The 116,432-nt window shown below is 50.2% G+C and overlaps 5 protein-coding genes across 10 annotated transcripts; 3 read left to right on the top strand and 2 right to left on the bottom strand.

Annotated features, from left to right (window-relative positions):
• Positions 1-1,001: 1,001 nt before the first annotated feature.
• On the top strand, positions 1,002-47,017 carry CRTC1 (CREB regulated transcription coactivator 1). 4 transcript variants are annotated; one of them, XM_050986030.1, is made up of 14 exons: positions 1,002-1,206; positions 18,606-18,722; positions 22,793-22,930; positions 24,036-24,097; positions 24,864-24,958; positions 26,475-26,560; positions 26,928-26,971; positions 28,076-28,296; positions 30,742-30,875; positions 31,630-31,881; positions 33,797-33,898; positions 38,564-38,650; positions 40,681-40,861; positions 42,129-47,017. In XM_050986030.1, the coding sequence occupies exons 1-14, from the start codon at positions 1,030-1,032 to the stop codon at positions 42,338-42,340; spliced, it is 1,908 nt and encodes a 635-aa protein (XP_050841987.1). In that variant the 5' UTR covers positions 1,002-1,029; the 3' UTR covers positions 42,341-47,017. The 4 variants fall into 4 exon arrangements, with proteins under 4 accessions (XP_050841987.1, XP_050841984.1, XP_050841985.1 ...); XM_050986027.1 differs by lacking the exon at positions 33,797-33,898 and having other exon boundaries at positions 30,739-30,875; XM_050986028.1 differs by lacking the exon at positions 33,797-33,898.
• Positions 47,018-47,469: 452 nt separating this feature from the next.
• On the bottom strand, positions 47,470-65,927 carry COMP (cartilage oligomeric matrix protein). 2 transcript variants are annotated; one of them, XM_050986082.1, is made up of 20 exons: positions 65,675-65,927; positions 62,471-62,563; positions 60,456-60,544; positions 59,828-59,879; positions 58,668-58,840; positions 56,557-56,694; positions 55,316-55,393; positions 54,745-54,912; positions 53,526-53,630; positions 53,297-53,404; positions 52,556-52,715; positions 51,624-51,742; positions 51,258-51,310; positions 49,956-50,149; positions 49,309-49,487; positions 49,114-49,162; positions 48,770-48,966; positions 48,491-48,663; positions 48,169-48,308; positions 47,470-48,022 (listed from the first exon to the last, which is right to left on the bottom strand). In XM_050986082.1, exons 1-20 carry the CDS (start codon positions 65,739-65,741, stop codon positions 47,976-47,978), a joined length of 2,382 nt encoding a protein of 793 aa, XP_050842039.1. In that variant the 5' UTR covers positions 65,742-65,927; the 3' UTR covers positions 47,470-47,975. The 2 variants fall into 2 exon arrangements, with proteins under 2 accessions (XP_050842039.1, XP_050842040.1); XM_050986083.1 differs by lacking the exon at positions 62,471-62,563 and having other exon boundaries at positions 65,675-65,920.
• A 16,381-nt stretch (positions 65,928-82,308) lies between these two features.
• Positions 82,309-107,789, top strand: UPF1 (UPF1 RNA helicase and ATPase). 2 transcript variants are annotated; one of them, XM_030231898.2, is made up of 24 exons: positions 82,309-82,643; positions 89,257-89,399; positions 90,262-90,351; positions 91,555-91,722; positions 92,513-92,693; positions 93,201-93,362; positions 93,954-94,038; positions 94,187-94,285; positions 94,481-94,598; positions 95,353-95,512; positions 95,638-95,756; positions 96,161-96,325; positions 96,505-96,619; positions 97,397-97,540; positions 98,803-99,016; positions 99,772-99,889; positions 100,835-100,991; positions 102,272-102,414; positions 103,086-103,260; positions 103,889-103,970; positions 105,111-105,272; positions 105,373-105,590; positions 105,906-106,028; positions 107,105-107,789. In XM_030231898.2, exons 1-23 carry the CDS (start codon positions 82,419-82,421, stop codon positions 106,023-106,025), a joined length of 3,363 nt encoding a protein of 1,120 aa, XP_030087758.1. In that variant the 5' UTR covers positions 82,309-82,418; the 3' UTR covers positions 106,026-106,028; positions 107,105-107,789. The 2 variants fall into 2 exon arrangements, with proteins under 2 accessions (XP_030087758.1, XP_030087760.1); XM_030231900.2 differs by having other exon boundaries at positions 82,310-82,643; positions 94,490-94,598.
• LOC127060907 (basic proline-rich protein-like) lies at positions 85,020-89,249 on the top strand. The gene is made up of 2 exons (XM_050985954.1): positions 85,020-85,059; positions 85,241-89,249. Exon 2 carries the CDS (start codon positions 86,553-86,555, stop codon positions 87,492-87,494), a length of 942 nt encoding a protein of 313 aa, XP_050841911.1. The 5' UTR covers positions 85,020-85,059; positions 85,241-86,552; the 3' UTR covers positions 87,495-89,249.
• Positions 107,790-109,131: 1,342 nt separating the features above from the next.
• GDF1 (growth differentiation factor 1) lies at positions 109,132-113,568 on the bottom strand. The gene is made up of 2 exons (XM_018924974.3): positions 112,970-113,568; positions 109,132-112,074 (listed from the first exon to the last, which is right to left on the bottom strand). Exons 1-2 carry the CDS (start codon positions 113,235-113,237, stop codon positions 111,278-111,280), a joined length of 1,065 nt encoding a protein of 354 aa, XP_018780519.3. The 5' UTR covers positions 113,238-113,568; the 3' UTR covers positions 109,132-111,277.
• Positions 113,569-116,432: the final 2,864 nt, after the last annotated feature.

The following is a 116,432-nucleotide window of genomic DNA, read 5'->3' on the forward strand; positions in this document are numbered from 1 at the left end:
CCAGCTGGTCCTTTTGTGCTTTGAAGCTCCCGTGTCGCTGATAAGCAGGACCCTGTGTCCCCAACCCTGCTCATTATCTGGGAGAATTGTTAATTATTCCTGGCTCCGGTTCACATCCCGGTGCGAATCCCAGCTCTGCTCAGGGCATCCCTCACCTGCGAGGCACAGCCCCATTTTCACCCTGGAGGTATTAAAAGGAAAGAAATCAAAGCGTGGAGGAGAACTCAGGGTGGTTTTTTGCAGTTACAGGTGATTTTTGCACGAAATCCTGATAAACCAACTCGGGCACCTCCTGGGTTTCCCTCATTCCAGTGAAGTGGGAGCATCACTAAAGTCGATTTTTCCAGGAGGAGAGCGAGCAGCCACCACGGAGGGACCGGGACAGGGACAGAGATGGGACAGAGAAGGGGACAGGGACAGAGGGACAGGGATAGAACAGAGAAAGGGACAGAGGGACAGGGATAGGACAGAGAAGGGAGCAGGGACAGAGGGACAGGGGTGGAACAGAAAAGGGGACAGGGACAAGGAGAGGGACAGGGATGGGAATTGGGACTGGGGCAGGGACAAGGATGAGGACAGGGACGGATATAGGGACGGGGACAGGGATCGGGACAGGAAGAAGGTCCGGGATCGGGATTAGAACAGACCCAAGAATAGGGGCAGGGACTGGCATGGGAGCGGGGACAGGGATGGGGACAGGAACGAGGATCGGGGACAGGACCGGGGATGGGGACAGGACCAGGATAGGGACAGGAATGGGGATGGGGACAGAATTAGGACTGGGGACAGGGCCAGGGGATGGGGACAGGACCAGAACCGGGTCCGGGCCGGGCCCCGCGCGCGCCCCCGCCCCCGGGCAGCCCCGGCCCCGCGCACGCGCTCGCGCGCCCCCGCCCGCTCCCGCGCCGTCCCTCCCGCGCGCGCCCGGCCCCGCGCATGCGCAACCTCTGCCCCCTCACCGCCCCCTCCCGCCCCGCCGCCACCGCCGCGCAGGCGCCCTGCGGCCGCCCCCCCTCCCTGGAGCGGCGCATGCGCGTCGCCCCCCCTCGGCCGCGGGGAGGGGGATGCGGACGGGGGAAGATGGCGGCCTCGAACAACCCGCGGAAATTCAGCGAGAAGATCGCGCTGCACAACCAGAAGCAGGCGGAGGAGACGGCGGCCTTCGAGGAGGTCATGAAGGACCTGAGCCTGACCCGCGCGCACCGGGTGAGCTTCGGCGCCGCCGCCCCCGGCTCAGGCGGGCGGGGGGGCTGTGAGGGGCGGCGCCCCCCCCGCGGAGCCCCTCGGGCCGGGGGCAGCGGCGGCGCGCGGCGGGCGGGGCGGGCAGCGCCCCCTGGCGGGGGCGGGCGGAGCCCGCGGGGTGGGGGGGGAGGCCCCCTCAGCCCCCCTTTCACGGCCCCCGTTTCCCCCCACCCCCGGTTTCGCGGCACCGGGCCCGGCCCGCGCCGCCCACCGGGCCCGCAGCATCCTCCGGAGACCGACACCTGCCGCGGGGGGAGGCCCCGGTGCCGCCCGCCGGAGGGTCGGGGCAGCGGCATCACGGCACGGCCGGAGCGGGCCCGGTGGGGAGGGGGCTGCGCTGGGCCGGGCCGAGGCTGGGGCACCCCCGTGTGCCCTGCGAGGGGGCTGAGGGGAGTCCCGGTTCCTCACACCGGGACAGGCCCCAGCGCGGAGGGAGGGAGATCCCGGATGCTTCGCCGGTGTCTGAGGGGAGATCCCAATTGCATCAGCCCGGGACGGGCCCGGCTCTGAGGGGGATCCCGGTTCCTCCGGCTCTGAGGGGGACCCCGGTTCCTCCAGCCCCGCCTGGAGGAATCCCCAGAGCCCGGCACAGGCCGGGGGCTGCGCTTCGCTCGCAGCTCCGAGCAGGTGTCGCGGTTTCTTCGCTGGAGTGTGCGGTGGACTCCTGGCTCCTGAGCCGGGGCAAACGCGGGCTGGGGTCCCTCAGAGCCCCCCGGAGCATCCCCCGCTGCTCCCGGTGTGCGGTGGGAGCTGCCGTGCTCGCCGTGGCCGATGTTGTTCCCGTTACACTCCGGTTGTCGTAGGTGCAAATTGCTGCACTTCCAAAGCCTCCCTTGGCTGGTGATGTCTCTGCAAAGCCCATCAGCAGAAATTCCCGGCATAACCAATGCGCTTTCCGGGCACGAGATGCCTTTCCTGGTCCAGATTCAGGGATGTCAGGGCTGTTCTGTTCTTGTCTCACCTGCTTGTGTCAGTGTTTTGTTTTTAACTGCTTCACGAAAATTTACGAGCCTGTTTGCGGCGGAAGCTTTGCAAGAACAACAGAACACACGGTTGGATTTGCAGGAAAAGGTTCCCTTTTATTCCTCTGTGTCAGGAGAGGGTAAATATTTGTTTTGAATTGGTGGTGCTGCTGGCTGGATGGAAAGGAAAGGCACCTGCCTGGGAAGGTGTGGGGCTGGAGCTCATGCTCACCTGGATGTTGGATGTTCCTGCTGGAGTTGGTTGGCACAGAGTGAGGATGATTTGGAGGCGTTTGTAGTCACTGGAATCATCTTGTGTGGCTCAGTATCCCAGGGTTTTGCCTTCAGTGGTCAGTCCTTGCTGCCACTCCAGAGCTGGGTGCTCCTGAGGGACTTCTTGCAATTGCAATTACAGGTTGTCCTTCAATTAACTCACACGTTGAGCTCTCACCTTCTGCAGGAGGAGTCAGAATCCAGATTCATTTCTCCTGAATCCCATTTAATTTTCTCCCAAATCTGAGCGCTCCTAACCCAGGTTTTACTCTTGGAAACCCATCACACTTTCAAGAACCGGGTTTTGAGGAAAGAACCCAAGATGAATAACTTTTCTGAGCATTCTGGGTACTGAAGTGATGGAAACACTGACCAGAGAGCTGAGTAAAATGTCTCCTTTGTAGACTTTTTCTTTCAAATTCCATGATTTCATCGGGGTTTAAAATGCAACATAAAAGCAAAAAGGGGTTAAGCAGAACTTTGCTGTTTGCTCTCATTTTCATTTGGCAGGCAGCACGTTGCTGTCAGTTTGAAAACGCCTTACTCAGTTGGTGGAAGCAGCCCAGAATTTCTGTTGCCTTTTCATTATTAGTAATTGTCTTTTTGCAATGTTTACCATCTTGTCTGCTTTATTGTTGGTTACTACTCAGAGCAGAGGCAGAAATTCTGCACTTCCTTTCTGCCGTGGTCATCTTCCACCTATTTACCATGTTGGATCCATTTTTAAGTTCTGATCCACCCCCTCCAAAGGAAAAAAAAAAAAAAACCCAAATGATTTGAGCAAGAAGGGAACAGAGGGTTTCCCTGTGGTGTGGAGCAGCAGTGCTGTTTGCAGCTGGCACGGTGGATTTTTGGCATTTCAGCTCTGCTGGGAGGCGCAGACCTTGCGCAGAGCGGAGGTGGGTGGTCGATGGAAGCTCTGGAGCTGCTTAATTGTCTTGTGAGTGGGACCTTGGTGTTCATAATCCAGAGCTTTCTGCCAGTCCCATAGTAACAAAGTGGGTGAGGACAGCAGAGGGGGAGTTGGTATTTTTTTTTTCTCTGTGACATTGACTCCTGTTTTTTGTTTGTGGCTCTCCTCCTTCCCTTTTTTTTTGTTTTCTCTAAGGTTTGGTATTTCAGGACTGCGCTGATTTCTGGGCTTGTTTACCAGGGCTTGTCTCAATTTCTCAGCTCAGGGATGCTTTGATGCAGCTATTTACTCATCCAAGGTTGTTGCTGCCCTTTCAAATTGTAATTAACCAAAAAATTACTGTGCAGACACTGTTGAGCCCTTCAATATGTGACTGTTGAAATTCTAAAACATGTAAGATTTTTAAAGACAATTTTTGACCTGCATTTTAAGCGTTGTTCTTGTTGGAGATTTTCTCAAGTTTCCAGGATTGCTTTTTTAATTTTAATATTCACTTAAAATCACTTAATTTTGAGGGCTTTCAGCCAGAGCTGTATTTGAGCTCCCTCTGATGGGCCTTGCAGTCTTACCTTGGAAAAAAAAGACCCCCTCCAAACTCCAAAAAGCTGCCAGTGGGTGCTGTCTCCCAGCCCCACCTGCCCTGGAACAAACCCAGGGAATTAAACCCAGCTTAATGGTGATGGTTGGAGACACTGTGCAAATTTTCCTCACCCTTTGCTTGTGGATTTTTAGGTGTTATCCAAAGTTCTGCGTGGCTTTTGTTGAGTTCCTGAAAACCATGTGAAGTGAAAAGTTTGTGTTTATATTTTAAACTGTTGTAGTTTATTTGAGTCAAGTGGAATATGTTGTAGTAGCATAGATTTGATTTTTATTCGAAATAAAAATGAAGTAAAACCCTACAGTTTGTGATGGAGTGTGTGTAAAACCCACACACATCCCCCTGCCACAAAATTTGTACTCAAAAATGAGGCACTCAGTGGTTTTCTGGTTCCTGTAGAAGAGATCAAAATGTCTCTTTGTACATCCCCAGCTCAGCACTGGATGTAGATAATATGCAAAACAGTATTTAAAAGCTTAGTTAAATCAGGAATGCTAATCTGCTTTTAAAAACGAGAAGCGCTGCTGCTGATGATGATACAGAGCTGCAGTGGTTTCTGATGTCTTCAGCAGGTTTTTATTAAATAATGTGATACAAAAGAAATTCCTGATGACGTAAGAGTGGTTTTGAATGTCTGAGAGATCTTAAAGAAATGCATCAAAATCAGGACTGAGCCCTCCTAGCTCAGAGATTGATGCTTCCACCTGGCAGCTCAGCTTGAAAGTGAGTTTCAAACACAAATGTGGATTTTTCAAGTTCTAGGGGTGTTATTTCTTCATTAACTTTCCCATGGTTTGCACCCTTCCAGACCAAGAAATGAGTGCTCTGTGCTTCATCTGTGCTCACCCACTGGTGAAATTCCTTCTCTGATGAGTCCCAGGATCACTGAGGTTGGAAAGCCCTCCCAGCCCAACCTGTGGCACATCCCCAGCTTGTCCCCACCCAGTGCCACCTCCAGCCCCCCTGGGCACCCTTTCCTTGCAGCAATTCCTGCTGCTGTCCAGCCTGGCAAGCTCCAGGCTGTTCCTCTTGTCGTGGGAGCAGGACCCCAAGCAGAGCAGGGACTTTGGAGTGCCCAGAGGTGCTCCAGGTGCCACCACCTCGGGCTGTGGCATCAGCCAGCAGTGCCCTTCATTCTTTGAAAGAATGTTTACAGATCAGCAGGGTGAGAGGCAGAGGGGACCTGCCAGGGCACAAAGAATCTCTGTTCTTGTGCAACCCTTGGCTTCCCTCAGCCTGCCTGAGCTGTCCAAGGTAAACACAGCTCTGCTGTGCCATCCTGGGAAACTGCACTGGGCAGGACAAGCTTTCTTCTGGCAAACCCAGGCAGCTTTTGTTCGATTTTTATTTATTTTTTTTTTTTTAAGGAGACAATGACTTTTTTACTGGTTGTCCCATCACTCCCACACAGCGCAGCTGCTGCTGGACAAAATCTGTCTGTGTGCAGTGGCCAAATCCCTGGGTGTTAATGATGTAGCAAAGCTGGGAAGGCTCTGGGAGCACGTGAGACTGAATTGTACAACTGCTGCATTTTGGGTGTTTGGTTGTAATTCTCAGGGTGAACATGTGGGACTCAGCTCCGGCTGCTGCGCTTGGGTTTTATTTAGCATCAGCACTGGGTGGTAATTTGCATTTATAGAAGGTGCTCATTTAGGAAGAGGATTTGTTCTCGAGGTGAGGTACAGTCAGTTCTTCCAGTCCTTTGGGGTTGATTTGGGGTTTTCCCCTCCAAAGGAGCTGCGGAGGGGAGCTGAGCCTGTGGTCACACTGACAAGGGGGAGGTGTGGATACCGAATCTCTTGGTTTACCAGTAAGAAATTGAAATTTGTGGTGCAGTCTTTGAGTTCCAGCTGTGACTGTAGAAGTGCCAGAGGTGCCAAAGGCCTCGGGACAGGAGGGGCTGGTGCTGAGTTAATCTGAGTTCTGTGCTGGCCAGGGCTGAAGGGGGAGCTCTGTGTGATCTCTGTGTGAGTGAAACACCACCCCACTAAACACAGCCACAGGAATCCTGCTCAAAGTCATTTTCAAGAGTATTTGGTGTTGAAAAATGATTTTAGTAGCAGTGTGGCCTGTGAGGTGGAATGGAAAAGGAGCTGTTCCTCCTAGCACAGAGGAGAAGGAGGGGGAACCCCAGGGCCTGGAAAGCCCAGAGTGTGTTTCTGGTTGTGTGAGGACGTGGGCTTGGGAACCATTTTTGGGTTTCTCCATCAGATTGGTTTTATCGAATTCTTTACTTACTAAACTGCATTTTTATTTTTCTAACTATCTCAGAAACAACCTTTATTGAAATCCCCCTGCTCCTCTCACTGACACTTTGTTGTCCATTTTATAATCAATTTATCAATGCCATTGATTTTGGTTCAGCAGCACTTCCTGCACTTTAGGAATATCAAAGCCCTGACTCTGCTGAGGCAGCAGCACCGGGCACATTTCAGTGAGTTTCCCTCCTGTGTTCAGTCCAACGTGTGGCTACAGCAGGGATGGATCACATTAACCAAACCCATGGGTTTGGGGTTTCTGGGGGAGATTTATCCCAGATTCCTGCACTGTGTGAGTTTCTGTAAGAAATCCCTCCCTGTGAGGGTGGGGAGGCCCTGGCAGGGGTCGCTCAGATAAGTTGTGGATTTCCCACCCCTGGAAATGTCCAAGCCAGGGGCTTGCAGCATCCTGGGGTAGTGGAAGTGTCCCTGCCCGTGGCACGGGGTGGAATTTGATGGTTTTAAGGTCCTTCCAACCCAAACCAGTCTGGGATTCTGTGAAATTATCGAGCACTTTTATTGTCGTGGTAATCAAACAGTAATTTGGCAAAAACCAGACATCCTCTCAAAAATGATCAATAGGGATTTAACCAAAATGTATTCAAGGCTAAATATTTATCTGTGCTCTCATTATCCATCTGTGATTGCAAAGGAACATTTTCTTGAGCAGTGGAAGGGCAGTTTGGGCCATGGCCCTGACAGCATCGATCACTCCCTAATGCTCTGTCCCACGCTGGCATCGATATTTTTGTGCCTAATGCAGGATCTGAAACTCAAGCAGACTTCAGGGCACTTTCCAGCAAATGCAAGGCTGTATCTTGGGGAAAAAAAAGTAAAGGCAATAAGCTTTTCTGGGTTAAAACCATCCCTGGTTGTGCTGGCTGGAATTCTGCCCTGGTGTTTTTGTAGCTGTGCTGGAGGAGCTGAGGGGCTCCTGAGGGCTCAGAGTGAGGCAGTGAACAGCAGCAAATTCCACATCAGATGGGTTTTTTGGGATCAGGGTTCATTTTGTGACAGTGACCTCGCTGCTACTTCTTTTTTTTTTTCTTTTGGTCTCAGCTCCTCACATTTTGTGACACAAATGTGGTCCCAAAGGCCGTGGTGCCCCATCCCTGGGAGTGTGCAGGGCCAGGTTGGAGCAGCCTGGGGTGGTGGGAATTGTCCCTGCCTGTGGCAGGAGTGGCACTGGATGGTCCTTAATGTCCCTTCCAAGCCAAACCATTCTGGAATCCTGTGAGCTGGAGGTGGCAGCTGCATGTGAGTCTGTATTATCAGCATCTCTGGAGTTAATATTTCAAATATTGCTCTGATTTGTTTGAGATGATTTGCATTTTGTGGTGTTGGAATGGAATCCAGGAATGAGGATCTGTGAGGATCTCCAGCAGTGTTTGTGGAGAACTGAGCAGCCCCTCTTGATCATTTGATGTTTTATGTTTTGGTCTGATCTCCTTGGGACTTTATAAAGTTGTAACCAAGTGTTGATAGCAGCCTTGTTTTGCAAATGATTTCTCAGAAATTGAAAATTTTCCCCCTCATACCAGAACAATCCTTTGCAATCAAACAACACCACCACACACCCACCAAAACCAGCTCTTAAATAATGGAGTGGAGGAGGCTGAAGTGCTGCAGCTTGAGGCTGCAGCAAGAATTCCCCAGCCCTGGCTGAAAGTCTCTGCTTCCCAGGCAGATTTTCTCCAAGTGTCTTTCCCCTCCTTTGCCTGGTCTATCACTTTTCCTGATGATTGGGAAAATCTCCTCTGTGCTCTCCCTGCTGAGCTGCTGCTGGTGGTTTTACTCTGCTTACTTATCACTCCAGAGCAGTAAGATGTGTTAACTGCACGCTGCAGCTCTGTCAGATGAATTTTCAATTAATTTTGGTACCCAGCTCTTACTATTTATGTGAATATTATTTTCTTTGGACGGCCGAGGTCTCGAAGGGGAGGGAATTGGAGCTGATATCCCCAAAGAGATGAATTTCCAGGCAGATGGTGATAGCTCCCACCTCAGACAGAGGAGCAGTTGTTGGTGACAGGATGGGGCCTCTTCAGACCTGTTGGAGGAGCAGCTTGGGAAGCTGTGCAGGAGATTTTTCCAGCTCTGGAGCCTCAAAGTGGGATTTCAACATCTGTAAGCTGGATTAAAGGAATAAAAAACCTCCGTGGGAGAAGGGAAGGCAGGGATTGTTTCACACCCTGACCTCTCACTTTTTGATTCCTTGCAGAGTCTCAGTGTAGATTGTATTCCTGGCAGTGAGAGGGATAGAGAATATCTGATTTCATATTTATTTAATATCTTAACTATTGCACGAGTTTCCAGCAGGCAGCTCAGATTCAAATGTCTGATCGACCTTCTCCTAGTAATTAGATTTGCCTCTGCTTCAGGGAGATGATTGTGCTGAACGAGCCTTTTGCATTCGAAGAATTTGGACTCTGCTGATGGTTTGGATATTTTTGATACCTGAAGGGTTGGCTGATGCCACATTTTCAAGCCACAAACAATTTTCTGTAGCTTTTGGCCACTCTGAGGGCAGAGGGAGGTGGCCCTGAACCCCAAAGAGTGCAAACATGCCCTGCTTGGATCCTAATTTACGAAACTTGTAGGGTTACATAACTGAATTTTCATTCTTTAGCTAAAAATAAAAAATGGAACATAAAAGCTATTTTCATCTTACTTAATGAGGGCATCTCTGCTTTTATTTCAGCTTTTCTGAGGCATTTCAATAGAGAAATGGGGATGGTTGAGGAGCTTTTTATTGAAGCTGGACAATTGTTTCCTGGTGTTCTCCATCAGATCCCTGCTCAGAAGGAATATTTGCTTTAAGAAAAGAAGGTCCCTTTTAACTCAGCCTTTTCTGCCAGACATTTATTTTTAGGTTGGTTTGTAGTAATGAGTGCTGTGTCTCACCTCAGCTCTGTGGGGTAGGGCTGGGTCTCTGCTTTTTGGGGTTCCTTTCTGGGTTTGCTTTGTCTCCTGCTCTCCACCAGTGCCCAAAGTTTGATGATTACAAAGACAAAGCGATCCTTGCCTCCCAATTCTCTGCACCATTCATTGTTAGCTAATAACATTCACAAAAAAATAAACAAAATTTCCAGAGTGTCCAGCTCCATCTAAATATAACCAAGAAGAATTCTTTCCCTTCTGGATATCAAACAACAAACCAGCTCCTCTGCTTTCTGCTGAATTATCAGCAGCATCCACGCCTGCCTCTCCCTGCAAGGCTGGCAGGGAAGGAGGGTGCCACTCTGGGAGCTGCCAGGGGCTGGGGTTTGTTTTGCAGAGCTCTCAAATCAGGTTTGGTGCCTGTTGTAGCTTTGCTTGGCTCCCTGCCCGGCGATAGAGCACAACTCGGAAGAATAGTCACTATTTTAAGGCTCCAGTTTGCTGTATCCTGTTTTTGCTGCTCAGTTGTGACTGTGAAGTTTTAAACAGTAAACCTTTGTTCACCAGAAATAGCAAAGTGTTTTTAAACACCGAGTCACAGCCTGTGCATTGAGTTTTAATTCTTTATTATGGTGGCTTTGTTTATTTCTTTAAATCCTGCAAGGTGTGCTCCTAATGAGTCTTTGCCCTCGACCACCCAATGGTTGATATCCATTCATTTTGGGGAGAAAAAGGCAGTTTTTCTCCGTTTTCACTGTTCAGAGATTACAAAAGAAATAAAGAATTAAAAACAATCACAGCATTAGATGCTGTTACCTCCTCTCTTCCCTTCTCTTTCTCTGGGTTCACAAGGAAAAAATATTTTTCTTGTGAAAAAATTTGTCTTTTTCTCATTAAAAAAATAATTCTTGTTCAGAGAAAAAAAAAAAAAAAAAAGGATTTTTGTGCAGTGTGGATTTTGGAGGTTGTAAATAGTGTTGGGGTGTGAGATCTTTCCAGTTTGACAGGAATTGGAGGAGGCAGCTGGGGGAGAGCTGCGAGCCTGGGTGATTTTCCAGCCCCGTTTCCTCACGGTTTTATAGCTCAGGCAAGCTGGGGAGCTGCTTGCAGCTCCTGAAGGAGAACCTAATGGGGCCTTGGAATTTGGAGATGACTCATAAGAGGACAAAACAATCCAGTTAAGTGATTTGAGGTCTTAAATAATCTCTTCAACAGGAAGGTGAAGAAAACATGAACTCATGAGTAATAATTGGCTCTCTTGGAGTGCTAAAAGTGCAGAGCTGGGGGGTGGCCAGGGCTCAGCTGATTCCTGCTCTGCTGATCAATAACATCTCAGCTCTCATGAATGGAATTTATTGGGCTGGACTGTAATGCTCTTAGCAGAGGATTATTTGGATTGCAGTTCTGAGTTGGGATTTTTGGGGTGTCCTGTGCATGGCCAGGAGTTAGGCTTGGTCCTGATGGGTCCCTTCTAACTCAGTGTAGTCTGTAATAAATTTATTTTTGGTTGATCCTGATGGGTCCTTTTCAACTCAAACTCTTCTGTGAGAAATTTACTTTAGGCTGTTTTCTGGTGAGTGCAGTGTTGCAGCTCAGCTGTGTGGGGTAGGGCTGTGTCTCTGCTTTTTGGGGTTCCTTTCTGGGTTTGCTTTGTCTCCTGCTCTCCACAAGCCACCACAAGTGCCCAAAGTTTGATGATAACAAAGAAGAAGCAATCCTTGCCTGTCAATTCTCTGCTTCCTGGCCATGCAGCCTGCAAAAATGAGTGGTTTTAGTCCCAAATCCCAAATTGGGAATGCCTTCCTCAGGTGATCACAGACTGGAGAGGAGAACTTACTCCATCACCTCCCTCCCCTTTGTCAGAGCACGAAATTTGCAGTTCTGCCCTAATTTTGGAGAGGTTTTGCAGCAGCTGCAGGGGCCTCCTGCAGGTGTTGCAGCCTTTGAGCCCTCAGGATTTTCTTGGGAAGCCACTGGAAGTGCAGGATTGAAGCAATGCTATCAGGTAACCTTAAAAATAATCCCATTGACAAAGTCTCAAGTCAGCTGCCTGGCTGTGCCCTTCCCTGTGCCTGGCAGTTTTTATTACTCTCACAATAAAAACACCTTTTTCTCAATCCCAGTTTGTTTTTCCATGGAGCTCCTGTTTCATTCCAGGAGATGGAAGAGGAGGATTTTGCTTCCCCTCTGCTCTGTGCTGAGCTGGTGGGAAGCTGGAACAATTCCAGGCAGCAGCACAACCCTTTGCTCCTGGTCCTTGGAGGTGTCACCTCCTGCTCTGTTGATAATTGTTGAAGTTTTGGAGAAAATTTGGGTGTTTTAGTACGTTGGGGGTGAAAATTAAATCCCTGAAAATCAAGGCTGGCCTGAGGAAGGAGTTGCTTGGGAAGTGTCTCAGTGGCAGAAACAAAACTGCTGCTCTTTTGTGGCTGCTAAATTCCAAGATATTACAACAGCTTCCTTCCCTTCAAGTAAAAAACCCCAAAAAAGCAACAAAAATGCTTTTTTTTTTTGGCCCTTTCCTGCATTTTTGTTCTTCCTGGCTGCATTTGCTTGGCCTGAGAGCTCTGTTTGTGTCCTGACACAGCGATGGGATCATGGAACAAATCCTTAAAAGTGACTGCAGTGACAGTTGTGCTGCTGGAGGAGTAAACAATGATGTAGCAGTTCCACGAGCTGGGGTCACATCCAGTTCATCCCATATGTCTGCAGTTTTTCGGGGTAATTTTCACTTCTTTTCTAGTAGACATTTGGCTTCCTGTTTTGGCTTTGCTTGTCCCATTCCCTGCAAAATCCATCTCTTCAGGACACCAGGATCCTTGGGAGCCCAGCAAGGATTGGCACAGGCAACAAGAGAAACTTCTGCTGGGCTTGTCCTCACTCCTCTATCCAGAGCCAGCCTTCAAATCTTCACTTTCATGACACTAAAAACACCCAGAAAATTCCAAACAACCCCCCCCCCCAAGCCGTTGCAAAACATTTTGTTCCAAGCTGCTGCTGGAATCTCTGAAGTCCCCAGCGAGGCAGGCAGAGCAGCTGCTCTCACTGTGGATTATCCCTTTCCTCTCAACTTCAGCCTTCATTTCCTCTCCCCTCCTTCCTGGGAGGAACAGCTGCGCCTTTGGAGCCTCTGCTGCTCTTGGAGCAGGGCTGGAAACTGCAGGAAATGGGTGACTTTAGAAATCTGCCTCTTCCTGAGTGTGACAGCCCAGGCAGAGGGAGGCACGGGCTCCTCTGCTCTTTATCCTGACAAATGGGGCTGGGGAGAGCCAAGGAGCTCCTCTGGATCCTGTTCCCTCTTCCTCGTGGCCACAAAATGTGGATTATTCCCAAAAAAGGCCCAGTTTTAGTCCCAAATCCAGAGGGTGGGAATGCCTTCCTCAGGTGCTCACAGACTGCAGGGAAGAACTTGCTCCATCCCCTCCTTCTCCTCTGGCAGAGCACGGAATTTCCAGTTCTGCCTTAATTTTGGAGAGGTTTTGCAGCAGCTGCAGGAGCTCCTTTGTGTTCACACAGGCACTGCTCGGGATTTCTGAGCCCCTTTTTTATCTCTCAGCTGACAGCAGCCTGCTCACCTGGCTGGAATTGCAGATATTTTTTATCTCCTGAGTCTCAAGCCCTTTCCTGGAGGATCAGGGTGTTTTATCACAGAATTTGAGCTGTGCTTTGCTGCTATCACACCTTTTTCTGTCTCTGAGCTGCTCCAAAAGACAATTTCAAACACGTGGCTTTGCACCATAAGATTTATTTCCCTCATTTATCAGGACATTGAAGATAAACTCCATTATTTACATACTACAGGTGCCCGCTGAGGTGAAAATATTGCTGTTGTTAGATTTCATAATATTCATTTTTAATTATGTGGGAAATTAAAATAAAAAGCTAAACTTGCAAATCCATCTCTTCAGCCACCTATTGAATATATGATAACATGGAAATAATGGAAGTATTTGTAATTATTTGCAATAAATTATCCAAAACGTGATAAAATGATAAAAACAATCAGTGTTCACCCAAACTCTAAAAGCATTATAGAGATTGAAAAGTCCAAAAGTCTTCCCATCCTTCATGAAATGGGAGCAGCAGAATATTTTAATTCATTTGTTCTCACTCCCCAGGTGGGATCCAGAGGTGCTGGGAGCCTCTGGAATATTTGGAATATTTTCATTTATCCTCACTTTTCTCTGGATTGCTCCAGGCCTGGAGCTCCACTCAAACTTGGAGTTGCTGATGGGAGAATGAAAGGTGCAGGGAAGGACTGAGGAGTCCCAGAAGAGCCTTTCCAGAATTCCCTGCTGGGATTATTCCCATTTTCCAGCAGGATCCCTGAGATGGGAACAGTTTGGGATCTAAACTGAAAATTAAAACCCAAATCCTCTGCCCCTGAAACTTGTTCTGTGCTCAGAACTTTGTGTCTGCTCATGGTTGATTTTAATTTTCAGCTTGGGAGTGTGGAGAGGCACCAGCAGCTGCTGGAATGAACAGAATGAACAGAAATTCCCTTTCCTTGCTTACCCAGGATTTTCTCTTCTCCATTTGTGATTCTTTGCTCGTTGCATCAAAGAAATCCCAGGCAGTTTTCAGGGAGGTTGGCTTCATAAACGAGCAGTTATTTGAATGTTTTAATTTTAGTAATGATTTGAGTAGCAAGTGTTGAGTTTTTAAATTTAAATTTTAGTCTGGATTTTGGACTGTCAGCAGAAAAATGTTCCCTTGAGAAGCCAAAGTCTGAGTGTTTGGGGAGTTTTTGAAAGAACTTTGAAATAATTCAAGGGTTAATGAGGTGATTTGTAGCTCGTGGCAGCTCTGCCCTAAACCTAAACCCGAATCATTAAATCGCTGTTAAGGTCTCTTTCTTTTCAAGCTTTTATTTGCTTTTCTTATCACCACCAGGGCTGTGAATGGGAGAAATCTCCCTTGGAAGGCTCCAGTGCTGGGATGGCAGCAGGAGCTGCAGCTCTGTTTGACTTTCTGTTTAACTCCAGCTCCAGAGCAGCACCTGGGCAGCCTCTTCTGCTTCTCTGGGAAATTCCTCACACCCCAATCCTGCCACCAATCCCAAATCCTGCAGCGGGGCTGGGGGCTCCAGGTGAAAATTCCTGCGGAGTTTCACCCCCTGTCCAAGCAAACTCAGCTTGGCACGAGGGGATTTCTCAGTACTGCAGCCTCTAAAACTTTAATCAGCTTTAATAAAACTTTCCTAATTTTAATTTACTGCTGATTAGGTTGGAGGTGCTGAAGAGGAAGGGTTTTTTTTTAAAAGGGTAAAAAATGAAATGATGAGAAAGCACGGTGTGGAAACTGCAAGGCAGTGCAAAAGCTGTTATCACCAAATCTCTGCTTCCTGGAGTCATCAGGTATCTGGGGTTTGATCAAACGGACACTCCACCCTTTCATGATGGTTCTGGCACTCCACACTGCATCTCTTCAAAAGGCTTTTGGAGAAAAACCTTGACTGTGGATTTGGGTTGATTTACAGAGCCAAAACTGCCAAACTGCCCAGTCAGTTCTGCCCATAAATTTGTAATTTACTCAGAATTTGTCAGGGGAGAATTTCAATAACTTCAAGTATTGAATTCTTAATAAATGCTTCGTTTAATTCCCATCTGCATATTAGAAAATCTGTAGGAAAACTGGATTTGTATTTAGGGTTTTGTTTCTCTCCTTATTTAATATTTTTTAAAATTGTAGAATTTGAATCTCTCCCTACAAACACAGCTGGGTGTGCAGCAAGTGATAACCCAAATGGAAAAATTGATGTGTTTCATATGAATGTTCACAGAAATTGTGATTTTTTTCATTATTGCATTGGATTTTAAAGGAAAAAAAAGTGAAGATTTAAAGTTAAGTGGAGTAAGAGAAAGGCTGGAGGAAGGAAAATTACAGATTCCATTTGGATCTGGTGTTTGGGGAACATTTCTTCAGAACAAGAGAACTGAGTAGAAATAAAGTGGTTTAACAAGCAAAAGCTGTTTCCTTACCAAAAGCTTCCTTGGGAAGGAGCTGGGATATTTAGCAATATTTTCAGCTGTCAGGGAGCTGCTCTTGGCCACAGCACAGAGAAATGGAAAAGCTGCAGTGCAGAGTCACTGAGTTCTCGTGGTTCATGAAATTAATAAATCTGGTGAGCCCTCAGTAATTCCTTATCATCCTCCCCTGTCTGAATTCATCCAGAATCCAAATTGCACTAATTGAATCCAAGCCCAGGAGATAACCCTGGCCTGCCCTGAGACTTGTTAACACTTCCAGAGTAATTGGGAGTTTTCTGTTCAGAAAAGGCTTTTCCTTTTCTGTTATTTTCTTTTAAAATCAAACCTCTCTCAAAACCTCATCCCCAGTTGTGCCATGTACCTGCTCCACCTCACAGGGTGGATGGAGAGGAAAATGAAATAATTTCATTTTAGTCACAGCAAAATGGGGAGGCCCTGGCACAGCCTGCCCAGAGAAATTGTGGATTTCCCATCCCTGGAAGTGTCCAAGGCCAGGCTGGAGCAGCCTGGCATAGTGAAGGAGTGGGGTGGAATTAAATCATATTTAAGGTCCCTTCCCAAACTTTTATTCTGGATTTTGCTGCTGCTTCCCACTGTGCACTGAGGTATTTCAGAGAAATTTGCAGCTTTTTTTTTTGCTGAGAAGGGAAAAGCCAGAGCTGATTTCACTCCTGCTTTCCTGCTGCAATGACAGCAAGCTCCTAAAATTCAAACCAACTTTTCTTACAGCTAAAGAGCCGGAGCTGGGAGGCGCTCAGGACACAAATCCTGCTCTGCTTCCACTTGATCTTCCCAGATTGCAAGTGGCAGTTGTTGATGGGCTCAATAACTGCAGAGTCTGGGGGCCACTCTCTCCTGAAAGGCAGGAGCAGAGCAGAGCAGCCAGGCCAGCTCTCCCCCTGTGCTGATGGATGAGAGCAGGAGCAGCATTTCCAACTCCATTTCTGGCACACATCTCCAGCCCTCTCCATCCTTGCTGCAGCCAAGGCTCCCCAGCTCTTGGGTCTCCTCATCTCCCTGCAAGTGCAGCAGAAAGACAAATGCTCCTGACCTCCCTGTGCTGTGCTGCTTTGAGGTGGGAATATCCTGAGAAAAAAAACCCCAAATCCTAAAAAAACACAAAGCCACCCCCTCCTCCCTGGGTGCCTTTTGGAGGTTCTTGAAAGGAAACCAACACCTGTTGGAATAGTTATTTCAATGTTTGGCCCAAATCCCAAACAAGGCTTTTTTTGGTTTTTTTTTTTTTTTTCCTTTCTATTTTTTTTTTTAACAACAAAAACATATGCAGGGGCCAGGGAAAAAGCACAGCTAGTTCTGATATTGTGCTTTTTGTGCTCTGAGTTGGAGGGGCTGTGACTCATTAAGTGATACTAACACAGGGTTTCTCTCATTTCATGTCTTCCTTCAGGAATTGCGTGGCAAAATATTGCACAAGAAAAGCAGAGGGGCCTTTCCTGCTCCTCACATGGGACCTTTCCCAGCCATTTGATAGGGAAAACTGGGAATATCTGATAAATCTTCAGCCTGAGGGGATTATCTGTCTTTTTATTTAAGGAGAAAAGCCCTCAACCACTTGGTTTTGGGAGCACCCTGGCCAAGGCTGGGCACGACCTTGGAGCTCTTTTCCCACCTCAGTGATCCTGGGGTTCTGTGCTCCATGGAGAGCTTTCATCTCCAGAGTCAGCTCCTAAATCAGGGATTAGTTTGGTCCCTCAGCTCAGGCACAGAGATTTAAACTGTCTGTGCAGTTGGAAATTGCTGGCTTCTGAGGGAAATTCTGTGAATAAAAGGTCTTTGAGTTTTCTAGGAATTGTTTGAACGTCAGGAAAATGCGTGAGCTGTCCTCAGGGTGAGCTTGTACTCAGGGACTATTTTAATATAAAATTCCTCCCTGGGAGGGTGGGAGACTCTGGAATGGAATTCCCAGAGCAGCTGTGGCTGCCCCTGCATCCCTGGCAGTGCCCAGGGCTGGGTTCCAGCAGCCTGGGATGGTGGGAGGTGTCCCTGCCATGGCAGGGGTGGGATGAGATGATCCTTGAGGTCACTTCCAACCCAAATCATTCTGGAATTCTGTGATCCTCTGTGGATGCTCCCCAAAGTGTTGGCATGGAGTGAACAGGATGGGCCTTTTCTCTGCATCCTGTCTGGGTGCTGGCAGTGTGGTGTGGGCACCTGGAGCACCCCTGAGCATCCCTCAACACCCCTGAGCTCCTCTGAGCACCCTGAACATCCTTGAGCACCCCTGAACATTCCTCAGCACCCCTGAACATCCCTGGGCACCCCTGAGCTCCTCTGAGCACCCTGAACATCCTTGAGCACCCCTGAACATCCCTGGGCACCCCTGAGCTCCTCTGAGCACCCTGAACATCCTTGAGCACCCCTGAACATCCCTGGGCACCCCTGAGCTCCTCTGAGCTCCCTGAATATCCTTGAGCTCCCCTGAACATTCCTCAGCACCCCTGAACATCCCTGGGCACCCCTGAGCTCCTCTGAGCTCCCTGAACATCCTTGAGCTCCCCTGAACATTCCTCAGCACCCCTGAACATCCCTGGGCACCCCTGAGCTCCTCTGAGCACCCTGAACATCCTTGAGCACCCCTGAACATCCCTGAGCATTCCTCAGCATCTCTGAACATCCTTGAGCACTTGTGAACATCCTGAGGTCCTCTGAGCATCCCTGATCATCACTGAACACCCTGAGCACCCCTGAGCTCCCCTGAACACCCCGAGCATCCCTGAGCACCCCTGAACATCCCTGAGCTCCTCTGAGTACCCTGAGCATCCCTGAGCATCTCTGAGCATCCTTGAGCTCCCTTGAGCATCTCTGAGCACCCCTGAGCTCTCCTGAACTCCCCTGAGCACCCTGAACTTCCCTGAACACCCTGAGCATCCCTGAACTCCCCTGAACACCCTGAGTACCCCTGAGCACCCCTGAACACCCTCAGCATCCCTGAACTCCCCTGAACACCCCGAGCATCCCTGAGCACCCCTGAACATCCTTGAGCTACTCTGAGCACCCCTGAGCACCCCTGAACTCCCCTGAACACCCTGAGTACCCCTGAGCACCCCTGAACCCCCTGAGTCCCCCTGAGCATCCCAGCTAAACATCCAGCAGTGTCTCCAGCTCTGGGCAAACCCCTGGAATATTTGACTGGAGGGTGGAATCCAGGGAAGCTCTGCAGAGCATCCATGTGTCCCTGTCCCACAGGGAATTCCTGGTGGTGCTTTGGTTGTTCCTTGGCTGAAGGGGTTTTCTGGGAAAACCTCTCTGTCCTTTGTTTGAGAACCTGGCTCTGCCTTTGCCTTGGAAAGCTCTCCCTGCCCTTTCTCCAGGGCTTTTCCTGCTGCAAGAAACTTGTGGAGAAGGTCGACCCTCCTTTGTCAAAGTTGGATTGATGCCTTTTAATGATTTCCATTCTCAGTGATCACAGTGTCAAGTTGTGCTGCTTCTAACAGTTGGAATTGTATTTTCCTCCTTCATTTCTTTCAGCTACAGCTGCAGAAAACCCAATATTTGCAACTGGGGCAGAGTCGTGGCCAGTACTATGGGGGGTCATTGCCAAATGTGAATCAGATTGGGAACAGTGCCATGGATCTCCCCTTCCAGGTGAGTTCAGAGGCTTTTTCCTTGGATTTGGTGATGAATTCTGGGCTTGGATGCTGCTGTGTCCTCCCAGGCAGCTGCTGCTCCAGAAGGCAGCACCCTGGTTTGAAACCTTCTGGTGGGGTTGGGATGTGTGGGTATTTTTTAATGTTGATTGTTGATTTTAGTTCTCCTGTCCCTGCTTGTGAGGCTTTGGGGTCAGATGCAATTCCTGATGAAATCTGGGAAGATGCTGTAAATTCAAAGCAAAATGGGTGGAAATAAAGATGATGTTGGGGGTTTGGGGGTGGAGGAATTGATGTGCACGTTCTGTGGGAGGAATCTTGGGAGAGGAGAGGAGCAGTGGGACACAAAGTGGTGTCAGAATAATCACTTCTCTTTGGGCTGGCTGGAAAGGAAATGTAAAAATGTCCTGCTAGGTTTTGTGACTCCAGGAATGATGCACCTTAAACAGAAAATCAGAGTTTCAGGTGAATATTTTGCTGTTTGAAGCAGGTTTGGACAGAGGGTGTTGTCCAAGGACAGGATTAGTTGGTGGATCCTTTGTGGACTCCTGATTTCCACGTTGAATTGATTTAGAGAGCTCAAAATAATGAACATTTCTGCATTGGTTTTCCTTTTTTGAGCAGTCAGAGTTACAGTTGAGCTCACGAGGATGTGGTGGGAAGGAAATTTTGCAGTTTGTGGTTTTCTGATGAAGGCTGCTTAATAAAGATGGAGAAACTCTTGCTGACCTCCTCTAACTGCTTCTTGAAATAGGTGCAGACAGCTGAATTTGGGCAGGTTAAAAGCTTGAATCTCGGGCAGGAGGAGAGGCAAAAGTCTATTTTAATCTTTAATTCTTTGGGGAATACAGAGCAGAGGTTTGTAGTAGATTCAGGTCCCCAGTGTTACTCCACGTCTGCTCTGTTCAAGCTCTTCAGCTTTTTGTTAAGAAGGTTAAGAATTCCTTTTAAACAATAATATTTCAGTATTTCTGTGCTTGATGGTGGTTTTTACCTGGACTGTTTTAATCCTGACTGCTGAAAAGGGAATATTCAGAAATTTATGAATGACTGGAGGAGGAGACAGAAACAAACTATCCTTAAACCCTGAGCTTTTCTATATTTTTTCACACACACACACTCTAAAAAAAACCCCTCAAATTGATGTTGTTCCAGATAACAAATGGTGACAAGCAACAAAACAACCCCGTGTGTTTGTAGCAGGGGGGGGGAAAAGCTTTCCAGGTTTTTCCAATCTGAAGCTGAAAGCACGACTGCAAACGACTCTGGGATGGTGTGAAGGCAGAGCCTGGGTGGTTGTGCCTGCTGAGAGCGTTGGTGTCTGAGCATCTTCTGCTTCTTTGATTTGCAGCACAACGGAGCTCTGGCTGAAGCCTTTGGAGCAGTTCCTGTCTCTTTGGTAAACAAGTTTTTAGGTTTGTGCAAATACGTATTTAGGACTGGTCCCTTAGCCCAGGTGGATACGTATTCCTGCACAGCTCTGCCCTGCACAGGAGTTATTTGGGTCACCCCCAGCTCCACAGGACTGCAGGGCTGCCACACAAATCCAGGTTTTGCCATGCATCCCAGTTTGGAACATGCAAATAATTCCTGTGCAGACTCCCTGGACTTGCTGTCATGTGGTTATTTCTGGTTTTTTGGGGGTTTCTTTGATGCAGCCAGTGGATTATTCAGTCTTGGCCTGTGGTTTCAGCAATCTCTGAGCATGTGCACTCAGCCTGCATGTTTAAATCCATGGGGAAGGGCAGAATGAATTCCCAAATCCTGCTTGGCACCAGGAGGCACCAGAACATCAGCCAGCAGTAGGTACCACTCCTCCTTCCCCCTCTTCCACCTCACCTGGGTTCATTCCTGATAAATCCTAAAAGGACACTTGGAGAGCTCTGAGCTTTTTCCTTCCTGTCTGTATTGAGCTGCTTTTCTCATGGTTTGGGGTTGGTCTCAAACCCTTGAATGTTTTTCAGGGGAGTGAAACTCTTTTAGTTCTTCATTTTCCCACATACAATCAATGCTCAGATCTATTAATTATTTTTAATCAATTTTTTCCCCTAGAGTTAAATATCTCATGCCACACAGAGATGGGAAGTTTTAATCCAGGCACATTGTCCTGGTGTTTGGCCCTAAATAAATTTTATAGGAAGGTTGCTGAGAGAAGCCAGACCTGTTGGAGGTGATATCCATTTCCTCAGGTGTTTTCTGCTTCCCTAAATTCAGGAATCTTTGGGGATCTTGGTTCCTGTAAACCCAGGAACAGCACTGCCCCAAAATCCCTCTTGCTGTGAATTTAGCCCTGACCTGGGACACATTCTGTGTTTGTTTGTGCCACTGCTGCACTCAGATGAGATCTTTGGTAAGGAAATTGTGCCAATTAAAGGTAAAACCCAAAAAAATAGCTGGTTTTACATAAAACTTGTATAATTTTATGCCTTGGCCTCCCTTTAAATTCCAGGTGAGCCCTGTGCTCAGGGCTGGCTGCTCCTTTTTTAGCAGCACTCTGCTGACACCACTGACATAGGAAATTGCTTTTCCTGTTGACCTTCCAAGCACGTATTTGCAAATTTTGCTGCCTTTTGGGCTGTAACAACAGAAAAAAGGAGGAGTTTGAGACCTTTTGTCACTTTGGAGTGATGAATATTCCCACTTGTGAGTGGGGATTGTTGTTCAGTGCTTGCAGCAGAGATTAAAGCACGGTGTTTGCATTTAAATCCCTTAAAATTGAGATTCTATTTGAGATTTCTCAGCCAAGTGAGGAAGTGAAGCACAAACCCCACGATCTGAAGTGCTGAGAGTCCTGTAAAAAGTCACTGTGCTCCTTTCTAGTCCCCTGTTGCCTTAAATATTCTGCTGCATATAAAATGTTGGCTCTGAAATGAGAAAATAAACACCACAGCCCCTCTGCAGCTCTGTTAACACAGCCCGTGTGTGCAGGGAGGGTGAGCAGCCCAATATTTGCTGAAGAGAAAAAGGTTTAAAATAGTAGAAAGACTCTTGAAAAAGTTCATACAAACAAAGCCTTTCAAAATAAATGCAAAGCTTTATAGAAATAATCTTTTCAACAGCCAAAGCTGACACTTGGAAAAAAAAAGAAAAGCAAAAAAGCCAAAGAAAAAGGGATGAATGTGGAAGCCAGATGGTTTCATGGCTTGGCAGCCAGGACAGTGCATTTGCCACGTGCAGCACCTGAATGGAGGAGGAAATTTTGGATTTCCAAACAGATGGTGTTGAGGGACTCAGCAAAGCTGTTCACATTGGCAGGGAGTGCAAGGCTGGGGAGGATTTTTCTCCCTGGAGACCCATAAATTGCTGCTGGAGTACGAGCAGAGATTGACCCCTCGGTACTTCCTTTGTCCCCCCGGTACACGCTGGGAAGGGCTGTGGAAAATGTGAAAGTTTTCCAGTTTAGCCTGGGAATTCATCTTCCCTGTCCTTCCCCTGCCATCCTCCTGCTCTGAAATCATCTGCTCAGGATGTCAGTGAGATAAGAGTCCAGGTGGGATCATCCCACCTCGGGTCACTGAAGGAGCTGAAAATCACTTCAAACCCATCCGACAGAGGAGGAAGGAAACTGCTTTTCTTTTTCTTTTCATTCTCTCAGTGTCCCCTTAAGATAAATCTGCTGCAAGGAGGGGTGAGAGGCAGCCCTGAGAGCAGGCAGCGTGTCCTGGGGAATGCTGAGCTCAGCGTGCAGCTCCTCCTGCATCTCCTGCCCCGGGTCAGGCTCTGGATGTCGGCATGTTCCTCCTGTGCACCCTGCATGCTGCACCAAGGGCATGCAGCCAGTGCCTGGCAGCTCCTGCCACGCTCAGCCCCGGGGCTTCAGGGGTGCCAGGCTGTGAGGGCAGCGCTGGGCCAGGCCAGGGCACTCCAGCATGGCCCCTTCTGGAGGAGGCAGCTTTCCCAAAAAGCTGTCGGAGGAAAAACAACACCGCAAGGCGCTCATCTTGTTTGGAGTCGGATCGCTCAGAGCGAGCCAGCCTGGCACAGGAAGAGGAGGAGGAGGAGGAGGAGGAGGAGGCTCTGGGCAGGCTGGGGCTGTTTCCCTGTGGGTAATGCCTGTGTCTCTCCCAGACCCCGTTCCAGTCGTCAGCCCTGGACACGAGCAGGACCACGCGGCACCACGGGCTGGTGGACAGAGTGTACCGGGACCGGAACCGCCTGGGCTCGCCCCACCGCCGCCCGCTCTCCGTGGACAAGCACGGCCGGCAGATATCCTTGGGAGCAGGGCTGCCCACTGCCCAGCACCCTTCTGATCCCTCCCCTGAGGCTGCCCACTGCCCAGCACCCTTCTGATCCCTCCCTGAGGGTGCCCACTGCCCAGCACCCTTCTGATCCCTCCCTGAGGCTGCCCACTGCCCAGCACCCCTTCTGATCCCTCCCCTGAGGGTGCCCACTGCCCAGCACCCTTCTGATCCCTCCCTGAGGGTGCCCCACCACCCATCCCTTCTGCTCCCTCCTCCCCAGCAGTGGAGTCACTTCCCAGCTCCGTGGCCCTGCTTTTCCCAAAGATCATTTTGCCCTGATCTGTTCCATGAACTCCTCCTGTTTGTAAAGTAAGAGTTCCCCTTTCCTCAGCTCTCCGTGGGGATGGTGATCCACATGCAGCTGAGGGATGCTTGGATGGACTGGGACACCCAGCAGGACTGGGTGCCCTGTGGGTGTGGTGGCCCTGTCTGGGTTGTGTGTGGCATTTGGCTCTGTCCCATGGCATGTCCAGTGTTAAACTGGGTTTGATGGGTGGATGTGGTCAACAGCTCAGAGTCCAAGTGGGCACCAGTGACATCCTCAGAACTGGTTTGGGGACATTTAAGGGTGACATGGGCACATGTGGGATTGGGTGCACCCTCTCTGCCAGCTCTGCATCCTCTCATTCCAGCCCAAACCACTCCAGGATTCCCTGAAAGGTCAGGGCTGCCCTGGGGAAATGGAGTTTCCCTTTGGAGCTGAGCAGAGCCAGCCCAGGGTTCTCCCTGGCAGCTCCTGGTGCATTCCAGTGCAGGTTGATTCACCCTCTTGGCATTTGGGGATGGGGCTGAGCACTCCTGACAGTGTAAAATCAGCTGGCAGTGGTGGGGCTGGAGGGAATGTGTGACAGGAGGGTGGAGGCACCAGGGCTTAAATCCATGGGAAAGGAGGAAGGATTTTTTACTGCTCAAACATCCCAACAATCCAGATCATACTTTGGGTTGAGATCCTTTTACAGCTCCCTGTAGAGAATCTGTGAGTTTGGTGGTTCTGACAGGATAATTGGAGTTATTGTTGGGAAAAGATTCCCTGCTGGAGTGGAGGTGTTGCTGCCTTAACCCTGGCCCACGTGGACAGCTGCCCCTATGGCACCGTGTACCTGTCACCGCCCTCGGACACCAGCTGGAGGAGGTGGGTGCCACCATCCTGGGCCTTTGGGTGCTCTCTGACCCTGCAGCCCTTGGGATTGTGCCTTTGGAAATTCAGAAACTCAGCTTTGAATTCATTAGTGCTCGTTTTAGATGAGGTGTCTGCAAGTGATACTTTAATTTAACTTTACCTTTTTAAAGGTAAATCTTTAAAGTTTCATCCTTAAAAATCTTTAAAAATCTTTAAAAATCCAGATGTTCCCAGGCACAGCCCAAGACTTGGATATTCCTTTGGGTGCAGAAACTGGGCTGGGAGTGTTCCAGTGGGAAGGAACACAGAGTTACACTTTGAGGGTGGCCACACTCAAAGTTCATCCTGAGATGAGTTGGCCATGAAAATTCCCATCTCCACAACATCCTGAGCCATTCCTTTTCCTCCTCCCAACCAGGAATGTTTGTTTTAACCACCACAACAACCAAATTATGGCTAAACAGCTTAAAATGGCTTTATTTGATCATATTTAATCTGAACAAAGCAGATAAAACTCTGTTCTAACAAGGGCAACCAATTGATCCTGTGTTCCTCTCAATCCCATTATTGAAACAATTGCTCTTCAAACTTGAACTAATTTGTTCTGCAAATGGATTGTTTCACAGGGAAATTCTGCCTGGTTTCTGCCACACAGAGATCTTTGGGTTTTAATGCACAATATTGAGGTTTTTCTGAGTTGTTGCTTTTATCTGAGAGGAAAATTCTTTTATTTAGTGGAGCTGACAATAAAAATATTGTGGCTTTTGCTTTCTCTCAGGACAAATTCTGATTCTGCCTTGCACCAGAGCACCATGACTCCAGCTCAGCAGGAATCCTTTTCAGGAGGGTCACAGGACATGCAGCAGAAAAGAGGTGAGCAGAAAAAAAAAAAGATAAAAAGATTTCTAACAATGGAATCCCCACAGGTGTGTTTGTAAAATTCAGGAGTGCTGCCACTCCTGGGACAGCAGCTGGATCACATTCACCTCTCTGGCTGCTGAAATCCAGGAAAAAATGACACAGAACAAAGGGAGAAGTTTTTCCTGAGCCCCAAATTTTGTCATTCCTGCCCTGGGGAGGATCCTCTGGGCTGGGGGGCTCTGGAGGAGCTCCTGGAGCAGAGTGGAATTCCCAGAATTTCAGGAGGGACCTGCAGGGATGGAGCAGAGGCTGCACCCCGAGCTCATTCTGGCTGGGGATCCCCAGGGAGAGAGGGGCAGATTCCAAAGGATCCCAGAGCAATTCCAGAGGATCCCAGAGCAGTTCCAGAGGATCCCAGAGCAGTTCCAGAGGATCCCAGAGCAATTCCAGAGGATCCCAGAACAATTCCAGAGGATCCCAGAGCAATTCCAAAGGATCCCAGAGCAGTTCCAAAGGATCCCAGAGCAATTCCAGAGGATCCCAGAGCAATTCCAGAGGATCCCAGAACAATTCCAGAGGATCCCAGAGCAATTCCAGAGGATCCCAGAGCAGTTCCAAAGGATCCCAGAGCAGTTCCAAAGGATCCCAGAGCAATTCCAGAGGATCCCAGAGCAATTCCAAAGGATCCCAGAGCAGTTCCAGAGGATCCCAGAACAATTCCAGAGGATCCCAGAGCAATTCCAGAGGATCCCAGAGCAATTCCAGAGGATCCCAGAGCAGTTCCAAAGGATCCCAGAGCAATTCCAAAGGATCCCAGAGCAATTCCAGAAGATCCCAGATCAGTTCCAAAGGATCCCAGAGCAGTTCCAGAGGATCCCAGAACAATTCCAGAGGATCCCAGAACAATTCCAGAGGATCCCAGAGCAATTCCAGAGGATCCCAGAGCAATTCCAGAGGATCCCAGAGCAATTCCAAAGGATCCCAGAGCAATTCCAGAGGATCCCAGAGCAATTCCAGAAGATCCCAGAGCAGTTCCAAAGGATCCCAGAGCAGTTCCAGAGGATCCCAGAGCAATTCCAGAGGATCCCAGAGCAGTTCCAAAGGATCCCAGAGCAATTCCAGAGGATCCCAGAACAATTCCAGAAGATCCCAGAGCAGTTCCAGGCTGGAGCAGCTCCGGCACCCTCAGCTCTGGTGCCCTCTGCTGGGCCCTGCTCCTGCTCCAGCTCGGGAAAATCGGGAATTGCTGATCCTGAAGGAATTGTCCAGCCTTGAAATCCCTGATCCCAAAAACTCCTTCAGCCAACACCTACAAACACCTGCAGAAACCTCCTGGGAATTCCATTTTTTATTGTTTCATCCTCCTTGAGAATTTCAACCTTCTAAGGTTTTCCCAAAGGTTAAACTTCCAAGTGAGAAGCTGAATATTATTGATTATTGATTATTAATGACTCCTTTTCATCTCTTTTTTTTTTTAATTTGATTATTAATGACTCCTTTTCATCTTTTTTTTTAAATTTATTTTTAGTTTTATTGCTGACTGTCCCTGGAATGGAAGAAACCACCTCTGATGCAGACAAAACCCTCTCAAAGCAAGGCTGGGACACTAAAAAGGTGGGAATTGCACCTTGAAATTTTCTTTTCTGAACATATTTAAATAAAGGAATGCTTCAGTCACTGTAAACATTAATAACTCCTTGAAACTGGAGATTAAATGCTTTATTTAAAAACAAATAATGAACATTAGAGCAGAAAGAGCATTTTATGTGGGTGTGAATGCACAGGTTTGGTTATGTGAGGAGAAACTCTGAAAATTTAAAATTTCTTTGACCAATAAAGCAAAAAAAAAAGATAAATATCTTCTAAGAACTCCCAGATCTCACAGAGAAATGATTAAATTGACCTCATAAATGGAAATATTTCTGAGGCAATACCCTCCAGCAGCAGTTTTGCCTTCAAATCTCTCTCCCTTCTATTTCAGACTGGGTCATCGAGACCTAAATCCTGTGAAGTTCCAGGAATCAAGTAAGTTCTCACCATTTCTTATTTTAAAAGCACTTTTCGAGATCTTTAGGAAGAATTATGGATGGAATATCCAATTGCTTTGGAATTTTCTAGGTACAAAACAAGACCCTCTGAAAGTCAGAAATACTAAAAATATCTTTATGGAATTTCTTCTTAAAGATATTTTTTAAAGCTCAAAAAATCTTCTTAATTGTTAAATACATTTTAAAAAGTGCAGAAAAATCTGCTTTATGAAATTTTCTTGTTAAATACATTTTAAAAAGCTCAAAAATATCTGCTTTATGGAATTGCTTTTAAAATAAATTTTAAAAAGCTTAGAAATATGTTCTTTGTGGAATTCCTTGTTAAATAAATTTTTAAAAGCTTAAAAAAAAACTTCTTTATGAAATTTTCTTCTTAAATACATTTTAAACATCTCAAAAAAAATCTTAATAAAATTTTCTTGTTAGATATACTTTAAACAGCTCAAAAAATTCCTTAATAAATCTTTCTTGTTCAATACATTTTAAAAATCTCCAAAAAAAAATCTTAATAAAATTTTCTTGTGAAATAAATTTCAAAAAGCTCCAAAAAATCTTAATGAAATAAATTTTAAAAAACTCAAAAAAAACCTTAATAAAATTTTCGTGTTAAATACATTTTTAAACCACTCAAAAAAATAGTAATAAAATTTTCTTGTTAGATACATTTTAAAAATCTCAAAACCTTAATAAAATTTTCTTGTTAAATACATTTAAAAACTCAAAAAATCTTTAGGAATTCTTCTTGTTCAATACATATTAAAAATCTAAGAAAACCTTAATAAAACTTTCTTGTAAAATAAATTTCAAAAAGCTCCAAAAAAATCTTAATGAAATAAATTTTTAAAAGCTCAAAAAAAATTAATAAAATTTTCTTCTTAGATATACTTTAAACAGCTCAAAAAATCTTAATAAAATTTTCTTGTGAAATACATTTCAAAAAGCTCCAAAAAATCTTAATGAAATAAATTAAAAAAAAATTTAAAAAAATTTTAATAAAATTTCTTGTGAACTCAATTTCAAAAGACTCCCTGCAGAGTGAACTATCAATTAATTTGTTTTTTTTTTTTTCTCCTGCCTGCAGCATCTTCCCCTCAGCCGAGCAGGAGAACACTACAGCCCTGATCCCTGGCACGCACAACACGGGCGGCTCGCTGCCAGACCTGACCAACATCCACTTCCCCTCGCCCCTGCCCACGCCCCTGGACCCCGAGGAATCCTCCTTCCCTGCCCTGAGCAGCTCCAGCAGCACCGGCAACCTCGCTGCCAACCTGACCCACCTGGGCATCAGCTCTGCCAGCCAGGGTGAGCCAGCCCTGCCCGGCCTGCAACTCTGATCTCTCTGATCTCCCTGATCTCTCTGATTTCTCTGATCTCTCTGATCTCCCTGATCTCTCTGATCTCTCTGATCTCCCTGATCTCTCTGATCTCCCTGATCTCCCTGATCTCTCTGATCTCCCTGATTTCTCTGATCTCTCTGATTTCTCTGATCTCTCTGATCTCCCTGATCTCTCTGATCTCTCTGATTTCTCTGATCTCTCTGATCTCCCTGATCTCTCTGATCTCCCTGATCTCCCTGATCTCCCTGATCTCTCTGATTTCTCTGATTTCTCTGATCTCTCTGATCTCTCTGATTTCTCTGATCTCTCTGATCTCTCTGATCTCTCTGATCTCTCTGATCTCCCTGATTTCTCTGATCTCCCTGATCTCTCTGATTTCTCTGATCTCTCTGATCTCTCTGATTTCTCTGATCTCTCTGATCTCTCTGATCTCCCTGATCTCCCTGATCTCCCTGATCTCCCTGATCTCTCTGATTTCTCTGATTTCTCTGATCTCTCTGATTTCTCTGATCTCTCTGATCTCTCTGATCTCTCTGATCTCTCTGATCTCCCTGATCTCTCTGATCTCCCTGATCTCTCTGATCTCTCTGATCTCTCTGATCTCTCTGATCTCTCTGATCTCCCTGATCTCTCTGATCTCTCTGATCTCTCTGATCTCTCTGATCTCTCTGATCTCTCTGATCTCCTGATCTCTCTGATCTCCCTGATCTCCCTGATCTCTCTGATCTCCCTGATCTCCCTGATCTCCCTGACTCTCTCTGATCTCTCTGATCTCTCTGATCTCCCTGATCTCTCTGATCTCTCTGATCTCTCTCCTCTCCTGATCTCCCTGATCTCCCTGATCTCCCTGATCTCCCTGATCTCTCTGATTTCTCTGATCTCTCTGATCTCTCTGATCTCTCTGATCTCCTGATCTCCCTGATCTCTCTGATCTCTCTGATCTCTCTGATCTCTCTGATCTCCCTGATCTCCCTGATCTCTCTGATCTCCCTGATCTCTCTGATCTCTCTGATCTCTCTGATCTCCCTGATCTCTCTGATCTCTCTGATCTCCCTGATCTCCCTGATCTCTCTGATCTCCCTGATCTCTCTGATCTCTCTGATCTCTCTGATCTCCCTGATCTCCCTGATCTCCCTGATCTCCCTGATCTCTCTGATCTCTCTGATCTCCCTGATCTCTCTGATCTCCCTGATCTCCCTGATCTCTCTGATCTCCCTGATCTCTCTGATCTCCCTGATCTCCCTGATCTCTCTGATCTCTCTGATCTCCCTGATCTCCCTGATCTCTCTGATCTCCCTGATCTCTCTGATCTCTCTGATCTCTCTGATCTCCCTGATCTCCCTGATCTCTCTGATCTCTCTGATCTCCCTGATCTCTCTGATCTCCCTGATCTCCCTGATCTCCCTGATCTCTCTGATCTCCCTGATCTCTCTGATCTCCCTGATTTCTCTGATTTCTCTCAGTGTGGCTCCTGTGCATAAAAATGGGGATTTGATTCACTTTACCTCGAGGGGATGTGGGCATGGCAGCACCTTGGGGGGGGTCAGGGGGAGCCAGTGCTGGGTTGGGCACCTGCCTGCCTGAGCCCCTTCTCCTGCTGCCTCCTTGGCAGCCTGGCACCTGCCTGGCAGCCCTGAGCTGTGCCAGGTGCCCGGGAGCTGCAGGCTCCTCTGAGTTGCTGCTCATGCTGGCTTGGCCTCAAATCCTTCCCTCACTTCCTCTGGGGTGAAGCAGAAAAGAGGGGAGGTTTCTAAACTCGCAGATTTTTGCCTTGATCTGAACAAAATGATCATATTTGGGTTTTTTGTCCTCACCCCGTGCCAGGTCGTGGCTCCTGGGAGTGTGGTGGACGTTTCCTGCCCTGCTGGCTCATTAAAAATGGGGCTCTTCCTGCATAACCAGTTCTGCTTCTGCTTTTTCCATTAAAGAGGTGTTTGCTTTCACAGTACCTCAAGTGCCCTCTGATAAGGCTGGTTCCAGGATTTGTTATCTCACTCCCAGAGCCTGAGCCCACACAAACAGAGCAGAACCTGCTTTTCCTGGGCTGGCCGAGTGCAGGTGTCTGGAACTGCTGAGGCTGCTCTGCCTCTTCCAATTCCTCATCCTGCCCACCAACCCCACCAACCGTGCCTGGGCTTGAGCCAGGACAACCCACAGGGCTCTTCCTCTCATCCTGATGCTTTTCAACCTGACAAAATTAATTACAAATCACCTAACGAGCTCCCGTGCCATCGGCCGAGGCGCCTCCGGCGCTGCCCGCTCGGGCCGCTCTTTTCTCCTGCTTTAGGGAATTCTTTTGGGTCCAGAGCTCAGCAGGGCCCTGCTGTGTCCCTGCTGTGTCCCTGCTGTGTCCCTGCTGTGTCCCTGCTGTGTCCCTGCCGTGCTGAGGGGGGTTTGTTGTTCCCAGCAGGAATGACGACGACGCCGGCCCCGTCCCAGCACCGCCAGCCCAGTGTCAGCCCCCTGTCCTTGGGCGCGGACTCACGGCGACCTCAGTCCCAGCAAATGTCCCCCACGCTGTCCCCACTGTCACCCATCACTCAGGTAGGAGCTCAGGGGCAATCCAGGCTTCCCAATCACAGCTTCATTGGTTTAATTGCTTCATCAAAGAGCCACTGGGGTATTGGGAAGGAGTTCCTCCCTGGGAGGGTGGGGGGAAATGGCTGCTCCATCCCTGGGAGTGCCCAAGGCCAGGTTGGACTGGGCTTGGAGCAGCCTGGGATAGTCAAAAGTGTCCCTGTCCATGGGACAAGATGAGCTTTAAGGTCCTTTCCAGCCCAAACCATGATTCTGTGAACTTCATCTCTTGTTCTGTAATTTCCTCCTTTAAAGGTGTTCCTTAATTGAGAGCCTTAAAACAGGAGAGGTTTGTAGAGGGGGCAGATTTTACTTCCTCTTTTGTAGAGCCGTGATAAAAACCATCTCTTACACCACCCTTTTTTTGTGTTGTCCCAAAGCAAGCTGTGAAATTTAAAAGCCATTTCTCTAATTTGTGACAGAAACCAAATTAACTTTTAAAATCTATTTCATGGTGGCTCTGTGACTGCCCAGGTTGGTGATTTCTGACCTCGAGATTCAACTGGCCTTGTAAAGTATTGGTTTATATGAGATGGTTTGACTTGGGGTGAACCTTAAACCTCATCCAATCCACCCCTGCCAGGGCCAGGAACATCTCAGAGCAGCTTCTTGACTCTCTGAACCTTTAGGTGCCATTTTTACAACACAAAGCCCAACTCCATTTTCTGGTGTGAAGAGGAATCCTCTGCCAGCCTGGCTGATGCTGCTCCTTCTTTTGCAGGCCGTGGCTATGGATGCATTGTCCCTGGAGCAGCAGCTCCCCCCGTACCCCTTTTTCACCCAGACCAGCTCCCAGCAGCAGCAGCAGCCAGCAGTGGCCAGTTCCCTGCCCCAGACCCCCCCTCTGCTGCAGAGCTCGGGGCTGCAGAGGGGCCCCCAGCTGCCCCCTCTGTCTGTCACGGTACCTTCCACCATCCCCCAGTCACCTCCAGGCAGCCAGAGCCAGCCCTCCATGGGAATTGACATCAACTCGGTGAGTTGGGGAAGGGCTTTCCTTGGGAAGGGCTGGGACAACCCCCTGGTGCTGAGGGTTTGAGGGAGGCTGAAGTAAACTTCAAATGGTTTTGGTTAAATGAACCTTGAAGTGTTTTCTAGAGGGAAATTTGTATTACATTTTGTCCCAGCTTAAATCTATCAGTGTTTACTGGGAGATTTTCAGGGTGTTCAGTGTCCCCCCAACACATCCTGGGACAGACTGGGGGAGCTCCCAGAGCCTCGAGAGAGTCCAGCCACAACAACCATTCCCCAATAAAATACCATCTGAAAAAATCACTTTCCTAAAGTTGTCTGGAACCAGGTATTCTCTGCAGTTTCACTAGAACCCTTTTATTGCAAGGAATTTTAGAGCATGTGTTTTAAAATGGGATTTGTGGCTGCCTCCAGTGCCCTGAAGAATTGGAGCAAGGATTTATGGACAGATCCCTTTTCCCTCCTGTTCTAACGTGGCCTGTTAGGAAATGTTCTGTCTCAGCAGCTGAAAATCCCAAATCAGGAATCAGAGGCCAGGAGAGAAGGGAAGTCCCAGCTCCCCCAGCCCCTCCTGCCCTGGGGGTCCTGGGTGTCCCACCCGTGGTGTCCTGGCAGTGCTGTAGTGACAGGAATGGCTTTGGCAGTGGAACAAATCCATCCTGCTGATCTGCACTCAGTTGTGGGTGAAAGTTTTAACAGTTGGTGCTCCTTGAGAGCAGCTGCTTCCCTTCCAGGGTGGGGAGGGGAAGAGGGAAGGACAAGCCAGGAGTGGGAAGGATCCCACCCCACTCAAAACGTGTCCCTGTTCTGATTCTAATCCTCATGTAGCACCAGTACAGACAATTCTGATCTCATCCTTTGCTTTCTGTGTTGCTTTCCTCATCCTAAACCTCTTTATGACCTGAACTTTTAGGCTGCTGTGTTTATCTTCTAAAGCAACTCGAGTAATTCCTAAATAAACAGATTTAAAGCCGCTTTATCAAAAAGCTTTTGGAGCTGTCACAGCCTCGCTGGCAACTTCTGCACAGGTTTTGTAAAAGAGAATTGAAACGTATTTGTAGCTTGTACAACCTTCTGACAGGTTGTAAGTGGCAGTGCAGAGTACAAAGAGATATTTTCCTGGGATTTACAGAGTTTGAGGTCAAAAATGGCAGCGCAGAGTTCTCCCACCCTGCAAATCTGGTTAAATTCACTGGATTGCAGGTTCTCCTCAATCATCCCTTAATTTCCAATGGAAGTGAAATAAGAAGAGCTGAGCTACTCTTGATGTTAATTAGTGCAGCATTATTTAAATCCCATTAATATTATTAATTTGTTCCAAACCAGGGTTCTTTATAATGGAAAAAAATTTAAATCTTTGAAAATAACTTCTCAGGACAGCTGAGAAGAGTATAAAAATCCCAGCTAAAGCCTGCAGAGCACAGTGTGAATTCCCTGAGGGTGCCTGCTCCATGTCCTGGGGTGCAGTGGAGTTTGGGGCTGTTGGGGACAGGTTGGGAGCTCAGGTTTGTCCTTCAGGTGTTCTCTGTGCTGATAACACAGCTGGAGGCAGGGCAGCATCCCAGTGAACACACACGTGGGGCTGCCACTGGAACTGAAGCATGAATGACATTCTTTTTGAATTATTCCCAGCTTCCAAGACTTCTTTGCTCTAAATCCTTGACTGACCTGATTTTTTGAATATATTTTGAACGGAGCAGAAGTGAAAACAGGCAGGAAATGCTCCCAGCTGTGCCTGCCCCTGCCCTGGGCCCATCCCAGAGCTCTCTCCCCCCATTTTGGGGACCTCATTCACACAATCCTGTCTCCCCACACAGACCCTGACGAGGATGGTTTCTCCCAGCTGCATCCCTGCAGAAGTTGTTGGTGTTTTGCAAGGCTCCCTCCTGGCAGGTGTTTAACTCTGTGTTGTTCTGTAGGCCTCACTCCAGCAGTACCGCAGTAATGCTGGCTCCCCAGCCAACCAGTCTCCCACCTCTCCTGTCTCCAATCAAGGCTTCTCTCCTGGCAGCTCCCCTCAAGTAAGGGACTCTGTGCTTCCACAGGCCTTGCTTCTCGTGTGTGTTTGAGCTGGATTTCTCCATCACTGCCCCATAGTTGTCTCACTGTGACTCCGTGTGTGCCTCATGCATCACCGACGCCCCATCTCGGCCTCCTCTCCATCCCCACTCCCACAGGGCTTCAGGAGCTGCTGAATTGCCTTTTGCAGTGAGCAGAGAACCACAGGATCAGGCTGCTGGTGGAGCACTGGGGTGGTGTTAGTTTGGGGGGCAGAACCTCCAGGTAGAGCCCTTTCAATTGCCAGGATCCCAGGGGAACTGATGGGAGGGCAAGAAAGGGGGAATTTCAGTGCCTCCTGCAGCAGGAAAACTCCTGGGCACTAAATATTTAAATATTTACACTAAATATCCCAAACTGATTTAGATCAGGGCCTTTTTTATGTGAGAACACACCCAGTGAGAGAAAACACTACAGAAAATGCTCTTAAAATGAGCAGCTTGTGGCTGGCAGGGATTGGGTTCCCAGCACACTCCCTTGCATGCCAGCTGCTTTTCCTTGCTCTGCCTGTATCTCCTCACACATCCACATGTCCTGGATGGAAATCACAACTTGGGGGAGTGTGTGATCCTCTGAAGGGGAAATTTTTTTTACCTGCCAGCAGCAAGAAATTAAAACCAGGCAAAATTTGAGGGTGCCCCAGTGTAAGAAAGTGCATTTTCAGTGCCTGGTGCTGCTGAAAGAGCCCCAGCTGGCTGCTCTGGAGAATCCCACCTGGAGAAAAGAAGTGCAGGGAATTCTTCCAGAGCATCACAAGAGTCTGAAAATCCATTTTCTGTTTCATCACTGAACGTTGAAGGCTGTAAGGAGGATCCTTTCTAAATAAGTGCTGCCCCTTCATGGTTGCCAGGCAGAAGCTCCAGGTCTCCTTCATTAGCCAGGTGATGGTAAGCTCAGCCCTGGATCCGAGTGGCAGGAATTGTCTGCATTTCCTTAACCCTGCCTCAGTTGCTTCTTAACCTCTCTCTTCTGCCTGTTTCTGTGAGTTCTGCTGTGCCCTGTGTGCCTCCAAAAACCAGCACTGTCCCCTAGAGCAGAGCATGCTGCAAACTCTCAGTTCTCACTGGACAGCATGTCCACATTTGGGGTTTATGTTGATTTTTTTTTCCCTTTGATTTCTCAATCACTCTGGCTTGGTTTTGTCCCACTGGTCAGTGCCAAGGACCAGAGCACACACTGGGCTGTGATTTTTTTCCTGCTGGTTTTATCCTGTAAAAACCTCCTCAGGTTTTGCTCTGTTTGACAGGGACACCTTGAGTGGAAGGCAGAGGATTTATTAATTCTGCTCTCTGTAGTTTTGGCCTCTTGAACACCCACAGAATTCCTTAGTTTTGCTAAATTAAAACTGAGGTGGATTCGGTGCCTCCAGGAATGCCCCAAAAGGTGGTGGTGGTCACAAACATGAAATGTGGAGAGAAGAAAAACCAGTTTGGAGGGGAAATTGGTGTTGGTGGTGAAGATGGAGCAGCTGCAGGCAGCAGAATCCCTTCATCTGCCCAGAGTGAAGGCAGAGTGTCCCACTGTGGAGCAGCCTGGCACTGCTGAGGGGGATGCAGTGAGCAGGCAGGTGCCTCCCGTGGTCCCAAAGGACATTCCCCGAACCACACACCCTCTGTGGGCTTTGATTTGTGTCCCACACCCAGCACAGGTTCTCCTCCCTGTCCCAGCAGTGTGTGTGTGTCCCACCAGTGCTCCCAGGGATGGGAGAGCCCTGCCTGCCCCAGCTCTGTGTTTGCATGGCTTCCACCCCAGTGCCTGGGCTCTGCTTCCCTGCTCTCACCTCATTCCCGTTCCAGTTAGACACAAACACTCCTGCTCCAGTGGCTCTGACCTGGAGGACCTGGTAGGTATCTGGAGATGGAGCAGCCCAGCCCAGCCCAGCCCAGCAGGGATTTGTGCTTTGGGCTCGGTGTTTGCTCACAGTCCTTCGTGCAGAAGATGCTCTGGTGACTCTCCAGTGGTTCTGGAGGTGCTGTTTGCACACTGTCCTTCCTGGAGTTGTTGGTAAATTATCCCGAGGCTCTGAAGTGTTGAAGGAATGACATTTCCAGTGGGAATTTGGGGTTTCCTTTGGGAATTTCTGTGTTTGTAGCTGTAGGAACCAGCACACGTCACAGGAGGAGCAAACCCAGGCTGGGCTGGGCTGGGAGGCTCTGACCTGGACCCTGCTCCCCTCTTGGTTTCTTCTCATATTCCCCAAAGCTTTTTGGGATGGAAACAGTGCTTGGTGAAGCACAAAGATTTTAGGGATTGTCCTCAATTTGGGAATTGTCCTCTCATTCCCATTCTGTGGAATGAAACCACGGGAGTGAAAGGGACAAAATACCTCGATCCTCTTTGGAGCTCTCAAATATCCTTTGGGTTTTAGTGTTGGTTTTGCTTCCTGTCAAGTCTGTGTCATCCCAAAATTCAGATTTTCCTTGGAAATAGTTATAAACCGTAGGTTGGACTGGATTTAGGTTGGTTAAAAACCCCAAATTTTCTTTAAATTGCTTTAAGTGGTGCTTTGCTTTTTTCTTATCAGCATCTTAGCAGTGGCTCTTGTGGTGTTGGATCCCTTGTGGTGTTTGATCCCTTTTTCCTGGTGTTTGATCCCTTTCTCCTGGGATCCAGCAGCTCTGGAGTGTTGATGACCAGGTGATAAATTGGAAAAGTTTCCACCCTGTGATGTGACAGCCCAGGGGTCTGCCTGGAAGTGGGGAGGTTTTTAGGGAATATCTTGGTGCTTCTTTTTTCCCCTCATGGAAGGGGCAATTCAGGTGATTTTTGAATTATTTTTTCATACAAGGTGGTTTTTTTTGAGGGTCTAAAATCCGTGCCTGTTCTGATTCTTCCTAAACTTTTCCTGAATTTCCCATGCTGAAATTTTTATGGAGGAAATTTGTGGCCTTCTGCTTTTGCCATGAGGATAAACCAGCGACTGAATATTTTGTTTTCCAAGACTGAGACAACCACTGCATGGAAATTGTCTTTTAGAGATGTTCTCTTTGCCAGTTAACGGTTTTTATTTTCAGCTGGAATATCAGAATTTAGAATTTTAAATCAGGAGTGAGGCTGATTTTTATCTGGCATTTTTGATCAGGATTAAAACATGGACCTCAAATTCTTGGTCACCTTTGGAATAATTGATGAATGATGGAGAATAACTGAGGGACTGGACAGTGATGTAGCAAGGCTGAGGAATGAATTCCTCCTGGAATTCTCACTGGGCTTCCCCCTGGCCTTTCCTGCTCTTTCATTCCATTCTGTGGAATGACTTTAAATTGGGAATTTTGCCCTTTTGGGGCTGCAGACCCAGAGCCAGAGCAGCCTCAGTGGGGGGAACGCCACAAAATCCCACAGAAAGCAGAAATTGTTCTGTTCTCCCTGCCCGTTCCTGGCTGGGAATGAATCCCAGTTCTGCTGGGAGAGGCCTCTGGGCTTCCCTGGGGTCCCTGAGGGTCCTGGGGATTCATTCCTGCTCCCTGAGGGGGGATCTTCATGGTCCTGGGGGATTCCCTCCTGCTCCCTGAGGATCCTGTGGGATCCTCTGGCATTCTCTGGGCCCCGTTGGGATCCTCTGGGATCCTCTGGGTCTGGAGGGTTTCTCGCCTGCTCCGTTTGGATCCTCCAGGCCCTGTGGGATTCATTCCTGCTCCATGAGGGCCCTGTGGGATTCATTCCTGCCCTGTGAGGATCCTGTGGGATCCTCTGGACCCCGTGGGATTAATTCCTGCTCTCTGAGGGCCCTGTGGGATCCTCTGGGTCCTGTGGGATTCATTCCTGCTCCGTGAGGATCCTGTGGGATCCCCTGAGCCCTGTGGGATTCATTCCTGCTCCATGAGGGCCCTGTGGGATCCTCTGGGTCCTGTGGGATTCATTCCTGCTCTATGAGGATCCTCTGGGATCCCCTGAGCCCTCTGGGATTCATTCCTGCTCCGTGAGGATCCTCTGGGATCCCCTGAGCCCTGTGGGATCCCTTGAGCCCTGTGGGATTCATTCCTGCTCCGTGAGGATCCTCTGGGATCCCCTGAGCCCTGTGGGATCCTCTGGGTCCTGTGGGATTCATTCCTGCTCCGTGAGGATCCTGTGGGATCCCCTGAGCCCTGTGGGATTCATTCCTGCTCCATGAGGATCCTGTGGGATTCATTCCTGCTCCATGAGGATCCTGTGGGATTCATTCCTGCTCCATGAGGATCCTCTGGGATCCCCTGAGCCCTGTGGGATCCTGTGGGATTCATTCCTGCTCCGTGAGGATCCTGTGGGATTCATTCCTGCTCCATGAGGATCCTGTGGGATTCATTCCTGCTCCGTGAGGATCCTCTGGGATCCCCTGGGCCCTGTGGAGCCCCTGGGCCCCCGTGAGGGCCCCGGGCGATTCCCGCCCGCTCCCTGCCGATTTCTCTGGAATTCCCGGATTTCTCTAAATTCCTCCAGATTTCCCAGATTTCTCTGGCATTCCCAGATTTTTCTGAATTCCTCCAGAATTCCCAGATATCTCTGAATTCCCAGATTTCTCAGCACTCCGTTTATCTCAGCACTCCCGTTTTTCTCGGCACTCCCGTTTATTTTTCCCGGCATTCCCGCTTTTCCCGGCGCTCCCGGGGGCAGTGGGGGTTTGCACCATGAAGCCTCTGTTTTGTTTTCAGCATTCTTCCATGCTGGGCAGTGTTTTTGGGGACTCCTATTATGAGCAGCAGATGACAGCTAGGCAGGCTAATGCCCTCTCCCACCAGGTGAGCAAATTCATCTCGGGCCTCCTCGGCCCCTCCCACCTCAAATTAACCCCAATTAACGCCTGGTTAATTTACGTCAGTCCCCGTTTTGTCCATGTTGAGTTTTCCCTGCTTTTTGTTCGTTTCTTGTTTTGTTTGGTTTCCCTCTTCCCCCCCCTCTTTGTCCTCCCCGTCCCACTCAGGTGTTCTGCCAAAAATATGGGAGATAATTAAAATAGATCGAATAATGAGGCTTTTGGAATGAGAGATCAATTAAAATAGATCTAATAATGAGGCTTTTGGAATGAGAGATCAATTAAAAATAGATCTAATAATGAGGCTTTTAGAATGAGAGATCAATTAAAATAGATATAATAATGAGGCTTTTAAAATGGGAGATCAATTAAAAATAGGTATAACAATGAGACTATTAGAATGAGAGATCAATTAAAAATATATCTAACAATGAGGCATTAGAATGAGAGATCAATTAAAAATATCTATAGTAATGAGACTATTAGAGTGATCAATTAAAATATATATTATGAGGCTTTTAAAATGGGAGATCAATTAAAATAATGCATAATAATGAAGCTTTTAAAATGGGAGATCAATTTAAAAAATATATAATAATGAGGCTTTTGAAATGGGAGATCAATTAAAAATATATAATATGGGAGATCAATTAAATATCAATAATGATCAATTAAAGATCAATAATGAGGCATTGAAAATGGGAGATCAAGTAAAAAAATACATCATGATGGGAAATCAATTAAAAATATATACAATAATGAAGCTTTTAAAATTGGAGATCAGTAAAAATATATATAATAGTGAGGCTTTTAAAATGGGAGATCAATTTAAAAATATATAATGAGGCTTTTAAAATGGGAGATCAATTTAAAAATATATAATGAGGCCTTTAAAATGGGAGATCAATTGAAAGTATATAATAATGAAGCTTTTAAAGATTCAGATAATGCCAGGCAGCTTTGAAAAGGGAAAATAGTGAAACGAAAATGTGAAAGCAGTGAAAATCAGCTTGGAAAAAGGAATTGTGCTGGGCAGAGGCCTCAGGGCGAGCCTGAATTCCCTCGATTTCCCTTCCCACCCTCCAGCAGAGCGTGGATGAATTAAATTATTGAATTTAATTCTGGGATTAAATTAATTCAATTGTTAACTACTTAAACTGGGGTGTGTCCTGGAGAGAATTCTGCTGGGCAGAGACCTCAGGGCAAATTCATCCCTTTATTTCCCTTTCAATCCTCCACCAGTGGATGGATTAAATTACTGAATTTAATTCTGGGATTAATTAAATTATGAAACACTTGTGTCCTGGAGGGAATTGTGCAGGGCAGAGACCTCAGGGCGAGCCTGAATTCCCTTGATTTCCCTTTCAATCCTTCACCAGTGGATGGATTAAATTATTCAATTGAACTCTGGGATTAAATTATTAAATACTTAGACTGGGGTGTGTATGGAGGGAATTCTGCTGGGCAGAGACCTCAGGGCAAATTCATCCCTTTATTCCCTTTCAGTCCTCACCAGTGGATGGATTAAATTATTCAATTTAACTCTGGGATTAATTAAATTAATTAAATTATTAAATACTTAAACTGGGGTGTGTATGGAGGGAATTGTGCAGGGCAGAGACCTCAGGGCGAGCCTGAATTCATCCCTTTATTTCCCTTTCAATCCTTCACCAGTGGATGGATTAAATTACTGAATTGAACTCTGGGATTAAATTATGGAATACTTAAACTGGGGTGTGTATGGAGGGAATTGTGCAGGGCAGAGACCTCAGGGCGAGCCTGAATTCCCTTGATTTCCCTTCCCCCCCTCCCTTTTCTTCTGTTCCCCCTCCCCAGTTTGGCTCGTGCCCCTCTCCCCAGTTGCCCAGGGTCTGCCCCGTGCAGCTCAGGGCCCAGAGCCCCTTTTGGAGCAAGGGAAGATGAATTTGTTTGCCTGTCTGTGTTGTCCTGGAGCCGTGTCCTTGTCCCCCTGTCCCTGCCAGGCTGGCAGTTAACCCTTTGGCTGTCCCCCTGCAGCTGGAGCAGTTCAACATGATCGAGAACGCCATCAGCTCCAACAGCCTGTACAGCCCCTGCTCCACCCTCAACTACTCGCAGGCTGCCATGATGGGACTGACGGGCAGCCACGGCAGCCTGCAGGACTCGCAGCAGCTCAACTACTCCAGCCACAGCAACATCCCCAACATCATCCTGACAGGTAAAGCCCTCCTGGCTGCTGCCCTGCCTTGGGCTCGCTGGGGGTTTTTGCTGAATCTGACTCTCTGTGGAGCTGGAGACTCCTCCAGGCAGCTCTCATGAGCTCTGAGAGGTCTGTTTCTAGCTCAGCTACCTTAGAAGGCATAAAATCGACAAAATAGCTTCTGTTGCAGTATTAGAAACAAAAAGATTTTAATAAAAGGCAAAATAATGAACTCTTTATAGGGTCCCTGCAAATAGGATATTGAGCAGCTCCTCAGGGGGTGGCCCCAACCCTGCCAGAGCTCCAGGAGTGTTTGCACAGTGCTCTGGGACAGGCTGAGGTGTCTGTGCAGGGCCAGGAGCTGGATCCATGATCCCTGGGAGTCCCTCCCAGCTCAGGATAGTTCATCATTCCTTGGTTCTGGACTTGGGGATTCTCCTGGGGATCGTTGCTGTTGAGGGGTTTGTCTCACCTGGGCTGTGGTGCCAGCCCAGGGCGGGTGATGACAGAGAGAGAAACAGATAACTTCATCCTAGGGAAGTTGTGAGAATGCTCAGAGAAAGAATTAGAGCAATTCTTACCTCAGTCTCTGCCCCTGGTGCTTGTGAACACCTGGAGTGTTTGTGCGTGATGTTCATGACAAGAAGGTGTTGTTCCTGCTTAGCCAAAGGTGTGAGAAGTTGTTCAAGGACCAGTCAGGTTCTGAGTGGACAATCCTGTCTATAAATATGCAAAGTTCCTGATAAATCTCACTGCATGTCCTCTGAGCATTGGAGCCAATGTCTCATTCCTTCAGCCATTCCTAACTCGAGTCCAGTGTGTGTCCCAGTGCTCACCTGCACACAAGGAGAGCACCAGTTTTCCTGTGGCTTTATCCTCCTGAATTCCCTGGATCCTGTGCCAGGAGAAGCTGGGGGAGCCAAGCTCCTTCCCCTGCTCAGCCCCAGCTGGCCAGCAGAGGCTTGGAGTGTCACATATGGTGGCCAGTCTGCTCACAGTGGGGTTTTGGAAACAATCCCTGCCCGGGGATCCTGTGGCTGCAGCCAGGGATTGCTGATGGGAATGGTGGAAATTGAGGTTATTCCTCCTAAAGCTGAGGCAGAGAAAAGGCTCCAGTCACACCAAACACGAATTTTGGTGGCTTGGAGATGCCGTGAGGAATCTCAGATCTGAAGGAGGGTGGATGTTCCTCATCTGAGAGCTCCATAACCATGTCCAGGGTTTTGGGAGCTGTTTCCTGACCTCCAGGCTGGTGTTTGACCCCTGTGTGTTTCATCCCCTGCAGTGACAGGAGAATCCCCCCCCAGCTTATCAAAAGAACTGACCAGCTCCTTGGCAGGAGTGGGGGACGTCAGCTTCGACACGGATTCCCAGTTCCCTCTGGATGAACTCAAAATTGACCCTTTGACCCTGGATGGACTTCACATGCTCAACGACCCCGACATGGTCCTCACCGACCCCGCCACAGAGGACACGTTCCGCATGGACCGGCTGTGACCCTGGGGGCTCCATCCCCACCCTGGGGGCTCCATCCCTGCCCTGAGGGCTCCATCCCTGCCCTGAGGGCTCCATCCTCCTGGGGGCTCCATCCTCCTGGAGGTCCCATCCCTCCCTGGGGGCTCCATCCTCCTGGGGGCTCCATCCTCCTGGAGGTCCCATCCCACCCTGGGGGCTCCATCCCACCCTGGGGGCTCCATCCCCACCCTGGGGGCTCCATCCCACCCTGGGGGCTCCATCCCTGCCCTGGGGCTCCATCCCCACCCTGGGGGCTCCATCCCCACCCTGGGGGCTCCAGCCCAGCCCGAGGGTCCATCCTGGAGGGAGCAGCTGCTCCGTGTCCCTGTGCCATGAGTTCCCCCAGCTTGTTGTTCTGAGCTTGCCGCGCTGCCCAGCCCCGTCCCAGCCGCGCCGCCCCCGAGCCGCTCGTTGCCGTCCAGCAGTCAGGAGTTGTCCGGTTTGTCCCGGTGGTTTTTCCCGGTTTGCCATCGGCCTTTTCCCTCTCCAGAGCCCCCCCCTTGCCCCAGCTGGGCCCTGGCCGTGTCCCCGTGTGCCACAGAAGGGCTTTGGGCAGTGGAGCAGGGCGGGAGGTGCTGGCAGAGCCCGGGGTGCGGGGCTGGGGGGGCCCTGGGTGACACTGCCATCCCTCCAGGTGCCCTGCTTGGCCCCAGGTGTGTCCCCAGCCTCTCGTCCCTCCCTCCTGCCCCAGCAATCCTGGCCACCAGGCCCAGAAATCCACTTCAAACACTATTTTTTTTTCCAAGCTTTTTATGGTTTTGTTTTGTTTCGGTTTTGTTTTTTAAATGTATATGTAATATATATCTATTTCTATATATGGCTACATATATAGAGAGCATTTCTGAGCACACATGAAAGTTCTATAATTCATTACTTGATTAGACAGAGGATCAGAACATCTTAAAGCAGCTAAAAAAAATAGAGACTAACCTGCATAATCCTAATTTTTACTTTGTGAGAGATTCCTGGGCAACAGGAATGGCATTTCCATAGCAATGCCAGGCTCGTAGAATCATGATTTTTTAATTTTTTATTATTATTCATTACTTATTCTGTTACTTATTTATGATTTTTTTTTTGGTTGTTGTTGTTGTAATTTCTTTTTTTTTTTAATTTATTTAAATATTTGGATATTAGGAAAGTAGCTCAACTACATACAGCCAATGGAAGCACTCTACATAATATTTGTACAGTACTTTTTTTTTTTTTTGTGGTTTTATTCCAGAAATATATTATATATATTATATATGTAGGTATTTTTAAACTAACTGGAATTTTAAACAGATGTTAAGCAGGAATAAGGAAGCCTAAGGCAAGTTTAGATATTTTCCTTTGGAATAGGCAAAATAGGGTGGTTGGAACTTAAAAATTCCTTCATTCACCCAGGGGAAAAAAAAATCTCTTGCTCCACAATGACCAGGATTGAATCCTCCAAAATTCTGTTTAATTAAATGGAGAATTGATAATTTCTGATGGTCCTTGTGGATATTTTGTGCTGCAAATTAAAAAAAAAAAAAAAAATCCCATCCAGATTCCTCCAGCTGGGAATTGGGGATTTCACTCTGGCTGGAGGGAAGGTGATTCCCAGATTTCTGGGAATGAATGGAATGAAAGGACACTGCTGGAACATCTTCATTCCTCTGGGATCTGCAGGGGGAAAGGCAGGAATTCAGCAGGAATTAACAGGATTGGAGTCATTAATTAACTAATGAACTCACCCTGAGGGTGAGCTGCTCCTGGAGGGGGAGGCACCTCCAGCCCGTGGATTCCAGTCCCTAAAATCCCTCCCAGTTCCCAGTTCCCAGTTGGGGTTTGTTCACCCTCCTGCCCCCCTGGATTTTCTCTCTGCCTCCAGCCCAGGGAATTCCCAATCCCAATCCCAGCCCCGAAGCTTCTCCTCTTTGGGAACAGCCTGGGCTGCTCTTAACGAGTTCCCCTGCAATTAATGAGAGTTCCCCTGCAATTAACGACTCCTCAGTGCTCCACAGAGTTCTCCTAATGAGTTATACCAATTTCTGTGTGCTTCCAGAAATCCTGGGCTGCCCTGCTGAGGTTCCTGCCTGCTCTGCTGAGCAGGAGCAGGGTCAGGATCTCCCCAGCCTGGGCTGTCCCCTCACCTCCTGTGCCATTTGTTGACCATTTGCACTAAAAATGTGGAATTTTTTCTTGGCTTCCCTGTGTCTTTTTTATTTCTTTGGTTTGCTGTTTTTTTGGTTTTTTGTTGTTGTTTTAATTTTATCCTTCTCCACACCCTCCAGAGGTTTCCTGGCATCTCTTGGGAATGTTTGGGGATTTTTTGGCAGGGTTTGAGCTCGGTAGGACACGTTCACTCCTGCTGGCTGCTCCTTTCAGATCCCTCACGCTTTCTCAGTTTAAGGAGGAGAGAAAAGGCAGCTCAAACAGGAGGAAACCTGGAAAAAACCAGGAGGAATTTGGGCCCAGGTGACTCGGAGCCCTTTGCTGAAGGTGCAGTGAGAGCTTTGTGCAGCTCCCTGTGGGAATTGTGTTTCTCTCCAGCTGGAATGACTCCCGTGCATGTGCAGGCCTTGTGTGTGCTGGGTTTGTGACAGCAGGGTCACTGCAGGAGCAGGGAGCTGGGGTTCAGTTTGTGACAGCAGGGTCACTGCAGGAGCAGGGGTTCAGTTTGTGACACCAGGGTCACTGAGGGGAGCTGGGGTTCAGTTTGTGACACCAGGGAGGAGGCTCGGGCAGGGAGCTCCTGCCTGCTTTTTTAACTCCGTGTGTAAATAAGAGCTCTTTGTTTCTTAGACTTGTAAGTAGACCTTGAAAATCGCCTTAATTTCAAACTAACACACCTTGGATGCAACTGTCACAGTTAGGGACCCTCCTGCAGGGAGAAATCCAGGTTTGATCCCTCGGGAAGGAGCCGGGATGTCCGTGGGGTGCTGGGTGTGGCAGGATGGGCTCCAGCTGTGGCCAGGGAGAAGCTGCTTCTCCTCCCGACCCTGTGAGACCCAGGGGTTCCAGCAGCTCCTGCCTTTCCCTTCCCCCAGGGGAGCCTTTCCTGTGGGAGCTGCCCCAGAGGATTCCCCCTTTCTCACTCCTTCAAATTCCACTTTTTGTGGCATCAGGCTGATCTGGAAGCAAACCCAGAGAGAAGCGTGGAGCGGATCCCAAGTGTTGCCAGAACAAATAATCTGCTTTTATTCCAAGTGTAACAGCCCTGTGCTCATTCCAGTGTCTGGGGCTCCCTCCCCACGGGTGGGAGCAGAAAGGGAAAACCATCACTTCATAAAAAACAAAAAAAATCAAGGAGAAAGTGGTGTTAATTGCTATTATTGCTGAGTTTGATTTCAGTGGTGGTGAAGCTGTCTGGTGTCTCCAGGGGTGACTGTCCCACCCTCCCTCCGTGTTTTTCTATCTCCACAAGGAATTAACCCCCAATTCCCAAGCTAGACTGTTGCATTTGCCAATACAATGGGGAAGAGCAGGAATAAACCCTCGGTGCATCCAAAACTGTGATTTTTTTTTTTTCCAGCAGCCAGCCCAGCCCTTGCGCTGGGGGGGCTGGGGGAGGCTCCTTTCCCTGTACATAGATTCCCCCTCTGGGCATGCCCGGCTCCCACGGCTTCTGCATGGCAGGGAGTGCTTGCCAGCCCCCCCTGTGCCCCCAGCCACGGCCTGGGCTGGGCTCTGCCCCCCTGGGCTGATTCCTCATTCTCCAGAGGGCAAAACCTTTCCAGGGGCGGCCGCCAGCCCCGGGGAGGGTCCGTGGATTCTTTGGTGAATTGGTTTTTAGGAGCGCTCCTGGGTGAACCTTCAGCTCAGAGGGAGGTTGGCTTTGATGGTCCTGGAGGTCTTTTCCAACCTTGATTTGGTTGTTCCTTCCCAACCTGGATTCCAGAATTCTTTTCCAGCCTTAATTTGGTTTTTCTTCTCCCACCTTGATTCGGTCGATCTTTTCCAACCCTAAGTTGGTGATTCTTTTCCAGACTTGAACTTCAGGTTCTTTTCCAGCCTTAATTCAATGATTCTTTTCCAACCCTGATTCAGTGACTCTGTCCCAACCTCAATTCCACGATTCCAAAACCTGCCCTGAGTTTACCTAAATTTCCCTCAAAAACGAACCCTCGGACTTAAAACCTTGAATTTCTGCCAAAACAACAATTAAGGTTTGAGCTTAATTTCCTTAATTCCCTCAAGGAAAGACCCTGGAAACCCCCTCTGGACAGGAAGGAAGCAGGAAGGCCCCTCCTCCCCCCGCAGATCCCGACCTTGGCTGGTTTTTTTTGGGAGAAACCCCAAAACCAGCGCGTTTATTCCTCGGAGCAACGGCCCCCCCGTCACTGTGATGGCAATGTGAAAGCGCAGGTAGCCTTTGTTACGTGTGTCTGTCCTTTTTAAAAAACAACCAGGAAAAAGAAAAAAACCCTAAAAAACCTCCCTCCCTCTTAGAATTAAACTTTGTAGTGTTCCTGTTCTTTGTATTTTGAGTTGCATCTTATTTATACGGCGCAGTGTAGGCATGGATTGCATGTCGGTTTTCTATGCGGGCACCACGACATTCTGACTGTGTATTATAAATCATTTTTACCTTTTTAAACAGGGAAAACAAACAAAAAAACCAACAAAACAAAACAAAAAAAATACAACACCACAACAGAATCATTGTGTGGAATTTCTATACTGCAAAGCCAAACACTACATGGAGTCCTCTCTTGGTTTGTGTTATTTATTTTCCGAGGCGGTTGGGGCGGGCGGGGGGCGGGCGGAGCCGTGTGTGCGTTGCCTTATGTGGGCTTGACCAATTTTATCAAAATAAAGGCCTGAAGGGGTAAAATCCACTGGCTCTTGTCTTCAGGGGGTGGAGGGGTGGGATGGGAAAAAAGGAGAGAATCCTGTGGGGAAAAGGGAGAGAATTCCATGGAACAAAAGGGAGAAGTTTAATTGTTGTTCCAGCAAGAACCAGGCAGGGCAGGGCTGAGGAGAGGGAGGTTCTGGAGGAAAAGGTGCCTCCACGCATTGGCATTTCCAAGATAATTCACAATCCAGCCCAGGGCTCTCTCAGCCCCGCCAAGCTCAGCCCCTGAGGGTTCTTCCCTTCCACATCTGCAAGGGAAAACTTCAGAAGAGTGGAGAGAACACAGACATGACCAAGGAGAAATCCAGAATTTATTATCCAGCATTCCAAGTGTTTATTTTCCAACATCCCAGAACAAAGATACTCTCCTTAAAGTGCTTTTTCATTTATTAAAATGAGCAACTTGTACCGAGGCTGCTCCACGTGTCCCTCTCAGTTTGCTTTGCAGCAGGTCTTGAAAAGGAAAACAACGTTCACACTCAGGAGCCCTGGAGCAGGGAGAAGATTCCTGGGAATCGTCCACGCCAAAGGAACTCCAACCATCCCAGCTGCTGCAGGGAGCTCCCAGCACGGCCCTGAGCCGGGCTTGCAGCAGCTCAGGCTTCTGGTCACACTCCCTGGCTCCACCTCTGCCCTTCCCAGAGGATTTGTGTAACATTTTCAGGGATTTGCTGTGGGGAAGGGGAGCTGGAGGCTGTGAGGGCGGGGTGGGAGGTGCTGACAGCTCTTGGGGCGGGATTCCAGAGCGGGAGCGGGGCCGAGCGCGGGCTGGGGGCGGGAGGCGCTGCAGGGGATTCAGTCCTGCTGGAACCGGAACGTCTCGTAGTCCTCTGGGATGGTGTCTGGGCGTTAAAGCAAAGAGAGATCAGGGGCAGGAACAGCAGGGAAAGCAGACTCGGGTCCTGTTTGCTGCCCCGTTCCCGTGGCTGTGCAGGTGTCCACGACCGGGAAACGGAGGAGAATTCCCAGCTGGCCTTTCCCAACTCACCGTTGCAGCGGTAGCGGAGGTTGGACCAGATGATGTTCTCCTGGGAGAAGCAGAAGACCCCGAGGCGTCCCCCTCTCATGGTGGTGTCCAGGACAACTCCCGTGTCTGCCACCACCTCGGGGCCCTCGTAGAACCGAGCCCTGGAGGGGAACAAGGCAGGGAGTGGCAGGAGCTGCCCCGGCCTCAGGGCTGTTCCATCCCTGGCAGTGCCGAGGAACAGCGGGAGGGGTCCCTGCCCATGGATGAGCTCCCTTCCAGAACGTTCTGGGGCTCCCTGGGGCTGATTTTTCCCTGGTGGGGATGGTCCTGGCCTGAGCCTCACCTGATGTAGCCGACCTGGGGCCGGTGCTGCAGGAACCAGCGGTAGGAGGTCTTGTCCTTCCAGCCCGAGTTCCGCGGGTCCTTCCAGAGCAGCTTCACCTGGTCCGTGGTGTCTCCCGTGTGCCACAGGGAATTCCGCAGGTACTCCCCAGGGCCCGTCTTGGATTTCACTGCCTGGGACAGAGGAGAGCCTGCTCAGTGTGTGCACAGAGGATTCAACACAGCTGCTTCTCCCAAGGCCAAATTCCAGCAGGGAATTCCTTCCGCTGGGTTCCTCTACCTTCAGCTGAATGCCAGGCTCGGCCACTGCCCGGAAGGGGTTTGCCTGCCAGTAGGTTTGCTCCATCTGCTTCCACATCACCACGTAGAAGCTGGAGCTGTCCTGGTAGCCAAAGATGAACCCAGCGTAGTCATCGTCCGTGGCCGTGTTGACGTGGAAGGTGCCCTCGAAGTCCACCCCGTTAAAGGCTGTGTACCCTGTCAGGGGCAGCAGAACAGAGCCAGGATTCAGCTGGGGAGGAGGATTTTGCCAGGGGCAATCTGGACTCTGTGCACTACAGGAAGCAGTGGCTGATCAAAGCTGCAGGAGTGACGATTTCCCAAAGGGAGAAGGGAATTCCTCACCTACAGCCAGGCCAGGGTCGCTGTTCATGGTCTGGACGATCTCCATGCCCTGAGAAAGAGGAATTGTGACTTTTTAGTGCAATTCCAGACACGCCAAACTCCCTCTTGTGCTGCTCCGGGATTTGGGCACTGCAGACCCACGGAGCCTTTCAGGGAAAGCCCCCCAGGACCGTTCCCAGCTGGAGCTCTCCCCACCTGGTTGAGGACGATCCAGTTGGGGTCGATCTGGGCGTCCCCCTCGGGGTCCAGCACCACGGTCTGGAAGGCCCTGAAGTCGGTGAGCGTCACCTCGGCGTTCTCGGGGCAGACGTCGATCCTGTCGATCACCATGTCCCTGTCGAAGTCATCCTCACACAGGTTCCCCACGCCGTCCCCTGGGCACGAGGAGGAGGAGGAGGAGGAGGAGGAGGAAGGAGCCTGGAGCAGCAGCTCCTGCCCTGGCTTTGCTCAGCCTCGGGCAGCACCGGGGGCAGCTGAGGGCACTGAGAGACTGGGACCCCCTGAGGAGCTGCAGAGAAACCTGGAGGCTTCTCCTGCTGGCAGAGAAACCCCTCAAACCCCAGGCACTGCTGGGAGAGAGAACCTGACCCCAGACAAGATCCTAAACCTGATCCTAAACCTAATCCCAAATCTGATCCTAAACCTGACCATGAACCTAATCCCAAACATGATCCTAAACCTGATCCCAAACCTGAGCCCAGTGCTGGCACCTGCCCGTGTCCCAGGCCTGGCACGAGTCAGTGCCAATAAATCCCAAACTCCTGCGGCTTCCAGAGCCTGCAGCGGCCCCAGGGAGCCCCCAAGGACCCACCCACCCCTCCCTCCCTCCCTCCCTCCCTCACCATCCGAGTCCTCCTGGCCGGGGTTGGGCACCAGCCTGCAGTTGTCAGGGCCGGGGGGCCTGAAGTCGGGGATGCCATCGTCATCATCATCCTCGTCACACTCGTCCCCCAGCCCGTCACCGTCCGTGTCCACCTGGGAGCTGTTGGGCACCGTGGGGCAGTTGTCCCGCGAGTCCTGGTGCCCGTCACCGTCGCTGGGGGAGAAGGGACAGGGACAGGGACAGAGAGGGGGACACGTCACCCAGGGCCACCAGCACGGGGAGCTGCCCCGGGGCCGGGCTCTGCAGTTGGATCGGTGATTGCAGCCTTAAAGGTCACCCAGGAATGGGTCAGGAATGTCTGAGGGTCCCCAGGACGAGGAAGAGATGAGAACTGGCTCCATGCTTCAGAAGGCTGATACTATGTTATATTATATTATACATTAATTATATCATGTTATATTATATTAGTTATATTGTATTATATTGTATTATATTGTAATATTATATTATTTGACATTGTAGTATTTTACATGATGTTACATATTATTTACATTATTTACATGAGATGATGGTACATTATATTAGTATTAGAGAGATTATATGAGTGATATGGTATATTATGTAGTATATGATATTATATTATAGTAGATTATAGTATATTATATTATATGATATTATAGTAGGTAGATGATATTATATTATATTAAGTAGATTATATGATATTGATATTATGTATATTATACCATAATATTTTAATTAAATCATATAATAAAATATCATATAATATTATATCATATTATATCGTATCAATCATATCATATATCACATCACACTCTATCACACTCTATTATTTATCATACACTAAAACTACACTAAAGAAAGAGAAAGGAGACATCAGAAGAACAGCAAAGAGTGAAAAATAAAATCTTGTGTCTGAGCAGAGTCTGGCACAGCTGGCCTGGGATTGGTGATGAATTAAAACCAATCCCTGTGAGAGCACTCAGAGCTGCTGAGCCACCTCCAGAGCACATTCTGAGCCAGCAGATAATTCCTGTTTGCATTTCTCTTCTGAGGCTTCTCAGGAGGAAAATCCCAGTGAAAGGATTTCCATAAAATCTGTCAGTGGCACTCCTGCTGGAGATGTGCAGCTCTGGGAGTTCCTTCCTTCCAGGGGTCACTTTTTGTGAGGTCTGAAGAAAATTCCACCTCTAAACCTCCATTTTTTATAGGATAAGGCCCAGCCAGGTTTTCACAGCCTTTTGCTCCCTTCCTTCCCAGGAGTTCATGCAAATAAAGAGAATTTTTAATTTCTGCAGCTCACCTGTCCTGGTTGGTGTCACAGACATCTCCCACCAGATCGTGGTCAGTGTCTTTCTAGAAAAATAAAGGAAGAATAATTTAAATTTATTCTTTACATAAAAGAAATTTTCATTGATTCTTTAAATCCAAGGCAAGGAAGAGAACAAAGAGCTGCCAACAGCAGGAGATTTTCTGTGGGATTTTTGGGGGGATTCTGAGGAATCCCAGCAGTGGGGGCAGGGCAGGAAGGGAGAGCCCAGAGTGCCAAATTTCCTGCTATTTGCTCCAGAGGGAATTTCCTTTGGTGCCACAGGGGGGTGGCAGCTGGAGCTGTCCCTGGCAGTGCCCAGGCCCGGGGTGGCCCTGCAGGCTCAGCCTGGCTCTGTACCTGGTCAGGGTTGCTGAGGGTGGGGCAGCTGTCACAGGCGTCCCCCACGCCGTCACCGTCGCCGTCCCTCTGGTCGGGGTTGGGCACTCTCCTGCAGTTGTCCATGGAATTCTTGATCCCTGGGAAACAGGGGAGAGTGGGTCCCCAGAAACCCAGGGCTGAGCTCATGGCCAAAGGAAGGGTGTCAGGATTTGGGGACGGTGTTTGCTGGGAGCAGCTTCTGTGCCAGCTGGGACCAGCTCGGTTTGCAAAGCCAGCCAGGGGACAGCCCTGACTCCCCCAGCCTCCAGGCAGGAGCTGCTGGCAGCTCAGATGTCCCCAAACTTCTCCCTTAAAATGCAGCACAGGGCAGTCAGGACAGTGACTGTGTGTCACTGTCACATTTTCTGAAAAATCCCTTCGCCAGGATTTCCTCTCCTGGGAAGCTGAGAAGCCTCAGAGCAAAAGGAAAACAATAATTTTCTGATTGCTTCTCCAGTGTTTTGCTGCAAAAGGTAAAATGGATTTTTTAAAATGCTTTGGAATGTGGTTTGGAGATTGTTTGATTGGTTCCATGTAAATTGTTTTTACTCAATGACCAATCAGGGTCAGGCTGTGTCAGACTCTGGAAGGAGTGCTGAGTTTTCATTCTCATTCTTTGCAGCCATCTGTCTGTATCCTTCCTCTACTCTTTAATACAGTTTTAGTGCAGCATTCTTTAATACAATATAGATCATGAAATAATAAATTAGCCTTCTGAGAACATGGAGGCAGATTCATCATTCCTCCCTTCAAGAGGAGACCCTGAAAAAACCCCAACTGTGGGCAACAAAAATGGAAACAAACCCAAGGTGGAGAGCAGCGAGGGCTCGGGGACACGGGGAGCGCCCTGCTGTCACCCAGGAGCTGAGCAGGGGTGACAAAAGGAGCAGCTGGGACGTGCTGGGTCTCACCGTCCCCGTCCATGTCCTCGTCACACTCGTCCCCCTTGCCATCGCCATCGATGTCCCTCTGGTCGTTGTTCTTCACCTGCCGGCAGTTGTCACACGCGTCCCCAAAGTTGTCCTTGTCGGCGTTGCGCTGGTCCGCGTTCCTCGTGTACACACAGTTGTCCTGCGGGGACAGGGGACGTGGCTGGGGGACAGCAGCACCTCCTCGGGGTGTCCCCAGCCAGGACTGGCTCAGGACAGGCTGCCCAGCTCCCCGACCTTGGGGGGTGCCAGCCTGGTTTGAGATCATCAGAGCCCCCAGAGCGGGGCCACACTGGGACCCCTGAACTCCCACTGGGACCTCTGAGCTCACACTGGGACCCCTGAACTCCCACTGGGACCTGTGAACTCCTACTGGGACCTGTGAACTCCCACTGGGACCTCTGAGCTCACACTGGGACCCCTAAACTCCCACTGGGACACCCGAATTTCCACTGGCACCCCTAAATCCCCACTGAGACCCCTGAACTCCCACTGGGACCCCTGAGCTCCCACTGGCACCCCTAAATTCCCACTGACACCCCTGAACTCCCACTGGCACCCCTAAATTCACACCGGGATCCCTAAATTTCCACTGGGACCTGTGAGATCCCACTTGGACCCTTAAATCCCGACTGGCACCCCCAAATCCCCACTGGCACCCCGGATTTCCCCCCGCGGGTGCCGCTGCCCTGCAGGAGCCGCCGGGGGCAGGGGCGGCCGCACCTCCGCGTTCGGGATCCCGTCTCCGTCGGCGTCGTCGTCGCAGGCGTCGCCGATGCCGTCCCTGTCCGCGTCCTCCTGGCCCGAGTTGGGCACGGTCATGCAGTTATCCTGCGGGGCAGGGACAGGGCATGGGGCACGGCAGCCGGGCCGAGCTCCGCGGGTCCCGGCAGCACCCACGGACCGTCCTGGAGGGAAATTTGGGATGGAATCCTGGGATTTCCTCGCTCACCTTGCGGCATTTCTTGTCGGAGCAGCGCTGCTTCTCGTCGGGGACGCCGTCGATGTCCGTGTCCTTGCCGCACACGTAGCCGTTCCCTGCCCAGCCCACGAGGCACTGCCAGGGGCACACACAGAGTCAGCCCCCCAAAAACCCCGGGATTTACCAGAGAAACGGCACGGAACGGGGATGGGAAACCCTCCAGGGAAATAACCCGGGAGAAACATTTCTGGGATTTCACCAGCTCGGATCGGGATCTCGGCTTGCGGCTGGGACGAGAGGAGGAGCAGAAGGTGGCTCTGAGGAGGAGAAGAAGGAGCAGCACAGGGTGGCTCTGAGGAGGAGCACAAGGAGGAGCACAGGGTGGCTCTGAGAAGGAGCACAAGCAGGAGCCCAGGGTGGCTCTGAGGAGGAGCAGAAGGTGGCTCTGAGGAGGAGCAGAAGGAGGAGCCCAGGGTGGCTCTGAGGAGCCCAGGGTGGCTCTGAGAAGGAGCCCAGGGTGGCTCCGAGGAGGAGCCCAGGGTGGCTCCGAGGAGCAGCCCAGGGTGGCTCTGAGAAGGAGCCCAGGGTGGCTCTGAGGAGCAGCACAGGGTGGCTCTGAGGCTGCTGATCCTGGATCTCGATTCCCTGGATCCTCCCTGCTCAGCTCCAGGGAATTCCGTACCCAAGAGATTCGCAGCTCTTCAGGGAAAACCAAAACCCCAAAAAGCGGGAGGGAGCAGCCCAGGGGGACGGGGACGAGCAGGGAAGGTTCGGGAAGGGCGCTCTCCAGGAGAGGGCAGTGGCAGCCCCGGAGAGGAGCGCGGGACGAGGAGCGAGCAGACCGACCCCAATCCCAGGGAGTTTGGGATCACACCCGACCCCAATCCCAGGGAGTTTGGGATCACACCCGACCCCAATCGCAGGAATGGCTGGATCAGACCCCACTCGTGCAGGAATCAGAGCAGACCCCAATTGTTGGGGGTGGTGGACCAGACCCCATCCGCAGGGAAATTGGGATTAAACCCTGATCGCAGGAGGGCGAGACCAGACCCCAACCAGTCTCGGGAGGGCGGGACCAGACCCCAGTCTCAGCAGAGATTGGGACCAGTCCCCATTTGCAGGAGAATCAGACCAGACCCCTCCATCCCACGGGATCAAACCAGATCCCAGTCTCGATTGGGTGGGTCCCGAAGCCAGTCTGGGGAGGGTGTGCCCATCCCCGATGCCAGGGCGGCGGCGGTGCCCGGACCTGGCAGGACAGCGAGCCGTCCCTCTCCACGATGCACTCGGCTTTCTCGTGGCACGGGCTGATCTCGCCGTTGGGGCAGCGCCGAGCCCCGGGGGCCGTCTGGCTCCGGCAGCCGCTGATCTGATCCCCCACAAAGCCCGGCTTGCAGGCCCCGCATTTGTAGGATCCCTGCGGGGAGAACGGGAGGAGGAACTCGAATGGGAATCCCGGGAAATCCCTGCTCGGGATAAAGCCCTTCCTTGGGACACCTGCCCTGCCCCGGGTCTGGCCTGAGACACTCCCAGGGATCCAGGGGCGGCCACAGCTGCTCTAGGAATTCCATCCCATTCCCTCTCCACCCTCCCAGCCAGGAATCCCCTCCCAATATCCCACCCAGATCTCCCTTTTCCCAGTTTAAATCCATTCCCTGTGCCCTGTCCCTCCAGGCCTTGTTCCCAGTCCCTCTCCAGCTCTCCTGGAGCCCCTTCTCTCCCTGGAGCCTTCTCCTCTCCAGTGAACCCCCCCAGCTCTCCCAGCCTGGCTCCAGAGGGGCTCCAGCCCTGGGATCCTCCCCATATCCCTGAGGATTTACCCGAGTGTTGATGCAGATGGAGTTTGGGACACAATTCCTGGCAGCTCCAGTCTCACACTCATTGATGTCGGTGCACACCTGCCCAGGGAGAACAGGACCCACCTTCACCTCCATCCCAGGGAGAACAGGACCCACCTTCACCTCCACCCCAGGGAGAACAGGACCCACCTTCACCTCCACCCCAGGAGAACAGGACCCACCTTCACCTTCACCCAGGGAGAACAGGACCCACCTTCACCTCCACCTCCACCAGGGAGAACAGGACCCACCTTCACCTTCATCCCAACCCAGGGAGAACAGGACCCACCTTCACTTCCACCCCAGGGAGAACAGGACCCACCTTCACCTTCACCTCCACCCCACCCCAGGGAGAACAGGACCCCCCCCCACCCCACCCCAAATCCCAGCACTTGGGCAGGGCCAGGTGCAGAAGCAGAGCCCTGGCACACCTCACTAGCCCAGGACTAGCAAGAGTTCCTGCTGACAAGCTTGGGGCAGATCCCAGCAGGGTCCCAGACCCCTCTCCAGAGTCAGCAGAGCTTCCAGCCTGGGAACAGAGCTGAGCTCTGAGCTGAGCTGCTGAACATCCCCACTGTGCAAGGGGCTCCATGGATCTGGAAGCTCAATGGCTGCATCCCACAACCAGCCCCAAATTCCCAGAGCCACATGTGGGACAATTACCCCTAAAAACCCCAATCAGCCTGGGCTGTTGGGATTTTTTATCTGCCTGAAGCTGTCAGAGAAGCCGGGAGAGGGTGGCAGCAGCTGCAGGAACTCTTCCGTGTCTCAGCAGGAAGGATTCTCATTCCATTCCCATTCCCATTCCCATTCCCATTCCATTCCCATTCCCATCCCATTCCCAGGATGGCCCCACAGCCCCAGAGGTGTCGGGATGCTCTGCCCAGCCCCACTTTGGCACAGGGGAGGTGACTCTGGACATCCTGGGCACTCTCCTCTCCCTGCATTCCCACCAATGCATGGAATCGTGGAACCCCAAACCAGTTTGGGTTGGGAGGGACCTTTAACCATCCCATCCCCACCCCCCAGGGACACCTTCCACTCTCCCAGGCTGCTCCAGGCTGGCCTGGAACACCTCCAGGGATGGGAATTCCCTCCCTTCCATCCTTAGGAACCATCACCTCGCCTCTCCCTCCTGTTCCTTCCCATTCCTTTGAGTCCCAGCTGCAGAGGGGGAGAGAATTCCCAGCTTCTGAGGGACAGGGAACCTTCCAGGCCCTCACCTGTTTGTTGGCCCTGGCAAAGGCCAGTCCCACCCCTTCCAGCAGCTGCCCGGTGAAGCCGGGTGGGCAGGGGTCGCAGCGGAAGCCGGGGTTGGTGTTAATGCACTGGACTTTCGGGAAGCAGGGGTTGGCATTGCACTGAAACGAGACAGAGGGTGCCCAGGGCTGGGCCAGGGGGCAGCGCCAGCCCTGGGGCACCTCCAGCTCTTGGGGTTTTAGTCTGAAGGAAGATAAAAGGGTACAGAAGTTCCTCAGAGGGCTCCCCCAGCCTGGGTGTCCCCCCTGGGCTGCAAAGAGAACAACTTGGAGCTCTGGTTCTCCTCAGGTGACACCAGAGCCTGGGCAGGGAGCTGCTCCTGCTTCACCTTTTCCTTCCTGGAATCCTCAGAGTCCAGGGCACTGGACTGTTCCTCACCCTGAGCCAATTCCTCAGAGTCCAGGGCACTGGACAATTCCTCACCCTGAGCCAATTCCTCATCCTCAGAGTCCAGGGGGTTGGACAATTCCTCACCCTGAGTCAATTCCTCATCCTCAGAGTCCAGGGCACTGGACAGTTCCTCACCCTGACTTTGAAACTCTTTCCAGGACTGCTCTGAATGCTTTGCTTCCTCCAGCACTTCATTATTTCCCCTGGATTTTCTGCTCTGTGCTGGCAGGTGCATCACAGGAATATCCACAGGAACACAGTGGATCCCACATTTTGGACTGACAATCCCAAAATCTCCCATGCAGCCTTCAGCAGGATTTTAAATTGAAATGCACTTGAGGCTCTGCAGGAGTGGGATCATCAAGTTCAAGGTTTGGGAAGCACAGAACTCAGGAGCCCTACCAAAAAAAAAAATCCATGGATGAGCAGAGCTTTGCACACACACAGAGGTTAAAATTGGTGGAATGCCACATTTCCTAAAAAAAAGAGAAAATTTCCTAAAAATAACAGAGAGTATCTGCCCAGCAAGGTTTGATTTAAGGGCAGAAGCAAAGCCCTGTGGTTGAGCTTTGCTGTTTCAAGGATTATCTGGGAATTGTTTGATCCCATTCCACACCTAATAAATCTTATCTGGAACAACTCCTCAGCAAAGGAGGCGGCTCTGGTGCTCCAAACTTGTTCCAACCTCCCCTCCCTGTGTGGCACAAACCTCAGGATTTATTTTGTTGGGAGAAATCCTGACTGCGCTGGCCCTGAAGCCTCCCTGGGGAGGGCCAGGCACAGAATTCCAGAGTCTGCAGGAATTCCAGCCTGTGCCAGGCACAGAATTCCAGAGTCTGCAGGAATTGCAGCGTGTGCCAGGCACAGAATTCCAGAGTCTGCAGGAATTGCAGCGTGTGCCAGGCACAGAATTCCAGAGTCTGCAGGAATTCCAGGGTGTGCCAGGCACAGAATTCCAGAGTCTGCAGGAATCCCAGTGTGTGCCAGGCACAGAACTGCAGGTCTGAAGGAATTGCAGCTCCTGCAGGGATCCAGAGCATGCCAAGCACAGAATTCCAGAGTCTACAGGAATCCAGTGCATGCCCAGCACAGAACTGCATCTCCTGCAGGAATCCCAGCTCCTGCAGGGATCCCAGAGCATGCCAGGCACAGAATTCCAGAGTCTGCAGGGATCCCAGTGCATGCCAGGCACAGAACTGCAGCTCCTGCAGGAATTCCACCATGTGCCAGGCACAGAAGTGCATCTCCTGCAGGAATTCCAGAGTGTGCCAGGCACAGAATTCCAGAGTCTGCAGGAATCCCAGTGCATGCCAGGCACAGAATTGCATCTCCTGCAGGAATCCCAGCTCCCGCAGGGATCCCAGTGCCTGCCAGGCACAGAACTGCAGCTCCTGCAGGAATTCCACCATGTGCCAGGCACAGAACTGCATCTCCTGCAGCTGCTGCAGCTCCTGCAGGAATTCCACCATGTGCCAGGCACAGAACTGCAGCTCCTGCAGGGATCCCAGTGCATGCCAGGCACAGAACTGCAGCTCCTGCAGGAATTCCACCATGTGCCAGGCACAGAAGTGCATCTCCTGCAGCTGTTGCAGGTCCTGCAGGTCTCTCCGTGCCCCGAGGAGCCGCAGGGCGGGCCCGGGGCCGCGTGCCCGGCGCTGTTAATTACCCGGGCGCTGTTAATTACCTCGTTGATGTCGGAGCAGTGGGTGCCGTTCCCGGAGTAGCCGGCAGGGCAGGGCCCGCAGCGGAAGCTGCCGCCGCTCTCGGTGCAGGGCACGCCCGGGAAGCAGGGGTTGGGGACACAGCGGCTGAACTGCGTCATGGTGATGACAGGGCCTGTCACCTCCGGCCGCATGCCTGGGGGACAGCAGGGGGTGAGCACAGCGTCCCAGAGCCACCGCAACAACCTGGGGGGTCCCAGAGCCACCGCAATAACCTGGGGGGTCCCAGAGCCACCAGTTCAGCTCTGGGGTGTCCCAAAGTCACCATGGGGTGTCCCAGAGCCACCACAACAACCTGGGGTGTCCCAAAGTCACCTTAGGGTGTCCCAAAGCCATCATGTTGTGTCCCAAAGCCACCAGCTTAGCTCTGGGGTGTCCCAAAATCACCATGGGGTGTCCCAAAGCCATCAGCTCAGTTCTGGGGTGTCCCAAAGCCATCAGAACAACCTGGGATGTCCCAAAGCCACCAGAACAACATGGGGGGTCCCAGAGCCACCATGGGGTGTCCCAAAGCCACCATGGGGTGTCCCGAAGCCATCAGCTCAGCTCTGGGGTGTCCCAAAGTCACCATGGGGTGTCCCAGAGCCACCCCAACAACCTGGGGTGTCCCAAAGTCACCTTAGGGTGTCCCAAAGCCACCAGCTCAGCTCCCAGCACTGACTGGGATCTCTGGGAATGACTGACTGGGATCTCTGGGAATGACTGGCTGGGATCTCCGGGAATGACTGGCTGGGACCACCAGGAATGACTGACTGGGATCTCCGGGAATGACTGACTGGGATCTCCGGGAATGACTGACCGGGATCTCCGGGAATGACTGACCGGGATCTCCGGGAATGACTGACTGGGATCTCCGGGAATGACTGACTGGGATCTCCGGGAATGACTGACTGGGATCTCCGGGAATGACTGGCTGGGATCTCTGGGAATGACTGACTGGGATCTCCGGGAATGACTGACTGGGATCTCCGGGAATGACTGACTGGGATCTCCAGCACTGACTGTGCTCCAGGCTGGGATTTGCCCCTGGCTGGCAGCAGAGGGCACACACCCAGCAGAGGGCACACCGGGCACAGGTGGCACAGGTGGCACAGGTGGCACAGGTGGCACAGGTGGCACTCACCGCAGGCGTCGCACTCCATGACCGTGTTCTTCAGGAACGTGATCTCCTTGATCTGCAGGGGAACAATAATGAATAAAGAAATAAAGAAAACCTTTTTGAAGGTCTTCTCACCTTGAAGATCCTCCCAACTTGAAGGTTTTTCCGACTGCAATTCTTTCCCAATTTGAAGGTTTTTTGACGGAATCTTTCCCAATTGACGGTTTTCCAACGCATTCTTTCCCAATTGAAGGTTTTTCACGCAATTCTTCCCAATTTGAAGGTTTCCAACTGCAATTTTCCCAATTTGAAGGTTTTTTCAACCAGAATTCTTTCCCAATTTGAAGGTTTTTTCCACTGCAATTCTTTCCCAATTTGAAGGTTTTTTCAACTGCAATTCTTTCCCAATTTGAAGGTTTTTTCCCACCCTGAAGTTTCTCCCAGCTTGAACGTTTTTCCCACTTTGTCTCCCAATTCCAAACCAGCTCTGGACTCTGTTTTGCAGCAATCATCTGCTCACTCCATACAGGAAGCAGAGAATTCCCAGACCCCAGGAAATCAGGAATCAGGCCCAGGAAGGATCTCCCCATTCCAGAGCAAGCAGAGAATTCCCAGACCCCAGGAAATCAGGAATCAGGAATTCCTCACCCACCTGCTGCTTCAGCAAATCCCGAACTTCCAGCAGCACCCGGTTGGTTTCCCTCATTTCTTGCAGCATTTCTGGCCCAACTTCTCCTCCTCCTAAAAAAAACCCCAAAATTGTTGGGAAAATCCCAGAATATCCCAGGTTTATAATGCAGCTGATTATAAACCTGGGAAGGTTTCTATTCATATATATTACATGAATATATATGTTTATAGAATGTATTTTATATACATACTTATAGAATATATTCATATGAAATATATGAATATATATGAAAATATGAATAGATGAGAGTATATTTATATACTCCTATTCATATATTCCTGTTAAAATACATTATATATTATTGTATGAATAATAATATAACATTTAATTATTACTCATATAATACTTCACATTGTATTAATTATAATAACGTGAATAATAATTATGGGAATAATATTTTTATTATTATTCCTATAATATTTTCTATTATCTGGAAATATTAATTACAGATAATATATATACTATAATACAGAATAGAAGTAAGCTAGGAGAGTGTAGGATAGATGATAGAATGCAGAAGAGGAGGACGAGAGTGAGATGCGAGAGAGGTGAGGGAATAGAAAAGAGGATGAAGGAGAGAGAGGAGAAGGTGGAGAGGAGAAGGGGGATAGAGAAGGGAGAAGAGAAGAGAAGAGAAGGGATATGAAGAGAAGAGAAGAGAAGAGAAGATAAGAGAAGAGAAGAGAAGAGAAGAGAGAGAAGATGAAGAGAAGAGAAGAGAAGTAGAAGTAGAATGATATATAGATATAATATGAGATATATAGAGATAGGATGATATAATATGATATAGGATATGAATTAGCTTATATTAGATTATATTCATTAGATTATATTCTATTATATAGTATATTATTATATTATATTAATGCAGAGTATAATTACTATATTATATTCTATATATTATATAGAATACAGAATATAATTATGATATTCTATATATTTACATTATAATACAGAATAAAAATACGATTTTATATTCTCTATATATTATAGACTATAATAACTGTCTGGATAAAATTAATGTAACTATAATATAAAATTCATTATTCTATGAATAATTTAACCTCCAGCCCCCACCCCTGGCTGTTCCTGGCTGGAGTTTGGGGCTGCAGAGGGATCCGGGAGCAGCTCCGGGCGGGCCCACGGGATCTGCCCTGGCACCAGCCCTGGATCTCTCACCTGGGCCGGGATTTGGGGCCAAGGGCAGCCAACCCCGGGCTGGGGGCTGGGCAAAGCTGGAGCCCGAGGCTGGAAAACCGGGAATGCTGCTCCTCTCCCTGCTCCTATGGAATTCCCAGCACTGCTGCTCCTCTCCCTGCTCCCAGGGCATTCCCAGAGCTTCTTTCCCATGGAATTCCCGGAGCTCCTTTCCCAGAGCATTCCCAGCACTGCTGCTCCTCTCCCCTGCTCCCAGGGCATTCCCAGAGCTCCTTTCCCATGGAATTCCCAGGGCTCCTTTCCCTCTCCCAGAGCTCCTTTCCCTCTCCCCTGCTCCCAGGGCATTCCCGGGGCTCCTTTCCCTTGGAATTCCCGGGGCTCCTTTCCCTCTCCCCTGCTCCCAGGGCATTCCCAGGGCTCCTTTCCCAGGGCATTCCCAGAGCTCCTTTCCCATGGAATTCCCAGAGCTCCTTTCCCATGGAATTCCCGGGGCTCCTTTCCCTCTCCCCTGCTCCCAGGGCATTCCCAGAGCTCCTTTCCCAGGGCATTCCCAGAGCTCCTTTCCCATGGAATTCCCAGAGCTCCTTTCCCATGGAATTCCCAGAGCTCCTTTCCCATGGAATTCCCGGGGCTCCTTCGCCTCTCCCAGAGCTCCTTTCCCTCTCCCCTGCTCCCATGGAATTCCCGGGGCTCCTTTCCCATGGAATTCCCGGAGCTCCTTTCCCCCTCACCTGCTCCCAGGGCATTCCCAGGGCTCCTTTCCCATGGAATTCCCAGAGCTCCTTTCCCATGGAATTCCCGGGGCTCTTCCCCCTCACCTGCTCCCAGGGCATTCCCGGAGCTCCCGGCAGCAGCAGCGCGGCTCCCGGCGGGCTCCCTGCGGGCGGCGCTCGGGAAGGGCCGGTTGGGATCTTGGGGACACAAAGGACAGGGAGGGCTCAGCCAGGGAAAACCGGGAATGCTGCAGGGGGAGCTCCGGGGAAAACCGGGAATGCTGCAGGGGGAGCTCCAGGGAAAACCGGGAATGCTGCAGGGGGAGCTCCAGGGAAAACCGGGAATGCTGCAGGGGGAGATCCAGGGAAAACCGGGAATGCTGCAGGGGGAGATCCAGGGAAAACCGGGAATGCTGCAGGGGGAGCTCCGGGGAAAACCGGGAATGCTGCAGGGGGAGCTCCGGGGAAAACCGGGAATGCTGCAGGGGGTCAGGATGAGCTCCAGGGGAAAATCAGGAATTCTGGAGGATCAGGGGGAGCTCCGGAGGAAAATCAGGAATTCTGGAGGATCAGGATCAGCTCCAGGGAAATCAGGAATTCTGCAGGGTGAGCTCCAGGGAAAATTTGGAATGCTGGAGGCTGAGGATCCTCTCCAGGGAAAATCAGGAATTCTGGAGGGTCAGGATCAGCTCCAGAGGAAATCAGGAATGCTGCAGGATCAGGATGAGCTCCAGGGCAAAATCAGGAATTCTGCAGGGTCAGGATGAGCTCCAGGGAAAATTGGGAATGCTGGAGAGGTGGGATCCTCTGCCGGGGAAATCAGGAATGCGGGAGGATCAGGATCAGCTCCAGGGGAAATCAGGAATTTTAGGATCAGGATCAGCTCCAGGGGAAATCAGGAATTCTGGAGGATCAGGATGAGCTCCAGAGGAAAATCAGGAATTCTGGAGGGTCAGGAGCAGCTCCTGAGCTCAGCCAGGGAGGGATTTGGGCTCTGCAGGGTCCCTTTGGGATGGGAAAATCCGGGATGTGCCCAAGGCAGGGATGGAGCTGGAGCTGCTGGGGTTGGGGATTTTTAGGGATAATTTGGGAGTGAAAAGGCACCTGGAGCCCCCAGGTGAACTCAGGGATTCTCCCAAAATCCCAGGGTGAAATTCCTCGTGGGCCAAGAGGATGCACAACCTCATTTCTCTGGGATTTTCTAGAATTTCTCAATTTTTCCTATAATTTCTCATTTTATCCCTATGATTTCTCTATCTTTCTCTCTAATTTCTCAATTTTCCCTATAATTTCACATTTTCCCTCGTAATGCCTCTAATTTTTTAATAATTTCTCTGTTTTTCCCCTATTTCTCCATTTTCCCTACAATTTCTCAATTTTTTCCTCTAATTTCTCAGTTTTCCCCCTGTAATTTCTCAATTTTTCTATAATTTCCCCATTTTTCCCCCCATAATTTCTCCTTTTTCCCCCTATAATTTTTCCATTTTCCCCCATAATTTCTCAATTTTCCCCCTATAATTTCTCCATTTTCCCCTATAATTTCTCTTTTTTTCCCCCTATAATTTTTCCATTTGCCCCCCATAATTCTCAATTTTTCCCCCTATAATTTCTCTATTTTTCCCCCTATAACTTCCCCATTTTCCCCCTATAATTTCCCCATTTCCCCCCCTATAACTTCCCCATTTCCCCCTATAATTTCCCCATTTTCCCCCCTATAATTTCTCCATTTCCCCCCATAATTCCTCCTTTTTTCCCCCTATAATTTCTCCATTTTCCCCTATAATTTCCCCATTTTCCCTCTATAATTTCTCCTTTTTTCCCCTATAATTCCTCCATTTTCCCCAGATTTGCCAATCCCCTAACACAAACCACCCCACACCTACAGCAGAGAGAAAACCAGGAATAAATCCCACAAAACCAGGGGAAAAACCAGCTGGAATTTGGGCCCTGCATCCCTGAGCTGGGAGAATTTCCCAGCACTGATTTCATAAAAATTCCTTATTTCCACAAGACAAACAAACCCAAAAGCTCGTGGATCCAGCTCCAGCTGGAAAATCCTCCCTCTTCAGCCCCTTCCACCCCTCAGCATTTTCAGAACAGCCTAAAAAACGCTCAAAAAATCAGAATTGAGTCAGGATTAAAGCAGAGTTAAATCACGGTTAAATCAGAATTAAATCAACATTAAATCCTAGTTAAATCAGAGTTAAATCAGAATTAAATCAACATTAAATCCTAGTTAAATCAGTAAATCAGAATTAAATCAACATGAATCTAGTTAAATCAGAGATTAAATCAGATAAGGAGTTAAAACAGAGTTAAATCAGCATGAAATCAGAGTTAAATCAGAAGGAAATCAACATTAAATCAGGGTTGAATCAGGGTTAAATCTGGGTTGAATCAGGGTTAAATCTGGGTTGAATGAAATCAGAGTGAAATCCGAGTTAAAGCAGAATGAAATGAGAGTTAAATCAGAGTTAAAGTAGAGTTAAAGCAGGAATAAATCAGAATGAAATCAGAGTTAAAGGAGAGTTAAATCAGGCTTAAATCTGGGTTAAATCAGAATTGAATGAAATCCGAGTTAGATCAGGGTTAAATCCGAGTTAAATCTGGGTTAAATCAGAATGAAACCAGACTTGAATGAAATCAGAGTGAAGTCAGAGTGAAATCAGAATGAAATCAGAGTTAAATCAGAGCTAAAGCAGAGCTAAATCTGAGTTAAATGCAAGTTAAATTGCAGAATGAAATCAGAGTTAAAGCAGAGTTAAAGCAGAGTTAGAGCAGAATGAAACCACTGTTAAATCCGAGTTAAATCAGAATGAAATCACAGTTAAATCCGAGTTAAATTCGAGTTAAATCCGAGTTAAATCAGAGTTAGATTGCAGAATGAAATCAGAGTTAGAGCAGAGTTAAATCAGAATGAAACCACAGTTAAATCAGAGTTAAATTGCAGAATGAAATCCGAGTTAAATCAGAGTTAGAGCAGAGTTAAATCCGAGTTAAATCAGAATGAAACCACAGTTAAATCCGAGTTAAAGCAGAGTTAAACCCGAGTTAAACCCGAGTTAAATGAGAATGAAACCCCAGTTAAATTCGAGTTAAATCCGAGTTAAATCAGAATGAAACCACAGTTAAATCCAAGTTAGATTGCAGAATGAAATCCGAGTTAAATCAGAATGAAACCACAGTTAAATCCAAGTTAGATTGCAGAATGAAATCAGAGTTAAACCCGAGTTAAATGAGAATGAAACCCGAGTTAAACCCGAGTTAAACCCGAGTTAAACCCGAGTTAAACCGGCGTTCCAGGCTCACCGAGGAGTCTCTGCTGGCCCCAGGCGCAGGGCCAGGCCAGCAGCAGCAGCAGCAGCGCTGGGACCATCGCGGCCCGGGGGCTCGGCGGGAGCTGAGCGGGAGCGGCGCTCCCCGTGCGGGGCCGCTATTTATCACCGGCCGCCTGTCCGTCCGTCCGTCTGTCTGTCCGTCCGTCCGTCTGTCTGTCTGTCCGTCTGTCTGTCCGTCTGTCCGTCTGTCTGTCTGTCCGGCCCCGCGGCTGCCGGGACAGGCTGCGCGTCACCGGGGCAGCTGCGCCAGCTGCAGGCAAAGCCAGGGAGAGGCTGAGAGGGAAAGGGTTGGGCTGGGGGCTGGGGGGGATTTTGGGGGGGTTTTGGGGTTTTTTGGGGTTTGTTTTGGAGGGGGATTTTTGGAGTTAATTGGGGTTTATTTTTGGAGGGTTGGGGTTTTTTTTGGGGGGGGGTTTGGGGCACTTTTGGGGGTTTTTTGGGGTTTTTTTGAGGTTTTTGGGGTTTTTTGGGGTTTTTTGGAGGGGATTTTTGGGGTTTTTGGGTTTTTTGGGGGGTGGGGTTTTTTGGGGGATTGTCTGGGGGGGTGGGTTTTTTGGGGGTTTGGGTTTTGGGTTCCTTTTAGGGGTTTTTTGGGGTTTTTGGGGGTTTTGGGGTTGTTTTGGAGGGGATTTTTTGGGGCTATTTGGGGTTTTTAGGGGTTTTTTTTGGGGGGGGTGGGGTGGTGGGGTTTTTTGGGGTTTTTGGGGGATTTTTGGGTTTGGGTTTTGGGGTTTTTTGGGGTTTTTGGGGTTTTGGGGTTTTTTGGGGTTTTTTTTGGGGTTTTTTTGGGGGCTTTTGGGGGTTTTTTGGGGTTATTTTGGGGTTTTTTGGGTTTTTTGGGGGGGTTGGGGTTTTTGGGGGGCATTTTGGGGGTTTTTGGGTTTCTTTGGGGTTTTTGGGTTTTTGGGGGGGGTTTTTGTTGATTGTTTTTTTTTTTTTGTTTTTTGTTGTGTTTTTGTTTTGGCGTTTTTTGGGGGGGTTGGGGTTGGGGGTTTTTTTTTTTTTTTGAAGGGGACTTTTTGGGGTTATTTGGGGGGTTTTTTTGGGGGGGGGTTGGGGGCTTCTTAAAGGTTTTTTTTAAATTTTTGGGGGTTTTTGGTGGTTTTTTTTTGAAGGGTTGGGGGTTTTTTGGGGGGAGGTTAGGGTTGTTTTTTCTTTTTTTAGTTTTTTTGGGGGGTTTTAGGGGGCTTTTTTGGTTTTTTTGGGGGGGTTGGGGTTTTTTTGGGTTTTTTGGGGGCATTTTGGGGTTTTTTTGGGATTTTTTGGGGGGGTTTATTGGTGTTTTGATTTTTTTTTTTGTTTCTTTTGTTTTTGTTTTTGTTTTGTTTTTTAGTTTGTTTGGTTTGGGGGGTTTTTGGGTTTTTTTTTTTTGGTTTTGTTTGTTTGTTTTTGGGGGGTTTTGGGTTTTTTTGGGGGGATTTTTTTGGGGTCTGGGCACTGCCAGGTTCATTTTACCTTTTTTTCCTGCCTGGAGTTGCCATCACAAACGAGAGGAGCTGACAAACAAACAAGAAGAAGAAGTGAAGCTCCTGCTGCCTGAAAGTGGAAATATTTTCCATTTCTCTGTTTTGAACAGGCCTCTGCCAAGAGAAGGACAAAAGTCAGAAGGAGGAAAATGTTATTTTTCAGCCTTGGAAGGTCAGGTTCTAAAAATAAATGGAAAACATCTCCGGCCTGGAGCTGGGGTGAGAAGGGTTCAGAAAAAATCCCCAAAAAACCCCAAAAAACCCCAAAAAACCCAAATAAACCTCAATAAATCCCAATAAACCCCAATAAATCCTAATAAACCCCAATAAATCCTGATAAATCCCAATAAATCCCAATAAATCTTGATAAATCCCAATAAAATTCTAATAAATCCCAATCAAATCTTAATAAATCTCAATAAATCCTAATAAATCCCAATAAAATCCTAATAAATGATGCTTGCAAGCCCAACCTTACTTGAAAGAACCATCCTGGTCCCAAGGTGCCAATCCCTGCTGGTGACCAAGCTCAAATTCCAGAAATGGGGAAGAAAAGAGCTGGAGAAATAAAGGGCAGAGTGAAAAAAATCAGGGGTGAGGCGAAAAAATTAAGGCTAAAGTGAAGAAAACTTGAAGATAAAGTGAAAAAATGAAGGTTAAAGTGAAAAAAAAATGAGGTTAAAAAAAAAATGAGGTTAAATTGCACAATGGAGCTGTCTGCAGGTTTGATTCTCTTTGCCACTGATTAAATGGAAAAAAGAAGCAATAAATTGATTTAACAAAGGTCTTTAATGCCTGGGTTTGTTGAGGAATTGAGAGACAAAGCAGCTGCAGGCTGGGGCTGCTCAGAGCTGGGAGATCCCTGGCTGGGCTGCTCTTCCAGGGGTTCCTGGGGTTATTCCTCATTTTTGCATCACTCTGGGTGTTTGTTGGTCTCACATCACCCCTGCTGCTGCTGCTGCTGTTAATTAATCATTAATTAATTAATTAATGTCTCCAGGTTGTTGGCTCAGCTCTGAGGGGATCCTTTGGGGATCCCTTTGTTGGGATTGTTTTAGCAATGGGTGAAGCTGGGGTTTGGACAGGATCAAGCTGGAAAAGCTGGGTCCTGGTCTTTTTAAAAACTGGATCTTGGTCTTTATAAAACCTGGATCTTGATATTTATAAAACCTGGATCTTGGTCTTTATAAAATCTGGATCTTGGTCTTATTAAAATCTGGATCCTGATATTTTTAAAACCTGGATCTTGGTCTTTTTAAAGTCTGGATTTTGATCTTTATAAAACCTGGATCTTGGTCTTTTTAATGTCTGGATCTTGATTTTTATAAAATCTGGATCTTGATCTTTATAAAATCTGAATCTTGGTCTTTTTAAAGTCTGGATCTTGGTCTTTATGAAACCTGGATCTTGATCTTTTTAAAATCTGAATCTTGGTCTTTTTAAAGTCTGGATCATTAAAATCTGGTCAGGCCCAGGTGAATTCCAGGTGCTCTCAGGATCTGCTGGCACCAGGGCATCCATGGTGGGAGCCATTCCCAGAACTTCTATGGGAGCCATTCCCAGCCCACCCATTCCCAGCCCATCCATGGAGCCATTCCCAGAACTTCCATGGGAGCCATTCCCAGTCCTTCCAGGATGGGAGACATTCCCAGCACATCCATTCCCAGCCCATCCATGGTGGGAGCCATTCCCAGAACTTCTATGGGAACCATTCCCAGCCCATCCATTCCCAGCACATCCATGGAGCCATTCCCAGCCCTTCCCTGGGAGCCATTCCCAGCACATCCATGGGAGCCATTCCCAGCACATCCATGATGGGAGTGATTCCCAGAACTTCCATGGGAGCCATTCCCAGCCCATCCATGGGAGCCATTCCCTAGGAGCCATTCCCAGCCCATCCATGGGAGCCATTCCCTAGGAGCCATTCCCAACCCATCCATTCCCAGCCCATCCATGGGAGCCATTCCCTAGGAGCCATTCCCAACCCATCCATTCCCAGCCCTTCCATGGGAGCCCATTCCCAGCCCACCCATTCCCAGCCCATCCATGGGAGCCATTCCCTAGGAGCCATTCCCAACCCATCCATTCCCAACCCATCCATGGGAGCCATTCCCAGCACATCCATGAGCGATTCCCTGGGAGCCATTCCCTAGAAGCCAATCCCAGCCCTTCCATAATGGGAGCCATTCCCTGGGAGCCATTCCCTAGGAGCCATTCCCAACCCATCCATGAGAGCCATTCCCTACCAGCCATTCCCAGCCCATCCATGTGGGAGCCATTCCCTGGGAGCCCATTCCCAGCCATTCCCTGGGAGCCATTCCCAGCCATTCCCTGGGAGCCCATTCCCAGCCCATCCATGGGAGCCATTCCCTAGGAGCCATTCCCTGCCCATCCATGGGAGCCATTCCCAGCCCATCCATGGGAGCCATTCCCAGCCCTTCCATGATGGGAGCCATTCCCTAGGAGCCATTCCCAGCCCACCCATTCCCAACCCATCCATGGTGGGAGCCATTCCCAGCCCTTCCCTGGGAGCCATTCCCAGCCCACCCATTCCCAGCCCACCCATTCCCAGCCCATCCCTGGGAGCCCATTCCCAGCCCACCCATTCCCAGCCATCCATGGGAGTCCATTCCCTAGGAGCCATTCCCAGCCCGAGCCCATTCCCAGCCCATCCATGGATCCATTCCCTAGGAGCCATTCCCAGGCCACCCATTCCCAGCCCCATCCATGGGAGCCCATTCCCAGCGAGCCCATTCCCAGCCCATCCATGGAGCCATTCCCTAGGAGCCATCCCAGCCCACCCTTCCCAGCCCTCCCTGAGCCCATTCCCAGCCCACCCATTCCCAGCCCACCCATGGGATCCATTCCCTAGGAGCCATTCCCGGCCCATCCCTGGCTCATTCCCAGCCCCAGGAGGGCTCTCCAACCCCGCATTTTTTCCTTCACTATTCACGGCCTTTCCTGGGAGGACAATGAAAGGTTGGGAGCTCTCATTAAGATCGTTTGTAACAATGAGCTGCTCTTCCTGCAGCCCAGACACGCCGAGGAATCCGGGAATGATTCCCTGGAATTGCTCAGGACAATCGGGGAGGGCTGGGGGATGTTTTGTCTGAGAGAGGTGCAAAGCAAAGCTGGGAATTGTTGGGATTTTCATGCTCTGAATCTTCAGCTTTTCCCACTAAAAGTCCTTTGGCTCTGATCTCCTCTTTGCTTTTTTTTTGGGATTTTCTCCTGCAAAACACTTCCCAGAGCCATAATGACAATAACACACATTTTCTGCTCCGTGTTCCCAAACCCCTCTGGGATGGCAGAGCTCAAAACCAAAAGCTGTTTGAGGCAGCCTGGCTTTTCCTTTTCCCCTAAATGATGCATGCAATTGATTTCTGTGGCCAAACTCTTGGAATTTGGGAGCCAGGGGTCTCCAAACAGGAGCTGGCTGCTGCAGGCAGGACTGGCAGTGCTCAGGGCTCCAGCACACAGCACGTCCAGAGCTCTGGGAGCTCTCTCAGGGAGCACATCCCAAGGTTTGGGAGCTCCAAAGGAACATCTGGCACCGAGCCCTGCACGGGCAGAACCCCAGAGCTCGGGGATCTCCTCCCTCCTGGAGCTGCCTGGGCACGGTGGGCTCTGGAGCTGAACAAAAATTCACATTTTTGGGAGGAAAAATGGCATTTTTGTGAGCTCCCGTGGGTTGCCCAGATGAGGATTTGGTGGTCTGGGGTTGCTGTCTCCTGGGACAGCTGGGGACATCCAGGACAGAGTTCCATCACTCCTTTCCACAGGGAGGATCCCAAGGATCCTGACAATATTCACCCTAAAATCAGGGACAGGGAGTGCAGCCAAATCCAGGGAAAAGGGAAATATTTGGGCTGGAACTCCAGAGAAAATCTTGTTTTGAGGGAGCTGAGGGATGGATCATCCCCTGGAGATGGAGCTGGGCACATCCCCCAGGGAAAATGGGAATTTCTCAGCCTGTCCTGCCCCAGGGGGATGGGAAGAGGGAGTTGGGAATCTCCCAGGAATTGTGGCCACCAGAGCTGCCCTTCCCATGGGCATCCCGAGGCAACTCCAGAGATTTTCCATGCCAGGGCTTTGCTTCAGGAAACCTACACAAATCTCCTGGATACACAGCAAAAAACCAACTTTTCATTCATGAATTCAAAATAAATCTCACTTCTCTCACCTCTTCCTCTCACTGACTGCAACAGGGGCTGGGTTTCCCCTCCCAATTTTCCCTTTTTCCATTAAAAACCCCCTCAGGAAGATAGCTGGGATACTTTAACAGCTGGAAAAAGGCAAACCCAGCAATCAGGTCTTTTCAGGACAGCAGTGATCAAAGAGGTGCTCTGTACAAATGATTCTGCAGCCAGCTCTTGGCAGGAGACAGAAATGTTTTCCCTGCTGGAAATGAGATTTAAGTTGTAAGGAGAGGAAGAAAGGATCGATCACTGTGTGTTAATTCCCTTTCTCCTCACTGGAAATACTGAGTGGGACAGAGAAAAGGGGGGAAATAAATTGATTATTGAATGTAATATTCTCTGTCTGGTCTCAGGAAGAGATTCAATTCACTTAAATTCACTTAAATTCGGTTTTAATAGGCGTCATTTAACACTTGTGTGAGGAAAAAGGGCTTTTTCTAATCTAGGAAAATGGGGAGAAAACCTTTCTGAATGACAATGAGAACTCTGCAGGAGAGAAGGTTTTTTTTTTTGCTGTGGAATGGGGAGATTTGTGAAGAACACAAAGAAAAGAGGGGCAGAGGAAGCACCAGCAAATTCTCCATGCTGTTCTTTGAAGTGGTCTCGTTGTTCCTTAGGCAAAATGAGAATCTGGAATAAGAAAATGGATTTATTATCAAATTCTTCCTCTCGTGGGGGTGGTGGAGCAGAGCTTTGTCTCCATCCTTTCTGCCTGTCCCCCTTTCAGCTGCTCTCTCACCCCCAGCACACCAGAAGGAAGTTTTCTTCCCCAAAATTCTGCTTTTAGTTCCTTTGGGAATTGCTCCCAAAATCACAGAAGGATTCCAGCTCCTGGGGGCTGAGCAGAGAGGGACAAGCCCAGGAGAGCCCTGGTGGGTCAGTTCCTCACCCTGAGGATCTCCTGAGGCATTCCAGAGGTTTTCCAGCAGGGACAATCCTGGCTGTGAGCAGGAGGAGTGCACAGAGGTGCTCTGGGCATGGGGAAGGACAGGGACACCCCATCCTTTGTCCCTCTCCAATAAAAAGATGAATTTCCAAATAAGAAAGAGAGGAAATCTCAGCAATAAAAACCTGCAGCAGTTGGGGACCAGTGGGAAAACACTTCCCATGCAGGAGGATCTTCTCAGTCTGGAGCTGCAGCTCCTTCCTGAAGGTAATTAACAAAATAACTCATTAATAGAGGTTCAAATCAACTCCTGGGAATGCTCATTTCACCCCCTCCTGGCTTTTGGGACAAAATCTGGCTCCCAAATCCATCTTTTTCCTGGCTGCCACCCCCTCAGCTGCCCTTCTCACCCATCTCTTCTCTCCCACACGTTTTATTTTGCTCAGCTTTGAGACATTACAGATTCTTGGCCCCATCTGCCAATGGTGCTGCTGCTTTGGACATCCTCGATGAGCTCAGAGGAAAATTCAGCATCATCCAGGCTCTGGGCTTGTTTTGGGGTTTCTGGTCACTTCCAGAGAAATGGAAAAACGGAGTGTGCAGGCTCCCAAGGGGTGGGAAGCTCTCCAGAAAGAAAGAGGATGGAGACTGACCCAAACCTCTGGAGTTTTCCAGAAAATCTCAGCCCCAGAAATCTCCCAGGAATGAACTGGAGAGTGCTGGCAGTGCCTTCTCCTGACCCCACCCAGAGCTGAAAAACAGCCTCAAGGGCAAAGCTGCTGTTTTTCCACAATCATTTTCAGGATCAGGGGCTGTGGAGAGATCCAGAGTCAGCCCTTGATCTTCTGAACTGCTCTTCCCACCCAAAAACTGCAAGGGCACAGGTCTGGCCTGGTTGTGATGGTCCCAAATTCCTTTAATTGGAATTTCAGATGGAAATCACATCGATCCTGTGCATTTTTGCAGCGTTCCCTCCGTGAAATTCCAACTCCTTTTGGTCAGCACAGGGTCAGGTTCCTCCCTGAACATCCCCTCGAGCCAGAGCACGTTGGGTGCTCATGGACAGCCAGGAGAGAGAATTCCAGGAGCTCTCCCTAAATTCCAGCAGCTTCCTGGACATCTCTGCAGCCTTGGGAGTGCTTTCTGCACAAGCCATTCTGCCCTGCACCACTTCTTCCAGGAAAAGCTCCTCCAATTCCAGGAACCCCACAAAGGCTCAGGTGGAGAAATGGGAATGACAAAAGCAACTTTGCTGCTGGCAGAGCTGAGTGTCCCAGACACAAAACGCAGCAAAAGCTGCTGAGAGGGCCCAGATTTCCCAAGGAAATCAAATATCCAGGCATGGCTCGGAGAGGGGAACTTCTGGAAAAGAGGAAAGAAGGAGCCTAACCCTGTAGACTCAGCAAAATCTGATCTCACAGCCTGAGCTCATTGCTGGCTCCCAGCACAGCGGGAACAGAAGTTGTTCCTGGGGAGCTCCAAGTCCTAAATCTCCTCCTAAACCAGGAGCTTTTGGTCTTTTCCAGCTGCAGGTGCCCCTTCCTTTGCTTGCTCTGTTGGGTTTTTTTTTTTCCCCCAGCTGAGGTTTGTGGTGGAACAGGGAATGAAAAAAGGACAAAATGTGCGAGGCTTTAGCCAAGGCTGAGCAAGGCTCAGCTTTCTAAGGCTGGATTGGTGGGAATTCATTTCAAACCCCAATTCATTTCAAACCCCAATTCATTTCAAACCCCATTTAAAGCCCCATGGAAAGGGCTGATCCTACAGCTTGGCCTGAGGGTGGTCCTCCCTTTCAGCCCATGGGCCCCACAAAGCAGTTTTCAGATGATATTTTGGATGTCCAAATCCACTGGAACAACGTTCCCTTGGTGGTTTCAGCCTTTTGGCCTCCTCAGGCAAGGAGGTGGCTGCAGCTTTTGGGTTAAATCCCAGGAGGAAAGCTCGGGATCACTCAGGAATCACAGTCTGGGGTCACAACAATCCTTCAGGCCGTTCCAGGATTTGGCTTCTGACTTCCAGACAGAGGAATGAAAACCCTGTCCAGGGTTTGAACATCTTCCTCCCCTCCATTTCCTTGGAATCCTCACACTCACAGAAAATTCCAGGGTTTGAATCCACCTTTTTTTGGGGTTTGTTCTGATTTGGTTTTCCACCATGACCTTCCACGCTTTGGACTTTCCATTTTGCTGCAGTTCCTCCCCACCCTGGCTGCTGGCCCCAGGCTCTGCTTGCCCAAACTTGACCATTATTTTTCAGCTGAAATGACATCATGGTTGAAGTGCTGTTTAAAATTACTGCTCTCCAGACCTCCCTCACATCCCCTTTTGCAATCCCCTCTTCCAGCAAAGCCATGCTCTCATCTGGAGCCGGGAAGGGTGGCCTAAAACCAGGATGTCTCATCCACATCCATTCCAGGACTTTTGCTCTGCCCTCATCCTATAGCCAAGAAAAAAAATTCCAATTGAACATTTCAATTTTTTTTTTTTTTTTTAATAACACTTGCTAACAACCCCATAAAAATAATTCTGTGTTCTGGGCCCTCTCCACATGACATCAGGCTCATGGATTTCTGGGCCAGGCTCCCGAGGCCGTTTGCAAACTTCTGTTTGCTCATAAATCAGGGCCAGTTTTTAGCAAAAACAGCCCCAGTTCAGAGTTTCCAGACTCCTCCATGGGTTTGCTGTGCTGCCACAGGCCCTGCTCAGAATCCAGCAGCTCCACCAGGCCCCACTTCCACCACAGCACCTGTGGCAGCCTCTGGAATGTGAATCCCAGCTCTGCTGGTGAGCCTGGAGGGGCCAGCATGGAGAAAGTCCTTATCTCTGAATTTCCATGGCTCTTCCCAGGGATTATTCCCTGTCCAGCTGGCTGCCCTTCCCAGTGGGAACTCTGCCTCCTCACGCAGCCCCTGGAGCAGGCAGGAGGCTCTGGTGGCTCTGGAGGAGCAGCTGGGATGGAGCCAGGCAGGGGCTGAGGTGTTTCCATCATGATCCTGTGTCTTCACAGAGAGCAGCAAGGCACAGCTCTTCCCAAGAAAATGTGTAATAAAGTCATTAATTACCTGCTGATATCCATGGAGTCCTCCTGACCATCCACAGAGAAATTCACCTTCACAGAGAACAGCAAGGCACAGCTCTTCCCAAGAATATTCCTGGGTTCCACACTCTCTGAACCTCAGAGAAAGGAAAAACAATTCTTACCATGTGCTGTGCCAGCTGTGCCAGAGCAGAATGCAGTGTGGGCACTGCTCACCCACAGGGATGGGGCTCTGGGTCCTGCCAGGGCCAGGGGTGCAGCCCCACATTTCTCCTCACAGAGAGCAGCAGGGCACAGTTCCTCCCCAGAATATTCTTACCCCATTTTCTGTGCCAGCTGTGCCAGAGCAGAATGCAGGGTGGGCATTGCTCACCCACAGGGATGGGGCTCTGGGTCCCTCACCAGCCTTGTTGCCCATGTGGAAGAAGGGAAAAAGGGAAAAGGGATCATCCCTGGCAAAGGGAGCAGTGGAGGAGCCCAGAACACTGAGGGGAAAAAGAAAAAAGGGAAAAGGGATCCTGCCTGGCCAAGGGAGCAGTGGAAGAGCCCAGAACACTGTGGGGAAAAAGAAAAAAGGGAAAAGGGATCATGCCTGGCCAAGGGAGCAGTGGAAGAGCCCTGAACACTGTGGGGATGAGGGGAAAAGGGAAAAGGGATCATGCCTGGCCAAGGGAGCAGTGGAAGAACCCAGAACATCGTGGGGATCAGGGGACACCTCCCCAGCACGTCGGGGCAGAGCAGAGTTCAAGGGTGTCTCTGTTTCGGGGTGTTGGGGCCATGGTGGAATGGGAATGTTCCCCTGTGGGAGCCCACAGCCCCCTTGATCCTGTCCCAGGCTGTTTGATGGCATTCCTGGGGTCATTTCCAAGGAGCTCCTGACTTCTGGGAAGGCCTCACAAAACTACACAGGGACCATTCATGGCCTGAGGGCAGCCCTGGCTGGGTTCCTCCTGAAATCCACAGAATTCTGCAAGGAAAACATTCCTTCCCCTTCCTCAAACCATCCCCCAGACACACAAACACAGCTCCTTGAAGGCCTCCCACAGCTGCAACACCCAGCTCTTCTGGGTTCCCTCCACTCTGTTTGGTTTTTATTCAGCAAAAAAAAATGAAAAAGAAATTTAAAATTTGATGAAATGTCACCAGTTTTTCCTATAGCATAAATAGGAAAGCTATTATGCTATAGGAAAGCATAAATGGGGAAGCATAAATGACTTTACACTCCTTGGAGTATTTGCAAGGCAAAGATAAGGCCAAGCTGGGCAAATTTAACATCAAAAGGGACTGAAAAGGAAAATTCTTCAGGGATGGAGGCCAGAAAATGAAATTTTCCTGTTTCAGGCCATTTTTGGGTGAGGGTGGTTGGTCCTGGAGCCCTCCTGGAAGTCCTGGTGTGGCCAAACACACCTTGGACACGTTGGGACACCCAGCCAAACCCCAATTATTGATTCCTTGCATCATTCCATCATTAAGAGCCAAATTAAGATTTTTTCCACAGCAGGAAAGAAGGATTTCCTTGGGAGGATTTATTTTCTAGGCAGAGAATGTAAATATGTGATTCCATGACACCAAAAAAAAACCCCAGAAAAAGCCAGGGTGGGACTCCAAAATTCCTGATTTTGAAGGGATTTTTTTTTTTTTTTCTTTTTTTTTCTTTGAAGACACAACCCCAACCTCAGGTGCCCCAAATTCCTGTGGGATAATTGGAAATTCCCTCTTTTTTTGGGGAGGCTCAGCAGCCCCACAGACATCCCTGTGGGAAGCTGGATTTTCCATTACTCCACAATCTGCATCTGCCCAGGAAAGCTGCCAGCAGTCCCAACAAACAGGGACACTCTGGAGCCCATCAAGAGCTCCACAGTTTGTTTTTAAGCTCAGCTCCAACAACATCTGCTTTGGAGAAATTCTTTTTTTTTTTTATTTTTTTTTTTAATTATTTTTGTTTTTCCCCAGGGTTGTGGATGCTCCTTTGGAAATTGAGGATTTTTTACAGCCCTGCTTTAATAGGGAACAGATCCTCCCAAAGTTCTCCTTGGATAAATTCAGGAATTCCAGCAGTTTTTCCTTGGATTTTAGGAAAATTTTTAACTTCCCATGGTGACTCTGAACCTGCAAAAGTTCTGCCCATAAAAAGCTTTTTTTCCCCTGAATTAATCCCTTGAATCCTGTCCTGTCCTGTTGTTTTATTTTACCACAATTCTGGAGGGAAGGATTTCAAGTTTCCTACTGAAACTCAGCATTTTTAATTCTTCTTTTAATATTTAACCCCAATTTATTGGAGTTAAATATTAAATTAATGATTGAATATTATGTTAAATATTACATTTAATTATTTATTATTTATTTATTGAAATATCCATTTGGAGCTGGTTTAGAGCACCAAGTTTCATCTCCTGCTGTTATCTTTGATTATTTATCTTTTATTATTTGCTATCTTTTAATGCCACTCACCATTAATTTCTGAGAATTTTCTTCATCCAAAATCCCTGGATTTTGCCCCAAATCTTCTCCTCCTTTTCCTTCATGGAGTTACATCCCCTTGACTCGTTCTGGGAATATTTATCCCCAATTAAACCTGCAGGAAAATCAAAATTAATCAGATTTATCATCATTTGCTGAGGGATAAAAGCTAAAAAAAAAAATAATTATCTATTTACATATCTTAGCCCATTACCTGTGAAGATTTTTTAGGGTTTTATGGGATGAATTTCAGGTTTTAGGTTTTTGGTTTTTTTTTTTAGGATTTTAGGGGATGAATTTAGGATTTTTTTTTTTGTTTTAGGATTTTATGGGATGAATTTAGGATTTTAGGGATTTTTTTTTTTTTAGGATTTTATGGGATGAATTTGGGATTTTAGGGATTTTTTTTTTTAGGATTTCAGGGATTTTTTTTTTTTTTTAGGATTTAATGGGATTAATTTAGGATTTTATGGGATGAATTTAGGATTTTAGGGAATTTTTTTTAGGATTTTAGGGATTTTTTTTTCGGATTTTATGGGATGAATTTAAGATTTCAGGGATTTTTTTTTTAGGATTTTGTGGGAGCTGCAGGAATGCTGGGATTCCCAAACAAAAGGGAAATGTGCTGCTATGATCCCACCTCGAGCTCTTCCTTGGGTTCTTCCTCTCCCAGCTCCTTTTGCTTTCCTCCTGTGTCCCTCTCGTGGTAGCTCAGGAGAAATGGCCCAGCTGCACTGGAAAAACTCACTCCCAATTTTTTTAAATTGGATTTAACCCTTAAAAAAATAAATTGAAATTTTATCAGCATAGAGAATATTTTTATTTTAAAAAAATCAGATTTTTTTTGTTGTTCTTTCATTTATTGGTATTCAATAAATTGAATACCAGTTGGTTGGTTCTTTAATTTATAGGTATTCATAAATAAGTAAAATTTAAAGGCATTTTCATTTAGGATTCATTTTAATAAAAAAAGGAAAGAAAAAGGCAATAAGCAAAATTTTAAGGCATTTTCATTTAGGGATATTTTAAAGGAAAAGGGAGAGAAAAAGGGAATAAAAAGAGACAGCAAAGGAAGAAAATGGAGAATTTGGATGAAATTCTTTCTTATGAAAGGCACTGGGAGGGGTTGGGTGTGGATTGCCCATCCTGGAAGTGCCCTGGGACACCTTGGAACAACCTGGGACCATGGGATGGATGGGATTTAAGGTCCTTCCACCCCAAAATATCCTGGAATTCTGGGATTTTTAAACCCCCTGAGCACTAAATAAAAAAGCAGGGAGGGAATAAAGTGATGAATTTGCTTCATTTATGATTTCTTGCATTTATTGCTGTGGGTGGGAGCTTCCCTGCAGCTCCTCCCTGCTCCACCCTCACCTCCCCCTGAGCCCATTTTTATCCATCCCAGGATAAAAATATCCCATTTTTCCCCCCGTTTTGGCCAGCCTGGGCTCCATTGGCTGTGCCCTCCTCACGTCACCAGCTTTATCTCCATGGCTGGGAATTCCTGGAGACCAATCCCAGCCCTGGGCTGGCTGGAGGAGGATGCCAGCAAATCCCAGAGCTGCTGGGCTGCTCTGGAATTCAAATCAGCTTCAAGGAAAGGCCTCTGCTCCTCGCCAGAGCTGCCAATCCTCCCCAGCACCTCCAACTCCTCTCCTTCTTTACCTGGGGGTAAATAATCACCTGCACCTCTTCACCTCCTGCAAGCAGAAAATGTCTTGGAAAATATCATTTTGTTGGTGTTTCTTCTCTTCTGGTGAATTCCAGCTTCTGATCTGCAGGGAGATGGGGAGATCAGCACAGTTTGAAGGGAATTGTGCCAGTTTTTTGGCTGTTTCAATTCCACAAATTGAGTGGAATTCAAATTGCTGCTGCACAGCACTCAAGCCCAGTGAGTCACAGCCTCTCCTCTGCAGCAGCCTGGGGTTTGAGGGAGAAAACTTGTACAAAACACCCCAAAAATCCATCCTGGGAGCTCTGGGCAGCCATTTTATCCTTCAGGGCTTCCCCCAGAGCTCCCAGAACGATCCCGAAATTCACAGAGTGGAGAAAATGATCCCGAAATTCACACAGTGGGAAATTCACAGAGTGGAGCAGAACAATCCTGAAATTCACACAATGGGAAATTCACAGTGGAGCAGAACGATCCCAAAACGATCCCAAAATTCACACAGAGTGGAGCAGAACGATCCCAAAATTGATCCCAAAATTCACACAATGGAGCAGAATGGTCCCAAAATCGATCCCAAAATTCACACAATGGAGCAGAACGATCCCAAAATTGATCCCAAAATTCACACAATGGAGCAGAACGATCCCAAAATCAATCCCAAAATTCACACAATGGAGCAGAACGATCCCGAACTCCACACGCCCGAGCTCTGGGTCGGTACCAAGAGAATTCCAACCCCCAGCTCGAACCACTTTGGGTTCCCCAGCTGCTTCTCCATCTCCACGCAGCTTCAGCACCTCAGACAGCAGCACCAGAGTGTCCCCAAGGCCACCCCGAGGGGACACATCCCCTGCTGCTGGCACCCGAGGGACTTTGCCACGCCTGTCCTCCAAGGCACCGTTATTCCCAAGCTGGGGCTGGGACAGAAACCCGGCAGAACTTTGATCCCTTTCCAAGACTTTTGAGGATTCTGTCAAGCAGCCAAATGTTTGGAGTGTGTTGTGTTTATTAATAAATAAAAGTGTTTGCAGCCAGCAGCCACCTGGCTTTGTACTATTTTTTTTTCCATCCCTCCCCCTTCTGCTTCCACTTTCATCCTCAAATGTAATTTCATGCTTACTCTTTGGTCTGAAGAGTTTGTTCTACTCAAAAACGAGATTAATTCAGTCTCTCTGCAGAAGTGGTGGTGACTCCTGTGTTCTCTGGATTTGTTTTTTTCCCAGGACAAGGATGTTTTCCAGTCTCCATCTTTTCAGCCCAGATCTGGAACACGTTGATTCAGGCCGGGCTTTATCCTACACCAAAAGCAAGAATATAAAATCCAAGTTATTTATAAGAAAAGATACATATTTGCATCTCAGCATGGAAGGGAAGAGGGACTGAACATCCAGCCTTCCCCAACACACAGAAGATTTCTCTTAAAAGGGATTTATTGTGTGCTGATCGAATGGAATGAGGGTAAATAAGGGTAAATAAAAAGTTTTTGGTTATTTCAAGGTGCAAATGTGGTGCTCCCTTCTCTGACCTCAGAGAATCCCCAGCCCAGAGCAGCCCAGCTTTCACTCAGGGGTATTACAGGTGTGGCAGGAATGACAGCTGGAGCAGGAATTCCTGGAATTCCCAATCCTTAATTCCCACTTCGCCCCCAACAGGGGGTCAGTTCCAACAGGGACAGGCAGAGCTGGCAGCTCATGGTGGGCACGGGGGATTAAGTGACCCCATTGTCACCACAGAGTCACCCACCTCAGCCCTTCCATCCCCTCACGAGGGTCCAGGGCCACCACATCCCCTCAGAGTGACCTGTCCACACCTCAGCCCCTCACAAGTGCCCAGTGCCACCACATCCCCCTCAGTGTGACCTCTCCAGGACCTCAGCCCCTCACAAGTGTCCAGTGCCACCACATCCCCCTCAGAGTGACCTCTCCAGGACCTCAGCCCCTCACAAGTGCCCAGTGCCACCACATCCCCCTCAGTGTGACCTCTCCAGGACCTCAGCCCCTCACAAATGCCCAAGGCCACCACATGCCCCTCAACGACCTCTCCACCACCTCAGACCCCGCCCCTCATCTCGATGTCCCATTGGCTGCCAGAGCTGTCACTCAAAGCCAGGCACAGCCCCACACGTAATCTCAAGAACCCATTGGCTGCCAGGGCTGTCACTCAGATATAAGCCCAGCCCATCAACGTGTGCAATAGTGGGTGGTGCACTCACTCCCACCCTCTCGCTCTCATTGGCTACTGCGCCTGTCAGTCAGAATCAAATCGGCCCCTCCCCGTTGGTGGGAGGGAGGGCACCTCCTCGCCAGGCGTCTCTGGACACGCCCCAGCCCCTACTTAACCCCTCTCTCGATGGCCCATTGGCCGCCACATCCATCACTCAGAGCCAAACCCCGCCCTTTCCTTCCGCGGGCACTGGGCGGGCGACACTCGCACTCCCCCTCCCTCCCCCTCACCTCAACAACCCATTGGCCGTCGCGCCCATCACTCAGAGCCAAGCCCCGCCCTTCCCCATGAGGGCCGCGGGGCGGGCAGGGCGCCCCCTGCCGGCCGCGCCGTGCCCCTCCCTCCCTCCCTCCCCGTACGTGCTGCGTGTGCGTCACCCCCGCCCCCCCCCCCCGGACCGTCCCCTCCCGCGCGCGCGCGCTGCCGTCGGCGCGTCCCCCGCGCGCGCTCCGCGTCACCGCTCACGGGCCTGGCGCGCGGCGGCCGCGGCCGGACGGACGCTCGGACCCGGCCGGACACTCGGACGCGGCCCCGCTCCTCTCCCTTCTCCCGCCCGTTGGCTCCGGCGCCGCCCGGCGAAGCGGCCCGAGCGCGGCGGCGGCGGCGGCGGGTTCGTTTTTGTGTGTGGGGGGGGCGCGCGGCCTGGTGCGCGCGGCGGATCCCGCCGCTCGCGTAGCGCGGCCGCCCGGGCTCGCTGAGGGGGAGGCCCGGGCTTGGCCGGGGAGGGGGGTGGGGGGGTAGAACGAAGGCTCCCGGCCAGAGGAAACGCCGCCGCCATGAGCGTGGAGGCGTACGGCCCCAGCTCGCAGACCCTCACCTTCCTGGACACCGAGGAGGCCGAGCTGCTCGGCGCCGACACGCAGGGCTCCGAGTTCGAGTTCACCGACTTCACCCTCCCCAGCCAGACCCAGACACCGCCCGGGCCCGGCCAGGCGGGGCCGGCACAGGGCCAGGGGCCCCCCGGTGCGGGGCAGGGAGCTCCGGGCCCGCTGGAAGCGCAGGTGAGGGGGTCGGGAGGTGCCGGGGGTCCGGAAGGGGCGGGCGGCCTTGGGCGCTGGGGCCCCCGGGGCGGGCGGGGAGCGGGAGCCGCGTGTGGAGGAGCCCCGGGAGGCGGAATCGGAGCTAGTTGTTGGCGGAGGAAACTTGCGGCCGGCCGGCCTAGTCGCGATAGTTGTGTCGTTGCGATAGGGAGGTGGAAAAACCACCGAGGCTGGGTGTCAGTTCGGGTTCTTTCTCCTTAAAACAAACGTGGGGTTTGGGCGGTGTTTGGTTATCGGAAGTTGGGCTCTGAGGAAACTCAGCTTTTTTACTTCCCCTCGCTAAAATACGCTTTAATGTCCGCTGGTTGTTACTCTGGATTTAATTTTTCATTTCAGTTTCCACTTGCTTTGTTGGGCTGGTTTGTTTGGGGGTTGTGTGGCAGGGACAGACCTGGGACAAGTTCTGACCTCTGCTTCCTCGTGGCTTAAAAACGGCTTTTAGATTTGCGTCTTTTTATTATTACAGTTGGTACCTAAAAGAGAATGAAATGGTGTTTATTTAGCAATTCACAGCTCGTAGGCAGGGGAGGAATTAGGATTACAGCTCCCAAGAAGTGCTGGAAATGAAGATAACAATCTCAGTGTGCCCGTAGTAAACAACAAAAACACCGAAGAACTCTCCCGTATTTTTTAAAAAAACCCACACTTTTCTTCAGTTTGAAGGAGAAATACCATTATTTCCTCACAGAAATCCCATTTTTAACCATTAAATGCTTGTACATCACCCACGTGTTAAGGGATGAGTTCAGACAGGAGCTGAGAGCTGTCGGTGAGTTTTTATCCCCAACCAAACATCCTGGACCTGCTTTTTGTCCCTTTTATTTGCAAAAACTGCCCCAGGTGGGTCTGTGAGGGGAGCAGGGAGCTCATCCAGCTCCACAGGTGTGCAGGGCAGCCCCGAGGGAGGATTTCTCCTGTCCTGGGGGTTTCCAGACACAAATTAAATCCATTTTTATGCCTGAAAGTGCTGGGTGACAGCAGGGATGTGCTTAGGTCGCTGTGTTTGTTATTTTCTGTTTATTTGCACCTTTTGGATTTGGTAGAATTGATCCAGTTTGGGCATTGAGAGATCAGAATTGTTTTCTACCAGCAGTAAAATCTCTGTGATTATACGTTAAAAGAGAATTTTAATCACATTTAATTTTAAACCTTTAATGGGTTGTGATCACTCCAGAGCTCCCAGTAGGGAATTTGTGGCCAAGGAGAAGAAAAACCATCCCAAAATCAGCCTCATAAGCTGAAAGTCCAGACAAGAGGATTATTAATTGGCCTCTTTTTTTTTGTCTAAACACGTTTGAAAAACCTTTGAAGTCAAAGTAAAAAAAAAAAATAAAAGCTCTGGAGAGCACCTTTAGGTACTGGTTTTGTCTCCTGGCTAAAAAAAATGGAATTTATGTTGGTTTTTTTTTTTTTAAATCAGGGTGGTTTTGAGTTTCTGCAAACTTTTGTGGTCATTTTGACGTTAGAAATGTCATTTTTGGGGAGGAGCTCTCAGAGGTGGAGTGAAGTCAAACAAAGCCCTGGATCTGCTCAGACCTGCCCCTCTCAACCGGCTCAGGGCTGCTAAAATGACAAAATCTGGGGTTTTTCAAAAGGTTCTGGGCAAAATTTTTGCTGCCCTCACCAGATAATTGAAGTTTGTTATTCTTTTTGGCAGGAGGCATCTTAAATAATGACTTCTCCAATTGATCAGGGTTTGCTTAATGAAATATTAGCCCTGTGATTATAATTAAAGCGAATTAAATAAACAATTTATTTGAAGCTGAAGAATATTGGAGGTGGAAACTTCTACTCTGCTGTTTCTGGGGTCTTGTTAAAAAGATGAGTTGAGCAATGCAGGGCACCTCATGTTTTAGGGAAATTTGAGTTATTTAGTTTAAAAGAGTAATATATTTATTTCCCAACCCTTTAATTAATAGTTTAATGGTGTTACAAGTGATTGGTGGTCATTTCCCCAAAGTAGGAGTAGAGCCCAAACATTTTCTGTAGAACACTCTATTTCCATTGTTCCCTAAAATTAAATCAACATAAGAATCGATTTTCTGAAGTGTTTAAAGGGGAATTTCAAATCCTCAGTGCAGCTGTGGCTGCCCCTGGATCCCTGGAGTGTCCAAGGAGCACCCTGGGATCACAGGGGTGTCCCTGGAACCCCAAACCATCCCTGGAGTGTCCAAGGAGCACCCTGGGATCATGGGGGTGTCCCTGGAACCCCAAACCATCCCTGGAGTGTCCAAGGAGCACCCTGGGATCACAGGGGTGTCCCTGGAACCCCAAACCATCCCTGGAGTGTCCCAGGAGCACCCTGTGATCCCAGGGGTGCCCCTGGAACCCCAAACCATCCCTGGAGTGTCCCAGGAGCACCCTGGGAGCAGGGAAGGTGTACCTGGAACCCCAAACCATCCCTGGAGTGTCTCAGGAGCACCCTGGGATCACAGGGGTGTCCCTGGAACCCCAAACCATCCCTGGAGTGTCCCAGGAGCACCCTGTGATCCCAGGGGTGCCCCTGGAACCCCAAACCATCCCTGGAGTGTCCAAGGAGCACCCTGGGAGCAGGGAAGGTGTACCTGGAACCCCAAACCATCCCTGGAGTGTCTCAGGAGCACCCTGGGATCATGGGGGTGCTCCTGCTGGGCTTTAGGGTCCTTTCCCACCCCAAACCACCCCTGCAGTGTCCCAGGAGCACCCTTGGATCATGGGGGTGCCCCTGGCTGGGCTTTAGGGCCCCTTCCCACCCCAAACCACCCCGGCATTCTCTGCAGTTCTCCCTCCTGCCTCCTTTTCCCCTGCTGGACCCTGGGTGTGGGTGAGCTCAGCTCCTGGCGTGGCTCAGCGAGGCTGGGGCAGCTCCTAGGCTGGCTCTCCGGCCTAGGCAGGCTGGGTTTAATTTCCAGGGCTAACAAAGGCTGTTTTGTCCGGGCCAGACGAGTCCTTGTTGCTCAGGTCCCATCTGGAAGCGCCGCTCCCTCCCAGGGGCGAGGCTTTCCCAACTTCCTCCTCGGGAAAGGGAAAGCAAATCAGCCTGGCTGGGGATCCCAGCAGGGCCCTGAAGGGGAAGGCACAAACAGCAGCAGCTGCCTTTGCCACCCCACCCCAAAATGTGGGGTTTGGGGGTGTCCTGAGCTGAGAATCCATCAGCAGGGTGGTGCTGAAGCCTCGCTGCAGGACTTGGCTGGCAGAATTCCTGCTGGAGTTCAAGTGCAGTCACAGTTCTTGTTGCAGCTTGAAACGCAGCACTTGAAAGCAGAGCTGGGTGAGGAGGCTGCAGGTGTGCTCACCTGGGGCTCTGCTCCTGGCCTGGGCGAGTGTGGGGGCTGGGATGTTCTGTTAGCCCTGAGCTGGGACTCACAGGCAGCAGGATTCCAGAATCCCGGCCCGGTTTGGGTTGGAAAACTTAAATCCTAAAAGTGCCAGAGGCAGGGACACCTTCTGCTGTGCCAGGGTGCTCCAAACCCTGTCCAGCCTGGCCTTGGGCACTGCCAGGGATCCAGGGCTGGTCACAGCTGCTCTGGGAATTCCATCCCTCCCAGCCAGGGATCCCTTCCCAATATCCCACCCAGATCCCCCTTTCCAGTTTAAACCCATTCACTGTGTTGGGATTCCAGTCCTTGTCCCAAATCCCTCTCCAGCTCTCTTGGAGCCCCTTCAGGCTCTGGAAGTGGCTCCAAGGTCTCTCCCTGGAGCTTCCCTCCTGCAGCCTTCCCTTGAATCCCACAGGGAACAGCCCTTAATTCCCAGCATCCCACCCAGCCCTGCCCTCTGGAGCCACTCCCTGTGTCCTGTCCCCCCATCCCTGGTCCCCAGTCCCTCTCCAGCTCTCCTGGATCCCTCGGGGGCTGTTAGCCTGGGTAACACCATCTTGTCACCTCCTGCATGGCATCAGGGACTGCCAGGGTGGCTGGAAAGGCCTTCAATCCCAATCCCAGGGGCACCTCCCACTGTTCCCATCCCCATCCAGGGCCTTCAATCCAAATCCCAGGAACACCTCCTACTGTCCCAGGCTGCTCCCAGCCCCATCCAGGGCCCTCAATCCCAATCCCAGGGACACCTCCCACTGTCCCAGGCTGCTCCCATCCCCATCCAGGGCCCTCAATCCCAATCCCAGGGACTCCTCCCACTGTCCCAGCCTGCTCCCAGCCCCATCCAGGGCCCTCAATCCCAATCCCAGGACTCCTCCCACTGTCCCAGCCTGCTCCCAGCCCCATCCAGGGCCTTCAATCCCAATCCCAGGGACTCCTCCCACTGTCCCAGCCTGCTCCCAGCCCCATCCAGGGCCCTCAATCCCAATCCCAGGACTCCTCCCACTGTTCCCATCCCCATCCAGGGCCTTCAATCCCAATCCCAGGACACCTCCCATTGTTCCCAACCCCATCCAGGGCCTTCAATCCCATTCCCAGGACATCTCCCACTGTCCCAGGCTGCTCCCAGCCCCATCCAGGCCATGCCGGGGCACTCCCAGGGATGGAGCAGTCCCAGCTCCCTGTCCCCCTCTGGTTTCTGTTCCCCAGCTCTGTCCTGGCCTGGTTCTGTGTCCCAGGGAGTGTCTGCAGGCAGCAGAGGAGCCAGGCAGGCCCGGCAGTTTTTGGGAGTAGTTTTGTGGCACCTCAGTGCTCTGCCCGGAGCTGCCAAACTCGCCGTGCCAGAAGTTGCAGCCAACATTTTTTCCAGCAGAGCAGTGGCCCCCCTGCCACCACAGCTGCCCGTGCCAGGTTTTTAATCCAGTGCACACAGGCTGACATCACAGGAGGGTTTGGAGCAATCACTTCCTCATCCACAGCTGCCAAGGGCTGGGGCTGCACCTCACAGCCCAGGTGACATCACTGCTGCGTCCCCGAGGGCTGGGACAGCACAGCCACTCCTGCCCTGCACATCTCTGCCTTAAAAAAACCCAAACTGAACCCAAACTTTAATGCTTTTTAAAAAAAAACCAGGAAGGCAGTTCTGTATGAGCACCCAAAAAAGGTGTTAAAATAAAACATTGTGGGGTAGAAACGCCTGGGAATGCTTGTGAGGAGTTCAGATAAACTCCAGGCTTTGGAATTCCACCTGGGCCAGAGCAGGCCTTGTTTATCTTTTCTGAAATGGCTCTGTCAGTTGGAAATGGAGATTTGAAGTGGATCTTTCTGTGCTGACACCTTGCAGAGTCTGGTGGGATTTGCCCTCACCCCACTAATGGGCTCGTGCTGCTCCTTGGATTCCTTTTTCCATCTTCCCTTTTGCACTTTCAGTTCCTTTGGGCTGATTGTTCCTATGAAAAGGCAGAGCTTGGAGATAACACCAATAAAAGCCAGCCCATTTATTTATTCTATTTTATTTAAATGCTCCTCATTTCATTTGCAGGGCTTGGTGCCTTTGAGGGCAGGTCCTGATGGCTCAGGGCAAGTGGGAAGTTGGCTTGGGACTTTAACTCTTGCAATTGGCTGATAAATTTTTAATGTGGATCTCTCTAAATGAGAAATAAGCTGAGTTTGTTTCCTTACAGCCTGAAGAAAGCAACTTTTTTATTTCTTTTTTGATGTCTTTTACAAAAGGTTTTGTGTTCTCAGCTTGCTGTCAGAATGAAGTTGCACCTCCCAGAGAAATCACATTAAGTTGTTAAAATATTGTATTCAGAGACAAAGGCCTTGAGTGATTTTTGTCCTATTTGGTTAAAATTTATAAATAAATCTCAACTTTACCAACATTGGGGGTGTTAATTATCCCTTTGACAGGGAATGACCCCAGCACTCCCCTCAGCTGTGTTGTGAATATTCCAGTCACTTTGGTGGCCCCTTTCCCACATTTTCCACTCAGAATTAACATGGGTTAAGATAAACTTATCCCTGTTCAGCTTTTGGTGGGAACCTGGCTAAAGAAGGCAGAGAATAACCAAATTTTGGGGTCTTTCCCAACTCAGTATTGAGGTGCTAAAGCCCCTCAGGGCTGGAGAAATTAAACCAGGACACCTGAAAAGCCCAAGGGGCAGCACCTGCAGTGGCCATGCCAAAATCCCAGCGTGACATCCCCACCTCCTGGTGGTAAAAGTGCCAAAAAATGGAGTTATTTTGGTCAGGAGAAAGGCTGGGGGTGGGAAAGCTGCTGAGACAGCACCAAATGTTGCAGAATTCCGTGGTTCTGGCAGTCCATGGTGGATACAGGAATAGGTGGGGGAAATTCCTGTTCCCAGGTAGATCCCTGGAATAAAGGAAAGGGTGAGAAAAGAGCTGCTGGAATAGTTGAAATGGAATTTTGTTATGTAAGGCTGTGGAAAAATGTAACTGCAGAGAAGCAATCTCCTTGTTTTCCTGCTTATCAGTTGGAGTTCTGATAATCCTGTGAGACAGGAGGTGATGGAGCAGGTATTGATTGTGGGATTGGATGGAAAAATCCAATCTGCAGGGAGGCAATCTCCTCCTGGAAACTTTCCTGCAATTTATCAGTTGGAGTTGAAATAATCCTGGAAACAGGAGCTGCTGGAGCAGGTGCTGGTTGGTGCTGGGTGTCCCTGTGAAATGGGGTGTGTTCAATGCTTTGGCAGCGTTTCTCTGGGGGTTTTCAGGATTTTGGGGTTGACTGTGGGTGTGCACCCCAATCCCAGGTGAATGGTCCTGATGGGATCCTGCAGAACGGAGCTGTGGATGAGAACGTGGCCAAGACCAGCCAGCTCCTGGCTGAGCTCAACTTTGAGGAGGATGAGGAGGACACCTACTACACCAAGGATCTCCCTGTGCACGCCTGCAGGTGGGGCTTCCTGGGGCCACCAGGGAAAGGGGCTCTGGTACTGGGATGTAACAGTGGTTAATGGTTCCTGGAGGATTACTTTAAATCAACCTTCCCCACCCAGAGGGGAAGGGGAGGGGGAAGGGAAGGGTTGGGAAGGAAAGGTTTGGGAAGGTTTGGGAAGGGAAGGTTTGGGAAGGGAAGGGAAGGGAAGGGAAGGGAAGGGAAGGGAAGGGAAGGGAAGGGAAGGGAAGGGAAGGGAAGGGAAGGGAAGGGAAGGGAAGGGAAGGGAAGGGAAGGGAAGGGACGGGCATGGCAAGGTTTTGGGAAGGTTTGGGAAGGGAAGTTTGGGAAGGGAATGGCGGGATGGTTTGGGCAGGGCAGGTTTGGGAAGGGACGGGAAGTTTGGGCCGGGAAGGTTTGGGCCGGGAGGGAGCGGAAGGGCGGGCCGGGACGGGCCGGGACGGGCCGGGAAGGGCCAAGGGAAGGCCGGGAGGCGAAGGGAAGGGAAGGGAAGGGAAGGGAAGGGAAGGGAAGCTCCCTGTGCTGCTCTTGGAGCTCCTGAACAGATTTGGAGCTGCCACATCCACTTCTGGCCAGCTCAGAGCTCCCTGGGGGATAAATCCCAGGCTCAGCCACCCCAGGGATGGGAATATTAAATATTGATAATTTTAAAATTAATATCAAAATATTAATTAATCAGTAAAATATTTGTGACCCACAGCAGAAATTTGGCTCCTGTTTGATGCTTCTCCCAGCACTGATGTTCCCCAGTTTCCACTTCCCCTTCTTTTTGTGCCCTGTAAATCCAGTTAGAGTTTGGGTTTGGGTTTCCCTCTGAGCAATAACCAATCTCTTGCTGCTTTTCCCTGTGCAATTGCAGCTACTGTGGGATCCACGACCCTGCCTGTGTGGTTTACTGCAACACCAGCAAGAAATGGTTCTGCAACGGGCGTGGGAACACCTCTGGCAGGTAAAGGAGGAAATCATGAAACAAACCAGTCAACTCTGCACCCATTGCTTCTCATTTTCACACTCACAGCACCCATGCCCTGAGCAGTGTTCCCTGCATGGATGGAAAGAGCCAGACAGAACTTTGCACCCATTGCTTCTTATTTTCACTCTCAGAGCACCCATGCACTGAGGAAGGTTCCCTGCATGGATAGAAATACCCAGATATAACTTTGTACCCATTTATTTTTCTTTCACATCTGAGCATCCACATCCTGAGCAATGTTCCCTTAATGGATGGAAATACCCAAACACAGCTCTGCACCCATTTCTTCTCATTTTCACTCTCAGAGCACCCATGCACTGAGCAGAGTTCCCTGCATGGATGGAAATACCCAAACACAACTCTGCACCCATTTCTTCTCATTTTCACTCTCAGAGCACCCGTGCACTGAGGAAGGTTCCCTGCCTGGGTGGAAAGAGCCAGATATAACTTTGTACCCATTTATTTTCTTTTCACACTCACAGCACCCATGCAATGATCAGTGTTCCTGCAGATGGAAATACCCAAACACAACTCTGCACTCATTTCTTTTTCTTTAACTCTCAGAGCACCCATGCCCTGAGCAGTGTTCCTGCATGGATGGAAAGAGCCAGATATAACTTTGTACCCATTTATTTTTCTTTTCACACTCACAGCACCCATGCAACGATCAGTGTTCCCTGCATGGATGGAAATACCCAAACACAACTCTGTACCCATTTCTTTTTCTTTTCACTCTCAGAGCACCCATGCACTGAGCAGTGTTCCCTGCATGGATAGAAATACCCAGATATAACTTTGTACCCATTTATTTTTCTTTTCACATCTGAGCACCCACATCCTGAGCAATGTTCCCTTAATGGATGGAAATACCCAAACACAGCTCTGCACCCATTTCTTCTCATTTTCACTCTCAGAGCACCCATGCACTGAGCAGAGTTCCCTGCATGGATGGAAATACCCAAACACAGCTTTGCACCCATTTCTTCTCATTTTCACTCTCAGAGCACCCGTGCACTGAGCAGAGTTCCCTGCATGAATGGATGGATGGAAAGAGCCACATCCCACCAACATGTGCCACAATAAATGGATTTATTTGTGTGTCACTAACAGCTGTCAGAGGTGTTTCTGGTGTGGCCCTGCTGTCAGTCTGAGCTGTAAAGCTGTGCTGTTTGCTTGCAGCCACATTGTGAACCACCTGGTGAGAGCCAAGTGCAAGGAGGTGACCCTGCACAAGGACGGGCCCCTGGGAGAGACCGTCCTGGAGTGCTACAACTGCGGCTGCCGCAACGTCTTCCTGCTGGGCTTCATCCCTGCCAAGGCTGACTCCGTGGTGGTTCTGCTGTGCAGGTCAGACAGGCCTCTACTCCCAGCCCTCTTCATAAAAAAACAACCCTTGCTTTCATTTTGGCCCAAAATACATTTTATTTTCTGGTTTGCCACCCTTTTTCCTTGAGGTGGTCGCACAGAGTTCAGGGGTGCAGGTGGATAATGCAGCAAAGGGAATTCTGTTGTGTTGGGAAAACATCTTAGCTCTGTAGAAAAGTATTTTTTTCCTAAATTTTGCATTCCTTGATGGAAGAAAGGTGTTTTTCCCTCTGTTTTGAGCTTTGGAAGAGGCACAGCTCCGTTCAGGAAGTGACTCTGGAGCCCTGGAACAGTGACTCTCACTCAAGGTGTTTTTCTCTCAGCTCACAGAGTCATTTGAGGCCACAATAAATCAGAAATTGTTCTGACAGGCTAAGTCAGAACTGAAAATTTATAATTGTGTGTGTTTTAATTCAATGCTGTCACTGTGTGGTTGTTGGTAGAAATTGTATTTCTGTGGAGGAAGTTCTGTTTGGGAAATAACTTCTTCTTTTTCTGGTCTGTGTGTGCACAGTCCTCATGGGTTATAACCACCTCCAAAGGTGTCATATTTAATATTTTCAATGCATTTTCAACACCCAAGCAACACTTGTCACACTCCTGAAAGAAAGACTAAAGAATGAATTTTCCCAGCAGGCTGGGATTGTTCTGCTTGGATTTTCCCAGGTTTTTGAGCAGTTTCAGGAGCCCACCAGCCCAGTTCTCACCCTGCACTAGCCTATCCCTCCCTCTGGTCTGATCTCAATCTCCTGGCTGTGTTTTGGTGCTGCAGGCAGCCCTGTGCCAGCCAGAGCAGCTTGAAGGACATCAACTGGGACAGCTCCCAGTGGCAGCCCCTGATCCAGGACCGCTGCTTCCTCTCGTGGCTGGTGAAGATCCCCTCGGAGCAGGAGCAGCTCCGCGCCCGCCAGATCACGGCCCAGCAGATCAACAAACTGGAGGAGCTCTGGAAGGTACAGCCTGCACTTTTTGGGGGTTGTTTTACCACTTCTGAGGTTGTTCTCAAGGGAGGACGAGACTTTAAGGAGCTCTGGAAGGCAGAAATCACCCAAGATTTAAATCCTGCAGTGCCACAGTGCTCAGAGGATTCAGGGAATTGTTGAAAGCTTCACCAAGCTGAAAACCAACTTTCCTTGCTCATATCAAGATTCCAAATATTTCTGCTTTAAGTGGTGCCTGGCAGAGCAGGGAATTGATGCTCATTCAGTTCTGGCGGTTTTGAGAGGTTTTTTGTGCATCCTTTAAAACTTAAACTGGGTTTAATAGAATTTTTAATGCCCTGGTGTAGCTTTAAGGGGGGTTTTACCTTGGTAATACAATTTTTAATGCCCTGCTGTAGCTTTAAGGGTGGTTCCACCTTGATATCACTCCCTGTATCAGTAAAACACAGTTTTCCCTGTCCTACTGTCAATTTTTATACTTCAAACTATGAAATTAAACATCTCTGCTTTTATTTCCAGGAAAATCCATCTGCAACCCTCGAGGACTTGGAAAAACCTGGTGTTGATGAGGAACCCCAGCATGTCCTGCTAAGATATGAAGATGCTTATCAATACCAAAATATATTTGGTCCTCTGGTCAAGCTTGAGGCAGATTATGACAAGAAACTCAAGGAATCTCAGGTAAAACATGTGAGATTTGCCTTTGGAGGGACTCTGACAGTCCTGGGCTCAAACATGGAATCACAGCACAAAGCCTTGAGTGCAATCAATAAATAAATGTTTGAATTGCTGTGGTGTAGCACTCTGGGATATCAGCAGTGGTGGTGCTGTGATAGCAGGGAGAGGAGAGGAAAACCCTCACAGTGAGGGGTTTTAAGAGCTTAAAACACTTGGGAATTCCTCACCTTTTCTGTGTTCAGGTTTTTATTTCCAAACACCACCTTGTGTCCCAGAAGTGCAGCTGTTTGTTATCCCCAGAAGCTGCAGTTCCCTGGCAGGGAAATGGGAGTTCTGAGAGCTCCTGGGAACATTTACTGGGTGTTTGAAGAGGGGGAGAACTCCACAGCTGCTGGGCAGGGCTTTGTTTCTCATCATGAACTCTCAGAACAGAATTCACCTTCTGCAGGAACTCAGGCACAGGAACAAACACAGATTTTGGTGACATTGGAACAGCAAGTTTTGTCATTTCTGCCCTGCTTTGGAGCACAGGACTGTGGTGGTTGGCAAACAATTCTTCAAGAAAATAATAGCTGCTCTTTTTTCTACCCTCAGACCCAAGATAACATCACAGTCAGGTGGGACCTGGGCTTGAACAAGAAGAGAATTGCTTATTTCACTTTGCCAAAGACTGATTCAGGTAAGGACACCTGGTCTGTCCCTTTGTCAGGGTATTTTTTTACTTTCTGAATAAAACCAGCATTCAGAGCACTCTGAGGGCTGGCCTGAGGTGCCTCTGGAAGGTTTTTGTGCTTGTTCAGAGCTTTTTTTCCCCCTTTTCTTTGCAGACATGCGCCTCATGCAGGGAGATGAGATCTGCCTGAGGTACAAGGGAGACCTGGCCCCCCTCTGGAAAGGAATTGGGCACGTGATCAAAGTTCCTGACAGTATCCTTCCCTTGGAGAGCCCTCAGCAGGGCTGGCCAAAGCTGGAGTCCTTAACAAGCCAGTAATTATCTCCAAAAGTAATTCTCTGCTAATTTAAAATTTGGGATGGGAGTGGGGGAGTGATCTGCTGAAGAAAATCACCAAAATTGGGGAGAATAAAATTCAGATTTTTGCTCGAAATTACTACTTAACGAGGTTCTACAGATTATGGTGATGAGATCGCCATCGAGCTGAGGAGCAGCGTGGGAGCTCCCGTGGAGGTCACCCACAACTTCCAGGTGGATTTTGTCTGGAAATCCACTTCCTTTGACAGGTATTGAGGCAGCACCTCACAGCTTGGCAGGCACTGCATGAACTCGCTGTCGATTTTTGGTCTTTGCCTTCACCGAGTGTTTTTCAACCAAAAAAAAAATATGTGTCTTGGTTTGGCAGCACCCATCAGAGATCTCAGTCCTGGGGCCTGGTTCAGAAATGGAATTAATGGCACAAAATGTTCTCATTTTGAAGGATTTGTTGCAAAGACATCCCAGGGAGAAATTGACCTTATGTTTAATAATACTTGAAACAGAAGAAGAAAAACAATTTTATAGTTGAGCTTCCTGAAATTGCTTTAAACTGTTCAAATATCCAAATTTGGCTGTGGAGCCCACAGGCTTCAGCCAAGTCTGTGTTTGGTAGGACAGGAGTTGGCTTCTTATCCTAGGATTAGAATTCCCTGTTAGTAATATATCCTATTATTATTATTATCTCCTCTTATCCTATTATTTCATTCATTATGGCTGCAAATTTTCTTCAAATCTTGTACCTAAATTCCCGTCACAGGTTCTTGCACCTGCAATCACTGTCCCAGATCCTGTCACCAAAGCTGCTGCTCCTCTCCACATTTTTCTGGGAATACCTTGTACATTCATGTGGGGGAAAAGCAACCTCTGTCTTCTGAGTGTAATTTCTGTGATTTTAATTCTGTTAATGAGTGTTGGCTGTTGTTCTCTTTCCTGCTGTGGGACACCTGGGGGTGCTTCACACTGATCTTCAGAAATCATTTCCCTGCTTTTCCTTCATGTCAGGATGCAGAGTGCTCTGAAAACGTTTGCAGTGGATGAGACCTCAGTGTCTGGGTACATTTACCACAAACTGCTGGGCCACGAGGTGGAAGATGTCATCATCAAATGCCAGCTGCCAAAACGCTTCACAGCCCAGGGACTCCCTGATCTCAACCACTCTCAGGTAACCTCCTCTCCTCTCTCTGCCCAGGATGACAGAAAGGATTTATAAACTGAGGTTAAACAACTTCAATCCTATGCTGGGAGTGTTAAATAACAATTTGGGTTTTTTTTTAATTTTTTTTTTAGGTTTATGCTGTCAAGACCGTCCTGCAGCGTCCTCTGAGCCTTATCCAGGGTCCCCCTGGCACTGGGAAAACAGTGACATCAGCCACCATCGTGTATCACCTGGCCAGGCAGGGCAATGGGTGAGAGCTGCTCTCTCTGAGTTTGATTCATGCAAGGAAACTTTGATTTTAAAAGCAAAAATAATTTGTGTCATTGATCTGGATTGTCTGGGGAGACTTGGGCTCGTTGCACAAAATACCCTTCCCCAGCATATTTTTAGGGGATGTGTTCCTACTTATATTTTATTGCAAGTCTAGTAGAAAGAAATTCCAGTTTATTGAGATTTTTGGCTGATTTTTGGCTGATTTTTTGGCTGATTTTTGGCTGATTTTTTGGCTGATTTTTGGCTGATTTTTTGGCTGATTTTTTTGGCTGACTTTTGGCTGATTTTTGGCTGGGTTTTGGCTGATTTTTGGCTGGGTTTTGGCTGATTTTTGGCTGATTTTTGGCTGGGTTTTGGCTGATTTTTGGCTGGTTTTCCCAGGCCTGTGCTGGTGTGTGCCCCCAGCAACATCGCCGTGGATCAGCTGACAGAGAAGATCCACCAGACTGGCCTCAAGGTGGTTCGTCTGTGTGCCAAGAGCCGTGAGGCCATCGACTCCCCCGTGTCCTTCCTGGCCCTGCACAACCAGATCAGGAACATGGACAGGTGAGGAATGAGGAAAAAGCTCAATTTTTGCTGTTCATGGTGGGCACAGCTGAGGGGTGTTGTCACCACAGCACCATTGTTTGCTTGATGGGTTTGTATTGTTTTAGTTAAAATTCACTTGCACTGCAGTCCTGCAGAGTTGGTTGGGCTGTAAAGCAAAATTCCTGGGGTTTTTCCAGCATGCCAGAGCTTCAGAAGCTGCAGCAGCTCAAGGATGAGACTGGAGAACTTTCCTCTGCTGATGAGAAGCGTTACCGGGCGCTGAAGCGCACGGCAGAGAGGGAGCTGCTCATGGTGAGGGCCTGGGGCTGATCCCCAAAAATCCCCGGGGCTGATCCCCAAAAATCCCTGGGGCTGATCCCCAAAAATCCCCGGGGTGATTCCCAAAAATCCCCGGGGCTGATCCCCAAAAATCCCAGGGCTGATCCCCAAAAATCCCCGGGGCCTATCCCCAAAAATCCCCGGGGCCTATCCCCAAAAATCCCCGGGGCTGATCCCCAAAAACCCACGGGCCTGATCCCCAAAAATCCCCGAGGCCGATCCCCAAAAATCCCCGGCGCCTATCCCCAAATCCCCGGGGCCTATCCCCAAAAATCCCCGTGGCTGATCCCACCCAAGTCTCTGCCGTTGATCCCCAAACATCCCCGTGCCGTGCCCCATCAAATTCCATGCCCAGTGCCATGCCCCACCAATGCCATGCCCATCCCAGTCCCCACAATCCAGTGCCATGTGCCCCATCCCAGTGCTGCCCCCATCCCAGTGCCAGTGCTCCCATCCCAGTGCCAGTGCCCCCATCCCAGTGCTGCCCCTCATCCCAGTGCCCCCAGTGCCAGTGTCCCCATCCCAGTGCCAGTGCCCCCATTCCAGTGCCAGTGGTCCCCCATCCCAGCCTGTGCCCCATCCCAGGCCGTGCCCCATCCAGTGCCCCGCAGTGCCATGCCCCATCCCAGTGCCCAGTGTCCCCATCCCAGTGCCCCCATCCCAGTGTCCCCATCCCAGTGCTGCCCCCATCCCAGTGCCCCCATCCCAGTGCCCCGTGCCAGTGCTGATGCTGCTCCCTGGCTGTCCCAGAACGCTGATGTGATCTGCTGTACCTGTGTGGGAGCTGGAGACCCCAGGCTGGCCAAGATGCAGTTCCGCTCCATCCTCATCGACGAGAGCACGCAGGCCACCGAGCCGGAGTGCATGGTGCCCGTGGTGCTGGGGGCAAAGCAGGTAAAGCCCTGGCTTCCCAAAAAAGGGTTTGGAAACCCAGCAGGAAGCAGCACTGAGCAGCCACGTTCCCAGTGCAGACATACAACATTTTTCCTTTTCTAGAACATAAACTTACCTGACTTCATTTTGGGGTTAGCCCTGTTCATTTGGAGTTAGTCCTGTTTGTTTTAGGGTTAGCCCTGATCATTTAGGGTTAGTCCTGTTAGCCCTGTTCATTTAGAGTTAGCCCTGTTCTTTTAGGGTTAGCCCTGTTTATTTTGTGATAGTCCTGTCCATTTGGGGTTAGCCCTGTTCGTTTTAGGGTTAGTCCTGTTCATTTAGGGTCAGCCCTGTCCATTTAGGGTTAGCCCTGTTTGTTTTAGGGTTAGTCCTGTTCATTTAGGGTTAGCCCTGTCCATTTAGGGTTAATCCTGTCCATTTAGGGTTAGCCCTGTTCATTTGGGGTTAGTCCTGTCCATTTAGGGTCAGCCCTGTCCATTTAGGGTCAGCCCTGTCCATTTAGGGTCAGCCCTGTCCATTTAGGGTCAGCCCTTCTCGTTTCTGTTTCCTTGGCCTGGAAGGTGTTGGTGCTGTTGGAACAATCTGGAGAGTGAATAAGATTTTATATTGAAATGATCATCTGAAAGGAGAGTGCCACCAAAGGTTTCTGAGCCTTTGGGGAGAGCTGAAGCCTAGCACAAGTTAGAATGATTAATTCCTGATATGTCAGGGAATGGTTTAAACTGACAGAGAGTGGGTTTGGATTTTATATTTAGGGGAAATGGTTTCTGTGAGGGAGGGGAGGGGCTGGGATGGAATTCCCAGAGAAGCTGTGGCTGCCTCCTCCCTGGGATTGTCCAAGGCCAGGTTGGAGAAGTTCCAGGGAGATCTTAGAGCCCCTCCCAGGGCCTAAAGGGGCTCCAGGAGAGCTGGAGAAGGACAAGGCCTGGATGGAGGGACAGGACCCAGGGAATGGATTTAAACTGGGAAAAGGGAGATTTGGGGGGATATTGGGCAGGAATTCCTGGCTGGGAGAGTGGAGAGGGAATGGGATGGAATTCCCAGAGCAGCTGTGGCTGCCCCTGGATCCTTGGAAGTGCCCAAGGCCAGGTTGGAACCCCCTGGGATGGTGGGAAGTGCCCCAGGGATGGCACTGGGTGGGATTTAAGACCCTCCCATCCCAAACATTGATCTGTAGCATTGATGATTTCCCGTCGGACATTTCTGTTACTCCAAACACCCTCCAGCAACCAAGCTGAGCTATCCCTAAACTCTTCCCACAGCTGATCCTGGTGGGTGACCACTGCCAGCTGGGGCCTGTGGTGATGTGCAAGAAGGCAGCCAAGGCTGGGCTGTCTCAGTCTCTCTTTGAGAGGCTGGTGGTGCTGGGCATCCGGCCCATCCGGCTGCAGGTGCAGTACCGCATGCACCCCGCGCTCAGCGCCTTCCCCTCCAACATCTTCTACGAGGGATCCCTGCAGAACGGCGTCACTGCAGGTAAGGGGCTGTGCCAGCCCACGGCACAGTGCTGGATTCCTTCAGAAATGGGCTTTGGGATCGCAGCAGGGAGTGGCACTGGGCAGCCACATCCCCAGTGTGGGCACACAAAAGTGTTCCCTTTCCATCAGATAAACATGGCTGACTTCATTTGGGGTTAGCCCTGTTCATTTGGGGTTAGTCCTGTTCATTTGGGGTCAGCCCTGTTCATTTGGGGTTAGCCCTGTTCATTTGGGGTTAGTCCTGTTCATTTGGGGTTAGTCCTGTTCATTTGGGGTTAGTCCTGTTCATTTGGGGTTCAGTCCTGTTCATTTGGGGTCAGCCCTGTCCATTTAGGGTCAGCCCTGTCCATTTAGGGTTAGCCCTGTCCATTTAGGGTCAGCCCTGTCCATTTAAGGTCAGCTCTGTCCATTTAGGGTCAGCCCTGTCCATTTAGGATTAATCCTGTCCATTTAGGGTCAGCCCTACTCGTTTCTGTTTCCATGGCCTGGAAGGTGTTGGTGCTGTTGGAACAATCTGAAGAGTGAATAAGATTTTATATTAAAATGATCATCTGAAAGGAGAGTGCCACCAAAGGTTTCTGAGCCTTTGGGGAGAGCTGCAGATCTTGAGCAGGGATCAAAGCAGGCATTCTCTCATCTGGGTTTGGTTTTTTAATAAAATTTTGCATCAGGCTTCATTTTGAGGCTCTTTGATATGGAAATTGCTGAGTGGTGTTGCTGATTTGCTCTGCTCCCTGTTGCTGTGCTCCTCAGCTGACAGGGTGAAGAAAGGCTTTGATTTCCAGTGGCCCCAGCCTGACAAACCCATGTTCTTCTACGTGACCCAGGGCCAGGAGGAGATTGCCAGCTCAGGCACCTCTTACCTGAACAGGTGAGCCCAGCTCTGCTCTCTGAGCCTGCCCTCTGGGGGCTCCTCGGGGACAAATCCTCACCTGGGCTGGGATAAATCCTCCACCAGGGCTTGCAGCCCCAGCTGCACTTGAGAGCTGCTTTCCCAGCAAAGCAGGAGGGAAAGGAGCAGCTCAGAGCTGCTGTGTGGGGGAGTTCACCCTCTGGGTGAGGAGGGAGCAGGCCATGATCAAATGCCTGATCTGCAGGAATTGCTGATCAAGTCACATTTTGAACTCCAATAACTCCTCAAGCAGAATCCTGAATCTCAGATTTACTTCAAAAGGAATGGAAATGCACTTTTTTTTTTATCCTATCCCCATTTTCTGCACATTCAACCTTCTTTTTCAACTAATAAATGTAAAATCTGTTCCTCTTGGGTCATGATTGTTCACGTGCCTGGCAGGGAAACCAGCCCAAGTTGTGAACAAAAAAAAAATATCAGCTGAGATATTTTTAATCTCAGTCTGTTTCCTGAGCAGCATGTGCAAGACTGGATAGAGTGGAGCAGATTGTGCACAAACAAACAGCACAATGCTTGCCTGATAGGGGGCATGGACATTCACAACATTCTATATTTAAAGCTTGAAGATAAAGCAGCTGAAGGATCTGGGGGAGGTTTGGAATGATGTTGATTGTAAAAGTTCCACGTGTACAGCATGAAATCCCATTTGGAATTAAGGTTTTGCTGTTTGTTGTGCAGGGCTGGGAAGGTGGAGGTGAAATCTGTCTGGTGCTGAGGCCTTTGGGAGGTTGGTTTTGGCCCAAAATTCCTCTGTGCGTGTCCAGAGCGAGGAGCTCGAGCTGAATTAATTGCAGTGCTCGAGCAAAATCCATCTTTCCACTGAAGCACCCTCACATGGGAACCTTTTAAATCCCCTTAACTTGTTAAAACCTGAGCCCTGACCCTCCTTATGTGCCTCTCCAGGACTGAGGCTGCCAACGTGGAGAAGATCACCACGAAGCTGCTCAAGGCTGGGGCCAAGCCTGACCAGATTGGCATCATCACCCCCTACGAGGGCCAGCGCTCCTACCTGGTGCAGTACATGCAGTTCAGTGGCTCCCTGCACACCAAGCTCTACCAGGTACTGGGCTGCACACAACAGTCACTGACTGGGAAATTCTCCATGGTTTGTAATGTTTATTCCATCCTCAGGCTCAGCCTGTTGAGTTTTTCAGTTGGTTTTGGTTAATATAAATCGATTTTTTTGATTTTTTGAGTTGGTTTTGGTTAATATAAATCGATTTTTTTGATTTTTTTGAGTTGGTTTTGGTTAATATAAATCGATTTTTTTGAGTTGGTTTTGGTTAATATAAATCAATTTTTTTGATTTTTTTTTAGTTGGTTTTGGTTAATATAAATCGATTTTTTTGAGTTTTTGAGTTGGTTTTGGTTAATATAAATCGCTTTTTTTGAGTTGGTTTTGGTTAATATAAATTGATCTTTTTGATTTTTTTTGAGTTGGTTTTGGTTAATATAAATCGATTTTTGAGTGTTTGGTTACTATAAATCGATTTTTTTGATTTTTTGTTAGTTGGTTTTGGTTAATATAAATTGATCTTTTTGATTTTTTGAGTTGGTTTTGGTTAATATAAATCGATTTTTTTGATTTTTTTGAGTTGGTTTTGGTTAAAATCAAGGAGTGGAGTTAGGAGGTACCAATGGGAACAGGGAAAGGAGGAAGGCCTGCTAAAATCTCTGTGGAAAGAGGCTGCAACAAATCCTGTGAGACACAGAAGGGAGAGGTCACTGTGGAAAACCTTGTGCCTTGCTCAGCCCTCGGTGCCAAGGGACGTGCAGGAAACCAAGCAATGAAATCCTGATGGCCACACAATTTATTTGTTTGGGAACACATCCTGCCACCAGTGCAACTCCTCCACCAAACAGAAAAAGGAGCTGCTACAAACAGGACAAATTTTGTGTTGAATATGATCTTGTTTTGCAAGATTGAGAGCTTGAGCAGTGTTTTCACTGCAGGGGAATTGGTGGAAATGTTTTTTCCCTGGGCCAGGAATGATGTGTCCCCTCTCACTGAGCTTTCTCAGAGCTCATTTGAACTTCTCATCCTACAACATTTTGGAACAGTCAGAACTTTTTGGCAACATCCTCAAGCACAGAGCTGCTTTGGGGAAACAGGAGAGCCATAAAGCTGAACATGAAAGGGATTTCTCCTGGGCTGAGACTCCCTGTTCCCCTCTGGAGCAGCTGCTCAGTTCCCAGAGGAATTACCAAATCCCTCCTCCCTCCAAAAACAACATTTTTCTCAGCTGATGGAAGGCTGAGTGCGTGGCCAGACCCTTTGGCAGTGCCTGCTGGTGGCAGAGCTGTTTTCCTTCCTGCCTGAGGTGTTTTCCTGTGCTGCAGGAAGTGGAAATTGCCAGCGTGGATGCCTTCCAGGGCAGGGAGAAGGATTTCATCATCCTGTCCTGTGTCAGAGCCAACGAGCACCAGGGCATTGGCTTCCTCAACGACCCCAGGAGGCTGAACGTGGCCCTGACCAGAGCCAGGTGAGGGAGCTGGGCATGGAGGGACTGCAGGGAGCTGGGAGAGGGGTGGAGGGATGGCACACAGGTGGAGGGATGGCACACAGGGAGGGATATTGGGAAGGAATTCTTCCCCCTGGGCTGCAATTCCCAGAGCAGCTGTGGCTGCTCCATGCCTGGAAGTGCCCCAGGACAGGGTGGAGCAGCTGGAATGTGTCCCTGCCATGGCAGGGGTGGCACTGGAGGAGCTTTGAGGTCCCTCCAAACCATTCTGTGCCATTTTTATCTGCTCATCTCAGCCCCTGCCACCAGTACATTGAGGAAGTCACCACATCCTTCCCATTTTCAGCACAGATCCCTTCATCTGCTGCTTTATCACTTCCAGCAGCCATTTTGTGCCCATTTGGGGTTTTTTTTGGTGCTTTTGATCCCAGAGAGGCTGAGGTGGAATCTGGAATCCAGCACGGTGCTGCTCACCTTCCCTTCTGTTCCCAAGCCCCAAAACCAACCTGGGGGGGTTTGGTTGGACACAGAGCAAGCCTGAAGGAGGAATTCTGTGCTGCTGCAGTCTCCTTCCAGGTGTTGAGCCACATCTGGAATGGCTGTGAACAATCCCAGCTGCATCAGGCTCCTCCTGCAGCCCCGGGGGCTGCTCTGCCATCAGCAGGGTAACTGTGGCTCCTGTTTGTCCCCAGGTATGGGGTGATCATCGTGGGCAACCCCAAGGCCCTGTCCAAGCAGCCCCTCTGGAATCACCTCCTGAATTACTACAAGGAGCAGAAGGTGCTGGTGGAGGGGCCCCTGAACAACCTGCGCGAGAGCCTGATGCAGTTCAGCAAACCCCGCAAGCTCGTCAACACCATCAACCCTGTGAGTGACCCCCGGGCTCCTGACAGCAGCCAATTAACCCCTGATGGCTTAATTAATGCTGAATGGGTGGAATGAGCCACCCACACTGCCTCACACCCCCACGAGTTCCCATTTTTGGTGCAGCGTGACTTTGGGAGGGAGCAGCTGCTGCTGTCCCCGGGCTGAGCAAACTTCATCATTTCTCTTTAATTGCTGGATTTTATTGGGGGTGAATCTTGAGGTGAATGGAATGAGGGAACTGGTTCGTGTAGAAAGGGAAAATTCACTTTTAACCCTCCCAGCTGCAAGTTTTATACTTGATTTTTAACATGAGTTGTTACTGGGGGAGCTTGGCAGGCACCACAGGGAGCAAGGGAATTGCCAGGGCCTCAGAATGGACTGAAAACTCCTCAGATGTCTCACAGCCTGGGACAGGCTGCTGGAAAATCTTACTTTTAGTGTTCAGGATGGAGCTGAAATAACAATTAAAACTTTTCTACGGGTTAGAATTAATTTCCACAACATTAGTGCCATCTGTGGAGTTTTTATGGATTTTTACCCAAAATATCTCCCACTGAGATTGCTGTGCAAGCTTTTCTGGGGAGGAAAAAATGAGAAGCTGAATGTTTGATTGCCAAAATCTCTGCAGGGTGCCCGTTTCATGACCACTGCCATGTATGATGCACGGGAGGCCATCATCCCTGGCTCTGTCTACGACCGCAGCAGCCAAGGTAAAGGAAATCCCCAACATTCATCCCAAAATTCCCTTTCAGGGGTTTCTTTTCCCCCTAATCAGCCCCTGAGGGGTCACATCTTACACACTTCAAACTTGGAAACTCCTTCAAAGCTTTGAAACTTGGTGCAAATTGTGAATTTGTTAAAGATTTGAATGACAGAAATGGCATTTGAGAGCTGGAGTTGATGGAATTTGAAGGCTGAAAATGTTTGGGATGAGTTTAAGGGCTGAAAATGGAATAAATCTAAGGACTGAATACAGCTGGGGTAAATTTGAGGGCTGAAAATGTTTGGGACGAAGTTGAGGCTGAAATATTTGGGGTAAATTGGAGACTGAAGTGTTTGGGATGAATTTGAGGGCTGAAATGTTTGGAATTAAATTAACAATTAAAAATGTTTGGGATGAATTTGAGGGCTGAATTGTTTGGAATTAAATTAACAATTAAAAATGTTTGGGATGAATTTGAGGGCTGAAATGTTTGGAATTAAATTAACAATTAAAAATGTTCGGGATGAATTTGAGGCTGAAAATGTTCAGGGTGAATTTGAGGCTGAAATGTTTGGGATGAGTTGAAGGGCTGAAAATGTTCAGGCTGAATTTGAGAGCTGAAATGTTTGGGATTTAATTGAACTGAAAATGTTTGGGATGAATTTGAGAGCTGAAAATGTTCAGGGTGAATTTGAGGCTGAAATGTTTTGGATGAGTTGAAGGGCTGAAAATGTTCAGGATGAATTTGAGGCTGAAATGTTTGGGATTTAATTTAACTGAAAATGTTCAGGATGAATTTGAGGGCTGAAATGTTTGGGATTTAATTGAACTGAAAATGTTTGGGATGAATTTGAAAGTCTCCAGCCTGGATTTTGCTCTGGGTGAACAGAATCCCAGCCTGGCACGTGCAGGGCAGGTGCAGAATGAGGGGAAGAGGAGTGTGAGGAGCATTTCAGGGTTCTCAGGCAGTGCTGGGAGCAGGAGCTGTGGGCTGAGCCTGTGTTGGGTGGATTTCTGGAATTCCCAGGTGTGGAATCAGCGACGCTGCTGCCTCTGGAGGGGGAGCTGGTCCTTCCCCCTCCTGCTCCAGGGCTGGGGGTTGATCCTGATCCAATTCCTGCAGTGCCTGTGCTCTCCCCTTCCCCAGGGCGTCCATCCAACATGTACTTCCAGACCCACGACCAGATTGGGATGATCAGTGCTGGTCCCAGCCACGTCACCGCCATGAACATCCCCATCCCCTTCAACCTCGTCATGCCCCCCATGCCCCCCCCGGGCTACTTCGGCCAGGCCAACGGCCCCGCTGCAGGTAAGGGGCAGAACCAGCCCAGGAGCCATCTGGGAAGGGATACAATTACCCAGAAAAGCTGTCAGAGTTCTCACTGCTGGCTGGGATGGATCTTTTCCAGGCCGTGGGGCTCCCAAAGGGAAGACTGGCCGTGGAGGGCGGCAGAAAAATCGATTTGGGATTCCTGGCCCCAGCCAGTCCAACCTGCCCAACAGCCAGGCCAGCCAGGACGTGGTGTCCCAGCCCTTCTCCCAGGGCCCCCTGACCCAGGGCTACATCTCCATGAGCCAGCCCTCCCAGATGAGTCAGCCTGGGCTCTCCCAGCCGGAATTATCCCAGGTGAGGGATTTTGAGCTTTTCCTGGGGTTTCTGTCCCTGTTCTGGGCCTGCACCTCCTCCCTCCTGAGGGAAACGAAACTGGAACTGCTCTCTGTGACCCAGCTGCAGCTTTACAGCCTGCTCTGATGGGGGCGTGGAAGTGAAATGTTGTTTCAGCTGATGAACAGCTCAAAAACTCCTTAATTTAGGGAAATTCAGCACCAAAAAAAGCAGATTTAAACAACCCAATTCTCTCGGCTTTATGGTTAACCTGGTTCTGCCTGGCACTTGGGCTGGACACTGATGTTGAGGCTTCCCTCCCCTCTCCCCTCGCAGGACAGTTACCTTGGTGATGAGTTTAAATCCCAGATTGACGTGGCGCTGTCACAGGACTCAACTTACCAGGGGGAACGAGCATATCAACATGGTGGAGTGACGGGACTGTCACAGTATTAGAGTGTAAGCACCCTGGGCCCCTCCCTCTGAGCTCAACTGTCCCCTCCCTGATCTAAACTGTCCCCTCCCTCTGAGCTCAACTGTCCCCTCCCTGATCTAAACTGTCCCCTCCGTCTGATTTAACTGTCCCCTCCCTGATCTAAACTGTCCCCTCCCTGATCTAAACTGTCCCCTCCCTCTGATTTACACTGTCCCCTCCCTGATCTAAACTGTCCCCTCCCTCTGATTTAACTGTCCCCTCCCTCTGATTTACACTGTCCCCTCCCTCTGATTGAACTGTCCCCTCCCTCTGATCTAAGCTGTCCCCTCCCTGATTTAACTGTACCTTCCTCCAGGTTTAAACTGTCCCCTCCAGGTTTAAACTGCCCCCTCCTGGTTTAAACTGTCCCCTCCAGGTTTAAACTGTCCCCTCCTGGTTTAAACTGTCCCCTCCAGGTTTAAACTGTCCCCTCCCCAGTTTAAGCTGTCCCCTCCAGGTTTAAGCTGTCCCCTCCTGGTTTAAACTGTCCCCTCCTGGTTTAAGCTGTCCCTCCCCAGTTTAAACTGTCCCCTCCTGGTTTAAGCTGTCCCCTCCCTGGTTTAAGCTGTCCCCTCCTGGTTTAGGCTGTCCCCTCCCTGGTTTAAGCTGTCCCCTCCAGGTTTAAACTGTCCCCTCTCCAGTTTAAGCTGTCCCCTCCAGGTTTAAGCTGTCCCTCCCTGGTTTAAGCTGTCCCTCCCCAGTTTAAACTGTCCCCTCCCCAGTTTAAGCTGTCCCCTCTAGGTTTAAACTGTCCCCTCCTGGTTTAAGCTGTCCCCTCCAGGTTTAAGCTGTCCCCTCCTGGTTTAAGCTGTCCCCTCCAGGTTTAAGCTGTCCCTCCCCAGTTTAAGCTGTCCCTCCCCAGTTTAAGCTGTCCCTCCCCAGTTTAAGCTGTCCCTCCCCAGTTTAAGCTGTCCCCTCCTGGTTTAAGCTGTCCCCTCCAGGTTTAAGCTGTCCCTCCCCAGTTTAAACTGTCCCCTCCTGGTTTAAGCTGTCCCCTCCAGGTTTAGGCCTGGCTGGGTGAGCAGGCCCTCCCCTGACTCCGCTCTCCTTCTGCCCCCAGGTTGAGGAAGAAGAGCTAAGCTTGTGTGGAGCTTAGTTCATCAGCATTTTATTCTGGGTAATAAAAAAAATAAAATAAAATGGATACCTGTTTTCCACTGCTAAAACTGAAGCACCACTGTGTGAGAGCAACAGGAGAAAGAAACCAACCAACGGAGAGGAGAGAGAGAGAGAGAGAGAGAGAGAGGAGCGCGCGAGAGCCACTGCTGGAGCTCACTGAGACACGGAGACTGGCGAGAGGAGAGCGAGCCCTGGAGGACTGAGCCTCGTGGGAGGGAACTCACCCAGCTGAGCCCCCGCTCCCCCGTCCCCCAGCTGCCGAGAAGGGCCTGAACAAAGCAGGTTTCACTTCATTCCATCCTTCTCTTGGCGAGCAGGAACTGATCAGAGCAGATGGGGAGAGGAAAACCCTCATCTCAGAGTTGGGCTCGTTGTGCCAGGGCTACTGGGAATAGCTCAGCAGGAACTGGTGGTGGTTTAGGAGCAGAGTATCTGAGAGAAAAGGGGGAAAAAAACAAAAGAGAGAGAAAGTCCCTGCCTGGGTGACAGCCAGCCAAGCAGAAATCCAGCTGCTGCTCAACTCTGAGGTGCAGGTTTTGTTGTCCAACACTGGCTCTGAAATTTGTTGTCATCGTGTCGCCCACATTCTGAACGAGGTGGTTTTAAAAGAGATTCTTTCAAAAAGAGCACTGAATTTTTTTAAGAAGTTTTGTCTCTGAATTCTTAGTGGTGGACCTGGGAGATTTAGATCCTTGTTCTGAGAAGCTTATATTACAAAAAAAAAAACCTTAAAAAAAACCAAAAAAAAAAACCAAAAAAAAAAAATATGTTTCAAACAAAAATTTGAGCACCATCCTTGAGAACTTTCAGTGTGATTTCAAGTTGCAGCAATCAGCCTCTTCTTCCTACATGGGATAGGTTTAGAGTGAGAGGAGCCTGCGTGCTCCAGCAGGAGGGTTTCAAAGTGTTTTCTGTATGCTTTAATTGGCAACTGTCTGGACTCTACTCTGTGAAAAACAGCCTTTCTGTAAGATGAACTTTGTGCTTGAAAGGGGACGGGTTCCTGAGCCCTTCGGCCCTGAGGGAAGGTGCAGCCAGGCCTGCTTTGGTCCCCACAGCTTTTTGGGGAGGAGTAGTGGAAATTGGGGATTATTTTGGATGGAAGGAAAGGCTCCAAGCCATGGCAGGAGCAGGACGGACACACGGACAAAGCAGGCAGGTGGTGGAAGGTGGTGGCCTCTGAGAGACAGAGCTGGGTGTGGTTTGGGAGAATGGGTCAGGCTTTGGGGGGTGGAGGCAGCAGAGGGACAGAGTGAGGTGCTGATCCAGGTGTTCAGGGGGAAGAAAGTTGGAGCAAACTTTGCTTTGTGGCAGCAGAGTGGTGAGCCCAGCTGGGGTCAGGGCTGCCAGGAGAAGCCATCCACGCTCTGCATGGCTGAAACACTCACAGGGCAACACTTGGGAGCTTTTCATTTCTGTCAAAACCTTTTTTAGGAGCAGCACAGAGAGAATTGATCCCTCCAGCCCCGTTGTCAGCAGATCCTGGGTTAGAGTAACCTCTGCCTCCCACTTGGCCAGCAGAGATGGATCCAGAGCCTGGCTGCTCCTCAGCCTGGAGTTAAGCTTTACACTCAAAGGGCTCCAAGTGTTTCTAGTCCTTTTTTTGGGGGGGGAAAAACTCCAAATACCTCTCATCTGAATGTACTTCAAAGGAACAGCTCAGCCCCCACTTTGTGCCGGGGAGGGGGAACCCTTTCAGTGCTGTCCCTCCTGCAGAGCCCTGCCCTGGCTGTGCTGGCCTTGCCCCTGCTGTGGAGCACCCCCAGCCCGGGAGGGATTTGCTCCCCCAGCCCCGGGGGGGAGCTGCAGAAACTGCAAAAACCACAACAAACTCAACTCACAAACCCCATTCTTTTCTCATCCAAAGCCTCCAGAGTTTAGATTCTAAAACAGTGAAAGAATGGAGACACAGGCCACCTTCCTTCCTCTGAGATGGACTCGTTTTATTTATTAACATTGCCGAAGGGCTTTTTAATTTTGTTTTCCTTGCTAGGCTGCGTAGTGGCGTAGATTTTTGGGTAGGTTTAAGCTGAACCCCTCTGTGCAAAGCTTTCCATGAGTAATGTAGCCCCCTCCTCTCCCCTCACCCTCGATTTCACTGCTGGGAATGCTTGCCTCTGCTTCGTGCTGGTTTTTTCCTTTGTAGCAGTTCAAACTCTTTTTGAGTTTTACAAATCCAGACATCAGTGCTAGCACGGTGTTAAAATTCTTTTTTTCTTTTTTTTTTTTTTAATTAATTAATTAATTTTTTTTTGGTCTCGGTTTTGTTTTAAAACCTGTTTGTCATCAATTAAAAAAAAAACAGAATAAACAGCTCTTGCATTCAAGGTGGCCCCTAAGTTTCAATGAGGAAACCATGCAATGTTCATTAAAGCTTTAGTCTGATTGTATAAACTTCAAGTTTATTACTTTTTTTAAACACAAGACTAGTACAAAAGTGGGGGTGTGCATAGCAGAGGGGGTGAGCCACTCAACTGGGAGAACTGGGAACACTGGGAAGGGCCCCTGCTCTATTCCAGCCCCAGGATTGGGAAAAGCTCCTGGAATGAAACACAGAAATGGCTTTGCCCTGCCAGGCTCAGGGCTGGGGGCTCCAAGCTGGGTCTGGGGGGGGTTTAGGCCTGGCCTTGGCACCACCCTGGGCACAAACTCACGCCAGGCTGAGCCCAGGCCCTGTCCTGGCTGTCACTGTCCCCCGGTGGCACAAACCCAGGAACACCTGGAGGTTTTCTTTGCCCGTCTAAAATGAGAATTAAATGCTCCTGCAGGCTGGAGTGAAGCCCTTTGAACACTGACACGGGGCTGGCTGGGAAACACCAGGATTTGGGAGTGGGAATTCAGCCAAAGCTGCTCCAGGCTGCGCCTTCAGCTCCACATTTTGGGTGTGAAAACAAACAAAAAAATCACCATCCCAAGGCCCCCCCAGTGGTTAAACCCTGAGTGCTTCCCCTGTGGGGGGAGGAGGTGGGAAAACCATCAGAGCTCAAAGAGAAAACAGCAAAAAAAAAAAACCCCAAAGCTGCACCAGGGCTTCACAGTTCAAAAAGAAAGAAAAAAATTCAAATCTGGCTGGGATTCCTCTGCCCCAAAATCCCAAAAGCCAGAAGTGGTTTCAGCCCCGGGCTCCAGAGCTCGGCTCAGCCCCTTCAGCTGGAGGGGGAGAGGAGCCCAGGGGTGGGAAATGGCCCCAACTGGGGTCCCTGCTGCCCCTCGGGGCTGCACAAAACCCAACAAATGCCCCCAAAAACAGCCGGAAAAGCAAAAGCGAGCAGAGCTCCGTGCCCTGCCCCTGCCCGAGGCTCGGCTGTCCCTGGCTCCTGCTTGGGGACACTCGGGGGACACTCAGGGGACAGCCTGGGCTCATCCAAATGAGGTAAATTAATTAATACTGACCCAGCACAGCCCCCGGGGGATTCCCTCAGCCACATTCCTGCAGGACCCTGCCCTGGGAACCACTCCCAGCGCTTTTCTTAGGTAAAATCTCCTTTTTTAGGTCAAATCTCCTTTTTTTTAGGTAAAATCTTCTTTTTTCAGGTAAAATCTCCTTTTTTTAAAACAAAATCTCAAATTTTTAAAGCAAAATCTCCATTTTTTTTGGGAAAATCTCCATATTTTTTTAGGGAAAACCTTCATTTTTTTAGGCAAAGCCTCCTCTGTGTTTGGCCACCTCACACAAGCCCTGTCCCCAAACGTCCCCGTCACCAACCCTGCCCTGAAAGCAGCTCCCACAGCACAGAGGAAGCTCCTGCCTGGCTCTGAAGGGATTTGGTCACCCCATCCCTGTCCCTGCAGCTGGACCACCCCCCAGGCAACCCCCAGCCCCGTTTCACCCAGAAAAATCATTTATACCCTGAGAAATCTGCCGAGTTCAGCCAAAACCCCCCCAAAACCTGCAGCCCTGGGGGTGCCTGGCACGAGCAAGGGGGGAAATCTGGGATTCACATCCCGGTGCCAGCATCCCCTGCCGAGAAGGGACCCAGCACCGAGCTTGGTCATAACCCCACAACCCCAACTCATCCTAACCCAGCACAGCGAGCAGCCCCCGAGCACAGCTGGGGGAGGAATAAAAAGGGATTTTTTCCCCCCTTTGTCCGCGGTTCCCTCTCAAACCCCGCTACCTGCAGCCGCACTCGTCCACCACCATGTCCTCGTAGTGCCGCAGCACCACGTTGTCGCTGTTGTCGTAGTAGAGGATGGAGATGGGGGACAGGCGGACGGGCACGCAGCAGGGCTGGGGGGTGCCCTGCGGGTCCAGCGAGTGCACCATGGTCTGCAGCACGGCGTGGTTGGTGCTGTTCAGCTCGGCCGCCAGCGGGAAGGGACACTCCCCGCCGCAGTAGTTGGCCAGGTAACCCTGCGGGGCGATGATCCAGTTCTCCCAGCCCACGTCGCTGAAGCTGATGTAAAGCCGGCGGGGCTTGCACAGAGGGCTGGGGGTCACCGGGGGGCTCGGGGCGCTCCTCCTGCTGCGGGCAGCACCGCACTGCCGGCCCAGCGTCACCAGCAGCAGCGAGGTGGCCGCGAAGGCGTCGCTGGCACCGCAGAGGCTCCGCGGGCTCCCGGGGCCGCCGCTCGCCGAGATCTCCAGCAGCAAAGCCAAATTCCTGGCCGGAGCCTCGCCGGCCTTCAGCGCCGCGCTCAGGTCGAACAGGAGGGATTTGCGGAGCTGGACGAAGGAGCGCTCCAGCAGCGGCCCCCGGCCGGGCCGGGGCAGCCCCCGCGGGGACGCCCGGTACAGCCGGAGCTCCAAAACCTGCCCCGGGCTGGGGCCGTGGTAGGAGCTGTGGTGGAAGCGGAGCTCCAGCTGGGCCATGGTCAGGCGCTCGCCCTCCTCGAGCGCCGAGAGGTTGAAGAACAGGAGCTTCCGCAGACACAGCCGCCCCTGGGGCTGCCCCTCGGGCAGGAAGCGGCCTGGCAAAGAAGGAGAAACGGGGGTGGGGGTGGCTGAACGCGGGGGCTGAGCAGGATCGGCTCCAGGGATGGGCTGGGGGATCCCTGGGGCTGGGCAGGATCGGCTCCAGGGATGGGGGAACCCCTTGGGGTGAGCAGGATCGGCTCCAGGGATGGGGGAACCCCTTGGGGTGAGCAGGATCAGCTCCAGGAATGGGGGAGCCCTCGGGGTGAGCAGGATCAGCTCCAGGGCTGGGCTGGGGCTGAGCGGGATCGGGGAAAAGAGGGCGAACAGCAACGAATTTGGGTTTGTTTAGCCTGGTTTAGGGGAGAAAAGAGCTCTGGGGTGCCATGAGCCCTCAGGGACATCAATCAAACAGTCCCCAGGGGACTACGAACGGCTCAGAGCAACCAAATGTGCCCTGGGGTCAGCCAGATGTGCCTTGGGGTCAGCCAGATGTGCCCTGGGGTCAGCCAGAGGCGCTGGGACAATGAGGAGGGGGGAACACAGCCCGGGGGTCGAGCATCCCATCCCTGCCCGAGCTGCTGCTGATCCCGTTCCTGCAGCCACGTTCCCACTGACCTCCAGCCCCGGGGACCCCAAAGCCTGGGATCAGGACTGGGATCGGGTCTGGGATCAGGACTGGGATCGGGTCTGGGATCAGGAATGGATCAGGTCTGGGATCAAGCCAGGGCCTCGGAGGGATTTAGGGGGCTCCAGGACCGAGCCAGGCACAGCTGCCCCCCTCACCCCCTCCCCGGGGTTCCAAAGCCATCAACCATCACCAGCAGCATCCACAGGGACTCCATCCCGCAGGGATTTCTCCTGGAATCCAGCTCCGGCCTCGGGACACGAGGAAAGAAGGAGCGGAGCCAAGGCTGGAGCCCGGGGAGCCCAAACGCGGCGTGGCTGTACCTTGGTCGGCGAAGACTCGGACGATGCTCCCGGGGACATTCAACTCCTCCACCCTACAGGACTCCAGCTCTGCCTGCGGCCCGGGCAGCGTCCTCCTCTTGTGGAAGATCCTCCAGAGCACGGGCGGCACCGGCGCGGGGCTCTTGGGGCTGGGTTTGTGGCTGAGCCCCAGCGATCGCAGCAGGGCGCTCTCCTGCGGGCTCAGCCCCGAGGCGGCCGCGGGGCTCAGCACAGCCCAGGCCAGGCTGCGGAGGAGCCACAGCCACATCCTCGCCGGACAAAGAGCAGCCGGGCTCCTCGATTGGAGCCTTTGATGGGCTCCGAGCTCAATCAGCACCGCGGCATTCCCGGCTCTGGTTGGGCTCCCTGCGGGCTCTGGTGCCCCTTAACCCTTTCAGGGCTCCGCCGGCTCTGCCGCCTCTCCGGAGCGCCCGCTCGGGCTCCAGCGCGGTCCATGGGCTCAGCTCTGGCTTTCCATCCAGCGCTGCTCCCTAAAGCGCTGCCCGGAGCCGGGGGCACACCCGGAGCCGCCTCTTCCTCCCCCAAAAAATCCCTTTTTTAACTCAATCGCGGCATCCAACGCTTCTCTCTTAAAGCCGCCGACCTCCAGCACATCAAACCATCAAAGTTCTGCTTCACACGGCCCCAGAAAAACATCGGCCCCCAAAACCACCGGCCCCAAAAACCATCAGCCCTAAAATCCACCGGCCCCAAAAACCGTCGGCCCCAAAAACCATCGGCCCCAAAAACCACCGGCCCCAAAAAAACATCGGCCCCAAAAAACCATCGGTCCCAAAAACCACCAGCCCCAAAAAACCATCGGCCCCAAAAAACCATCGGTCCCAGCCAGGCACCCCCAGATCCCCCAGTCCCTTCCTGGCCATCACAGCAGAGCTGCCACGGCCACCTCGATGTCACGGCCCCCAGAGCCAGCCGGAGTCACCCAGCACTGGAAAATTCAGATTTATCCCCCCAAGGCCACCCCAGCTCTGCTCCGGCCCGTGCTGGGATCAGTTCCCTTCCTGTCCTGCAAATCCCACAAAAAAACCCAAGGAATTCCAGCCCTGGGAGGCTCCTCTGACACCCTGGAGGTCACGGAGGGGACAAGGTCCTGCCACAGCTTGGGGACATTCCCACAGCCCCGCTCAGGGTCTGTCCCCGGCTCAGACACAACAAGTCTGGAGGGGAGGTTTGGTCTCACCCTCAGAGACCAAACATGAAGAAATCCCACAAATTCCCACAAATTCCCACCCTGGAACTGACGGCCTGGATCCCCCTCGGCTGCTGGGGGAGGGAGCTGAGGGTGCTGGCCTGAGAGGGGACAGCGAGGGGACAGCGAGGGGACAGCGAGGGACCCAAACCCACAGAGCTGCCCAGGACTGGGACCTGGAACCTGCAGGGCTGGAGCTGCCTGGAAACCCAGAGCCGGCAGCAGGAATTCTCTGTTTTTCTCCAAATCCCAGCCCAAGAGCAGGAATTCTCTGTTTTTCCCCAAATCCCAGCCCAAGAGCAGGAATTCTCTGTTTTTCCCCAAATCCCAGCCCTGTCAGCAGGAATTCTCTGTCCTTCCCTCAGCCAGGGGTCGGTCCTGGGGGGAATCCCCTGGCAGGGACCTGCAGGACCCTTTTGAAGCCTCTCCCAGACCCACTCGGGTTTTTTCCAGGGCAATGGAACCTCCTGGGCCCCCTCCAGAGGGCTGGGCTGGAGCTCCTGAGGAGGATTCCCAGGTGACAGTGACTCCTGCCAGGTCACCTCTGCAGTGCCTGGGTGGCAGCTGGGGCACAGCTGGGGCACAGCTGGCCTGGGGGTGCCCTTCCCAGGGCAGGAGCAGCTGGGGAGGTCTCAAGGGAGGGTCTGGGGGTGTCACAGCGGGGCTGAGAACGTGGAGCAACACCAGGGACACCAAGGCAGCCCCGGATCCCACCAGTGTCCCAGCCAAACTGGGCCAAACTGGGAGCCCCCCCAGCCACCAGGGGACAGGGGACAGGGCCCAGCCCAGCCCTGAGGGGCCCTGTGCTGGCAGTGGCTGGCAGGGGGGCAGGGGGGGAAGTTCTCCTCGGGGCTGTCCTTGGCAGGGTCCCAGAGCTGGGTCCTGGGCAGTGCCAGCCCTGTGGCCACGCCGCCCTCACAACCTCTTGTCCTTGACGAGGCCGTTCTTGAGGTGCAGCCTGGGGAGAGCAGAGCCCGAGGTCAGCCCCTGGCCACGGCAGGTCCCTCCCTCACTGCCCACCCCAGATTTGGGCACTCTGATGGCTCCAGGCAGAGCTCAGAGCCCTGGCAGGGCCTGAAGGGGCTCCAGGAGAGCTGGAGAGGGACTGCGGACAAGGACAGAGGGACAGGACACAGGGCATGGAATTAAACTGGGAAAAGGGAGATTTGGGTGGGATATTGGGCAGGGATTCCTGGCTGGGAGGGTGGGGATGGAATTCCCAGAGCAGATCCCTGGCAGTGCCCGGGGCAGGGGAGGTGTCCCAGGTGTGGAGCTGGAGGTGCTTTAGGGTTTCCTGACCCGAAGCAGCCTGGAATTCCACCTACCCTTCCTTCAGAGCCTGGGGCAGCGGGATCCCAGCCTCCTTCCCGGCTTTCCTGCTCTCCACCACGTCGTACTCCCGGACATCGTTCACCTCCTGCATCTGCCCCAGCAGCACCTTGGCCACGAACAGCACGATGTACTGGGGGACAGGGGGACAGGGGGGACAGGGACCCTCAGGCACGGCTCCAGGCCGGGGGGGGACCTTTCCCTGCTGCCCCCACCCCATTTCGGGCAGGGCAGCTCCCCCGGGATGGTCACAGCCCCGGGATGGGGAGCAGAACTCCAGGGACAATTCCCAGGTGATGGAATCAGCAGCTCCCTGCCCTGCCCTGCCCCATGGATGTCCCCTCTCCAGCCCTCCCCGCAGCCTGGGGCTCGCAGGGACATTCCCAGGACGTTCACACCTCTCCCAAATCCCTTTGGAACATTCCCAGGACGTTCACACCTCTCCCAAATCCCCTTTCTGGGATGCAGGAACATTCCCAGAACGTTCCCACCTCTCTCTCTCACTCCCCCCGGGGTGTCAGACACTCCGAATTCCCAAGGGAACCCCCCCAGCCTTCCCCCTGACCCCCCAAACCTCCTCCATCGCTGCCACCCCAGCAGCAGCAGCGAGGACAGGGCTGTCCCCAAGGTCAGGGGACACCTCCCTGCTGTCCCCAAGGCCAGCCTGGGCAGGGAGCTCCCTGTGGGGTGGCCGCCAGCCCGGGATCACCCACCAGGAACCAGTAGATGTTCATCAGGGTGAGCACGAGCAGCAGGGCGTTGAAGAAGAAGTAGAAGGGGATGTTGGGGACGGTCTGGAGGCTGCAGTGGCAGGTGGCGTAGAGCACCTTGAGGGGGAACCAGTAGAGACGGAACCAGAACCTGCCGGGGACGGGGACAGCGCGGGGTCAGTGTGGCCCTGGCAGGGGACAGAGCCAGCACAGC

This window comes from Serinus canaria, chromosome 28 (genome assembly GCF_022539315.1).
Source record: "Serinus canaria isolate serCan28SL12 chromosome 28, serCan2020, whole genome shotgun sequence".
NCBI lineage: Eukaryota > Metazoa > Chordata > Aves > Passeriformes > Fringillidae > Serinus > Serinus canaria.

Coding starts and splice junctions, on each gene's coding strand:
- UPF1 (XM_030231898.2), top strand. CDS start 82,419: ATGAGCGTGGAGGCGTACGGCCCCAGCTCGCAGACCCTCACCTTCCTG. Junction 91,723..92,512: donor GTGGTGGTTCTGCTGTGCAG/GTCAGACAGGCC, acceptor TTGGTGCTGCAG/GCAGCCCTGTGCCAGCCAGA. Junction 95,513..95,637: donor CTGATCTCAACCACTCTCAG/GTAACCTCCTCT, acceptor TTTTTTTTTTAG/GTTTATGCTGTCAAGACCGT.
- LOC127060907 (XM_050985954.1), top strand. CDS start 86,553: ATGGCATCAGGGACTGCCAGGGTGGCTGGAAAGGCCTTCAATCCCAAT.
- GDF1 (XM_018924974.3), bottom strand. CDS start 113,237: ATGTGGCTGTGGCTCCTCCGCAGCCTGGCCTGGGCTGTGCTGAGCCCC. Junction 112,075..112,969: donor CCGAGTCTTCGCCGACCAAG/GTACAGCCACGC, acceptor CTTCTTTGCCAG/GCCGCTTCCTGCCCGAGGGG.
- COMP (XM_050986082.1), bottom strand. CDS start 65,741: ATGGTCCCAGCGCTGCTGCTGCTGCTGCTGGCCTGGCCCTGCGCCTGG. Junction 51,743..52,555: donor CGAGGACATGGACGGGGACG/GTGAGACCCAGC, acceptor CCTGTTTCCCAG/GGATCAAGAATTCCATGGAC. Junction 48,309..48,490: donor CCCCAGGTCGGCTACATCAG/GTGAGGCTCAGG, acceptor GTTCCCCTCCAG/GGCTCGGTTCTACGAGGGCC.
- CRTC1 (XM_050986030.1), top strand. CDS start 1,030: ATGCGCGTCGCCCCCCCTCGGCCGCGGGGAGGGGGATGCGGACGGGGG. Junction 18,723..22,792: donor CCATGGATCTCCCCTTCCAG/GTGAGTTCAGAG, acceptor TGTCTCTCCCAG/ACCCCGTTCCAGTCGTCAGC. Junction 28,297..30,741: donor CATCAGCTCTGCCAGCCAGG/GTGAGCCAGCCC, acceptor TGTTCCCAGCAG/GAATGACGACGACGCCGGCC.